Raw genomic sequence first — 127,500 nt, 5'->3', positions numbered from 1 at the left:
ACATTTCCCCAACACCTTCACAATGCTTTTCACAGTGCTTTCACAACATGGCTTTAATGTTCTTAGTCTCCTTGAACCTCCTCACAATGGCGTCTCAGTCCTCCCCTGCCGCTCGCAGCCTCCCTGAACAAATCCGCTCTGCTTTTTCAATATTCCTTTAATGTTCTCAGTCCTCCCCGAACGCTCAGGCAACATTATCAAAACACTTTCTCAACGTTTCCCCATCGCACTCCCAAGGCCTAGCAGCTGCCTCTTGTGTCTCAGTCCAACTACAGCAGGTGCTGCGGGCTCGCAGGAATTCCGCTACACAACTCATAAATAACACCTGACAAAAGAGAGAGAGGGGGAGAGAGAGAAGAGCCGAGGTAGCTTTTGATACTGTAAGAGGTTAGAAAACGTGCGCAGGCATAATGTGTTGCGTTTCTTTTACAAGACAGAACCACCGGGAAAGAGAAAGAAACAAAGTCTCCGATAGAGAATAGGAAATGGGGGAAACACAAGATCAAGTAGAGATCACAGATTTCTGATGGTGGCAGTGAGACTGTGCTTCAGTGCCATTTTCGACCCTGCCATTACTATATAGCACAGCCATGTGCATGTAGCCTCCCAATTTATAATACCTACAGGAAAATGCCTTAAAATATTAATGCCTTCACAAGCAAGTTTTAAAGCAACACAGGATTAAACTATTTATGATCAGATTTTTTTTTTTTGTCTATTTAATGTGTTGTACTCTTAAACGTAAAGCTTTTATGTTACATGTAGGCATTGCTTTTATATATGCTTTTATATTCAGCATTAAGTGATACAGCAGAGGTCATGAAAAGAGATTTTGAAAGCCAAATTGAACATGTTTGACTAATGGATCACTAAGAGAGGACTTGCTCACTAAAATTGGGCTTAAAATGCTGAATTCATATAAAAGAAATGGAAAGCATTTTTCTGCTTTCGTTTTCTTCTGTTTTCATGATTACAGTAATAGCAGGATGGGTGTGTTTACTCTGTTGTTAATCTTACCAGCAATGAGTCTGAAGGAAAGTAAACCATTAACGTCGCATCAGCTATCCTGTGTATAACTTCTGGCTTGAAAGGTGTATAGTCTGTATATATAAACTGTGTTCAGATCAAACTGCTCAACATGCCATGAAGAAGCAAGCCATTTGACCCAAAAGGAAAGTAGATCTGTGTCCATTCTGGAATAGTACGTATTTTTGTTCATGAAATGTGTCCTTCATGTCACAGAGACAAAACCAGGAAGTGGTCAGGAGAGATTACCTGCACAGGATGTACAGCCTCAAGACTTTAGAGCCCCTAATAAAAACAAGGAAGTGTGTATTCTGGTCAGTGTTGGGCCACTTGGAATAGTTATTTGTGATTGGACTTAAAGAAAAAATGTTAACAATACGTTAATGTAACACGATAGTAAAATTAAAACAAACCTTACAAAAACAATTTAGTTGCTAAGATGACCTCTTTTTGTCTTTATCAACTACACACACACACAGAAACATGGCTCCGGTGCGTCTCGGTTTGAATCATTATGCGTTTCCGTTTCATCACGTTCCACTCACAAAAGTGTTGCAGCTCTTGCTCTTGTATCGACACCACCTGCATGCCAAGCAGCCTCCGTCCCCTTTGTGCTGCATTCAGTGACTGGCCTCATTCATACTAGGACTTAAATAAGCCCCGTTCATAACCACTGAAAGACTGGCCCTGGCCTTTCTACTGCTCAGTGGGCCTGTGCCAGGCCGTCGCCGCGCTCCTGCCTGGCATCCGCTAGCCCAGGTTGGCAATGCCAGTGCAGGTCACAGGGGATTTCTGACTCACACTCACTGAATCTTGATTCCATTAAAGGAACATTTTACCCAGAACGGCAGCATTGCTTAGAAAGAACGAAAGCTAACTCCAGCGAGTTATCAGTTATCAGTATGAGACATTACGATAACAATTAACATGTACAAAGGCATAGAAAATAGATGAGGAAAAACATATGAATGACAGTACATCACCTGTCTGGGTCGTGCTTCCTGGAAGAAAACATATTTCCAGTCAATAATGTTATCTATAATCATTTATCTGGGAAATTGGCTGCATTGCACCCTGAATATTAATGTAATGAATAAAATTAGACTTTAATGACTGCTGGTTTATATTAATTGTGCTGGGATTCAAACCAAAGGCACAAAAGACCACACCAGTGACAAGGATTCATACAGTTTAGTACCTCTGATATCTAAGAGCAAAGCCAGGGTCATGATACAGTACTTTAAACTATTTTTCACAGAGAAAACACTCGCTTTTCCTCAAAGATATGAATATTTGTGGTATTAATTAGCTGATGATTCAATCATACCTTCACTGGGGGAAAAAATGACATCTTACCTAGTGGTAATGACTTGAATCTAGTCAAATTTATTCAAAGTTTCTTATTTAATCACAAATGTAACCACAATTATTTTAATAAGGTTACAATAAACCAAAAAACCTATTTCTAGTCGTATTTAACTATTTTAATTAAAATACATTTTATTCTGTTGTCAGATCATTTTGCTTCCTAGAGAAAAATATGACTACTAGGTTTAATAATATTAGATTTGGTTTATTGTAATATTCTAATGAGAAACAACAAATACATTTCTTTAATTAGATTCAAGATATTTTAACTTGCTAAGATGTCATTTTCCTTTAGTTTATCTTGATAGGCAAGCTTGCTGACTTCCTGTAGTTAATGTTCCTGCTCTGTTAATACGGGAGGGACAGAGAAAGAGAGGGAGTGGCTGAAAGGAAGAGCAGAGATGAAAACTGGATAAATAGATGGAGGGGGAGGGAAGAGACAAGAGCAAGGAAGAACCAGAGAGGTGGAATGAAACCATACAGGGTAAATGCTCCCATGAGATAACCGTGTGAGACTCACATGGTCTTGTGTGTGTGTTGGAAATGATCTGTTCATGCATTCCTGACCTCCACCTGGATGCTGACCCGAATATGAGCTGGACTTGTACCTTTTCATGTGTAGGCGACAGAAATCTTACAAAACTCTATTTTGTAAAAAAGAAATCACATTTCTTCTAGGTATAACACATCCCTGTTCAGAGGTTATTAAGCCCCAGGCAGAGTGCTAACACAACTACATGATGAAGAACAGAGGAGAATTGGAACAACAGGAAGAAAGGGGGATGATGTAGGACAGCTTTGGCTCAGGAGGATGTGGGTAGGCTTTTAACTTCAGAAGGTTTTTTTTCCTTCAGTCTCTGATTTACCCCTTTACTCTTTGCTTTATTTTTGTGGTGCTACACTGAAATTCACCCTTTTTTTCTCCAACAAAAGCCATCACCACATTTCTGTCCTGTTTGGAACACCTTACAAAAACCCCACTGGAAAGCAAACTAGCCCATCTCACGGACGGAAAATTGAACAGCTCACAATTAGATTTCACCGACCTAAAAACCTGAGATGCCCGGAATAATGAGCCTGATTAGAGATGCCGTTAGGCAAATTGAAATCTCTGCAGAGAAAGAAGGGTCTCAGTCTGTGAAAAACAAGAGGGCCAGAGGCCAGTCTGATGTTCATTTAGCCTGCAGTGCAGCCTGTGCATCCTGTGCTTCAGCTATCATTTAGAGCTAAGCTGCCTTGCTCTCGTAATCAAATCACTGCCTAATAAATCTATTAAATCAAGGAGAATGTCTTTGGCTGCAGAGATGCTGACCATGTCTAGACTTTTCTGGATGATGTTGTAATGGTGAACCAGGGGAATTTTTAGTAGTCTTTTGTCTTTTGCTTAAAGACCACCCGAAATCAAAAGTGACATGTTTGGTCCTATTAGTCCATGGTCATATATTTCACAGTTCATCAAGATCACTCATTTAAAAAGACAGAAATACACACTGGATAAAATAGGACAGCATGCATACATCTAGGGGCAGTTTTAGCATAGCCACTGCATAGACTGGCATGTGTATGGAGAAAGGGATGATCTGGAGACCCCAGAGTCACCCAGACCGGGAGAACACTCACAGAAACGTCACACAGTCAATAATCAGAGCTCACGATCGAACTGGGGACCCGGGAGCTGCGCCTCCTAAGTTTGTTTCTCCTTCCATTAAAATACAGTGACTTCTGCTTGCCTCTACATGTCTTCTAATTTTTGATATGCGTGAATTACAAAAAACTATTAGCCAATATAATCATGTCCTCAATGATTCAGTGTAGACCAGTATCTGTCTGAGGCAGTGTTTATTTTGGAATGGGCAGCTGAATTATAAATTATAAAACCGAAACAGTGCATTGTTTCTCAGTAATTATCCAGTTTTACTTGAAATTCATAATGTTATGGAATTGAAATGTGTTCAGATTTCCAACACAGTCAGTAGATTGTAGGTAATATTAAGCTGAAATGATGAAGAAAGAGTAAACATCAAATTATGTGAATAACCAACAGCTCTGATATTATAGGCCTGGATTTGGAGGAAGGTGGCAGTGGAAACCACTGACCTGCAGTATAGCCCTATTTGTTCAAAATATATTGTGTAAAATATTTGTTCCAGGGTGGGTCTAATTCACAGCAGGTTTGTTTGTTGGCTTTCCTTTTTTGTTTATATCGATGGCGGACCATCACAGCATCACCACAGACTGGACCATGTCAGCAGGGAACATTATAGGATTCCATACAGGCATCAGTTCAGAGTATCACGTTGATCTTGTGATCCTTCCGGTCATTAATTCATAAACACACAGGATTAAAGGCTGCTAGCAGGCTCAGTCTTACACCCGGGGATTAGTAGAATGTGACAGCTTTATTGCATGCTGTAGAACACATACCTGTAGCATACACGGTTAATCTGCTCTATCAAGGTTTATCTCTGCATGTCTTTATGAGTATGCAGGTCAGAGCTAGCATCTGTGCTTACAGGAACTTGTACTTCCCCCAGTAAACAAAATGTAAAATGCACACAGTCACTAAGGTTTAACACGTGCTCTTTAGAACTAGCTCACCTTAAAACCACAGCTCTTCTGTCACACGGCTTGATCAGGAAGCATAATAATGACTGTGATCATGCTGACTCAATCAGAGCCCAAGTGCAAGCCTCGCTTCTCTGAAACCTGCCTCAGCGAGCTTGTCTGTGTGCGCTAATGGAGCTGTATAAAGCCAACACCTTGCACTGGGTGTATTAGCTGAGCTCTTTTGGCCCAAATGGAAATCGAGCGCACTTTAACACCAGCGTGACAATTATCTAATCTGACTTACCAAACACACTTTCAGAATTCAGTTAAAGCCGAGCTTGTGTATGAGAAGGGAAAGTTGCCAGAAGAAGCATATGAAATAAAAGCAGCAGAGCGGTGCTTGTCCTGACCCAGCATCGAGTAGCAGTGTGATTAGCATGATTGTGTGTTTCTTGGAGACTAAAATAGCACAACAGACTGACCCAAAAAAGTGCTAAGAGATAGCTTAGCAGCTTAATCTTTGTGTGTGTGTGTGTGTGTGTTAGAGCTTTTCTCAGAAGATGATTGTTGTGTTGTGGTTTTGTTTAGGGCTATGTGATGTGATGTATTATAAGAAATTAGTATTATAAAGTATAAAAAAATGTATCATGATACCATACCGCGGCATTCTTATTATTATGGCTTCATCCTTATTTCATACAGACAATCACACACACACACACACACACGCACAGTGAAACAGTCATTGTGTCTAGGACGTGGCACAGGAGATCAGGGTTGTCGTGGAAACAGGGCTTTATTGATTAAATGGTTATCACTCAGCTCATATACTTCAGAGGTGATAGTCTCCCTCCCTCTCACATATGTGCAATAGAGACTCTAACACTTCCAAATGTGTGTTTTTGTGTCCCGCAGCTCCCAACCAGCAGGAACGATGGTTAGAATACGATTTTCTGAACATCAAACAGTTGCACTTTGATTCATAGGTTTAGTCACTTCATCACTTTATTAGTCTGTCTGCTTTTCTGAATTTCAATAATCGTATGATTCATTTCATGAATAGGTAATCCTCTGATTATGGCTCAGACTCTGAGATAGGGAGGTGTAAGTGTCCACTGATCACTGAGGGACCACAGATTCTTTTTGCTGGGAAAGTCACTTTCTGTTTGGTGCCTATGTGAAGTACCTATCATACTTTACTCTTGTTTTTATTTCCTGAGGAGAGTGAAACATGGTTTTGATTGTGGTTTCAGGCAACAAGCGCCATGTCTTAAATGTACACTCAGCGATTTCGCTGGAAGTCAGCCGAAGCTGCTGGTTTTGTAACTTAACCCCCAAACACATACAACCTCTCCCTTCAGCAGTCTCTCAAAAACCAAACCATGAAACACATGCACATGTGCTGCCAAAGCTACGACGCCAGGAGGCTGGTGCAAAAGCACTTTCTGCACTGGACATCATGCAGGGACGAATCCCTTTCTTGTTCAGTCATCCACGTCATGCGTTTTCTCCCAGAATAATTCCCACTTGGATATATTGTACAAGTCGTTGGTGTAGGCATCCTCCATTAATCCTCAGTAAAAGGCTTTATGACTGCAGTGGATCCAGTGGATCCTTGTACAGAAACCTGGACATCTATACAAGAAGGCACTTGTATAGATGGTCATACTCTTTAAATGATCTTTTGCTGTTCCTGCTACAGCAGCTTTAGGAGATCTCACTGCACTGCACTGTTAGTAATTACACTAGGTGTCTGCTAGGAAGACGCTTGTGGTGCATGTGAGAAAGAGATCATTAGGTGTGTGGACAGGTCGCCCCTGAGGGAGGGAAGCTAGTCGGATGCATGCAGGAACTTTCTTTTGGAAGTCCCTGAACACATCCAATTAACCAAACACACCAATGGAATAAGGTGTGTGTGTGTGTCAGAATGTCAGCATGTTTTATATATTTATATTTGGGACTGACAGTTATATCACCCAGATTTATAATATTACAACTGACAGAACATTTACCTGTGTGTAATGTGTGTGTGTGTGTATGTGTCTCAGTAGCCTCAAAGGGTGTAGGACTTTGTGGAATGTAAATACAGAAGCTACATAAACTCCTTATTGGGATGGATGTACGTTGTTTATATACGTGAGTTTTGCACGTTCCCCGTAATTCTCCTGAGACATTCCCTCTGCTCATTATTGGTCTGTAATGCCTAACAGAGTGTGAAAAGCTTCTGCTGTTTGAGTGGATGTCGCTGAAGGGAATGCCTAAGCACTATGAACAACCTAGATAGTTTGTAATATAGTAACCTGTCCATTTTGAAGCAAGTCATGATGTATCTACTGTAAAACAACACATGCCTTGTGAGATGTGAGGTGAGTGATGCTAGTAGATGTTGCTTGAGACAGCTAGAATTTATTTATGGCTTTGTGCCAGTGCCTCAGATGCCAATCTGGACTATTCCAGACAACCGATATGATCAGCTTCAATCTTAACCAGAGCGGACAATGATAATTTCGCTCTCTTTGTAATTCGCAACACGAGTGAAAGAGATGAGGTTGCAGGATCCCCTTATAAGCAGTACAGAGCTGTGGTCTGTCATGTGATGGGAAACATTTCAGGTCGAACGAAGTTCAACAGGAAGTCGTGGGTGAATTTGCCAAAGCCATGACCCCGGAAGCAGATTATTTCAGATAAAGTCTGGCGAGAAGTCCACTATTGTGACCGTGTCACGAGAGGGGATTGCAAAGACAATTTTGTACTGTGTGTTTTTGTGTGTGTGTGTGTGTGTGTGTGTGTTGGAACACCAAGCAGAGTCAGACATAGGATGCTCTGTTTTATTCACTCCGCTCACACACAGTAGTGTTCAGTGCTCAGCGCACCCGGTGATGCCACACAGAGATCTTCTGATGAATAAGAACATTTTCCCAAAGCTTCTTTATCGATGATGTCTTGGTTTACCAGTCACAGGTTATTTTAGCTCTGAGTTACACTACTCTCTGATATTGTCCTAAATGTCTAATATGTTCCACTTACTTGACATACCTTTCTCAAACAGATTTCCATTTCTGTCTGTCTATATTCCTGCTTGTTTTTCTTTCCTTCTAATGTTCTTCATTCCTCCTGGAACATCAAAGAACAAGACAGTTTCACAGAGGTAATTTTTTCAGCGGAGTGTGACTGGCTGAAGGTTGCGGCTGTGTTGTATTTAAATTGAGATGGATAGGGAGGATAAACAAATTAAAGAGCTGTCACTCCTGAATGATCTGAAGACCAGGCCTTGTTTTTTTTTTTTACTTCTCTCTTCCTAAGAGGACTGGAGACTCAGAGGATACGGACATGCAAATGTTACTTGGGAAGAAAACTGTTAAGACTCCTCTCTGTCCTGGCACACAGATGGAGGAATGAACCTGGCACTACACTAAGCACTACTTAACAAATGAATACTGAATTGAAATTTTTTGTTGCTGTTCCCAGTGTTCTCAGTGTACTAACTCCTCCTGAATAGCGTTTTAACTCGATAGTATTCTTAGATCATGACCTAACTGTACTAGCATGAGGATATGTTTTACTACAGAACTCTTAGTAGCATTGGAAATGGACTAAACAACTGCGATTGCACTGTTCCTCATTAGAGACTGATGTAATTCTGGACAGTACAGAGGTTTCTAGAAGCTTCTAGATAGTTTCGTAGATTTGATGGGCTTGATAATTCTGTGTGATTAAATAAAATCTTTATACATAGGCTATTTACATCCCGAAGTAATGCTGAAAACCATAAGGGTATGGATTAATTTTCTATAACAGCATGGCAATTTTTGATAGTTCCAGCTATATTTCAGCTCCTTGGTTTCTATTAATACACATGTTTCTTTAGTAAAAACTCATTTATAGAGATTTATATAGTGGACATTCTACATAATCTCAGGCTATTAATGATATGGTGAAGCTTTCTGTAAACAGGAAGCAGTTATTTACCATTTATGGAAGGTGTCTTGGGTGTCAGAATGTTGTAATGGCTGATGGTTAGCTTTGATAGCTAGATACTTAGCTTTGTTAGTTTGATAATTAGCTTTGTTAGTTGAACCGTTAGCTTTATTAGTTTGATAGTTAGCTTTACTGGCTGAATAATTAGTGGTGCTAGTTTGATAGCTAGCTTTGTTAGTTTGTTAATTAGATTTGTTAGTTGAACCGTTAGCTTTATTAGTTTGATAGTTAGCTTTACTGGCTGAATAATTAGTGGTGCTAGTTTGATAGCTAGCTTTGTTAGTTTGTTAATTAGATTTGTAAGTTTAATCCTTATCAGTTATCCAGTTTCACAAATTTCACAAATTCTGCAGAATGTAAGGCATAAAATCTGGTCCAGGAGGCTGGCTTTACATGGTGTGTGTGCGTGTGTGTGTGTTCCCATAAGGCATGCTATTTGGCCTGGCAAGTAAATGTCACATATGGGAGTGTTGCCTAGCTACAAAAATCAAATGTCATTATCCCAATGAGCAGAGGAGTGTTTGAGATTCCTTACAAATTTCATTTCTCTATAGGCTGAGCTCGCAGGGCTGTCTGAGTAAGGGCAGGTTTAGCCTTTCTAGCACAATCTTTTTCTGAATAATACACTTTAACTTTATGCTTATGTTGCCTGTTTTATATAGATGGCCTGTACGGTTATTCTAATCTTTAAGGGCAGTAGTTTTAAAAAGCCCAGTTCTGATGCATCAAGCCTAAATATACTTTTTTTCTGTTTTCCTGTCTGGTTTTCTTTGTCGAGGTTGAGTAGGCTCGGGGACAAACTGGCCATCAGTCTTATACTAGACACACAGATGAACACACACACACACCTTTCAGGAGAGCTGCGTCATACCTATTGTGTTTATTAAAAGCCAGTGTGTTCTGGTTTCCTGATCTGCCTAAGGACCTCCAAACTAAAATACAGGACACTACACACCCACACCCACTGAGAAATGAGTGTTATGTGTGCACACTACAACCTTGCACAGGAAGGGCTATGTTGAGGGTCACACAGAGTTAGCTGAGAATCTCTCTATCTATCTATCTATCTATCTATCTATCTATCTATCTATCTATCTATCTATCTATCTATCTATCTATCTATCTATCTATATATATGTATATATATATAGATAGATAGATAGATAGATAGATAGATAGATAGATAGATAGGTGTGTGTGTGTGTGTGTGTGTGTGTGTGTAATGAATAGTATATTCAAAAGGCGTTCAAAGCCAAAAACTGGATGAAACACGAGTGCAGTAAAACAGTCATCATTCTGGTGTGTTTACACTATTGTTAAATCCGCCAGTGACATACATGGATTAACTATGTTTTTTCTGGCTGACTTACCGTTTAGTTAACCAGCTTGGCTAAAATCAAATCAGCACCCCTGTTCCACAGCTCATATCTCTTCCTTCTCAAACAACAGAAAATCTGCAGTCTCTTCCTAGCCCCACCTGGAAATAAGGAGGTAGAAAATACAAAGATTAGAAAATTGATTAAATGTACAAAATGCTCGATTCTGATTGGATATAATAGCACAGATAGCTCCGGCTTTGAATAATAGATTAATACTAATGCGCTTGGTCTCATACATTACTGTTTATATAGTAAGAGCTAACAACTAAAAATAAAACATATAATCAGTTGTATAGCTTCTTTGAATGTACTTCAAAGTGAAGAGTCTTGGTTGTTGGTTGTAAGCATTTTGTAACACAGTGCTTTACAAAGTTTATCAGCACAGGAAAGTCTTCAGGACAGAGAAGTTTATGCTTTCCGGGTTCTTAGTAGAATGTCTGCAGTTTTATTTGTAGAAGCTGCATTTTTAGACAGAGCGAGAGAGAGAGAGAGAGTGAGAGAGAGAGAGAGAGAGAGTGAGGGAGGGATGGAGGGAGATAGAGAGAGGGAGGGAGGGAGAAAGGGACAGAGTGAGAGAGGGATGGAGGGAGATAGAGAGAGAGAGGGAGGGAGAGAGAGACAGAGAGAGGGAGGTAGAGAGACAGAGAGAGAGAGAGACAGAGGGAGGGAGGGAGGGAGGGAGGAAGGCAGTGAAAGGGAGAGGGAGGGAGAGAGACAGTTCTGATAAAAAGAGTGATAAAAAGAGCGAGGCTGGTGAGAGTATGACTGTCATGTTAAACCAGATACCAAAAACCAGTGCTATGTACCAAATCTACACTGAAAGACCCAACAGATTTCATTTATTTATTTATATTTTTGTTCACTGAGGTTAAAGTTAGTGATAGTAGCAGGTGTAGGAATATTAATTATTTAACCACAGGAACACATCAGTCAATGAAAATACACTATATTGCCAAAAGTATTCGCTCACCCATCCAAATAATCAGAATCAGGTGTTCCAATCACTTCCATGGCCACAGGTGTATAAAATCAAGCACCTAGGCATGCAGACTGTTTTTACAAACATTTGTGAAAGAATGGGTCGCTCTCAGGAGCTCAGTGAATTCCAGCGTGGAACTGTGATAGGATGCCACCTGTGCAACAAATCCAGTCGTGAAATTTCCTCGCTCCTAAATATTCCACAGTCAACTGTCAGCTGTATTATAAGAACGTGGAAGTGTTTGGGAACGACAGCAACTCAGCCACGAAGTGGTAGGCCACGTAAACTGACGGAGTGGGGTCAGCGGATGCTGAGGCGCATAGTGTGAAGAGGTCGCCAACTTTCTGCAGAGTCAATCACTACAGACCTCCAAACTTCATGTGGCCTTCAGATTAGCTCAAGAACAGTGCGCAGAGAGCTTCATGGAATGGGTTTCCATGGCCGAGCAGCTGCATCCAAGCCATACATCACCAAGTGCAATGCAAAGCGTCGGATGCAGTGGTGTAAAGCACGCCGCCACTGGACTCTAGAGCAGTGGAGACGCGTTCTCTGGAGTGACGAATCGCGCTTCTCCATCTGGCAATCTGATGGACGAGTCTGGGTTTGGCGGTTGCCAGGAGAACGGTACTTGTCTCACTGCATTGTGCCAAGTGTAAAGTTTGGTGGAGGGGGGATTATGGTGTGTGGTTGTTTTTCAGGAGCTGGGCTTGGCCCCTTAGTTCCAGTGAAAGGAACTCTGAATGCTTCAGCATACCAAGACATTTTGGACAATTCCATGCTCCCAACTTTGTGGGAACAGTTTGGAGCTGGCCCCTTCCTCTTCCAACATGACTGTGCACCAGTGCACAAAGCAAGGTCCATAAAGACATGGATGACAGAGTCTGGTGTGGATGAACTTGACTGGCCTGCACAGAGTCCTGACCTCAACCCGATAGAACACCTTTGGGATGAATTAGAGCGGAGACTGAGAGCCAGGCCTTCTCGTCCAACATCAGTGTGTGACCTCACAAATGCGCTTCTGGAAGAATGGTCAAAAATTCCCATAAACACACTCCTAAACCTTGTGGACAGCCTTCCCAGAAGAGTTGAAGCTGTTATAGCTGCAAAGGGTGGACCGACGTCATATTGAACCCTATGGATTAGGAATGGGATGTCACTTAAGTTCATATGCGAGTCAAGGCAGGTGAGTGAATACTTTTGGCAATTTAGTGTACCTCATACCTCAAGTAATAAAAGTTTAATAAAGGACTATTCACTGGGTGGAACTTCATGAAGGATTCAAAAGTTTATTAATGTAAATAATTAAATATTATAATATCAATAATATCTGATTTACAAAATATGCATGGTTAACAAGACCCCAAGCTAAATTGCACTAATGAAGTAATAGAAAGTTGCTTCTGATTTGTATCATAAAAAAAAAGAGATGTAAATCACATCACCTGCAGACGTTTCAGTTCAATCCAATTGGCCATCACAGTATAATGGCAACAGCAACTGGTATACAAACTCACTTTATATTTGCACGTCACATGTATTTAATGATGCAATAAAATGATTATATCACTGTGTGTGAAACTTCCGGTTTCTCAGGAATGGAAATGTGCTATAAACTTGCAAAGACTGTCATCCAAACACTACCCTGAATACAGCTTATAAGTAGTAATATTATCAGAGAGTTTTGGATCGGTTTCTGTTACCAACTATTATATAAAATATTTTATACAGAAATATTTGGGACAAAACCATGGGTTTATCGGTACTATCTCCATTGCAGATTACATCTGTGAGACATATAGTTACAAATTTCTCATTTTTCAGCAGCGAGTTCACGATAACATCTATTTAATTTAATTAATTTTTTTATTTTGTATTAAGCGATTAGTAATAACTGGCATGTTTACACACACACCTGCCTACACAGCGTGTGTGTGTGTTTTAAAGAGAGGAATTTACACACACTGATCAAAGAAAACAAAAGGTAGCTAACCTGGGTTAACCTTTTTAATTAGCTGCAGTGCTACGCTCTCGCAGTCTGTCTCCGCAAATGACCCCAATATACTGGCCTATTTCTCAAGCCTAGTTAGTTTTACACATCCCTACTACCCTATTCCACCAAATAAACACTGCCTCTGCTCTCATGGCTGATTAAACTCTCTCTTTGACAAGGAGAAGATTTCAGGAAGAACATCACTAAAAGAGAAAAGTAAAATCTGCATTGTTAGGCGTGTATGTGTTGTGTGTGTGTGTGTGTGTTGTGTGCGTGTGTGTGTGCTTATTTGCCTACATACACACATGTGAATGTGAACATAAGTGCACGTGTGTACCTGCCTGCGGCGTCTCTCTACCTCTTTAAGTATCAGGCTGTCTAACTCGTCTTTATGAGATCTGACCTTTAAAAACAAGTGCACACACACAGAAAAACGCACACTTGCCATTCCTCCCACTTTCTCCTCTTTCACGTCTTCTCTTCTTTTGCTCTCACTCTGTCTTCCCCCACTTCTCTCTTTCTCTGTCTCTGTCCTCACCCCGCCGCCCATTCTCTGTCTTGCTCTGTGAGGCCGAGCGTGTGTGACAGTGTCTTGCCTCGAGCTCGATCTCTCAGTAAAGATGTGCATTGTCTCTGACAACGATGCTTTGTCTTTTTAAGTCATTAGCAGTTTTGTACATGCCTTTCCCAATCCTAGTCCTCGATGTTGCTGTCTCTTGTCCACTTTAGCCACATCTATTCCGTCTTACAGGGTCTGATATTGTGTTTACTTTCTGTGTTGTAGTTTGTGTTCACGTGTTTGTTTCCCTGCTTAATGGTGTACTGATGCTCTACTTATAATGCATCACATGATGTCATTAGATCGGTCATACAGAACAAAACCTGGTGGCTTCACTGGTCAGAGAGAAGCAGCGAAGGTTTTTGAGGGTTGTATTTTCCGCTGTTTATTTAGAGCTAATAAAGCCTAAAAAATGAGGTGGTAGTTATATCCAATGATGACATAACAGTATAATAATACCTGTATGGATGGCTTCTACAGCTGTCAAGTTTCTCTCCCACTCCAAGAGCTGTATTTCATTTGAATTCTAATGATAGCATGGCTATAATAATATACTGAAATATATATAAGAATATATTTCATCTCTACTGAAAATGTAATAACTACATGTATCATATGTACCACTACCAGTAATAGAGGGTGTGGCAAACACCTGTGTCTTCTGAGGCATGTGAAGCCAGCCAACCACATCTTTTCAGACTGCTGCTCATGCAGCATCAGATAAGCTCACAGATTGGCTCGTGTCACTGTGAGTGACAGCAGAGAGAGAATATACATTTTGTCCTCACACACTCCCCTTGGGACACAGACATTTTTGCACTCGGTGACTGTGGCATCAACTGAACTTGAACTCAGGATCTCTCAACGATGACATGCATTTATTCAAGCAACACAATGAGTCATTTATCCTAAAAAAGCGGGTGTTTCTATTAAAGCGAATTAAATCTAAAACAGTCAGATGCATTTTTGTCAATATAATTCAATATAATTCAGTTTTATTCATATATCTCTTTTAATAACAGACATTGACTCAAAGGAGCTTCACAGAACATAAGAAACATTAGATGTATTTATTAGTAATGTTAGAAATATCAAAAGTTCAAGATGAGGCTTATATTTAAATGTATTTGGATTAATGCCTAATGAGAAACCCTGAGGAGACTGTGGCGAGGAAAAAGTCCCTTAGATGGAAGATGATAAAAGGTGAACATTAAGAGTACTTGAACAGTGTACAGAGTTGTAGCCAGTAACATGTAGCTCTTTATTCACTTTAAACATACAGGTGTGATTAAGATATATTTAGCCTTGTTAGCATGTGTGTGGTTGACATGACAGGCACAAAGGAAATCTCACACACACACAAACACAAACGCAACTGTCCATAATGGCCCACATAATATTAATAAGCCTGGCTATGTAGGCCATATGCACACACACACACAGACTGAGTACATCAAGCATAATGACACACGCTTCCACTCGACTGCTTGTGCGTGAACATTAAAGAAAACCCACACTACTATGTATGAGGTGTGTGTATAAAAAGGAGAGATAATAGTTCTATTTTAAAGCAGTGAGAATAACAAAATAAGTGTTTATGAAATAACGGTGATCATTTAAACATGATGGCTTAAAACTGTATGTTTTCCTCTGGTAAAGAAGCCTTCACTCTGCTTACACTTCTGTTTTCCTTTCTTTGTCTGACTCAGCTCACCTGGCGTGGTATCGGGGGAAATGCCCCGCAAGCACACACTCACATGCACACACACACACACACAGACACATATACACACACACACACACACACGCACACACACACACACAGAGCAGTATGAATAACCAAGATTTCCTAGTTACCTCATAACGGACATCACCAGAACACCAGAACACACTGAGTGTGTGCGTGTGTGTGTGTGTGTGTGTGAATGTGTACAGTATGTAAGTAGCCTTGGCTTGTTTGTTAGTATTCAGTGGTTTGGATGGGCAACTCAGACAGTCTCATGTCTAGACTGAACAGCTCTGCTGACTTACTCACACGTTTATTGCCCATTTCTGCCCACCGTAGTGGTCAGGAGTTTCAGCTTAAATGCTGAAGTGTGTATATATGTGTGTGTGTGTGTGTGTAATACAGATATGGGTATACTTTCATGACAAAAAGCACAGGAAAGGAAAGCTATAAATAGATTGCTTTTCCTCACTCTTCACAGTCAGAGAGTAAAGAGGAACAAAGGCACAGAGAGACTCTAAGTGAATCACACTACTGACTGAACACTAGCAAGATGGAGAATTGAAGAAAGAATTAATGTAGTCATTAAAATGCTTGCCGCTTATACAGTGTGCGCAAATTGGTGGGATGAATTTCCCCATTTCCTGTTAACACAGGTGGTTGTTGGTTCCTGTGTTTTCTCAGCAGCCAGGTTAGTTGTGCCATTGCCACTGCTAATTTTATCAGAGTTATGCTAGTGCTGGGGCTTTCCCACTTAACTAGGTTCATAATAAGAGTGGTATACATGATTATTATGTTTAACAATGAAATTGCATCTGTTCAGATGTAAAAAAAAACAAAAAACAAAAACAAAAACAAAACAAAAACGTTAAAATATTATTTAAAGAATTGTAACCCTATACTGTATTCTGAAAATGTATAAATCTTTTAAATGAAATAAGACCGTAATAAAACCACTGAAAAAATGCACCAGGTTTTCTTTAGTTAATTTGCATAATGTAAAATATTGAATTAATTTAGACACTACATTAGTACCCACTATATGCCCAAATAAATACACAGATAGGGAGTTTTGAACTAGTCAATCAGAAATAATATTGACAACGTGACTCACCTGACCAAACTTACATTATCTGATGTACTAGTGAAATATGATTAATGTAAAAGTTTTAAAGTCACGGTTATTAGTCATTGTGCTGTTCTACTGGGTTCTGTTCTCAGTTACTAAAACATGCCCATGTGCTTTGCTGAAACAGAAAACACTCCCACATTAGATACGGGGAAATCACAAACAGAAAGTGATTCTGAAAGAAAGAGAGAGAGAGAGAGAGAGAGAGAGAGAGAGAGAGAGAAAAGCAGTAGTGAAACTGGGCAAGGGGGGCGTCCAGATAATCAAGCATACCTACAGGTAGTGCACACTGACCAGGAGGCATGACAGATGTTTCCTCACTTTACCTTCAGCACAGTACAGAGAGAGAGAGAGAGAGAGAGAGAGATAGAAAGAGAGAGAGAGAGAGCGCAAGCCGGTCTGATAAAATGATAAAGTAACGTACCTCTCATACCTTACAGTATAATGTACACATCCCTAGAACTCTCTCACACACTGTTCTTTAAACCATGTAAGTCATTTACACTTCAACCTTTTTCTTTTTTTTCTGTCTTGTGTGTGTGTGTATGTGTGTGTGTGTGTGTGTGTGTGTGCTGGGAGCATTATGCCCGTGAATGGGGCTGGTCTCACCTCAAACGTAAACAGAGCCGAGTCAGCACTGTAGCACAGATGAAGCTCTGGCTCTGTTATCATAGCGCAGGTATGATCGCGCTCTCTGGCCTTATTTAGAAGAGCTCGGTCTAGCCGAACAAGATTAGCTCAAAATACATGCACATGCGCACGTGTACACACACACACACACACACACAGATATCCTCTTTCACCTCTGTATACATCAATGCTTTTATTTACAGTAGGAATAACAGCATTAACATTACCAGTGTATATAAAGGACTTTTCCCACTAAACAAAGTTTAGGCACCCATGCCGCAGAACAAAAGTTCCAGTTCAATGGTTTTGGGGTCTGCTTTTGCTCATTCATGGTACCAACAGGAACTACTGGTTTTTGGAGTTAGCAGCATGTTTTTTACTGATTTATACATTCAAGATTATACATTCAGAATAGTTCAGGATATACGTTAATCAATAATTTACGTTCAATTTCTTTGTAATTGTATAAGTTATACATTCTGTGCCACGTATATGTGCTGTTTTAATACTCAGCAACTTCACAAATTCCATGACAGTACCTGATTATTCCAGCCAAACAGACTTCCGTGAGGTTTTTACTAATGTATTGTTTGTTCATGAAGCCATTAAAACATTGCAGATTTCTAATTTGCACCTTGGAAGTGACGGTGTTCACTTCATCCTTGTTGGTCTTTGCACACCAAAATTCATGTCATTACTAATTGGTGAAAAATGTACTTGTGTTAGTTCCTGTTTGGGCCAGTCCTTGTTTTTCAATTTGCACTGGAAAAAACGCCTAATGTGCTTATGTCTGCTTGTGAGTCTAAGGTACACTGGACCTAGTATGAGGATAAAAAGTCAGAATAACCTGTTGACACTAGATACCTTTTCTGTATAATCATGCATGTTGTATAATAATATCATTAGGATAGGATAAGCTGAGAGAGAGAGAGAGAGAGCGAGAGAGAGAGAGAGAGAGAGAGAGAGAGAGAGAGGGAGGGAGAGAGCATGTTAGATGAATATGACTATTCTGGGTCTTATTTTGTTCTTCACTTCTAAATGTAGCTTCCACCACAGGCTTTCTCACACAGCATCAGGTCGCATCCCTCATTATGTTATTGGAACAAAATAACATTATCCACTTGGTAAACAGTGAGAGCAGTGAAGAGAGTCAAATGCAGCACACAGCAGGATACTGAGTCAAGTACTGCATTATCTGTCGCCATTGCGCCAGTTCTGTCTCCTGGGAATAAAGCGTCTCCTAGAGGCCAGTGTAGGTTCTGCAGTTCAGTCAGACGCCGTCAGATATGAAGTGAGCGTGGTACAAGAACTCTGAACCAAACAATTCACCTTTACATATGCTACCATTACAGATGCTACCTTTGTTTGTACATTGATAACTTTATGTTGGAGTGATGTGATACTTTAAACACCCCAAAGTGGATTATTTTCCTATAATAACATGACCTAAAGTCTTTTATTCTTCTTGTACAAAGCAATTCGCCAGTGATTGCAATTTGTAATATATTAATTCATATCAAAGTGTCATGCTTTTCAACCATATATATATATATAAATATATATATATATTTTATGCTGTGGACGATAACAAGAAGTTAGTTTGTGTTATTATTTACACTATGACAGAAATGAACAGTCTTTTCTCTCTTCAGCCTTTATTTTTGGTTTCTTTTAACATTATTAAGATGAAAAATGTCACATTTGCCATTCTGAGATAACGGAAAGCAAAAAATCCTGAAGAATCTCCCATGGTGGAAAATGCATTATGCTGATACTGGAGACACAGTTCCATAAATTCTAAATAAACATGTCTTAACAGGAAAACATCACCATATGAATGAGTGTAGCTGTTTTATATTAAATAACACAATTTGTTAAATCTGTTTGAATTAGTTTAGACTATGCGGTTGTATACGCTATACAACTATTACTATAGAAACAATAACCAGAGCATGCGCATTAATATTAACATATTTATATTACAGACAGAAAATCAATCACCTCTAGGAAATCAATCACATTTTCATGACTCAAACTCGATAATTCCACATTGCTGTGGTATGAAATGTTTATCCTCTTGGTGTTTCGTGTAATTATTGTGTAGTGAGAACTGTGTACTCTGCTTTTATCTGTTTTATACTACACACACACATGTTCAGCACATTGTACAGTCCTTTAGTATAATATTTATTCTCTAGTATTTTGGACAATGTCAATAAAAAGAAAAATAACTTGAACTGAATTCACATTTCTCTGAAACCTACAGCTTAAATGGTTGACACAGGGAGGTGTGTGTGTGTGTATGTGTGTGTGTGTGTGTGTGTGTGTGTGTGTGTGTGTGTGTGTGTGTGTGTGTGTGGTGACTGACTTGTTTGATGTGACGGTTCTGTCTTCTTGTGGTTAGAGATTGTGTGTACAAAAGAGAGAGAGAGAGAGGGAGAGAGAGAGTGAGAGAGAGAGAGAGAGAAAATTCTGGGTGGGGATGTGGTTTAGAGTGTGACTTTGTCTACGTGTGTATGCGTGCGTACTTGTAAGTGTATATATGTGTGCGTGTGTGTTTGTATTTGTGACCAAAGCGAGGTGACTTAATGATGTGTATGATGAGGAGCAAACAAATTCAGAAGGGTTTGTTGTGTTTTTCAGCTCCATTTTGTGGTATCTCATGATTGGAATATACAAGATCAAATCTCTCTCTCTCTCTCTCTCTCTCTCTCTCTATGTATTTGTGAATTGTGTGTTGTGGCAGTGTTTATTGCAGGATTAAAGGGTGTGCCTTCATTTCTAGCCTTTGTGCTACAGTGCAGTAGGGCTGTCAAATTCCTTTTAAGATTACATTTGTGGGCTCCCGGGTGGCACAACAGAACAGCGTTCACACGATCACTGAGAGATCATGAATTTGAATCCTGGTGATGCCACAGCCATCTGGGAACCCAGGGGGCAAAAGTGGCCATATTCTATCTCTCTCATGCCAATCGCAGCAACAGTGAGTTGTGGGTATCTGTGTGTCTGTGTATGTTGAAGCAGCTTCTTTCACTGCCGTTAAACACAACATGAGCAGCTGTCCAGAAGCATGTGTTAGCTGCCATGTGATGGGGGAAAGCTGACTGGTGTTCGGAAATTAGTAGGTAACCAAATTGGGGAGAAGATGCGGATAAAAAAAAGACTGGTTTTAATTGGACCTACTTAAAGATTTACTATTAAAATGTAATTAAATTTTAATTTGTGTAAAATTTTAATAGCAGTCGGACTAAACATTAGCTCTAGAGCTACACTGTGCTCGAATAACATAAAGCATGGACAGGTATTATTTCACTTTCACAAAGAAAGTCATGAAAAAGCTAAATATTAGTTGCTGATTAGTTTTTGTTTACTTTTAATCATTTATAACAGGGCAGTCCCCAGATGGCTTACCAATCATACATGCTCACTACATAGGGTGTAACGTAATGTAATGATTCAGCCACAGCAAAAGAGCAAGTGTTTGTTGGAAATTACTGTAGAAATGCATGTTTCACAAAACCTAGAAAAGGAACTTTCTAATATTGTATAAAAAATTTTTTTGTTGCATTAGACGTATATTTGCATAATTCTATTAGTTTCTAAATAAATTGAAACAATATGAGACAGAATTCAAGTAGGTCTAATTTTAAAAATGCAATAAATCCCTTTCTAAGACGGCAATACAATATCATGGGTAAAAAATTGTTGAAGGGTTTCTGTTTCACCTAGATGGACGAGTTTGCCTGCGTGTTTTTCTTTGTTCAGTAACCTGGACAGTTTTGCTCCAGCTTCATCTTCATATCCTTCACGAAGTGGCATGAGGGCTCTGAAAACCCATAATGGTTCATAATCATGTTTTCATTATAAACTTTGTAATATTTTGGGTCCGAGGGCTCAAAGTTAATTTCAGAGGGAAAATGAGTGTTTGTTTAAGAGATAAGCCCGAAGCTCATGAGTGGCGGGTGAGGGCCGAGGCGGAGCGTGCTGAGCGTGCTCCTTCAGCCCTGGGGAGTGATGCTATGTCAGGAATGTCCAATCATAACACTTATTTGGAGTGCATGTGTCATGGCGACACATCAGTGTGTGAGCTTTTCTTACCTTTCTTACAACTAACAGAATCACACAACTGCTGCGGAGCTGTAAAAGTGAACCATATCAACACTAATAACGTGTATTAGATCAAGCCAAAGGCTGGTGATTTTATTTAGTTATTCATATAGTTCACAGTTATAAATGGGGAAATATTTTGAATAACACTTTCTGGTGTCACCCAGTTGGCGATGATTCCCTTTTGAGTCTCATCTCAGGGAGTTTATGAATGTATAATGCCTATCCTGAATTTCTCATGTAAATATCTCACTTACTCTATAGAAATAAAATTAAATTAAAAAATTGAATTAATATAACATCAAGTGAAGTTTTAACGTAGAAACACTGTTACAGCTTTCAGCAAAATTGCCATATTGATTTTAACCATTGTGGACTGTTGATGCTAATCATTTACATTTATTCCATATATATTATTCCAAAACCACTTAGTAGTGATTTTTATTGTATGCATATAGTTCAGAATTCATAGGTTATTACACAGTACAGCCTTCAGAACAGATGTATATAAAAAAATCACATTAAAATGTTCCAAATGTAGCTTGAAACATAATTTTTCAGACCGTATTGATGTTCCAGGATTATTTTTCATGACATCATTTTAAAAGAATTCCATATCAATTCCCTGTTGTTCAAGGGGGTGAATACTTATGCACAACACAGTATATAAAGCTGTATTAAAACAACAGATGTGGCAGTTTATGTGTTTTGTGAAGAAACCAATCCTGAACAAACAAGTTTGCGTGTAAAGCGAGCTGCCAGATTGAGCAGATATATGTAATGACCTATAAGCTTTAATTATGTTGAGCATCTGGTGTATAACGTTTTTTGGAAACCAACTCTTCATATGTACAATAAAGGATATATTTTTAAATAAGTAAAACAAAAACAAAATATACTAAAGATAACATTATGTAGCTTATATGGATTCAGACTTTTCTGTCACACCTTTAAAATCATATGAGCAGAAGGCTGAAGGCTCTTTCTGGAATGAAGAAGTGATTACCTTTGGGGTTGGTGTATGGCGACCTATATAGTTTTAGATTAACCGATTAACCGAACAGTTATTTAAAACTTTAATCATGTCAGGTTTCTAAAAGGACTTTGTGGCTTGATGGAAGGGGGTCAGAATTGCTGAAAGTTATAAAGCAGTGCCAGAGAATGAGCTAGCATTCTTATAATTAACATTTTAATCATCAGATGCATCTCACTTAATACTAACAAAAGCTCACAGCTCTCACCGATCTTAATCTCATCTTAATGCCAAATCAGTAGCCTTTGTATGTTCCTCTATCTTCAGTGTCTTTTATCTAGTGAAGAGTAAAAAGAACAGCATGAATCAAATCATCTTCATAATCTTGCGGCCCTTGTGGTTTTATAATTAGTATACAAGTAGCTTTGTCTAGACAGTGTATGTTCTTTTTCCTCTAGAGGTGTGTGTTTGTGCGTGACCATGCGCTTTGTGGGATTATGCAGATCCCAGGTTAGGTGGCATTTATCGGCGGCCCGTGGCAGGTGTCAGCCCGCAGGCCTCGGGCTTTAATGGGCAGCTGAAATGCACAGACTCGTGTTGGCTTTCATTAGGAGGTCCAAAGAACAAACCCAGGACTGAGGCCTTTTGGGAAAACAGGCTGCATGAGTGCTGCTAAAGAGCACAGGACAGGAGGTGCAGCGGTTTTAAATTTGGTCGGGGCGTTGAGGCATTTATATAAAGCATAATCCATTAGGTGCATAAATGATGATATACAGTAGATAAACGTGAGCGAGAGTTGTTTGTCAGTAAACAGCTGTGTTATTTGTAGCGGCATGCTCACGTGGGATTTGGCGCTTGAACAGGTATGCAAAATTAGCGTACAGTGTTGTGTGTACAGTGCTGCTCTTTGATGCAGGCACCTCTACACTGTTGTGGAAAAAAACAACAGTGGCACTTCGTTTTTGTGTTTAACATTTCTTAGTCGTAATATATGCAACGCTTAATGACCCCTGTTTTCCGTTGGGTCTGTGTAGCGCTCTCTGTTTGTCGCCAAAATAATGTTGGCCATTTCTCTTATCAAGTGTTTGTTTAGTCACTTTTCCTGTGTGGAGATCCTAGAGGCAGTAATGAACGCTGTCAGGTGTGACAGTGTAACTCAGCCTGCAAGAATTTGTCACGGATCAGTCACCCACACCCTGCCTTACACGTTTTATGTGCCCCATGCCTGCACTGCCTGATGGGTTATGTAGTTTTGCCTGGTGGTCGAGACAGTTCAAGTGGATGAGTTAATTATTTAATGTGTATGAAGATTAGACGCTGTGCATGCATGAGTCATAACATACTAAATTCTGCAGATTCATCCAAATGAGACGGATGAAAAATGAGAGATCGAGAAGATGGTGTAGAGATTGACCGGATTTGCTATCAGTATTAAAAGAGTGTAGGTTAGAGAGGGAGAAAGAACTGAAAAAAGGGCAAGGGATAAAAAGCACAAAATCAGCTTAATGTAAATGTATTACAGTGAGCAGTGGAGACGTGTGTGTGTGTGTGTGTGTGTGTGAGTTTCAGCTCCATAGCCAAGCCCTGTGCTGACTTTGCGCCTCTCAAAGGAAAATTGATTTGGCCGGGCTGAAGAGAGGTACTTAGATGAGTGGAAAAGAGAGATGGGATGAAGGGGGTGGGTAAAAAATGGCGGTGCTTTGGCACACCTTCAGTTTCGAATACACTCTTTCTCTAACACCTTTTCTGTTCTATTTCTATCAACAAAATACACTTTAGCTCTTATATGTGTTTCTGCACCCGAAAGAAAAGACTTCGACTCTTCTCGTAGTGAGTAAATGTCCCACTAGCTTAATCCAATGAAAGACTACAGGGCTGAGGGTATGATCTTTAGGGAGGAACTGTTTTTAGTGTATGTACCCTATCACGGCTCACCCACTCACTTATCTCAGAACAGTGTTATCTCACTCTCTCTCTCTCTCTCTCTCTAACTCACACACACACACACACTCAGCTATAGACAGTTATTCACATTCACACTCATTTCCTGACTGTAGTGTTCTCTTTTCTCTGTAAACAGGAATCAGGAGTTTGTCTCAGATTGTAAACGTGAACTCCTCTGACTACCACAAATGCTTCCGTGTTGCTTTAAACTCAGCAGGACTCTCAGAGTAACAATAGGAAATGAAGTTTGCAAATCTGTATAGTTGTATATCATCTGTCAGGGTTAAATCCTATTTTTTTCATGACTGAGCTTGACTACAATTTATATTAAAAGCCAGGCTATGAAGCTCATAGGATACATCAGGATATAATTTATTATATATTTTATGTTACATCTTCACAACTCGATCTTTCTCGTACTGCTGATGGTTACGAAACAGACTCTTTAAGTGTGATTTATGCTGCCAGCTTGGTTCCAGCTCCGTTCAGCCAGCACTTACCTTAACGAATGAGAACTCGTTAGGTGAGGCTATCGCTCCATCATTCCCTCGTCTAATAGAATGTCACATCATGCTGAGCCAAGCACACTCTCTCCTGCACACGTACATACACATACACACGCTGCTAATTAAGGTCGTCTGGTCAGCTACATCAAATCAATGCTGCTTAGTCTTATCTAACTAAAAAAAAGCACACAGATTAAGAGGTATAAAAACAGTGAGGGCAGAGATCAGATGTGGAGTGATAACGGAGCACTGGAGAGATTGCCTAGAAGTCATCCTTACAGACCAGTACTCTCTAAGTAGTGTTTATGTAGCAGGACTGCAGAAATATTTTCTGCATGCTATCAAATGTTCTGTTAGTACTACAGTTTACTTTATAAACATAAGATATGGATTGGATTACCCATGTGGCCTCTAACGCTGTAGCTGTACTCTGTATACTGAAATGATGAATATTACCGCTGTAACTTCATCTACAAGTCCTACAAGATTTGCAGGTATCTGATCCAGGTATAGGCCAACGAACCAGATTTGACTAACATGTCCGCTTGTGTTTGTTAACGCTTTTACCAGTATACTGGCATCTTATCTGACATTTTCAGTCAGTATAAACAAATGAATTATCGATGTAAGCCTGATGTAAAGTAAGTCAGGACATTGGTGGCTTTCAGTCTTGAGATGTTACCTCTGTTCAGATAACTTTACACAGAATTTTTAGTGGTTGATTATAATGCCGTGAAATTTTTTGAACAAGCACTTGGGGCATGTCAGAGAGCAGAAATGGGTTTGATATCACCATTTACTTCGAAGTTGTAAACATTTGTATGGGGGGAAAAAAACCCAACTGCCTTGGTTTTTTTTTTTTTGTTTTGTTTTTTTGGGAACTTTCCTGTGAAAATATCGCCCATAGTAGGCCAGGTACAAACAGAAAAACTTATTAAAGACTACAAATTCTTAAAGCCCTTAGAGTGTACTTTTATATGAAGCTTTAACCACTACTGTGGAGTGTGACATGACAAAGAAATTCAGTGCTGAACACGGACACAACCAAACAGATTTTGGCCTCTCTCAGGTGGTTGTGTTGTGATGAGTACAAATGTACACAGAGCAGCTCACAGTCACTCATGATCACACACTCTCCACTGTCTTCGTAAAGCATTTCATTATCACTTTTTCTCTTTTCTCATTAGAAGAAACATCAGTGTTATCCACTGAACAATAGCAAATGAAGCTCATTTCAGATATAAGGAGCTAGAGTAGACTCAAGTCGGCTTGAATTTTCTGTGTGAAGCATCGCTTCCTCGCAGCTCCAGTGTTCCCAGTTCAGTCCTGAGATCACATTACTGCCAGTTTCAAATGTAATGCTCCAGTTTCCTCCCATGCCAGTAAGGTGTTTTGGCTATTCTAAAATTGTCACTAGGTGTGAATTCATGTGTAAGAATGTGTGTGTGTTCATGGTGCTCTCTGATATACTGGCATACCATCCAGGGTCTATTCCTCCCTTGCACTCCGAGTGTGTTTCCGAGACAGATTCCAGCTCCACCGCATCCTCCATCAGGATAAAAATGTTGCGGAAGAACAAATGAATGAAACACAGTGCGATTAATAATATTTCAATCCTGATGGCAAACTGTGACACCTGACAGCTGAACCTGCAGTAACTAAATTTACCAGCTTGTTGTCTGAGGAGGATATAAATAGAGGAATACTTCTCATGTTCCACTGGTTTGTTTGCTACTGTAATGCGAGCGACTTGTCTAATTGGCAGCCGGCTTGTGAGAGAGAGCTAAAACTCTATCACAGAACAAGGTGGAAGTTGTTGCAATGTGGGTAGAAAAAAAATGTACCACACTCTGTGTCAACTATTTTGATTGACGTATACTGGCCAGCTGTTCCTTTCACCATTCTAAAAAAACAGACAAACAAACAAAATCAGTATAACACAGTGAATTTTCTTCATGATTACTGTGATTAAAATAAAATCAGATGTGTGACAGGACAGCCCTGATCCAACATTCCACCTAATGAATCTGCTCTTTCTTTGCTCCTTCACTCAGACTACATCCTGTGTATACATTCTCTTAGGTTGTGTATTTGTCCCTCGCTGCATCCATTTTATAAACACCTCTCTTTAATGGTTTCCCTCTTCTGTGTGTGTGTGTGTGTGTGTGTGTGCAGTGAGTAACTACAGCCATGTACTGGAAGGCCAGTCAGACTCTGATGATGAAGATAAGCTCCATATCGTGGAGGAAGACGGGACCCCCGTGGATGGAGCCGACGGTGACAGCGCTGCCCACGACGATGACGCCAACGGCCCTGAGGACAGATGGGATGAAGGTAACATTCCAGCTAGTGGTATTTTATTTCTAGAGGAAAATTTGTATTTTCACATAAAAGAAAATAGTAAAGTAATATTAAACTAAAATGCTTCACTTCTGTGCAGTTATACAAGATATTTTTTTTTTTAGTATTCATGATTTAGACAGGTTTTTTTGATGGATGATGAAAGGCACGCGTTTATCAGGCATTAGCAGTTAGAAATTTGTTTTAAAGAAATAGTGTAATGCTAAGCACCATAATTCCTGGCTATTAGCTGATGAATGAGGGTGTGTGGGACATTAGGGAGGATCTGGAGAAGATTTGAGCTGCTGTGGAGTGGATGTTTACAGCACATAGAGTGTATTCAGCTAGTGTGTGTGTGTGTGTGTGTGCTACATGAGTGAGATTGGGTAGTAAATTTAACCTAATATACTGGCCTCACAACCATTACAAGCACACTGGTGTACTGGAGTGGGAATATTTTTTTTTCTCTAGTGACAACCAAGATTTTTCTGAATTGTTAACATGTATTCTCTTTCTTGTTGTTATATTTAATTGAATCTCAGGCCTGTCAGGATATTGTGTATGTAAGTGTGGGACTTATACACACTAACACACCTAACCTACCCATAACTCATATGCTGTAAAACATTCATTAGCAGTATCAGGTCTACAGTATCGACTCACCCTTGTTTTTTTGTTTGTCTCAAATTTCAGCCTCTCCCACTCATTCCCCTGTTGCTCTTTAAGCTCTCCATCCTCTTTTTCGCCTTTCTCTCCCCCTACCTAAAGCAGAGGCAGACAGACTGACTCTCTGTGGGCTCTGTGTTTGTTTTAAAGCCCCCCCCAAACCATCCACCCTGTACACCTCCACTTCATCCTCTTGTCTTTAGAACAGAGACTCACACTCTCTTGCTCCCTCTCAATCATCATGATTAAAAGCAATCACTGCCTCCATGCATGCTGTCGACTCTTATTTTCCCCCAGAATGAAACCACACCACTCCAGTTCTCAGGGATTGTGCCGTGGCTACACAGGCAGTTTTCTGTTAAGTCTGTGCCCTCAGCTCACAGTCCAACTGCATGTTCTTACACAAGTAGAGATTCTTTAACGGTGCAGAAGACAGGGTAGACAGGGGGCCCAAGGGAATAAAAATGGTCCTGGTTTCAAAATTCACCTCGCTATTCACATTCACAAGTATTCCGAATGCACACTCTGGAACTTTTTGGGAAATGGTTAAGCAAACTACCTGAGGATCAAAAGAAGGTGGCTTTTTTTTCCAGTCTTACAAAACTAAATAGCTGTTGAAATTGAGAAACGAAGAGGGAGGAGAGCTTGTGCTCTCGCTGCCTCCCCCACCCGTTTCCAACAGGGCTACATTCCCTAGCGCGTTTTCTTGGAGTGTTTACAAAGATTTTATGATGGTTTCACAATTCGTAAATTATACATTCCCAAGCTCCGTTGGCAAAACATTTATTCCAAATGACCCAAGCTTTCTAGTGTGATTTGGAAACTTCCAGACATCTCAAATCATCACATCATAAAAAAAAAACAAAAAACCAAATACTATACTCCAGAAAAGTGGCCTTGACATGCATATGCAGCAGGTAAAAGAATGTGTGTTTAATATGTAGATGATCAGAGCTCCTGGGGCCTCATTTATCAGCACTGCATTAAAAGTATTCAAACTGGATTATGCATAAACCTCTAAAATGCATTTCTCATATGCAGAATAAAATTAGGATACATCGCATGCATAAGAAGAGGGAGTGAAGTTTAAAAAAATGCCATTTGTTTGTAGCCGCTGTGTGCATGCCGCCGGTCATTTAAATACAGACACACCCACAATTGACCATATATGGTGTGTAGTCATCAGTGTTCATGGGAAACCTAAATAACAGACATGATTTCGCCACTGGGAAACCTGCAAAGAAAAAAAAAAGTTCCTGAAGCAAGGATTTATAAAAAACCTTTGGGATTAATAGATGCAATAATGATATGACCAGGTATTAAACGTTGCACATTTATGTAGGTTGCTTCCATTTCGAACTTGGATCTCTGGTGGAAAAAAGTTATTGCGTTGGGAATGACTGATGATAAACCACAGAGAATTTACCTATGAAATTTGGATTAATCCTTAAATGCACTCTCTAAATTCAGCAAAGGAGCAAGATAAATCACACTTTTAACACACCAGCACCGTTAATTTTCTTCTTCTTCTTCTCCTTCTTCTTCTCCTTCTTCTTCTTCTTCTTCTTCTTCTGCTTCTTCTTCCTGTTCATTGTGTGTGTTAGATGTTATGGGCTGTATATGTTGTCCGGCTGTTGTTGTTTTTTTCACTTTGGACATCGAGTCTATAATAAAGTTTGATGGATTAACCTTTTATGTAATTTGGTATCTCAGCAAAAAATGTTTGTATTTGCATATAACTGAAATGCAGAATTGTATTTCATAGAAAACTCAAATTCTTAAGGGTCCAAACCAACGATCAAGACAAGTCACCTTCAGGCAACCCGTTTTCCATTCAAGCTTTATTTTCCTCTGTTGTGTACTTTGCATATACAAGCTGTGTGTAAATATATGCACAAATCTGAGAAAATGTTTATTTTAATATAAAGCCCATATTTTGTGTTGCTCATATACACACTTTACAAAATAGAAAGAAAATACCTGTGCGTACAGTTGATAAATGAGGGCTCAGGAGTCAGGGAAAGAAAAACATATGCAGTAAAGCAGATCTGTGCGGTGGTCTGGGGAAACCTGTTGAATCTCACTGCGGCTGAATTCAAGCTAACAGACAAAAAATAACCAACTACTAGGCATTTTCTACTTTTCATAGTACAAATATACACTACCAGTCAAAAGTTTGGACACACCTTTTAATTCAATGTTTTTTGTTTAGGGATTTATTTTCTACATTCTAGAACAATACTGGAGATTTCAAAACTATGAAATAACACACATGGACTTAAGTAATCCATATGTAATGACAACAAAAAACAACAGTCAGTTGTTATTTTAAGACACGAAGGTCAGGTGTTCTGGAATAGTTCTTGCAAGAACTGTATTGTCAAGTGCATTTGCAAAACCCATCAAGCACCATGAAGAAACTGGCTCACATGAAGACCATCCCAGTAAAGCAAGACCAAAACTGACCTCTGCTGCAGAGGGGAAGTTCATTTAGAGTTACCAGCCTCAGAAATCACCAATTAACAGCACCTCAGATTAGAGCCGTTATGAAGGCTTTACAGAGCATCAGTAGCAGACATATCTCAATATCAACTGTTCAAAGGACATTATTGTGGATTTCAGCCACCTTCAGCATTGTTTTACAAGGTAGAAAGAAATAAACATCAGGAAAGACCATGGAATTAGAAGGTGTGTCCAAACTTTTGACTGGTAATGTACATACATATGTCTTGGCAATTATGCAGAAATTGCTTTCTTGTCTTACTTCTTAAAGATTTAGCTCAATAGATACTTTTATATTTCATTTATTCCATATTAAATTAAATGCAAATTAAAGCAAATTTTTAAAACATATGGGAGAAAATGCCAAAAGTTCACTATGTGAAAGGTCCTATTCCATCACTCTTATAAAAAGTAAACCCTAAATGCCTATAATATTGTGCAAGCTGACTAAGGAGATCTCTGTTGGTTTGGGCGTGCGACACAGCTTTTTTTCTTGGTATACATATACATGATAATACAGCAGACCATCGCTCCACACAGCAGCACAGAGCACCGAGCTACATGGCAGCCTATTATCACCTAAACTGTCTAATTCAAACCAGGTGTGTTCACATTAACAGGTCCAGTTTACCCAGAGCAGTTAACTAACTAATTGCATTCACAGCTGTGATGAGAAAACACTGACAATATCTTTAAGAAGGCCTGGCAGCCAACACCGTGGCCTTTAACTCTGTGCTTGATAATTCAATAAAACAGTAAAATGGAAAGAAAAGCAGAATAATATTTCTCTTGTTCATTTCATTAAAGATACTCTGATGTAATGGATTATTATTCCCCCAGTTTAAAGATAATATGTATTTTTAAAGTTTTTCATAGTCGAATGGATGTATGTTCAGCTCAGTCAGAACAGCAGGGAAGGATTTTAATATGATTAGTCTCTTGACACCGAGTACGGTAAGAAATGCAGGCAGGTGAGTCATGGGGAACTTCCAGTAGGATCCTGACACAATGTGAAATCTGTTATTTCTGGGAAATGTAGTGCAGGTATGTTAGTTAAAGTACATCACTAGGCTGTAGATTGAGCATGTCTTAGTGTAGTATTTTATGTAAAATCTCATTCTTCTTGTGAATCAATCTAAAGGGAATATTTCGATTTTACCTGGCACACCTAGCGCTGTTATAGTTTGTGAATAATATTCCACCAACAAAAAACCCCTTGCTAAACTTCTGCAACATAACCTCGATACATCCGGCACTAAAACATTTCTTAAAAAACCCTTTGTACTTTCCATAACACGATTTTACACCAAAGTGGTGCGCTGACTCATACGCATCTTTGCATCATGTCAAATGATGTGTGCTTTCTGATCTTCTACCTTCACCTGGGTGTGTGCAAGCAGGAGAGGAAGTAGACATGAACTGCAGCCTTTAGACCACATTAAACTAACCATATGTTGTTAAACTTTTGTTCATGTTTCTTTCTTTTCGTTCAGGAAAGCCAGAGCTCTCTTTTATCTCTGGCACCGATCCCTCACAGATTTGAATGAATGGACGAGACGTGTTTCGGTAGTTTATGGGAAAATGTGGTTTAAACACAAGCTTACACAGGGCAGGCCAACATCTGTTACAAGTGGCCTCATTTGTATATTCATTATCATCGCTAAGCATCATTGAGTCCCCCCTCCTTTTCTCTCTTTCTTTTCTCTCTTTTAATTTATGTTTGTTGACTGAGAAACATCCATTTCTATCATTTTAGAGATGAATCTAGTGAAGAATAATGATTGTCCTAGTGTACTCAGTAGTATCATGATTTAAATCTTGGTCCAGTATTTTTCTGAAATATCACAAGTCCAATTGTGAAAGTCCTGACCTTTGAATATTAAATGGGGCAAGGGAAAGAATTACATTAAAATGATTTCTTACAATAATTCCAGAAATTACTTATTATCATTTATTTGACTTCAGGCATACAACACATTTAAATGCATTATATGATACTTTTGCAATTTGCTTAAACCATTAAATATTCTTCATCTAAAATTCTCATTCCTGTAATTCTGTGCACTGCTGTTGTTTTGCTATTGTGCGTATTATAAGAGAGGAATGGGTCTGAACTGAATGTAAAATGTTTCGCAAATTATCACACACTTGAAGTCACATTTTCCTCTTGCTTATGTATACATAGGGTTGACTTCCTTTTGAATGTCAGTGTCTGTACTTTCTCAGTAAGTGTCACTCTGACAACTGCACCATTGTGCTCCCTTTGTATAAAAACACTGCGGCAAACAGAAATACACACATAGCTGAGTATTACAGTGCACCTCGAGGGCTGTTATGTTGTGCTTTCATGGCCATTTGATTGGGGTGTTGCACTCATACAAGACGGTGTTCTGTCACTATAGGACAAGGCACACAGAACCAGAGCAGAACGAAAACCTTACAATTGTTCAAGTTTGTAGAGGAAAACTATCTGTCTCATCCAGCCTGTGAGGTGACTGCCTCATTTCACCTCCTAAGCATCTGATACAGGGGGGAAAAAATGGCCCATTTTCCCCCCCTCATCTTCTTCAAGCTATTCATGTGTAGCTTTAAGCATGGAAATCTGTAATTTATGTAATCTATATAAATCCCCTTTTCCCCACTCAAAGCATTTCCCCGACTTGCAGCACCATTTCTTTACTCTTCCTGATAAATTGGCTGCAAAAATCTTGCATGCCGGACAGATGCACACTGCCACTGTCCCTCACCTGTCTAACAGAGTCACTGCTGCTGACAGTGAAGTAGGAGGTAGAGACGGTGTGTATTTGACTCGCCCCAACCACCCACATGCATACATCTCTTTAAATCGTTCTGACACCCAAATGCACAATTGTCCTCAGGTGTTCCAAATGTTGTTTTGAGTTGCGAGCGAATGCCATTAGTTGTAATTGCTGACATTGCGGACTCATTTCGAGCGTGCACGCATGAGAAAGTGCAGAGCTCAGGCAGAGATACACATATGTAGCCTCCGGGCTTGCTTTTTCCCAAAGCCTTCATTTCTTCATTCTCTCTCGTTAGTGAGCGATAAAGAAGTAGAGCGCAGTGCTCCAATTAAGCGGTTCATTTTACAGGAGGTTGAGCACAGTTTGTGCATTAAGGGATATTGGGAAATCGAGAGATTGAGTTAGCTATTCAGGACTAATTTGTTTTGTTTGTTTTATAAGCGGGCTAAGTGTCTCTTGCCTGTGTGACTTTGATTTTATAATTATGACTTTGATCTTCTAATTACGTGTTGAAAACCTACACACACCGTTTCTTTTCCTCTTTCTCTCTCCGTCTCTCTCTCTCTCTCTCTCTCTCTCTGAAACACAGCGTTCATGTATAATGCATCAGCATCTCACACTTGTGTCTGACATCTCCCAGGTCGTGGCTTTAATGTGCATTTAACATTGTCTAGCACAGAACCCTGCATCGCCAGTATACATGCTTGATATCAATCTGTCACTTGATGACTACAGTGTTTGCTGATAACAGTCTTTGTTTTTGGGAACCTTGTTGTGGAAATCAGGTGATGTTGTATAGTGTGTACACTATGCCCTACACATTTTATCACCTTGGGCCTTGCTGCTTATGCATGCCCTAGACAACGAATGATGAGCAAATTTGTACTGAAATATTTACTAGATTAAAGGAACTAGGTGAAAAATTTGGTTTCCAGATTGCTATTTTTCCTTCTTTGGCAAATAAGAGCTGCAAATTATACTTCAATTTTTACTATGCATGCATAATGAGCAGATAATGTTCACATACTGTTGTTTTCTGCATACCTTGTGTTCCTGGAGGATTAAAAACTGTATCCACTAGGGGGCACTGTAGAGCTGAAACATCACTTCTTCTTTAACTACTTCGTCTGAAGAAAATGGTGGCTGTGGAGGATATTTGCTTGGTTATTGTTCATCTGGCATAGATCGCAGAAAAAAATGGCAGTCTCACCAATGTAGATGGCATGTTAGTCCATTAAATAATCCCTCAGTCTGATATCACGTCACAGTACAATGTCCCTAGTGGTCATGTTGGTGTTGCACCACACAGACACGTAGCATTCATTTCTGACATACTGTACATGACAGCCATCGTAGACGTTTAAAAGGATAGACTGGGCATACCTGCTACAAACTTTTAGGGCGTAATGTGATAAGTAATATATTTCTGGGGGGTTTTTTCAGCAAGTAATATGTAAGAAGTAATATATTAGTTCCAAGAGTAATATTTCACATATTAAACAACACTCTCTGTGAGAATATGAATATATATACAGTACCTATGAAAGATGAGTCATTCTAATCGAGCATCTCCATTGTTTTCTTTGTGTTTCCGTGAGTGTGTGAACTATGGATTCCAAACAATACCGTCATTTATATCAATAAAAGAGATGTGCAGCCTTTCTCTCAGCATCTAGCAACAACAGAATATGGCGTCATAATGTCACCGCACCAGCCAGTGGGAGCAGCGGATGTGTCCGGTCTATCCTTTTAGATGTGGCAGCCGCCATGTATACACGTGCATGTTGCTAAAAGCTAGTCCAAACTTTATTAGAGTCTTTGCTGTGGAAGCTGATGTAAGATTCTGTTCGACCTTTGTGGAATTCCACATACATGTCACTGTTGTGCTTTGAAATACAAAGAGCACCAGGTACAGCCAGGTATCTGCAAGCATTTTCCATCACAGCACAATGCCCCCTGACTTCGCTAATGATATTTCCTCCCCAATAAGGAAGGAGAGCTAATTAGCATAGGGTTGGGGTGAGTTGTGGGGAGTGTCATGACTCATGACGATACAGGCAGAGCTCTCATCCATCATCAGATTCAGCTGAGTACCCATTACATATTTATGGAGATGTAATGGTCATGCAGAGTTCAGTTTACATCCTAATCGAACACACCTGGCTCTAATGTTCATCTGCTCTACAAGACACTGATTATCTGAATCAGGTGGGTTAGATTAGGACTGGAAATAAACCGAGTGTGTTAGATGTGGAATTATTATACCAAGAATTACAGGTCTTGAGGTGGTTCCAAAGGAGCTTTGTAGACTGTTGAATGTATTACTCTGATGTTCATGAGCCATGTGCCATGTTTTTTTTGGTTTGTTTTTTTTGTTGAAACATCTTGCAAAATCAAATTTTCAGACTCAGTGAATTACTTAAAAGTATTTTTTTCAGGGAGCAGTTTGTGCTTTAAGAGCCGTCTGCTAAATTGCAATGAATCACGGACAATCCTTTACCAGAGATGATAAATTAAGGGAAAAGTGTCTAAAGTAAAGTTTTAGTAATGTCTAGGGAGCCACCCGAGCAGCTCCAGTGTGCTTGGCACAGATTCCACACATCACTGGATCTGTACTGGAATTATGCACACCATTCTTCTGAAATATGTTTATTCCCTTAGTTGGTGTTTTTAATGATGGTGGTGGAGAGTGCTGTCCATCATATCAGTCGTAAATTTCCCATAGAGGTTCATGCTGGGGTGGAGATAAGTTCTGGGCCAGAAAAATATAAACAGGAACAGGAACCTGCACTTCACTGCAATGTATTACCCTCTATGTAGCTATATGAATAATAGAGCCTAGTTCTAGAAATATTTCTATTCATTACAGACTGTAACTTTAATGGTCCAGACTGGATCATGGGTTTAGCGATGAGGTTATATGTATGCGATAATAAAATTATGTGTGTTGTAGTGAAAGAGGAGTGTGTGTCAGAGGAGGATGAGAGGAGTAGAGATGCTCTTGTTGAGGAAATACTTCAGCAGGGAGACACAGCCGTCATCTACCCAGAGGCACCAGAAGACGAACCACGCCAGGGAACACCAGAGACCAGCGGCCATGATGAGAATGGTATATACACTCACTTATACAAACACACCCCTTGTGAGGACCTTCCATAACATTATTAATATAATGAAATAATTCCATGCTACATCTACCCGAAACTTTAAGTTCATTCACCAAAAGGAAATAAAAACATGACAAGCCAAATCCCCATGAAGGACAAAACTGTTATATATGCCTATCCTTCTGGGGACATTTGGTCCCCACCTTTATATATATATATATACACACACACACATGCTCACAGAATCGAGACAGAGCACAAATTTCACACCCAGGTACACACCTCTTAACACACAGTTTGCCTTTGATGACTGAAATTTCCACCTCACCTGTTTGAACAGAAAGTGGGAAAATGCAGCACCTGAGCAAATCTTTCATACCTGAGAGACTTTCTCATGTCTGTGTGTGGGAGCGATTCACCTGACTACAGGAGTTTAATACGTTACCTGTTAACAGGTAATATGTTACCTGGGGGTGTTTAGATAAAGGTAGATAGAAATGTTTGCCAGGTGCACCTCAATTCTTATTCACAGTTAGACCTATGAATAATTCAGATGATTAATGAAGATCGAAGTGATGATTAGGCGGCTCCGATACTTGCATTCATTGAATATCAGTGGCAAAATAGTTTACCAGTTACTGTGTCTACATGAATATGAAGCTGAGTTAATAAATACCTAATATTATCTATATTCCTATGTAAATTGCTTATATCACCAGAAGAATATTTTAATTAGAAAAATATATTTCACATCGTTCATTCCCGACGTTTTAAGCCAGCTTTCTTTGCCCTTTCACACACCCACTTTAAAAAATATTTTCCTTCCCAGCTACTTCTATGGCAATTGCTCATCTCTTTGTTTTGTGTTATTACCAAGCACCCGTTCCACTTGCTTTGTTTCTCCTCATTTCTTCTCGGCTCCTCTCTTTCTTTGTGCTGAAGATCTTGGAATGGAGAGAGAGAGAGAGAGAGAGAGAGAGAGTTGTTGAGTTGTGCTGTAGCTGTCACTCGGTGCACATCAAAGGCCTCTCTCTATTACACTGTGCGATTGAAGTTCACATATTGCTCTACTTCAGCACACACTCTTCACATTCAGCACAATAACACACACATGTGTACACATGCACTCTCACTCATACACTCACACCTTTTCATGGGCCTCCAAGGTGATGTGGTTTTTCAAAGCCTCATTTGTTTATTAATTAATGTTATACATTTTTTATATGTTATATAGCATATGCTGTGTTGTGTTTCAGTGGATCAGTTGTTCATTTTTTAATTGTGTCTCTCTGTAAATCACGTCTCATTCACAGAGCATATGTTTTGTGTTAGTGTGTGTGTGTGTGTTTGTGTGAGAGACATGTCCTTGTATTCATATCACTGTCCTTGCACTTACCACTCTTGCTCTGCCTCTTTCTCTCTCGCTCTCTCTCTCTCTCTCTCTCTCTCTCTCTCTCTCAGGCACACCAGACGCGTTTTCTCAGCTCCTCACCTGTCCCTACTGCTCTCGTGGCTACAAGCGCTACACATCTCTGAAGGAGCACATAAAGTATAGACACGAGAAGAGCGAGGACAACTTCAGCTGCTCACTTTGCAGCTACACTTTCTCCCACCGCACACAGCTCGACCGACACATGAGCGCACACAAAGCAGGCAGAGACCAGGTACTGCATTTAACCTTCAGTGATTAATTCATCATACATGCCTTTTGAAATTGCATCGCCTCTGTGAAAGTGTTTTAATTCAATATTTATCTTTCTTGAGATAACTGTATGGGTTTTTCTTTAACTCGTGTCTTGTGAAGCTGAATAACTACTTTCTCAATATGTTAAATAAATTAAGATGCATTGAATATTTTATGAAGAGTAATACACCTATGGAACTCTACAGCAGTATAAAGCACATTTTCTGTCTCTTTCTAGCGGCACGTAACCCAAACAGGGGGTGGAGGAAACCGTAAGTTTAAGTGCACTGAATGTGGCAAAGCCTTCAAGTACAAACACCACCTGAAAGAACACCTGCGTATCCACAGTGGTGAGCACGCTAACGTTTTTTTGGCATTGCATGTCTGTCTGTGTATTTGTGTTAGTTAATAAGGAAATTCAACATTAGTGTGCACCGCCAAAGTCTTGCATATGTAGTTTCTGGCTAGCCTTCTGAAATAGGAAACATGCCTGTGTTTATACTGGCTCTTAATTGTGCAGTTAAAGGAAACTAATTGTGCAGCAATCGATTTCATCTGGAGCATCTGGGCTTTTTAAACTGTCTGCTTTACTTAATTTTATTTACAAGTCATTGCATGTAATTGTTATGAAGATATTTTTCCAGCCTCCTATTTAATTTTCCTAATGAATGAGATATTTCTAGCTAAGTATAAAATAGAACCATGCTAGCATGAATTAAAGTATGCAGACGAGGAAGGATTTTGCTACAAGATCTTATATATGTAGTTTTGTGGAACATCATAAATGTAAACAAAAGTGTAAGAGCGTTTGTCTGTTTGTCTGCACAGGGGAGAAGCCATACGAGTGCCCCAACTGTAAAAAGCGTTTCTCTCACTCCGGCTCCTACAGTTCCCATATCAGCAGCAAGAAATGCATCGGCCTTATTTCCGTCAACGGCCGACCACGACCCTCACCAACCGCAGGAGGCACCAAAACCCCTCAGTGTCCTTCGCCATCCCTGCCCTCCTCCCCCGCCAATGCCCGAACTCAGACCCGAGATAAACTGGACCATAGTAAACCCCTGCAGGAGCAGCTCCCGATCACACAGATTAAGTCTGAGCCATTGGACTATGAATACAAGCCTGTGGTAGTTACCCCAGCTGCCCCTGGAGGAGTAAACGGGGTTTTCCAAGGAGGGGCAGCAGCACCTCTACAGGGAGCAGTCCAGGCTGTGGTCCTCCCCACTGTAGGACTGGTCTCCCCAATCAGCATTAATCTAGGAGACTTCCAGAACATGCTAAAGGTGGCAGTGGATGGGAATGTGATCAGGCAGGTGCTGGAGAATGCCCAGACCAAAGGCCAGCCTGCAACCACTGGCAGAGTGGCTATTGCACAGGCTCCTCAGCAAGTTATCCAAGCCATCAGTCTTCCCATAGTTGACCAGGACGGTACTGCCAAGATCATAATCAACTACAGCCTTGACCCATCGCAGGCTCAGGCAGCTCTGCAGAACTTGAAGAAAGAGCCGGTGGAGCAGAATACAGACTCCTGTAAGGCTGAACGACTGCCCGAGGACCTGACAGTTAAAAGCAAGACGACCAGGGACAAAACCACCATCACTGTAAATGAAGAGTGGCAGCAGGAGAAGGGCAAACTTTACAATCACACGACAAACACACACTGTGGCAAGGAGGAACAGGAGGTTAACGGAACACACCTGGAGGAGAAGGCTGAAGCAGATATTGGACTGTGTCCTGGGCAGCCCCCACTGAAGAACCTTATGTCCTTGTTAAAGGCTTATTTTGCCTTAAATGCAGAACCCACCAAGGAAGAGCTAGCAAAGATATCAGAGTCAGTCAATCTTCCTACTGATATTGTCAGGAAGTGGTTTGAGAAGATGCAGAATGGGCAGATTCCAATGGAGCTCTCCACAGCCACACCCCAGAAAGAGCAGACTAACGGGATAGACATTAATGGCACTTCAGAGGAAACCCTCAAGTCAACGTCAGAGCAGAATACCAAAAGGAAACCAGAGGAGGAGGAGCAGGAGCAGGAGGAAGAGATGGAGATTCGTAGCCCAGCAGAGGGCACTACAGCTGGGATTAGCGGAACAGAAAATGGCCCCACATCCCCTTTACCACTAAATCTATCTGCAGATGGGCCTGTGCCAGCCCAGACTGCAGAGGAAGGAGACGGACCTCTTGATTTGTCTCTCCCAAAATCTGTAGCAGCAGCAAATACAACCAGCGCTCACTCTGTTTACTCAGCTCAGGACGAGCCTCTGAACTTGGTTTGCACAAAGAAGGAAGTGCTCAGCAATGCAAGCACCAGCACTGCCATCTATGCCAGCCAAACAAGTGCCAATCCCCTGAACATTGTGACCACTCAACTGCCCACTCTGGTGGCTATCACCAAGCAAGGCCCCGGGCAGTGCCTGCGCACTCTCACCACCACTAAACAGACCATCTTTATCCCACAGCTAGCCTATACCTACACCACTACAGCCTCCAGCCCAGCAGGGGGCGACACACCACAGAAGGCTATACTGCAGGTTAACGGTGTCAAGGTGAGACCAGTGAAAACATGGGAGTGAATTATTGTGTACTGAATGAAAATAGAAGAATTAGTGTTCATGAGTTTTGTATACTCAGCACCATATAATGATTTAGACGATCTGGTCTAGTTGATGTAGTGCATTAGTAAAGAAACCCACACTTCTTTTTTTTTTCTTTTTTTTTTTGAGAATGAATGTTTGCTTAAAATTTTACTTTTTTTTTTACTACTTACACAAAATGCAGAAGACATTAACAAAGTTTAAGTTTAAAGAACATCTAGAATTAGTTATTATATCATATTACTTGACATGTGGAACAAAATACCATTATAAACCCATATTGATGATTATCATAGCTTTTCTATGCCACTGTAGCTCTCATCACTATCCAGCTTGTTATCTTTACTTAGTTTATCATAATACCAGTAGTCTAAGATGTACTATTTTTGTACAGTGTACAACAGAGTGCCTACATGAACCTAATGGAGTCAGATGTTGCTTCATGATTTCACACTTGCAGTGATTTCTGTAGCATGTGGGGGAAATACCTGTGGAGGTGGCATAGTAAAAATATACACATTAGACAAAACAAAAGTAACACCTGTTGGTGTGTGTGTGTGTGTGTGTGTGTAGGAGGAGAAGCAGGAGGCCAGTTCAGAGGTGGCTTCTGTGCTGGAGGAACAGACCGACTCAGACTCTGGGCCGGTGAGGAAGAAGATGAAGAAGACCGAAAATGGCTTGTACGCCTGTGACCTGTGTGACAAAATCTTCCAGAAGAGCAGCTCTCTGCTTCGACATAAATACGAACACACAGGTATGTTTTTTTCCCCCGACGTGCATACCGAGATCAGCTCATTCCCCTGCTTTAATAACACTGTGAATGTAACACACAGTGAAATTCTGCCAGAACAATTTGAGTTGCAATATTATGGTTACATATTACAAATATACTGTAACTGCGGGAGGGTGTGGTGAAGTTTCCTCTCATCATTTGCTGGCCAAAAGCATTACCTTTCAACTTGGAACCTAGTGTGTTGCATTACAATCTGTTAGTAATTTTCTCCCTTTTTGGAAGCATAAGATTTCAGTTAAGTCAAGGACTGCTCACTTCTTTCTGTTTAGATACTCAGCCAAAAGCCAGCAGCCTACATCCTACTGACATCACTGTGCGTTTTCTTTCCTTCTCTCCAAAGCCACGGTTTATATAACCCTTACCTCCAGCCCAGGGGCTGTCACACTCTGTTTTTATTCATTGTTTGGTTTTTATTATCCATGGATACATAATGACATGTAGCGCTTAATCCTGTGTGAGCAGGTTGGGGAAAGGAGATTAATATAGAGGTATTTGTCACTAAGCAGCTTCATAAGCCAGTCTGTGTATGGTACCTTTTAAAGCGCTTGTGTAAGATGCTCAATTTCTCATCTCCTGTGTATGACGGCATGTAATTGGAATAACGGTGTGATAATTACTCAGTACTTGAAGGGGAAAATAAATACTGTAATAGTAGCAGGCCTTGAAAGGTATATCCGCCCACCCAAGAAACATGTAAAATATGGAACTAACCGAGAACACTGTTGAATTACCATCCGCTTTATCAAGTGACCTTATAGACTGTATTTATGGTGTTTGTAGGATGTTTTCCTGGACAAGCACAGTTTTATTCACAAAGACCCGGACTGATAATGACGCAACCGACAACAGGCATGAATTCTTAAAACGATTACAAAAAGCAAAAGGAAAGTGAACAAGAAAAGCAAAATGAAAACTGGTGGCTCTGGGTGTGTCCTAAGTAACAAGTAATATATTTCCAGGGCTGTTGTTGAGTAAGTGATTGTATGCAACACATTATTTGTCAGTTTTATAAATTTATAAACTTCCAAATTTCGCCTGCTTTAAAAAAAAAAAATTACACATACACACACATCCAGACAGCAGGAATAATCGGCTGTGTCTGTTCCAGTAACAGAAATCAGTTGTAGTGTGAACAAGACCTTGCAAGAATTACAAGACATTTGGATTCCCATCCTTTGACTAGATGATGAATGAGGGGAAAAAAAGAAATTTCCCTTTTTATTTCTTTTGAGGCAAAATCATCGACACTCCTAAAAGCAAATGCAAACTAATTTGCATGGGAAAGTGTTCTAAGTATCAGGATAAAAAAAAATAGTCTTGATCAATTCAACAGTTGCCAGGAATTGACCCGTGAGCATGCCGTTCCTGTGCATAGCAAAGGAGAGAGAAGGGGAAAGAAAAGAGAGAAGCCAGTGATGAATGTTACAGAATTGCAGATTCTTTGATTCTTGATTGTAATGCTTTAAAAATGAACCATTAGATTCCACCTCTTTAAAACGCTGCTTGGAAAGGTTGCGCAAACTCAATTAGCTGGAAATGGAGTGAACTTCACCAAGCTTTCCTGGAAATACGCTTTGTAATCGTAATGTTGTGGTCAGATGAGACAAAAATCTGGGCGTTTAATGTTTAACGTTTGGCCAGCAATCTTCACTACATACTAGAAAAAGTGTTCGTCATTCATTTTGACTTATTTCCATGCAGGGGTGCTAATGAGTACGATGGTGATGTTGCTCCTAAGTGAAATAAAGCATTAAAAAACGTTTATTTCCTTTATCCTACAGGTAAACGTCCTCACGAATGCGGGATCTGTAGCAAAGCCTTCAAACACAAGCATCATCTAATCGAGCACCTGCGTCTGCACTCGGGAGAAAAGCCGTACCAGTGTGACAAGTGCGGCAAGCGCTTCTCTCACTCCGGCTCTTACTCGCAGCACATGAACCACCGCTACTCATACTGTAAGAAGGAGGCACACGGCCAGAGCCTGGTGCAGAGGGACGAGGAGGAGGAGAACACCACCGAAGAGCAGCCCGGAGCAGCAAGCAGCGCCGCCTCGCCCCCGTCTCAGTTGGACTCTGATGAACGAGGGAGCAGCGCCAGGGAGGACGAGGAGAGCGAGGAGGAAGATGCAATAGGCTCGGGAAGCGTGCTGGACGAGGACGAAATCCAGGTGGTCAGGATCGGCGAGGAAGGAGGAGAGGACGAGGAGGACACCGGAGAGCAGTACAGGATGGAGGAGATGGACACAGGAAATGAGGAGGCGGTAAGTGAGAACGGAGGACAGGAGGAGGGTACAGTGGAAAGTCAAGAAGAGGGAGAAGACGACGGAGAGATGATGAAGGTTGTGGTAATGCAGGACGACGAGGAAGATGAAGAGCAGACGGAAAACTCAGAAACGATGGACATGCAGGAAAACATAGGAGAGGAGCAAGCAGAGGATGAAGGAGAAAATGTGAAGGAGGGGGGTGGAAATGAAGGAAACGCCCCCAGTGAAAATGGAGATGTGAAATGAAGAGAAACCACAACAGGGCTTTTCTCGCTCTTATTCTTTGCTACTTAGTTTTACAAAAACTTTACTAATTTGAACAAAGACTGCAGATGTGGCTGCTTCCAGAGGATTGAAGGAAATGGTAAAGGAAGGAAGGAAGGAAGGAAGGAAAGAAGAGAGATAGCGAGAGCGCAGGAGCTCTGCCGTTGCATTTTATCCCACTACTGTGTATAAAACCCCTTGTGTGCCTGATTTAAAAAAAAAAACAACAAAAAAAACTAGTGATTTTTTTTTTTTTCCACATAAGGACAATTTTCAGTGTTTATGGTTTGTATGAATACAAAGTTTAATGAAAAAAATTACATATACAGACTGAAAAGCTAGACACGTTTTAGCTAATAACGTTTTATTACTTAAACACCTTGGGTTTGTTTTTATCAGTGTTACTAATTTTTTGTCACTCTTGTTTAAACCTTAAAAAAAAAAAGAAAAAGAAAAAAAAGCTGTACAGTTGGGAGAGATTTCTATACATTTTTATTGCCAATGAACAAAACTCAGTATTTTATTGCATATGAAGGAAAAACGATCCTGTGCACTACCATGCTCCCAGTTTACTGATGAACACCTCTGTGGGCCTTGTTTAATGTCTACCTTTCAGTATTAATACTCTCGAGCTAACCCGTGTGTCATGCTAGCCGACGTTAGCTCGGCATCTGTCTGTCTGTTTCGTTTGGAAGTGGTCTGTGAGCCTTAAACGTAAGAGAAAAAAAAAATGGGGGTGGTACACAATCCTAGATCCAAAAAAAAAAAAAAATTTTTTAGAAACGTCAGTGATTAGATGGGTCTAATTTGCACCCCTGCTGCCCCCACGCTTCCCCCAAGACCCTCCCCCTTATGCAAAAGCATGCATGTGTTAAGTGCCATTGCACAGAGCTGGTGCACTTCTCTCACACTCTTCTTCAACAGCATGTTCCCAACATGGTAGCAAAACCTGTGACCCCGTGACCCTCAACCACTAGTCCTAACCCAGAGGACTGTTCCTGCCTCTTTAAGGAACAAATTAATTCTCACAAACAGTCAGGAATCTAAGAACAAAAACGTTTCCAGCTCTGAAGTGTTTCTGCTTGACCTGTCTGATGCACTTCTTCATCTGATCAACTGTGCATTCACTTTTTTACTTCAGGTATTAAATACGAACCCGCCGTTACCTTTTCACCTCGACTTTTCTTTTTTTGTTTTCCTTCTGCTTTCCTAAAACAGTCAGTATTAAAGTATTCGTTGGATTTGTTGTGTTTGTTTCTCAGTGAACATTGTGTAATGTTTGTTTGCAGTCATGGCAGTATTATTTCCTCACCCTCATCATCAGTATAAGTTTAGTTTTTAGAGACCTTTTATATTTATGTGTCTTATTTTTTTATATTTTTTTTTTCTTTATGGTTATTTATTACACAGTGTAGTGTACAATATTGTAGTTTGTATTAATACAATAATATATTTTAGTATGAAGAATAATTTCGAAGAATGAATGAATACAAAGCTAGGGAGAGCTCTCTGGCATTTCAAAGTGTTTTAAAACAGAAAGAGTATTATTTTCACATTTTCAATTATTTTTTTTTGTTTTGTTTTGTTTTTTTTTGACACCCAGTATTTGAAATATTGGAGATTTTCTTTTCTCACATTGCTCATCGTTGAGTTACCCCACCCCCCACCCCCCAACCCCGACCCCCCCACTAGACTTGGAAGCTACTGAACATTGATAATTTAATTGTATGCTACATGTGCAGACGTCTTTAACCACAAAACTGTGCTACTCTTTTACAAAAGCCAAAATGTTGTCAGTGAGGAAGATTTTTGTTTTCTTTGTTTTCTTTTTAAATGTTTTATTTGTGCCAATGTGTTAACATCATGGCCACGACTTGTTTTATATGTCCCTGTTTTAATCTGTGGTTATATATTTTTTATAGATAGATTTTTTTTTTTTTCTTTTTTTGTTTGGTTTGTTTTTTATGACTCCCCGTCTCACAATAAAATAAATCAAGAATTCACGGCTTCTCTGTAACGAGATCATTTGCACACAATGAAACTTTAAATAGATGTCAAATTAAAAAAAGAAACAAAAAAAAAACAAAAAAACTGTGATTTGCTTTGGGATAGATATGGGGTTTTTTGTTTTTTTTTCCTCTTTTGGAAACGTTTTCAAATCCAGGAAATGCTCGAAAAGAAAATGGACAGAAATCAGAACCTTTTTTGGGATATTTTGATTGAGAGAAGATAGATAATTGTATGACTATACGTAATGGACTCAGGAGGAGAGCGCAATATACAACAATATAAATAAAAAATTATAAAAAAAAAAAAATGAGTTCCACAGTATTTTAGTGTTTTACGGAAGTATCTAATAAAATTATTTTGTGCATTTGAGATGGAATACAGCTGAGAGCAAACAAACAGTCGTAGGAGGATGAGTGTCTTTATAGTTTAATATTATTCAACATAAACACCATCTGATGGTTCTGCTCTTCTATGGGTTTTATTATTTGAGAGCACAGAGAGAACAGAAGGAACAAGATCACAAAAAAAATAACACTGATTTGTGGATATACTTAAAGTGATTTTAAAGATTAGAGGTCAAAATCTTTTACAGGTACCATTTACAACCACGATACGATGCTGGATTTATTCCCAAGAAACTGACATTAATTGAAGAAAACAGTTTATAGTTTTTCCCCGTATTAATTCACACACTACACTGACTGTGTAAACTCCTAAATCTGCTATTAATCTATTTTCGCCTAGATCCTGTTCCCATTCGACTCTTGTAATAGTACAGAGCGCTAGCCAGACTAAACACCTGTTTATTACAGGAGAGAAACTAATGCAATGCAGTCTAGACAACAGAGGAAGAGAGCCAGAGTCAGAAAAAGACACAAGAGAAACAAAGATGTGATGGACAGTAAAAAGTCTCCTAACCTTGAGAACTCCCCCAAGGTTATTGGCATTGATCAGGGTTGGATTTCAGGGCAGCTTTTGGGCCAGAGAGCATGAATTAGTAATGCACAAATCTATAATCTGATGAAAAGTCTGAAAATGATGCCAATGCCACACTAGCTTCTTCTGCGCTGATGCTGCATGGCTAAACGCATGCTGATGTGGAGTCTTCTCTCTCTGTCTATCTGTAGATGTGTGTATGTGTACATTTCACCCACCCATTGTTCAATACCTGCGAGTAACTCTAGTGACACTAGCTGAATTTAGGATAGTTCATCACTGCAGTACAGTTCCACAAATGTGCAGAAACTAAGCTGAGCTTGTGGTGGCCAAACACATTCCGAAGAAACTTTATTGTTGTATTTTTGTCTTTAATTGATCACCTATCAATCATTAATGAAACAATATAGCTATCTCAGAGCACTTTCCTTAGACCTCTGATTAAAAAAAAAAAGTACTTGTTTAGCTGAGCATAATCTGTAAAATTCATTGATTTACAGTGAAATTATAAATATCTCTATATGTAAAGCACCATAATTGTGGATACAAATCAAGAATCAGGTATAGTCCAATAATCTGGTCAGGACGGCACTCTCTCAACCACATTGCATTAGTTTCAAAATTTCAGCTCACTGCTTGTAGCCCTCCTGCTCTTCAGTGACAATGCAGCGCTCTCTCCATCCTTCTTTCTCTCTAACCCTTCTTACTCCTTCTGTCTCCTATATCTAATTCAATCAAGGTAGAAATTCAATTTGTCTCAGGTATAATTCAAAATACTACACCCTTCCCGGCAACGTCTTATACACTGTAATGTGATGTCTCATACTGAAACACATGGCCTGATGTCCTGTAGTAAATCAAGCTTTCATCAGACCACTTACTGGACACAACATACATACTGCATGAATCCCATTAGCACATGACGACTAAACACCCCTGCGTGTGTATGTATACTGCGACTGCGTAGGGACACTACAGAGAGTGATCTGTCTAAAGGTGGAGTTTGTAATGTTTGAAAATTTCTTGGCCTGCAGAATTTTCAGGGCAGATTCCTTTTTTTTTTTCCCTATTGTAGGAGGAAAAAATATTTACAGTACTGAAATGCTCACTAATTTGTTAATTTCAGGATTTGGTTTAGAAATCATGACTCAGAAATCGTCTCAGCTTATGCACGGCTTCTCAATCCTGCCCTTTTTTCCTTGCCCGATAGAAATATGGCAGAGGAAGGAGGTCTATTATAGTCCAATAGTCAATGTTTTACCGCAATTACAATTAATGCCAAGTAGAAATCTCTACAAATTTCTTTCATTCATCGTTTTCATTCTCCTGTGCTCTCCTTATATCATTTCATCACTGTTATTCTGTCCCCTGTACTGCCCTTTACTCACCAACACCATCCAGTGTCCCTGTTACTGAACTCACCTCTACACCACCTCAAACTCTGGCACAATTACAACGTATTCAGACTCATGACCTTTTACCTCCATTGTACATTAACGCTCTAGTCGTCCTACTGCTGCCTGAACAATGCGCTGGATCTTGTGTGGATCTGCAACTCAATTTTCAGGGGTTCTTTTTCTTCCTCCTCCTCCCTCCTGCTGCGCTTAGAGCCAGATGGCACAGGGTAGAAAAATCAATTAGAGCTCCACCTAAGGGGCAGGGGGAGTTTATCCCAGCCGACCCCTCCTGAAGCATGGGCATGGGAAGGATCACTCGCTCTTCCTGCTGCCAGCGTCTATCAGTTCAACACTAATCCACTTCGCTCTCTGCCTCCGCCCACTCTAACCTCATTAGAGCACTGAGAGAGCGAGAGATAAAGGTGGGGGCATGGGGCGTGTTTGGAAGTACAGTGTACTTATGCTAAATGCTGAATTACAAGTGCATGCACATGCAATTGGGCAGGGGTGGAGCAGGAAAGACCATAAAGACAGATTATTCTGGGTCTGTGTTAGAATAAGCTGTCAGAAAGTGAGAAGAAAAATGAGAAGCGGCTAAAAGAGCATCATCTGTAGGGAAAAAAAAAACAGCTGGCAGTATGGATTACGATTTCATCACAAGGCAAAACATAGTACATGGCATTACAGTTTTATAGAAATACTTCCTTTAAATATTTAAAAATATTCAGAAAGCATGTGCTAACAAAATTGATACCGGTTCTATGCTGAATGGAGGAGGTGAAGGAAGATTCATTCAGGAGACAAGTTGGATGTAAAGGCATGCTGTAACATTTACATCCTCTTACCAGCACATGTATAGCATATGTGCAAGTATGACATAAAGAGGTCTTTGTAGGGAGAAAACAACAGAAAAGCAGTCCAAGTTCTCACATCGTACGGATATTTTAAAGCAATTTCCATCTGAGTGACTGACCAGAAACATAAAGCATGTTGTATTTGAATCTTTACAACTAATTTGGTGGTCAAGTGACTTCAGTATGGTCAGCATCAGGACACTGCACACATGGCTCACTACATCACGTGACTGAGTAGCGAGACTCACACTGCCCACGTGTGCACACTGCGGGGTTTGTTGCACACGACCCTGCTCAATAGATCACTCACTTCTACACATTGACATAAATATCTGCCTCTCAGCTCCCCAATGGACCTTTAGATCACATGCCACAATCCCAGAAAGGTAATGTGTTTGTAGCCTAGTTAGGATTTGTCCCATGAGGATACATTGATCATTTCCGTATTATATTTCTGTGGAATTATTATGAAAAAGCTGAGATATTAATACCTTGCTCTAGAGGCTTTAGTGTTTGGCTTAATATAAGCTTAAATCATATAGGACATTTGATGCCACTTTTGTTGCAGCTGAAAATTCAGTGTAAATTATAATCTTTTTGCTTATGCATCATGCAAAAAAAAAAAAAAAAAACATCATCAAATCTGGTAAAGAGGTAGCCATAGTCAGTACCATGTCAAACAAAACTCACTCACAACAAAAGGGCAGTTGTTCACATGAATAAACCTTTACAGTTAAAGAATTGTTCTCTTTATCTTGTGCAGGGTCACAGATTTAGAGCCTCATTCACAACTAGGGGCAATTTAGACTGGCCAATCCACTTACCCAAATGTTTTTGTTTGTTGGCTGAAACTGGAGAACTCAGAGAAAACAGATGCAGAGAACATAAAGTTGTCACAGACAGTAACCTGAGCTCAGGATCGACCCGAGACAAACTCAACCCACTGCATCCCTGTGCTGCCTGAAGCAAAACCATAAAACTTAATATTCCATTATTATTATTATTATTATGTAGGCTTTTTCCGATGAATTGGAGCTGAACGTTTTGTCCCGTGAGATAGAAATTCACCACATATATTCATTTCTCTGGAAAGGAAGTAACGTCTGCAAAGATGAAATACACAGATAGAAAGCTTCACTTGCAAATACATTTGACTGAAGAATCCATGAAAAACATTTCACAAAACCAGCAGTTGGTGGAATTCACCGTTTTTAGACTTTCAGTAAAGTTTCTTGCAGGTTTATCATTGTTTTATTAGAAACAGGAAACATGTTAGAATTCTAATTTGTCATAATAATGCATAGACTCAAGCTGAAGTAGACTGAGATTAATTTAAAGTACACTCATTTCACAGTCGGTCAGTAATCTGTGAGTAGCCCGGAGTGACTAAAGACGATTCGTTTCTTACAGTGTTCCTTCTACCCTAAAAATGCTTACGGGAGTAAAAGTCCATAAGAGGATGCTGCATGTTATCTGCACAAGATGCCCTGATTGATTTTCACCTTGAAACACATTTCTCATAGCCACAGTGGAGCAGCTTCAGTTAGCAATGTGCCTGCTTGAGTACCCGCCATAAATCACCTCAACAACGAGGCTCGAGTGCACGCGTGTAAGAGATGTGTCTGGGTGGGCAAGAGTGTAAAGTAAACTCAAGGGAAAACACAGTCATAATACCAGCACAAACACCCCTCATTTATCATGCAAAAGTGTGTGCACATACTCACACACACACATAAGCTACACACCAACAACCCTATGATTTCTCAGGCTATAATTAAGAAGCACTCGCAGCTATTTATAAGTGTGATCGTCACTTAGTAGCACTAATAAGGAGGTTAGATGTTGAAACACGTATCATTATGTCTCTGAGGGTAGCACAGGCTCTGTTATTGACTCCACATCCTAATAAGCTGCTGACTAGGACCAGCTCTATTGCTGTGGCCTGAAGAGGACTCATCAGAAAGGAAGAGAGACCCACCACATGGCCGTCAGGAGCAAATTAGTAGCTCAAGCCAAATTAGTAGGTAGGAGCACTCCAAACCGAAAGAGTGTGAGGAGAGAGCCCTGTGTTAAAAATCACAGCAAAATCACATGCTGTACTTTTTCCCCGGGAGCTTTCAGGTGTTGCCTCAAGCTTAATTTATGGGCCCTTTAACGATGGCTCAGGTAATGTAGCATGGCTAAGCCTATCACACAGCAGCCTTCAGCACTAAAAGGACATGCAGAAGGGGCTCATTATCTGTCCCGCTCAATACCACAAGCTTTATATTTATTGCCTTCTTAATGGGGATGATTGTATTAGCGAAGGAAGGGACATGAATTTGCATGTGTGTTGTGGGGGTGGTGTTACAGTGTTTAGATATACCAACCTGGTATTTCAAGCATTTTTGCAATTACCTTATGTAAATCCTAAATAAAATGTCTGTTTAAAATGCATTGGATTTTCCAAAGCAAAAAGACATTAAGTCCAACCACGAGGACTTCATTAATACTGAAGCACAGCCCATGACATTTAAAATACATGATTATGTCACCGGGACGCACAGAAATGTGTTTTAACGCAAGCTTATGCAAAATTATTTGCAAATAGAGTTCAAACACTTGAGCAATATCTTTACTGGGGAATGACTGGAATATATTATTAGTGATTATTTGAATATATCCTAGGCTATGTAGAGAAAGAAAGAAATAATGCTGATATGTACTTAAGAACAGTAAAATGAGTCAATTGCCTGCAGTAAAAACTGACGAGCAAACCGACGTATTACAGCTTTATAATTTTCTGAAAATATTAGCGCATTCATACGAAAAAAAAAAAAATACACATGTGCACTCAGTGGGCTGGAGGCCTGGTTCCCCTTCTGAGGCTAAAGTAAAATATAAATTCTTACTGGTAGGCCGCTCTTATAAGTGTCAAGAAGACAGATCGACTAGAGAATTATAGTCAACTAAAACTGTTTACATTCATATAAGCATCCATAAAAGTAGTTACCTTGTCAAATAAAATTCGGCGCTAGTCCTGGGTGCACCCTCCACATGCTAATGATTCTTTGCTGCTTCATTTTGCTGGGCCTGCCAAAGACAAATGAGGTAAGCTTTTAGGGTAAACGTTGTCTTTAGCTATACATTTCGCACTACTTTATCTTTTTAGAACTCGGCAGCATTAGCCTTTCAACAATACTGCAGTCTCCATGGACACGGGCTGAAACGGACCTAACCGTTTCCACATGTTTCCCATTGAATCCAATTACTCACATTAGGTGTGGCTTCTACACAGGAAATACAGAAACTACTCATGAGACTACAAAGTCTCTGATCAAAGAGGGATTAAAACTTATCTCTGCGATTTTAAAACCACACGCTTACTGCCAAGATGTGTGTGTGTATGTGTAAGACTGGAATAGAATGCCACACACACACCTATTTTAAGCCATGTGGCCATATGAGCTTTATGTTGGTGGGCGCAGAGGCCATGAATTAGAACCATTTGAGTGCTGGAGAAACACTGTAGGAGAAAGTCAGAAAAAAACGACAGAGCACCAAGGTGATGAATGTTTTATGGCTCATAATGGTAAGCTCAAATTACCTCCCCACACTTTGGCCTCCGTGGACCTGAGAGACTTGGAGCTTTTCTGCCTTGCTGCCCTGAAATCCAAAGTAGAGTATGATGTGCACGTCACACACCACTGACGCTCTAGCTGCTCGAACCTGTGGTCAAAGCTCTGAATTATGGATATGAGCTAATTGTTTTCTCATTTGGAAAGTCTGATCCCCTCCCCTCTGCTATACAGGTTGCGGTCTCAGGCAGGGCTGAGATTTTATACTTACCCTGTTATTTGCCTTGTATTTGTCCAATCCAGACAGGCTTCTACTAAAGAAAAAAACACTATATAAAATCTCACTCGGAAAAAGAAATGATAGCCTTAATAAAGATAGCCTAGAATCTGTGGAACACGAGCATTTTATTCACTGACCATTACAGAGATTTTCCAAAAGACACATATTAAAAAAATAAATAAAAAATACTATAGAGGCATAACATGTAGGCGAAGAAACCACACAAGAACAACAATATAGTTTGCATGTGATCTCTTTTTAATTAGGATTAGACATGTCAATGTCAGAAACAGTAGTTAGTCTCACAATTACATTCAAATGTGCTGTTCACAATGCATTGCAATACAACCCTTCATCTGAAGCAATTAATATCTCATATTTATTACTCTAATATTTTATTATACAATATTAGGGAAATCTTTCGAACTTCAAAAGATTTCAAGATCTTTTATCCGTAATCTGTACATATATTTTGGAACTCCTGTATAAAAAGGCTTTTCATTATGTGTACCTGAAAAAAGCATGTGCAGCATGACCACACCATAAACACTATTTCCTGTACAACCCTGCCTTTTTGCTGTTCATACTGATGTGGAGATGTACAGAGAGAAAAGTAGGTGAGGAGATCTATTGATCTGAAACAGGAGCGTTCACGACTGAACGCAAACGTCTCCCCTTTCAAATTCCAGTAACGCAGGAGTGGGAAAGAAGGGGGAGAGAAGTGTAAGGAGGAAGAATTAGAAATAATCCCAATGGCTTGCAAGCGGGGTGTAAATAGGAAAGTTTGAGCAACCTAAGTAAATTCTAAATCGTGGAAATCTGTGTATTTTAGTCCTTCTTTAACACAGAGAACAACCCCCTGACTATGGTTCCACTTGTCCTAATATTGCCATAGTCCAGTTACTTGATTGAGTGCAGAGTTCCTCAGAGCTCACAGAGCCTTTAGATGACCCTATTGGTTGAGATGTTGTCACAATGAGATGAACAGGACAGTAATCTGGTAGTCATTTATGGAAGGGGATGCAAATCTTTCCAGATAGCGGGATTGCAGTCAAAATGGCATATAGCATAAGCTTGGAAAGCAGGACCGGAGAAAAACCAAGTCTATTAAGCCGTGTAAATCCTTCTCAGGGTCCAGTTATTTAATGAGTAATACTGACAAAGCCGTTACGCATATTTATATAGAATAATGGCTCACTTTCCCTCCACAGATTAGCTGTTGAGAAACAATACTGCTTTTCATAATGTTCCATTTATACATTTTTTAAGAAAAAAATATTCAGAAGTGCAGATTTGTCCAAACCAAGAAAAAAATAAAAAGAAACTCCAATCCAGTTTCGGGTTTACTTCACTATTCACTATATACATACACTTGAAATCTCTTCATATTCCAGGATACTCAGCCTACAGCAGATTCGTCATCCAGATTGGTACAGATATGAGTGTAACGTCCAGGTAGAGCAAGGAGGATGGAGGATGATCCACTGTGCCAAACAAATGAACAAATCCATCCAGCTTATTCTCAATCAGGAGTAGCAGCTCCTTTTCAGGAATACTAAAAACCAGAGAAACAGCTGCACAGCTTCAATAGTCCAAAAGCAGGAAGTGCATGAAGTACCTTTTTAATATTCTTGTGTTATTTCAACCATTTAGCAATGTTATAATGCAGATATTCTTCTCTTTATATGTTCGGTATTAAGCCTGGTCCACAGCAAATGAAGCATGCCTTTGCTTTTACATGATGGATTCTGCAGTGGTTATGGTTTGGCATTATTTTTGGAATAAGCACATGAGAGGACAGTTCCCAGGGGCTCTACCTGCCAAATATGTTGTCATATTCCAAGAGGATAAGTTCTACAATCTGATTCTGGTAGACCATATGGACAGCCATGTTGCCCGTCTCTGTCTCAGGTCGCAGGAGGGTCGGACCAAACACAATGGCCACGCTCTGAGTCGTCATCCTGTTGGCCTCTCCGTGTTCTATCACTCTGAAGAGAGATGGAGAGACAAAGATTCACAACGGTCCCTTTAACAAACATGAATTATTAGCAATATATTCAAGCATATGATTAAAAAAAAACAACAACGACTGAAAACAACACAAGCCCAAGGTGGAACAGAAAATCTTTTACTATAATGTAAACATACGAGCCTGGGTTTAATATTTCTGCAAGAGTAAAATGTCAGGGCGAGATGTTTATGAACCAGCACTACCTCTATCCTCCATCTCCAGTTAGACAGGACTAAGAGTCATTTAAATGCAAATGGAGGCAAATGTCAGTGTTTGATATGCCGATGAAATCTGAACTCAGTCCCAACACAGACCTAAAAGAGTGAGATAGCAGGCTGCAGTGATCATAATGAACGACTACACCCTCTAGCACCACCTTTATCTACTCACCTTTTCCATCGAGCTGGCCACAGCAAGAGCACTGTGTAAAAGATGTTTAGAGTGGCTCTAAGTGACACTCAATCAAAATAATGGAGGTGATAAACCTGCTCGAAGATTACGGCGAGCTCTATGACCTTTCTGTAACACTGCTATTCGGTTTTCAAGACCATGTGTTAATTTTGGGCCACCATTACAGTTGGTTACTGCTAGTCCTCTAACTGAATAAGCAGATGTAAATTCCAGATTTACAGGAGCACAACACTGTTTAGATCTCTGCTCCAACACTACACTGATGCAGACACCATTAACAGAACTAAATATAACCTATTAACTCCTCTGATTGGATTTTCAATACAAAGAAATGTATGTGTAGAGACATTTCATCACCACTTTATACATGAAGACGTCTTTAAATACCACTCACATACACACAAAATGACCCCTTAGAGGGTTACACAAAAGCAGGCTAAAATGATAATCCTGATTATATTGCCCAATAGTTACATTATAATTATTCAATTCATTTAAGAACTATGAATTTTTATTGGACTGTATTATCGTGTTAAAATCAATTGATCTTCTTCCTCATTGCATACTCAAAGACTGCATTCCTTTACATGGATAAACCTGAATCAGAGTAAGAGAGCTCCCAATATATGTTGTTATATTAATAAAAATATCTTTTTAAAGCTAAATAAAAATTCAACTTCAAACATTGCATGCAACAAATAGTTGGAGTATAGTAGTAAATATCATCTTATTAAAAAATATTAATAAGATTGTGTATATTTTATATATATATATATATATATAAATAACTAATTCATCATAATTAATTAAAATCCTTAACACAATTTAAATATTACGTGATTAACCATGCAGCCATACTCCTGTATCACATAAAATGATTCAATACCTTGACCTCTCATCTTCATATCATGGAGTGGTGCTGTGTGTGAGAGCTGAGAGCGTTTTATGGGTGTGTAAGAGGTGAATTACAGGTCAATGTGAGCACTTCATCAATGACAATGTCACAGACAATTTGTCTCTTTAGGTCCTCTTAAATTACTAGCCCACACTGGAAGGTACAGACGTGCGTTCCTTATGCTTAACAACATACATCTTTATTCTTAGATTCACAAAGGTACTAAATGATATGCTTTCAACTTTTAATCTTAATAAGCTTCTGCATAATGCAGTCTGCTCGATACAACATGCCTGTGCTCACATTCCATTACATAAACCCCACGGTAAACATCTCACTATATAGGTCAAGTATCATCTTCAAATGCAGCAGTTGGTGTGCTTGGATCCTGCATACTGCAGAGCATTATGGGAATTCTGAAGTGCACCTGATAATTACCATTGTGTTAGCATCTTTCCAGAGCTACTAAAATGACATAGCTCTGTTCAGTTAACGAGGAATGAAATGCATTTCATATCCACAAACTGAATTCATGAGTAATGTAAACGTGAAGGATGAGACTATTGAATGTGAGAGCACTTTATGCTGATGTGGCAGGTCAGAGTAGTGAGCAGTAAAACAGTGTGTATTTTGGGCATTTGTTAAAAAATTATGGTATAAATGGCAATGCATTTAAGTGTGCCGAAGTGCATCATTAAATTTTTAAGACTATTTAAGGTACACTTAAAAATGGCATGGAAGGCCCAAAATGGGGGTAGAGATTAAAGTAGGTAGGGTTATTATAAGGGTAATACATTAATGTAATAAACCCACAGCACCACACACAGACTATACAGTGTCTGACATTTCAGTATCCCTCTCTCTTTCATTTTGATAATTCCAGCATCACATCATGGTGTCATGAGGATGTGGTCTATCACCTATCTCCCCACATATCTCCCTCCCTCCCTGCCATCACCCAGTCTCTTCCATAATGATGTAGCTGGCCAGTTTCCAGATCTGTCTCAGTAATGGAGTGAGATAACTCAATACAGACAGCTTGCACAGAACACATGCCGTACCCTACTCACCTCTAAAGAACATGAACATACACACACTTCAAATCAATACACTGCTCCTTCCCCAGCCTTATGGAATATAAGAGTGAATCCATTACACTTCAAAGTAACACTTTAAGCTCCAAAGGTTATCAGATATAGGAGTTTACCTTTTCAGGTGTCTGAATAGGACTTGCATTGTTTCCTGATTCGGCTTTGGCAGCTGCTTGATTAAATCTTTTATGGCCTGAACTCGCTGCTTGTAGTCTGAGTTTTCTGTTGGAGGAAAAAAGAATCAAACAAAATAACAGCAGCATTAATGTTGGCCCTGTGATCAGTTCTGATAAAACATGGTTTGTGGCGCCCTCTAGTGGCCATGCAAGTCTTTACAAACGTCACATACAAACGAGCTCAAACACTGAATAGCACATTTCTAGGTACAGCATTTAAGATGTGAAATATAGGACAATTTTAGACATTTTTTCTGGATTTGTAAATCAGTAATATATCAGCAATCACTATAATACACTGTTTTGGTGATACCACAACTCAAGTAAGCTCATTTTACTCGCTTTTGGTAATGTGTGTATATATATATATATATATATATATATATATATATATATATATATATATATATATATATATATATATATATATATATATATATATATATATTGCTTTGTTTGAAAAGTTCCATGTTCACTCATTTAGTGCTTATTTATTTGGTATCTATTGTACATATGGGGCAAACTACTATAGACAGAGACAAAGGCATGGACTTACTGATGGCATTAACAAAGTCATTAAAGGAGGAATAGGTGAAAAGGGGCTCTGGAAGCTCCCGGAAAAACATCTTCAGTGCACCAGTTATCACATGGATATCCTCCCATTTACTGTCCGCTAGATCCACCTTCTCATCTGTTATGGACACAAACACACACGAGTTCATCTACATCTGAGTAACTGCTATTATATAAATTATAGATCAAGTTTAAATACAATTATATAAACAGTAATTGCATTTGTAATAATTGCAACTACATAAATATACACACAGTCCATACCATGATTGACAGCAAAGCGCAGTTTCTGAATGACAGCCAGGTTTCCACTGACTCTGTACAATCCATCAACATTTAAGCCTGTATTTGGAGAAAAAGTCATTTTAGTTTATGAATCAACAATCCATGATTCATTAATAAACAGGGCAAAGTGTCCTAAAATTACATTCATTTCAAATAACACAAGGCTGTATGAGATGTCGTAAAATGCTCCTGTGTACCTGTGTTCTCCACATGCTCAATACACATTCGGACAAAGTTGGGTACGGAGGTGTTCTCCCTGGAACAGAGACTGGTCATACTGCAGCCAAACACCTGATCTGAAAACAGAGCACATAGCAGAACATGTAACACGGAACAGAAAGCAACCACTAAAAGCCAATAAACTGGATCATGCCCTTCATCTATATTTATTCCCTAATAATAGTCCTGGTTAAAAGCAGAGACCAAGAAGCAAGTGTTAATATTGAACAAATGTGTATGTGGGTATTACCCTTAATGTAGCCTTTGTCTCTGACAGCCTGTAAGGTCGGTCGTCTGGTGAGAAACTTCCTAAGTTTGACTCTGGTCTTCTTCTGATCTGCTGACTCCATAGCGGCACTCTTCATTGCTGTGTACAGATACAAACACTTTATTACACATAACCGAGCAAGTGTGTGTGTTATAGTGAAGTATGCACACTGTTCCATACATTTGCTTTTCTTGAAATCTCTCTGCTCTTTTTCTTTGTCTTGTTTCTCTGTTCCGGGAGACTCTGGCATATCCTCTTCAATAGCCTCATCTGACTCCCAGGCCTATAACACATCATGCAATGAGACAGCAATGAGAGACTGCAGCATCGCTGAGCTTGTGTGAGATTATTATTTGTGAATTAGTTTCATTGAAGTGTACAGTGTTTCTATTTAACGTAAAATAACTGTACAGCCCAAGTTACAGCTTAAGACTGTAATCCATTATACTTAGATGATAGATGTGTACATGAGGATACAATGCACAATAGACTTACGTGTGTATTGACAACCTCAGTGAGAGCCCTGTACCAGTCTGTGATGACGCTGTCTATCTCGGACTGAATCAGCAGCTCTGTGCCCTGACGCGTCTTTAGCTGAGGGACAAAAGGTCAAGCAGGGTCAATGGGCATTAGTTAGATTAACGGAAAAATACAGCACTAAAATATACCACATTATTTAGATTTTTACCTCAATAACATGCTTCTTGCTGGACTTCTCTTTAGATGCCCACTCCACTGACCCACCCCGAAGGTCCACTGCAAATTCTGGCTTCGACTGGTTTCCTCCAAACTTCTCAAAAAATTAAGATGAAATTACGTTAATATGAATATTCTTTCATATCTTTATCGTTAGTGTTATTTCTTCATTAGGGGTGCTGCTCAACCAGGTTATTGATCACAGCTATAACAAGCTTTAGATGCCAGATGTTAGTTATAAATTATAAGGGAAGGATACTACACTAATCACAAGCACCCACAAGTGTTCATTTTACACCATGTTTAAATGCTATATATATATATATATATATATATATATATATATATATATGCAGACACATTCACACGTATTTATTCTTTTTTTTTTTCAAACCACAAGCCAGGCTCTGATCTTGAACCACAATCCAAACATTAAACTAGACTTAAAACGTGGTGGCTTAAAAACTGACATGCAATACGATTCACACATGTTCGTGTTTCACGTGAGGGAAACGCATGCCAGTGTGTGGTCTTCTCAGGCATGTCCAATAGCATCCTACTTGAAAGGAAGAAATGCTTTATGCGGTAACATAGATAAGTCCACAATCTCGGTGAAAGGCAAGCAAAACAGAATGTAGAAGATTACAAATGGTACAAGCAGGATGGAAACATGCAAAGACAGTGTGAGCTGGTGAATCCACATGAGCAGATCTTAGAACAGTATAATTAACAAGAAGAATAATTTTTTCTAAATCATATATAGATTTGTTCACATCAAAATTAAATTCTACCTTTTTACTGTTATTGCTATATTTGCGTAAACAGGTAAGCTAATTTTCGAAAATGATAAACTGTCCTAAACACTGCTCAGGGGGTGAGTGTAAAGAGGCGCAGACATACAGAATAAGGCCCAAAGTGCTTATAGGAGACTGCAGGGCGGGGCTTAACTGAACGCTTCCAGTTGCTTAGCAACGAGAGGAGGAGCTCAGGGAATGAGCCATTGCGGTAGTACGACTTTGAAGAGAAGAGAAGAGAAGAGAAGAGAAGAGAAGAGAAGAGAAGAGAAGAGAAGAGCGAGAATGATAATGTAAGAACAGATTCACGATCACAACACACACTGAGAAGGGAAAATGGGAAGATGAATAACTCAGGAGGAAGCCACCAGATGAATTAATTCTAGTTTAACACTAATTCAGCTTCAATACAAAAGCTAAACCTGGCCTGCAAAGTTTATGCCACCCAGAGTAAAACTGGGGTAAATGGAGGAGACTGAGATCTGCTGACCCCTTAAACGCCTAGCTTTTTTTTTTTTTATACATTTACACTGACCAGGCATAACATTATGTCCACCGGGGCACCCTGAGTGGTCTGCCTCTGTGTAGCCCCACATGCAACAAACTGTAATGTACTGTGTATTGTGACACCTTTCTATCAGAACCAGCATTAACTTCTTCAGCAATTTGAGCAGCAGTAACTCCTCTGTTGGATCGGATCACACGGGCCAGCCTTCACTCCCCATGTGCCTCAATGAGCTTTGGCCGCCCATGACCCTGTCACCGGTTCACCACTGTTCCTTCCTTGGACCACTTTTGATAGATACTGACCACTGCAGACCGGGAACACCTCAGAAGAGCTGCAGTTTTGGAGATGCTCTGATCCAGTGGTCTAGCCATCACAATTTGGCCCTTGTCAAACTCGCTCAAATCCTTACACTTGTCCATTTTTCCTGCTTCTAACACATCAACTTTGAGGACAAAATGTTCACTTGCTGCTTAATATATCCCACCCACTAACAGGTGCCATGATGAGGAGATAATCAGTGTTATTCACTTCACCTCTCTGTGGTCATAATGTTATGCCTGAATGGTATACACTACCGCTCAAAAGTTTGGGATCACTTGCATATTTCAGCTTGATTTTAGCTATGGACGAAGACTCCATCAGCCAATCCATCTTGTGGGAGATGCTCCAGGAAGCATGGGGTGAAATCTCATCAAAATTATCTTGAAAAATTGACAGCTAGAATACCCAGGCTGTAGTTGCTGCAAAAGGTGTTTTTTTTTTTTTATGCAGGCAAAGTTTGAAGAAAACATTCATCATTTCCATCAAAATCATTATTTCTAACTCTGACATGTCAGCATGTCCTGTTCATTTGCTATATTTTCTATTCAGACTAATTTCGTTTGTGTTTCCTTGGAAAACAATAGAATTTTTGAGTGATCCCAAACTTTTGAGGGGTAGTGTATATTAAATATTATTCTCTTCTTAAAAACGATTCAGTGACTACAACTCATATGTAGTATGAGAGTGGGAAAATACAAGCCTGGGAGCTTAAGGGGTTAAAGTGTATGGAGTAACAGACAGAATACAGACCCATAACACCTTCAAAATAAAGGACACTTAAAAATCAGAGAACTGAGAGAAGAGCAGAAGTGAACACACCCAGCTGGTGGCGCTGTTCTGACCCTTAGCAAACAGCAGTGTGGAACCCTGCAGTACCGTCCAGGAGGAGGTCCAGTTCTTCCTATACAGCAAGAAGAGAGCAGAATTACACTCCTCTAATAGGTACAAATGCGCCAATTACAAATCTACAATCTATACACAATGTGATCTTTAAATGTGTGTTGATTCAGGTGCATACTGTACCTGACTTTCTTTCCATTCTCAGTGATCTTGGTGACATTGAGAACACCACACTTTTCTGACAGCTATAACAGAGAAACAAAATGACTGATTAGAATGACTGGTAATTGCATGACTTGTGGCAAGAGAGAAACATATTTGTCTACTGACTCTACTGATTACTCCACATTGTAGATCATGAAGAAAGTGATCTAAAAATCAGCCAAGAACTTCAGGAAGGTCTGGTGCACTCACTCAAACTCTCAATGTGTTCATTTATACAGTATCTCACAAAAGTGAGTACACCCCTCTAATTTCAGAAAACAATTTCAAAGGACAATACTATAGAAATGAAACTTAAATATTTTATGATAATATCTTATGATGTATTTTAGAGTAGTCAATGTGCAGCTTGTATAGCAGTATAGATTTTCCGTCCTCTGAAAATAACTCAACATACAGACATTATTGTCTAAATACACTATATTGCCAAAAGTATTCGCTCACCCATCCAAATAATCAGAATCAGGTGTTTCAATCACTTCCATGGCCACAGGTGTATAAAATCAAGCACCTAGGCATGCAGACTGTTTTTACAAACATTTGTGAAAGAATGGGTCGCTCTCAGGAGCTCAGTGAATTCCAGCGTGGAACTGTGATAGGATGCCACCTGTGCAACAAATCCAGTCGTGAAATTTCCTCGCTCCTAAATATTCCACAGTCAACTGTCAGCTGTATTATAAGAACATGGAAGTGTTTGGGAACGACAGCAACTCAGCCACGAAGTGGTAGGCCACGTAAACTGACGGAGCGGGGTCAGCGGATGCTGAGGCGCATAGTGCGAAGAGGTCGCCAACTTTCTGTAGAGTCAATCGCTACAGACCTCCAAACTTCATGTGGCCTTCAGATTAGCTCAAGAACAGTGCGCAGAGAGCTTCATGGAATGGGTTTCCATGGCTGAGCAGCTGCATCCAAGCCATACATCACCAAGTGCAATGCAAAGCGTCGGATGCAGTGGTGTAAAGCACGCCGCCACTGGACTCTAGAGCAGTGGAGACGCGTTCTCTGGAGTGATGAATCGCGCTTCTCCATCTGGCAATCTGATGGACGAGTCTGGGTTTGGCGGTTGCCAGGAGAACGGTACTTGTCTGACTGCATTGTGCCAAGTGTAAAGTTTGGTGGAGGGGGGATTATGGTGTGGGGTTGTTTTTCAGGAGCTGGGCTTGGCCCCTTAGTTCCAGTGAAAGGAACTCTGAATGCTTCAGCATACCAAGACATTTTGGACAATTCCATGCTCCCAACTTTGTGGGAACAGTTTGGAGCTGGCCCCTTCCTCTTCCAACATGACTGTGCACCAGTGCACAAAGCAAGGTCCATAAAGACATGGATGACAGAGTCTGGTGTGGATGAACTTGACTGGCCTGCACAGAGTCCTGACCTCAACCCGATAGAACACCTTTGGGATGAATTAGAGCGGAGACTGAGAGCCAGGCGTTCTCGTCCAACATCAGTGTGTGACCTCACAAATGCGCTTCTGGAAGAATGGTCAAAAATTCCCATAAATACACTCCTAAACCTTGTGGACAGCCTTCCCAGAAGAGTTGAAGCTGTTATAGCTGCAAAGGGTGGACCGACGTCATATTGAACCCTATGGATTAGGAATGGGATGTCACTTAAGTTCATATGCGAGTCAAGGCAGGTGAGCGAATACTTTTGGCAATATAGTGTAGCTGGCAAGAAAAGTGAATACACCCTAAGTGATAACAGCTGTACATTGTTTAACCATGCAAAGTCACATGTCCTATTTATCATGTTCATGTGTTTGTCAGCTTGATAGGACCATACAAATGTGTGTATCTTATATTAGAGCATTTAATATTTGGTGCTTTGAGTACAATTTACTCATACTGACCACTGGATGATCAACATGGCACCTCATGGCAAAGAACTCTCAGAGGATGTGAGAATTAGAATTGTTACTCTCCACAAAGACGGGTTAGGCTACAAGAAGATCGGTAACACCCTGAAACTGAGTTACAGTACAGTGGCCAAGGTCATATAGAGGTTTTCCAAGACAGGTTCCACTCAGAACAGGCCTCGCAAGGGTCGATCAGAGTCCTCGAGCTGTGCGTCAGGTGCAGAAGCTGGCTTTAAAAAACAGACGCATGAGTGCTGCCAGCATTGCTTTAGAGGCTGCAGAAGCGAGAGGTCAGCTTGTCAGTGCTCAGACCATACACCGCACACTGCAACGAGTTGGTTTGCATGGCCATCATCCCAGAAGGAAGCCTCTTCTGAAGCTGGCTCACAAGAAAGCCTGCAAACAGTTTGCTGAAGACAACCTGTCCAAGAGCATGAATTACTGTCATGTGGTCTGATGAGACTAACGTGCCCTGGTGAGGAGTACCAAGAATATTGTCTCTTGCCTAAAATTTTCATTTCTATAGTATTGTCCCTTGAGAACATATAATAAAGTGGTTGTTGAAATGTGAGGGGTGTACTCAGTTTTGTAAGATTCTGTAAGTTTGTACATGCCAATGATGATTTATGCTTAAATGTTATGTGTTTAACTATAAACAAGTCATTAAAAATTGGTTGCAATGATTATCTACTAATTTATGATCATTTTCAAGAAATTATGCATTGTATAGCTGTCATGCACACAGGGTAAGTGAGACTAAGGTTAATCAGATTAAAAGAGTACTATACACACCGACAGACACGAATATACACATGCATTAGTATGTATACTAACTGTAGATGAGTGTTTAGGTGAAGAAGGACAGGAGTCAGAGTCAGGGGAGTTATGTTTGTTGGTCCCAGACTCCTAAAAAAACCAAAAATATGAAATAAAGAGCAAAGTTAGTTGAGTAGAGGGGGAGATTTAAGATGAAGGAATGAGTGCAAAGAGATCTGAGGCAGTCTGAAGGTTTGTCAAATTCCCCTGTTAGCTAAACCAGTAGCATTATTAGAGAGCAATTGTTATTTATTCAGTATTTCATATTTTTGCAATCTGGTGTTGATGCCAACGTTTTCCAGAACATTCAGTACAGTAATGAGGAAGCCATGCAGGGAGAAACACACCTTCAGAATATATTCACAGGTTAGTGCAATCTACATGATTCAGTTTTAATCAAGCAGCATCCTCTCACCTGCACTCACACAAACACACACACACGAGCATGTGCACACACACACACACACACACACATAAGCGTGTGCTGAAATTTGTGCCGATTTGTTCTATTTCAATGATTTCCATAAAAGCAGTTTCCATGTGTGGCACTAAAATCAGGAGTGACCGTCAACTCTGATTGGTCATAACTCGGTGAAGGGATATCACTAACTTGATATCTGTACAACGATAGGCCGAAACCTCTGGAGAAGTGTCCCATGGTGAAGCGCCTATTTTTGATTGACAGCTGGAAAAAAAATCAGTGTGCAGTTGATGACTCTACTGTTCAAAGTGACTTTGTAGTTACCTTTTTGTGTGTGCTCCAAAACCTCGGTTCTTAAAGATGTTATTTCAGTCAAGACGAACTCTATGTAATGCTATCTTTTCCCAAAAACTGTGTTGCAAAAAAACTGACAGTGAAAATGAAATTATTTGATTAGTTTCCAAATATGGTATATATGCTGTATTTGTGTATTTCCATGTACGGTGTGTGAAGTTGAAAGCCCTGACAATCTAAAGACACAAAATGATGATGAGGCACGTGAAGGATAGTGTTAGAAGGTTGAGTGCTTAATAACAGTTACACTCAGTGAGCACAGGATTTCTAAAACAAGAGTGCTCCAACAAGTGAAAGTGTCCTTTAGCGTGTCCCTACCTTATCACTGAGGTCTACAAAGGTGCTATATCGCCATTTGGTCAGGACTATTGGATCTGGCTGCTTCCTTTCCAAACTGCGACTTTTAGGAACATCGGTGGTGTTTGGAGAAGGAAGATTGTACTGCAGGGAGGAAAAAACACTGTTACAGCCACTGCTTACTGGATTTGAACTAATGCATGTTAAAAACAAAAAAACAGTATATTCAATTGTATATACTCATTTGGAATTTAAAGATTTGTACATAATAGCCTAGATACTCTAGTCCAGGGGTGTCCAGTCTTATCTGCAATGCACCAGTGTGGGTTCAGGTTGTCATTCCATCTGAGCAGAAGCCACACCTGAGTCTACTGAAAGCCAAGATTTAGTTGATTAGCCAGTCGGAATCGGGTGTAGCTTCTGCTTGGTTGGAATGAAAACCTGCACCCACACCGGCCCTTTCTGGATAAGATTGGACACCCCTGCTCTAGTCTAAGCCAAGTGTGCGATTTGAGACATAAAAATGATGGAACGTTTCAAAGGTAAGTTAACAGAGCTTGTCTGAATCCATAGGATATTTCAGGTTTACAAAATTATATCTGCAAGCATTCATTAAGAAACCATTATCATTAACATTTTAAAGGTTAATATGGAAACCTGACAGTCAGGTTGTTTTGGCTCTATCCTGCCCTCTAGTGGGTGCACAAAGAAGCACAAAAGATACAGAACCCAATATGTGGGCAAATTTTGGGTGACGTAACCTGAGTAATGTAACATAATTTCACCTTTAACTGGGAAAATGTCAAAACTGTATGAGAGGCTCACAATCAAAGTCTAGTCTAGAGCTGATGTTTGATCGATTAGCCCTGAATTCATCAGCAGCCAATTGAATGGCTTAAACAGTAAGTGACGCACAAGTGCAATGGTTGTGTATATTGTAGTGTATTGTCTTGTTTACTTGCACTGTATTTTTGTCTTGGAATGTTTGCACAAAATTTCACACATGCATTTTATGTGGATAGGTGAATTTAGTCCCTAGTTCAATGTTGTCTCATGTAGCTCTGCATCTTTATGTAGCACCAGGGTCCTGGATGAACATTGATTCATTTCACTGTGTACTGCGTGAGCTATATATGGTCGAGATGACAAGAAAAGCTTCCTGACATGACTTGTGTCATATTTAAGGAGCAAAGAAAAGGTATTATTAATTTTGGAACACAAGCAGGTGGACTGAATCAGTCCCCGTTAACAATAAAAAGTTCTCGGTGTGTGTGTGTGTTTTGTTACTTTAGGAAGTTCCCATTCAGAGCGAGATCCATCAGCGCTGTAATAGTAAGGCCTGCCCTGCTCATCCACATGCTTTATCCACTACAGCATACAGAAGACAGAAAGGACAACCCGAGTCAGTCACGGTCAAATTGGATAACTTAACACATGTATGCATTTGCACAGACTGAAAGCTTAAAAACAACGAATGAGCACCTTCTCATTATTGTATTCGCACACATAAAGTGTGTGGCCGTGTTCATCCAGTTCTTCAGACCAGCCTCTCGGGGGTGAGCCATACTGACTGTCTGATTGACTGGAGTGTGTGCTCAAGCAGTTCTCTTCACACGACAGCGGCTGAGAGAGTCCAAGAGACAAAAAGAAGGAAGAAGATAGAGATCAATTCAAGTTAATTGTGCATGTTGTTACTCATGTTTCACTTCTACCTATATCAGCTTTGTACATACAGCAGAACCGAGTGTGTGACTAGAAACGAGAATTAAGACACATTTTTCTGTACTCAAGAAAACACACACCAATTTATTCACAAACACTTCTATGTTTTTTCTATTTGTTAAAAGAAACTATGAGTTTGTTCAAATCCAAATCTAAAACTAAAACTGGCCAAGTGGAAAAAATAACACGAGAGACTCTAACCTTGGTTAACAGTTTGAGAGGCTAGGAGGATATTAAGAGTAAAATATTTCACGCTTGTATATTTGTAAGCCTCAATAACAAGTGAAAATTAGGTTGTTTTTTCCTCATCTTCTTGTCCATACTTCATACTTGTTGTCCACATCTGCTTCCTGATTTGGCATGGCAGATTCCCTGTTGAGTTTTTGTGTGTGTGTGTGTGTGTGTGTGTTTCCTCCATCTGTTTCAACTTCTCAAAATTATACTCAGATTCAAAGTGATAAAGCTCCGTATGCCAAACAAATGTTTTGACACTCCTTTTCTTGGTTGGACATTTTGGTGCTGGTTTCAATAATGTTTGTTATTGAACACGGCAACTGGCTAAGACTGCTAGCAAAAAAATTACACACTTGTGAGACGAGAAACCGGATTTTACTTTGGGAATATCGGAAAATGGGTCGAAAAAGGTCTGTCATAATCAAACATATGCGATACACAAAATACACAGAGATGTTAAAAAGCCTGCGGAATTACTTTAACACTCAAACATTACAATGTCCTTTAATATTTGCTAGAAACACATGAAGCCCATACAATAATCAATTATGCCTGAAGCTTCAGTTATAAGTAACTGTTCTGCTGTTACACGTTCTGCCGCAAGATGGCAGCATTTCGTTAGAACAAAATAAGGACGGCCATATCGTTCAGAAGGAAAATACTTGATATTTTCACAATTTCCAAAATGAACCACAATATTTAGCTTTGCTAAGCTGTTTCTCTACAGCCTGTTATTACAGTCACATTCAGATTAAATTCAGCAATACAGATCTTACACAAAATGTCTAATGAGCCAGTCAGTCATGGAGCTATAAGGTCACTGACTTTCCTGAGCATCATGCTAATACATTGCAATGCTGAGATCGTATCATCATATAGTCCCTCAACTTCAGGACATTCTGTACTCTGGAAAAAAAAAAAAAAAAAACTGTCAGGATGCTTATGTTAATCCACCCTGTGACCAGAGGAAAACCTTACATAATACCAAAACAGATGTACCACAAAGTCCTGTGTGAAGCTAGGTCAGTTACAAACGGGCAAGTCTTAAATATCGCGACAGGGTTTTCAGAGGTTTATATATAGAATAGAGACCTACTTCAATTCTGTCCTAGTTAAAACACACGTTCTGATCCACACACACACTAAAAACTTCTCACACATTCCAATGAACTGAACTGATGTGATGTGAGTGGACAGTAAGGGTGGGAGATAGGACACTGCCCACGACAGCACTGATGCCGTTTCGCACAGTATCGTCATTGTATGACTGACGTAATAATGACGCCATTCCATGTGTTGTGTCTGTGTTCTACTTATACGAAGTCATTCAATGAAAATGAGTCATGACTCTGAAATCTTTCTTCATCAGAAAGTCTCCTGAACAGCACTTTTCACCAGTTTATCAGCTGGATGTGGAAGTGCCTAAAATGCTTTAGCCATCCAAAGCAACGCACAGTCACCCTAAAAACAATTATAAATAAGATGTTTTAATTGTTGCTCAAATAAAGTTTAGCATTAGCAGATTTAGTAGATTTATTCACATAGCTGCAATTATTTGTTCAATAGTTATTTCTTAATCTGATCACGGAGTAATTTTTGGACAGGATTCTTGTCTATGGATGATGCTTGTAAACATGTTTATACGTCTCCTCTATGATAAAACGTTTGTCACCATATTTGATGTGCCAAGAGTTGTTTTTCTTATGAGTACATCTGTGGTCATAAAATGTTTAATACATGAAATTTTAATACTGAGACATTATTGGACTACTTCCACTTATACTGGTACTTAGCAGTATCTAATATTAGATACTTGCAACTCATTTCTAGAAAGCTAAAAATTGTATTGTGACGCAGGTAAATATAAATTAGACACGTAGCCATCATTAGATGATTTTTCACACTCTTCAAATATTATGAGTCAGGAGGTGTATCATATGAACATGCACACTAGGCCAACTAAACTGAAAGCGGCAGGGGTCAAGGCTTCCAACACAAGAGGAAGCACCTGCCTACTGAGATGTCTATCCGGACCGGATGAAAATGATCAGACCATTACATAGTTGGCCCATAAACAATGTTTCTTGGTCTGGAATATTTTCAGGAAAGGAGAGAGAAAAACCACAGATATGGCCAGTTTAGATAGCAATAAATACCAGTGAGTAGCACAAGCAAATCTCATGTAAAAATTCCCTTCTGAAGAGGGCTTACCTGCTGTCATTTTAACAATAAAAAAGCAGCAACTCCAGCACCATTATCAACACATAAAAAACTGTTTCAACCGTTTCTTGTTTTTGGTGAAAAAACAAATCAGCAGGATATTTAGGCTAGAGCAGGACTAATTTTGCCACCAAGGTGCATGCTGGGTAAAGACCAGCCATTCTGAGTTATGTCCTTTTGTTTTCACACGCCCAGCTGGATGCTGTGTGAATCTTGCATGCAGAATAAACCCTAGTTTCTCCTAGTCACGTACAGTACTACTGTCCTGTATACAATAGCGCCGCTTTTCAGGTTTGCATCATTACCTCCATGTCGGTGGTGTTGGCAGTGTCTCCGCGGCTGCCCCCGGTGGTGTCCCGAGAGCGTGGAGGTTTCCACGTCCTTTCCTGGGTGGTCTTGTTGTAGTAGAAATGTCTTCCGTTCACGTCCTTATGGGTCTCCCAGTCCCCCAGTACATGCAGAGGAGAGGACGAAGGATGAGGAGGTAAAGATGACTGAGAGACCTTCAGCTCCCGCAGGTTGGTGTAGACAGGGGACTCTGGACGACCATGGCCTATAGGAGACACTGCCTGAGGGGGACATAGAGAGGGGCAATAGATCAGGACCAGATCATATTTGAGGTTTGTCTGTGAATCCCAATCTGGCAGTATGTGCTATCTGATATCTGAATGCTGACTGAGAAGAACTGGCTAAAGTCTTAACAGTCAGGACAACAAATTGCTAACTGACTCTACAAATACTTTACACATGTGCACCTGCAGAGCCAAATAACTCCAGAATATAAACTCTTAATAAAAGCGGTTCAAAGCGGTCTGAATGGCTCTGCCAAGCAGTGAGCAAACACTTAGAGGGATCCAGAAGTCTGGCTCTGATCAGGCCAAGGAATTTTGGCTAATTCTACTGTTTCAGGAATGTCAACAGAGTACATTGTCCTAAGCCCTGGACTGCTGAGGAAGAACAGATTTAAATTACTTCCAAAAATACAGAAAATAGGAGAAGAAGGAGGCTTAAGAAGTGTTTTTTCCCCTGCACAGATGGACTTAATAGTCGCTTACTAAACTGTTTCTAGTGAGCCATAAATAAAACAAAATGGAATAAATATATTAAATGAACAGAAACTCTGACATGGAAGAGACTGGAAGAAAGTGCTAGATATGAGAAGTGCTCCTCCTGAATAAACAACTGGATAATAATCTGCAAGTTTTTTGCTTGTGCTTGATAGCAGTGTGACTCAGGTTCCACATCAATGATAACTAGGTAACTAACAGGATTAGTGAGAATGTCATTCGTTAGCCCCAACAATGAACTGGTACATGGTTTTCTATTGAACACTGCTTTTGCACAAATGGTGTTTCCTGGATAAAGTGAAACTAAAACTGTCAGGAAAACAGGAGCAGCAGGACTGAGAACTGAGCATACCAGCTCTTAATAAAATTTAAAAAAAAAAAAGACACGGACAGCTGGAGGAACTCAAGGAAATGAGGGATTTTTTTAAATATGAAAGAGATAGAGTGCATCAGAAACCCAAACAGCAGAGAAGTGAGGATTTTTTCCTTTTTTAAGAAACGTACACCATTCAAACACACTCATCAGATTAAGCATCAATTTTCAGGTTGCCAGAAGTCTGCATTATTTTTCATCCACAGCAGCATCATCTTCCATATAGCAATGTTCCATCAACACTGGGCATGACACTGTGCCACTGCTATAATTGAGTTTATAGGCTTTATACTGAATCACAGAGCCACTGGCACCGACAATGAACAACCACCACATAATGAGGAACAAACTTTTCAGGATGTTTCACAGCAGAAAGAAAGCATACATATGAAACATAGTGAACCCAAGCTCAGATTTTATAGCCTCGTCATGCCTCTGGCTGAGCTCAGCTGGGAAATGTGTATGCAGGCGTAAGCATGGGTAATGGGGGAAAAACACTTGATATTGGAAACATGGTATATCTCAGGTTGTATAGATATGACACATCACCACAAACACTACAGCTCAACCAAGCTGTGTTAAAATTACAAATTATCTCTGGTACACAGGGCGTGTGTTTCCTGATGTACCTAAATAACCCTTAACGATTACACACTCGTGCTGCTATGAATGATCCTTAACCTTCATAGTCGGACATAGAAATACATAAAATACCAAACGTAAATAAATTATTCCAGTAGGTACAGATTAATCCCAGAGATATCTCAGATGATTCCACTAACACATGCTACTGTGGGTTCTTTTATGAGCTTTATATTTATTACTTCAGGAAAAATCCAGATTTTTAGATGGGCACTGCTCAAATGGAAAGCAGAAGAATCAGCAAAAAAACAAGCAAGAAACAAGATATTTTCATTTATAATCAGAGACAGGCCTACAGTTTCAGTTTCATGGAGTTACTTTCAGAATTGGTGTAAAAATATTCTAAAAGTTAAGATTTACATTGGTTGGTTTCAGTATGACTAAAAAAAAAAAAAACATTAGAAGTACATTGTGAACAGGCACTTTTTTATTTTTAGGAGCACTTTATGGATCACTTCTATTTTACAACATACAGACAGGTGACAATTTAAAAGGAAACCCCGGGGGCTCTGTTGTGTTGTGGAAGGCATTTAACTGGCATGGTCTGTGTCCACTGGCTCCTGTAAAAGGAAGAGTCTCTGCAAGTCTACACAAAAATATTCCAACGGATCCCTGTAATCCTGTGATGAAACCTTTCTATCATGACTGCACTCTTCCAGGATGACAATGTCCCCATCCACAGGACACGAGGAAAATAAAAACGAAATGAAAAATAAAAAGTATGACACTACACCACTTGAAAAAATTGTTTTCTTCCCTCCAGTATAATTCTAGACACAAGCAGACATTATGAGCACTCTAAAGCCGTTTTAAAAAGCTCCACATGGCCAGACACATCAAGACTATTTTACGTATATAAATCCCCCAGTTATAAACAAAATAGTAACAGCCATTTCTCTTACCATTTGGCTAGTACTGAAGTCACACACATCATCATCTTCCTCCTCCCGGAGAAAGTTGTTGAAGTTGAGCATAGTGAGATGATGAATGAATGCTGCACTCTGGCTGCCCTCTGCTCTGTTATTCTACTCTTCTCTCTGGCTGCTTGCCTTTTTTTCCAGCCACTTTAATCCTACAGCAACACTGCACTACTGTGAGCTTCTCTACGCATGTTAAACCCTATGCTAACACACACACACACACACACACACACACACACACACACGGGACCGAAAAGGAAGTGGAACTGTGAGTGCTGAATGGCCTTATCTGCAGAATATGACTGCGTGTTACCCCAGAGTCAATGGGACTGTATTCGATGCTCAGATTTTGTATAATAATAATAATAATAATAATAATAATAATAATAATAATAATAATAATACAGAAGCAAGTACACACTTGGAAACACTATGAAACATACCATGTAATTGACAGTCCATCTAGCAATTATTATAAAACAAAGCATTCAATATACCGGATGAGGTAGCCTGCATTCCCTTTAAAACATATGTTCTTCTAGGCAATGGTATATGCCTTCAGCAACCAATAAAATCAAGCCTGTACTTAATTTAAATATGACTATTTAATATTCGAAACCACCAAACAGGAAAAATTAAGCCTCTGAAGAGGAAAAGTTGTGTTTCTGTGCAAATATATGTACACACACTTAAGTGTGATTCATTTATTTTGGGATTTAAATGTGAACACTGTGGTGACTCAGAGGTTTTGGGTTAGCTGGTGCTAATGAGGTCCTTTGTGGCCATCACACACAAACACTCCACACATGCTAAACTCACATCTCCACATGCACAAGCATACACACTGACTTTAGAAACTGATGCGATATAGCTGATCATAACTATAATTTCAAAAGTCACCCTAGTGCTCATAATGAAAAAATGATTATTCATCCATCAGCTTCCATCACATCCTGTGTATGGTCAGGCTCCAAAAACCCAAAAAGCATTAAACCTGCCATTTACAGATGTTCCCAAACACCAAGCCACAACAAAGCAGCCACAATGAGAGCATTAGACTCCCCCAGGGTGCCATAACAAATGAATCAGTGAAGTAAAACTGAGAATCACGCCTTCTGGACAGCGCACACACACACACACACACACACACACACACACACACACACAGAGACCAATATAAAACACATCCCCATAAAATCATATTAATGGGTCTCCAGCTCTGTAACCATTTCTACCAATAAATAATAATTGAAAATAACTAATTCATCCCTGACAATACAATTTTTCCTTCTGTTTTTCTTTATTAAACACCATTTTAATCACTAGAGTATTGAACACTACTTTAAACACTAGAATATTACACACTAGAAGCAATCAGCAACACCTAATTCAGAATGCAATAAGACTAACTAACCACTAGGGGTCTACGTGTGCATTAAAACGTATTAAAATATAGTACAGAATTGCAAAACAGGAATTTTCTGCGTCATCGTGTGTGTGTGTGTGTGTGTGTGTGTGTGAGAGAGAGAGAGAGATGACTTGAAAATAAATGACCAGCTTAACCCACATTTCCACACAAATGCAGGCAATACGCATCTACTCAGAGCCTGATCGGTACATCTGTGGCATCTCTCACTCAGATGTACACACACACACAATCAAAATCTTACGTACTACAGTACTGCTCATTATGACACTTATAGGAGCACGTGTAACTGACCTGTAAGGACGTTTTAAAACGCACATGGTGCTCGGACAAATGTGATTTAGTAGCAGTGAGTTCAGCTTACAGTGCTCCATTTCACACTTCGGCGAGTTTAGCCACATTCTCACATTGGCTGATTGACATGCAATTAACCTTTCAGGCCTTAGCTATGCATCCCAAACCAAACTAGAGATGACAAACATTAACACACACACACACACACCAAAACTCTATACTTAATTTCCGCTCTGGAAGATGTGAAGCATGAAAATATCAGTGATAACATGATGCCCATATGAGTGAACTGATATTCCTATAGGCCAGAGATTCCAAATTTGGACTTTACAGAAGCTGCATGATTGCAGCATTTATTAGTTGAGGATAATCCTAAAACTAGTCTTTTATTTCTTGCAGATTATAAAGCTTTTAATTCAATCTTAGGCCACTTGAAATTAAATGAAATATATAATGTCTTGTACTATATTAAGAGTTGACAGTATTTAGTTAATTTTAAATGACAACGACATCTCTTTTTGTAGTTTATCATGATATCCATCATTGCCATATCACTTGGGTTTTTTTATGAACTCTCTGGCTTCATTTCTCTGTTTTACAGACCCTTGAGGATCCCCACAGCTACATGGAAGGTACAAGGAGATAGTAACTGTGCACTGATGGAGGCAGGCGCTCAGTTTTACATCATATGTCTGTGTGTATATTTGACTCTGTACCAGCCAGCTTTAACTCTCATCCCAAATCCAATATGGCACGAGATTTTTCCCAGCGTGGCTGTAAATTCCTCTCTTATTGGTTCTGCATTTCACTCCATTAATTATTCATCAATGAGAGAGTAGACGCCTGGTGCAAAAACTGTTTTCTTTCATTTATCCTCCCTCACCATGTGGCCATGTCCCACATTTTCCTTCAAACTCTGCTGGTAAGAATGTGTTTTCATTAAATTAGGTCAGAGTGTGTATGTAATTTGCTGACAATCAATCAATCAAGCACCACTGTCATGGTTAGTTCTAAGGACTGCAGAGACAGCGGTACCTTGTGTAATGAAGCAGAAGCCTTCCTGTGTATGCAATTTTCTGATATTAGTATTTAGCCTGATGATACAACTGCACCGAAACAAAACTGCACAGATCATTACAACCGGAGCCATAAGAAGTCCGAGTGAAATTCTTCCCAAGATTCAGACTTTATTTTATGTATGAAACAGTGTTTGTTCTACATTTTGCTTATGCAGGCTGATTAGAGTTCGAGTGCAGCTGGGAGCAGCTTTTAGCAGCAGCTGGGACCAATGTCCTAATCCTGACCTCTCTGACCTCCACCATGGCCTTTCAGCTTGCCCTATCCTCTCCACAGGCAAAGTTCAGCAGACTTTTTATGAGCTATTACTGACAACACAGCATACAGCTAACTCAATGATCACAACTAAACACACAGAGCAGAAGCTAGAAAGGCCACACAGGCAGACACGCTGTTAAACTCAAAGCTTGTTCATCATATAAAACATAAAGGCACAGTAATGTAGAGTTTTCCTGAAACTCTTTGAACTGCAACCATCCTCTCCTTTCATATCTATAACTGCAAATGAACAAGTCAAGGTCACCAGAAAATGTAAAAGCACAACAGTCCATATGCTGCATACATCCAAAGCAACTCGGCAGGTCTTCCTGTGTTCCTCTGACCAGATGGAAGATCATGCAAAGGGCTCTGGATGACCTAATCCCACAGGCTAATGAATAAATCTCTCATTAATTCCTGCTGTGCCATTGGTTGTAGCTAATTAGTAGGTCAGTGCATGTCTCTGTTCGGCTACAGTAGTAGTGGTGTCAGAAGTGGCACGGTTGTTGACGTAGGTTTATGCAATGGGTGGCAGAGTCATGCTGCTCAACCACAGTGCTATAGAAAGTTCAGAAATAACACACACACAAAACTGGGGACAGGAAGCAGTGGATTTAAACAATAAGGCCACAAAGAAAATCAAGATTTGAGTGGTCGATGCGGTCATATACAGAAATGTCTTCAAGTATCATATACAATATGAATCACTGATTCACTAAACAAAATGTTTAACACATTATAATTTCCACAAAATTAAACTACTGAATAATGAAAATGTACGTAGTTGTAACTTTTTTAGCTTTTAAACATTTTTAATACTGGTAATTAGTATAAAATGTACAGATTTCTAAACAAATATAGATTTTTTTAAGTCTCTATTTAAAAAAAAAATAATTTTATATAGATAGCATAGAATTTTAATCAGAGTTTGGTGGTTTTATTAATGGCAAAGGGGTAAGGGATTAAATAAATATTGCCAACAATAAAAATAAAATTCCTCACATAATATGCATCATATCGATGATATTATTAATCATAATACCATACATAACCATATTTAGAGAGCAAAGATCAGTCTAATATTTCCATTATCTGTCAATCTGTGGAGTTTAATTATACTTTAGAATGCCAGTTTAGCCATGTTTATTGATTTAACTACATCATTTTTAAATTATCATAAAATCTTCATCACATTCAAACTTTTAATATTTCTATCAAGGCTAATCTGCTTCGCTAAGATCTAGAGAAACCTCAGAGTTTCTTCAGTTCTTGCATGCATGCGTGTCCCGGTGCTTCGCATAATCTTAAAACAATAAACTCTATTCCTCTAATTTTACAAATCACTGTTTTTTTCCCGCCAGGAAACAGAATTACACAATTGTTTTGAACTCCATGTGCACGATCATAAGAAATGACAGTTTGCTGTCACTCTACTATTACAATAGTCTATACAGCTGTAAATGCCACAGCGAGCACGTTACTGCACATCAATTTGTGTCAATTTGTCCTATAGAAATAAGCGACATTATAAGACTTGCTCATATATGTGTGCCCACGCAACAGTCAAGTCGCTAACTGACTACCATTTTCACTCGTTCTTTCTCACCCACTCAAATAAGAAGCAAGCAAGAATAAAAAAAAAAAAGCTTTGTCTTTGGAGGCTGATAACCACGAAGGAAGGTTAGAAGATTTGGTCTATGGTCTCTAGGCAAGACAAAAAACTTTCCAGAGCTCAACAGAAAGGTTTGGTGCTTGTCTCCCTAAAAGGAGACAACAGCTCTTTGGTACAGACTAAACAACAGCTATTCAACCAGGCCCGTCCCCTGAACCTCACAATAACAGACAATAACAAGAGAAAGAGGGAAGGACAGAGGGAGGAGCATCTCGAGACAAGCGGGGTTATGAGAAAGGGTTGCAGATCACATGGTATGCTAACATGCATTGTCAATAGAGAGACTGTCATCAAATACTTCTTTGAAGATCAATAAAGAGATGATAAAAAACCATCACAGAAATGTGGCTCAAAAAGAGAAAACATTTCAGACTAAACCAGATTTTTTTACTTTTTGGGAGCAATAATAATGAAACAAACAACACAAAGGAAGGAAATGCATGAACCACTAACAGATTCATTTTTATTTAATTAGTCTTCTAGTCGTCTTAAACGTACCAGCTTTACGCAACAACCTTTGCATGGTACTTGATTCGGTTATATTTTTTAAGGAACTATTGCACAAAACATCAAGCATAACATCCCCCAGGTTTCCTTTGTGTTGGGTGGATTTCATGGTTCTTACACTTTAGGTTCTCAATCAACCAGTAATTTAATCAGTAATAATCAGCAACTCTTCAGAGAAATGATCAGAGAACAAGACAGTTCATTATTTAAATGTTTTTTTTGTTTGTTTTTTGTAGAAGTATTAAGTTATCCTAGCTGTCTGTTGTGGAAATATTTGAACTCAAGATAAGCACCTGGTATTTTCCTAAAATAAATTACACTTAATTAGACAAAAGAAACAAGCTATGGGTCCTGAAATGTGGAATAAGTATTGGATTGAATTTTATATATCTCGCCCATTTTAGTGTCTACCATGTGAATGAATGTTGAATTGCTGGCAAACACACATCTTCACATCAACACTGGACTCAATTTAAGTTTCATGTAACTTGATAACAGATGCTTGTAGAGAGGTGACTCGGATACTGTGAGGACATCAGTATTAAATCAGGCATCGGGCAATAGCTAGAGATGTTGTTAAGTTTGGGATGGGATTAGTTCTTCCCCTTAATCAAATACATGAGAGGTGTATGAGTAGGAAACAATGCCCATGCTTGCCTGACAGCACAAACAGTGATGGTCTCACAGCTAGAGAACAGAGCCCCTTTCAGCGGCTTAGAAACACAGACTGGACAATTTCATGCGTCTGATTCGAAGACTTGAGTCATGGTCTCATTAGCAAATGTGACGCCAGTAACCACACTGATGTAACATACACTTGTCTCTCAGTCAGTGAGGCTTTACTGCTTGTCTCTTTTTTCAGAGCATCTGACATTACCCTCGTCACACACTTCAGCGAGCTGAGTTCAGATCTAAAGGGAAAATCCACTGTGAAAGACTTGCATATTAATCATTTTTTAATTAACATGTGCTCTTCAGTGACGTCCAAGATTTATTTTAAATGGACCAATAAATCAATCAAAGAATTTCATTTTATCACTTTGGTTAACAAGTTTCTACATCTGACATTAGTGGAGCCATTGGGACTTTAACTCTCACATCATCTTTACATTAAGTGAGCGATAAAGCAGCACCTTTAATTCTTTGGTCTAGCTCTCACACCTCCTCATCCATACACTCAAGCAGATCAGGCTCAGTTTCTTACTAACAAGGCCAGTGCGCTTGTCATCCCATAGATCACTAACTAGTCGAGCTGGGGGACTCATAACTGCAGTGCATTCTGGAACTTTGAGTCTCTGGAACTTCTGCCGTCTATGCTGGAGGTCTCATTAACAGGACAATGAACGTCCTAGAAAATACTGAGCGAGAAAATAAGCTCTTGCTATTTTAGTGAAATCATTATCCTACGTTTCAGACTTCACATTTTTAAACACCACTGTGACTGCGCTAGCAGTGTGCTGCAGGCATGGCACACAGTCGCTATTCTCTCACAGGAAAAACAGGAAAGAAAAACAGCACCAACCAACCAAACTGCATCACAAATATTTCAATATAAACATATTCTTTTTCACAAAATGCTAAGAGTTTACACATACTAGGTAACGAGAACATAAAAACAAACTGATCAATTTCTATGTCTCTTGGATGTTTTCATCCAGTACCATTTCTTTACTATCTTTATATCTTACCAGGTAATGAGGGCTTCGCAGGTAAGAAAACATGTCCCGTCTTGGTTAGGGAAAATGCTGATCCTCGTCAGGAAGTACCGTTTCCCCCCCAAGATGGAAGAGGGAAAAAAAAGAGCTGCTTTCCAACCCAAAGCCACCAGAAGCCGGCGGATGTAGTTATGAGCTTTGAGAGAGCATCTTAACAGCTATATTTAGTGCCATCGGAGTTCACTTTAAATAGACTCCCTCATTAGAACACTGTCCTTCACCATTTAAGAAAAGGGCAAGCCACAGAAAGAGAGTTAGACAAAGAGAGAAGTGGAGGGAGTGAAGGAAGGACTGGTGTCTCAGAGCGCTGGGGGTCTGTAGCCACCATACTAAGGTCAAAGGTCACATTATCAAGGGTCACATGAGTTGCAGTTCACACGCTCCTGAGCAGGAGGGTGGCGTTTGATCACCTGCAGACTGAATGAGTGTGAGGGAGAATACTCATGGGGATTGGGCATCTGAAGGAAATGAAAGAGTTAAATAATGGCTTCTCGTTTTCCTGTTGTGTTCTGGGAAGCAAAACATCCCCCAGTGCCAAACAGATGACGGAATAGGACTCGTCTGACATAGGATCGGATTATGGAGATTATGGGAATGATGGCGTGTAATTTGCATAACTCTAAAGGCCAGCGCTGGACCACAAACTGAAAACAAAAAACACTATTCTTTAAGTGGCTTTTTTATTCTTTAGAAAATCATAGAAGACATTTACATTTCATCACCACATGTGTTTATTTGAAAAACACGACAATAAAATCTTTTAGCAAGTTGTTTTTAATTCACATAATCAGTGCTAAAATTCATGATCTAATAACTTAAGCAGCACAGCAGCTGCTGATATTCAGGTCATATAAAGTACACACACAATCACACACACATTCACACACTCCTTAGAAACAAATGGTTTAGAGTTTAGTTTCTTAGCATCAGTAAAAGTTTCTTAAACTCAAGAAATTAGAGTTCTTAAACTTAAAACTTAGACTTAAAATATACAAATTCAGTGTGAAAAATAGCGTGTGAATTTAGGTTAAAAGATAAAAATGTCACATGGTACCAAAGAACTAAAACACATTCAGTTTTAGACCTATGGCCTGGTTCTAGAAAGAAATAAGATGCTTTCTTGAAGGTAAGTGTTTTTGATCCAAGGCTGAGAGACAGAGAAATGTATCTTACCCACCCCCTGGGTTTCCCTGCCCTGTTACAGCTACATCAAATCACAGGGCAACTAATAACAATTTGGATAACTGACCAATAAGCAGGAGAATAGGATTAAGGAAATGAACACATTCACCTGCATTAAAGGTTATTTTAACAAATATTTATACTAAAAGTTATTTTTGTTATTTTGCTATTCTAAATGGAGGTTTCAAAAACGTAATTTCTGCAAATGGTCACTAATTAAAAGAGCCAATGATTATTAAGGTGTATGACCCAGCCTTAGAGACTATTCTCAGGGACATCTTCCTTCTTATCAGCAGTGATTTTCACCTCATCTTCCCCAGATCACTCTATGCAGGACATGGTTTGGTAGTTCCAGTTTATTATGATATCCACATATGTGAGGATATCTGTACACCCTAGCTACAGAAGATATACGAAACCACACATGTTCAAAAGCTTTCACCCAATTACATGAGCAAAATTCAGGTTAATTGCAACCTCAATAGTGTGTATAATTACTGCCTTAATCAAGCAGATTTAAATTTTCAATCAGCACAAGATGAGAGGGGGTGTGTATGTGTATGTATGTGTGTGTGCATGCGTGGGCACAAGAGGAACTTCAGAATCCACTCCCTATTAGGCCTAGTGTTCGAGAGACCACCTGAAAGCTGAGTGCCTTCTTCACTCATCTTGAGGAATGAATATGTGAAATCTGAGACTAAATGTTCAATCAGGTAAATAACAAGTGCAGTTAAAAGTCAACCTCGTCTCAGAGAGAAGCCACTACTCTAGACTGATCTTCATGCTCTAGGCTGAATAAATGAGACTTCAAGCAAACATAATATTAGCTTGCTTCTTTGGGGAATTTGTATATTTGATTGGTGGTAGAATTTTTTCTCCCCTGACTAAAAAATTCAATGTGTGGTATCTGATAGTCTGTTGAGCACAAAGGCCTTTCCACACAAAGAAGAGAAAAAGAAAAAATAACAGCGTAAAGCTTAGAAGTTTAAAAAAAGAGACACGGCGCATATAGTCACAGACAGGAAGTGATGTCACATATGCAGAACAAGGAACAAAACCAGACAGGAAGCGGTGCAAGGCTTACTGCGGTGTCTGGGCCAGAGGTGAAAGTCTGGTGAAAAGCTAAACACAGACGACATGTACAGAAAAACAAAGCTGGAATTCACAATCTGTGGCTGAACTTCTAGTTACGATAATAATTAGAACGGACTGTGGCCACCACACGTTACGAAATATTTTATTGTTCTCTAGCATTTAGGAAGGAGATACAAACAATAAACGAGAGAGGGGAGACCGACGCCGATGTGTGGCACATTAACAGTTAGAGCAAACTTTTTCTACGGGACATTGTGTGTAACAGCTTGTGAGTTTACTGAACATCACCATTTAAAATCCTTCCCCAAACACCAATCAACTGCAACATCACACTGCATTTACTACCAGCAACAATTACACAGCAGGCTTTATTCACAACACAGCCCAAGCTATGGTCCTGTTGAGAATTACTCCACTAACTTAACATAAATGATGTGTTTTCTCATCAGTACTTACTTAGACACAAAAATCAGCAGGACATCAGTAGACCAAGATGAAGCGGACAGAAGGCAACGGTCCAACACTAATTAAACCAAAAACACAGTGCGCCATTGTCAAAGTATACTGCCGTTTAGACCTACCTCTAATCTCGGCCTGTCTGAACTTTAAATGGAAGTGAAGAATATGTGCATGTGTGTTGGCTTCATGTGGTGCTATGAAACAAGATTCTTACAGAAGTGAATCTATTACCCTGCTGGCACTGACAGTACTATCTCCAGAGTTTTTTGGTATTCAAGTCACGTCCACTTCAGATTTCAATCCAAGTACAGATAAAGATATGCATATTTAAAGCACTAAATAGATACCGCCATTGCATTAGGGCCCTATTACAGAGTTTAACACATTAGATGGAGAACAACAATGTTTAAAATAAAATTGTTTTAAAAAGATATTATGTTGGCAGCTGATAAACCTTGTGTGTGAAAATGTCTTTACTTATTATTCAGTTTTCTTGTGCTCCAGTATCAAACATGTCACAATTACACAGCACTGCAAAACCACCCCCCACCACCTCTACACACACATACTAAAACCTCACTCTGGGCAGGTGTTCATTGAGGAGTCTTTCATAGAACAAACGACTGCCCAAATTGTTTGAAAGGGACTACACTCTCACATCTCCCTTTCTATCATTCATTAGCTCGCTAACTCATGGGGCAGCGTAACAAGGCGGCCTGCTCCAAAAAAACAAACCGATCATTGTGGAGACATTAAAGGATAAGAAAAGCACAGAACAGCTCTATGAGTGTTTGGACTGGCACAGAAGCTATTAGACCTCCTATGTGCCTAAATAAAGGGGCATTTTAGGGGTGCCCAGTGCATGCTGGCACAAACATCACACTCTTTCTGTCAGACTGAAACAGAGCTACAGCCCCACACACAGGGAAGAAAGGGAAAGTTGGATCTGAAAAGAAATAAGTACTGGAATGAGCGAGGCTGACTCAGGCACACTAGTCTAAGAAAGTAGAGGGAACAGGATGATGTAAAACAGCAGGAAGTATGTAGAACTGTATGCAACTTCAAGCAGGCCACAGAGCAGCACACCAATATATGCTAAACCAGGTAGAGCTGCAAGTCTTGGTCTACTTGGTTCACACCTGCTTCCACAAAGCATTCAGTAAGAAACTTTAAGAGGAGGTGGGGTGTGTGTGAGTGTGAAAAAAAAGCAGTATGTCGATTTTCACGTCCTGAACAATGGAACCACCGTTAATACCAGCAAACTTATCAGACGCTTACACAAGCTGTCCATGACCTACTAATCCAGACAAAGAAAAAAACATAATGCATCTACTAACACATACACACACACACACAGTTGTCCAGATACTTCTGTGAAAAATATTGAAAACCAATCAGGTGACTACATTTAGATGCCATGATTAATCAATTTATTTATTAATCAACATTTCCAGTCAGAAGCTGCACTCATATATATCAAACACATCATACTTGCACTGTGAACACATCAGAAAGTTGGATTAGTTAAAGATAGGTTAAGTTTCTTCATGAAAATACTTTGGAAAAGTACTTCAGAATGAGGATGACAAGGCAGTTTACAAACATGTCTCCATACGTCTCTACAAAGCCAGATCAGAGACAGATCAAACCCTGATCAGCTCTAAATATATATATATACATATTTAAGGACAGGTTGCGATGATCAATGATGAGCAGTAGCACCGTAACAGTAGCTAGAATTAGCAAAAAAATTCCTTGTTGCCAATAATAAGATATGATTATTTTCTTTTTAAATCAATCAGCTTCTAATTAAAGCATTAAACAGTATTTTTCATCCATCAGGTTTTTTGATTGGCGGCATGGTTTCACAGGGCTATAGCACTGTTCCTTATAGAGTCATGTTCAGACAGACAAAGAAACACATAGTTTCAGCTATTTCTACACATCACTATCAGACAGTCTGCAAATAACTAGAACCTTCTACTGTTCTGGGAGCTCATGATTGCTCCAGACTTTTAGAAATTTTTTCAGCCCTTTCTCGAAAGTACTTCCGATGGCACATGTACATGAACTGGCGACTAATCTGGAAGTGAGAATGTCCACTCAGACAGAAAAGCCAAAAAAAAACAACAACCATGTGATTGGCACTCAAGCTGGGCTTCTCAGGAGCAGATGGCCTACAGGCTCAGATGGAATGGAAAGGGGAAGAATGGCCCAGATTGCTTCTGAGGATTACTAAGAGCTACTAGAATCAGTGCTTTTCTGCTGAAAAGAAAAAAAAAAAAACTATCGTTGGAAGCATAGGTGTTGTTTACATGCGTCTTTTTCTTTCCCAAGCAGAAAAGCAGAAGTGCACACCACTTTGAATTCCTCTTTATTCTGCACAAGAGTGCAGTATCACATTTACACACAATTAAATGTAAGTTTAAAAAAAAAGTAGTGGCCTGAATAACACATTCAGCTTCATATAAATCAAGGCAACTTCATAGTTTCTACTGTACGGTCGCATAATCTGCATTTTTTACTGAAAAGGGTCTTACACATGCAGACGCAAAGTCACACAGCTCACAGGAGTCAGTGGGGGGTTCAGGGGAAACGCAGCGAGACACAGAGCACCACTTGCTGCTTCCTGCAGCCGCCAGCATTCTCTTAGCCATGGGGTCTCCAACACTGAACACTGCGGGAACACTTACAAAAAAAGATTCCGCCAATTCAGACAGAATCTGTTAGCAATGCCTGTAATCTATATTTGTCAAACAGAGAGAAAGGAGGGAGAATTCACTGTATACAAGCAACACTGATCCATCCTGGACAGTTATTTCAAGCAAACCAATAGCAGAGAAGAAAGGTTGACCGGATAATCCAGTCACAAACAAGAACACGTGGTCCAGTGGCCTTGCACTTCCTATCCGGTGTTACACACATACACACACACACACACAGAGGTGTTGAGAAGAAATGATATATTTAGTAATTCAGCCAGGAGTAAATGAGCACTCTGTGTGTGTGTCAACTGTAACCTGGTACTTTAAAATGAATGTGTCATTAAATAAATATTTATCCATGCATTATTCACCTGTTCAGTGAATTCCAGTCCGACTACACATGCACTGTTGAGACATTTAAAGAACAATGAACCTTTTACTTATATAACTTTTGTAAAACATACTTTTGGGAAAACGAGTAACGAATGTACAAAACTGTTTTTAGGAGAATACAAACTCTTCATGCAATCTCACAATATCTGTGCTTTCTGTCTTTTATAAACTTATTTCTTAGACCTGGATTATAGAATCTAAGTCAAATGTATTCATTAGATATTTATTCGTTCATTGAAAGTGACTTGTAGCTAAGACGAGATGCAATCCAAGCTGACAGATGAGCAGCTGAGGGTTAAAGGCCTTGCTCAAAGGCTCAGGAGTAGCTTTCGGGGAAGCCTGGGATTTGCGCCTAGGATTTTCAGATCAGTATTTTGCCACCTAAACAATGTGTTTAAGCATTACCAGGACATGTTTAGATATACTACCAAACAAAAATATATGCATAAAGGTTTAAAGCCATTTCAATTTTTGTCACAATACTAAATTCAATCATTTGACCATCTTTGGTTACTGTGTTCATGTATTTGACTCAGTTTATCCATCCTGATGGCCTACAAGAGACAAGCATAATAAAAAACACTCAGCAGCAAAGTTGCTTGCACTAGCATGTAGGTCTGGAGAGACGATTCCAGATCATTCCTCACTGCCCCGTGCTCCTCATTGTCTCAGCCCCCACTATTCATAAGCCCAGAGGTGGAGCGTCGCCCCAACAATAAGCCCTGCCGCTCTAGAAGAGCCATTCACACAGTCCCTCTGCATTATAATGGGCCGCAGCATCACGAGGCCCAACACAGCAGAGCTCACACACAGAGAGAGAATGAGGGCAAAATTATTTCAGCGACTCCTCCTCCAGTCCCATACAAGTCACTGAGGGAACAGAGAAGGAGAATAGCTCAGCTAGAGCCTTTAACGTACCGTTGAACTCAACAATGTGAATTTTAAATGGGTAAATCTTCTTGGCTGGCTGATTCTGATTGGATCGGGGTTCAGAACTCACATTTGTTTTATAAAGAAAAAAAGACTAACTTTGGTTATATGATACTTTGGCCATAAATAAATATATCCAGAATTTCATGGAAACTCTCACAGACTTGCACTGAATTACAGTTTCATAATTTGAATGGTCAAAAAAAATGCGCGCGCACACGCACACACACACACACACGCACACACAAACACACACACACCCCTTTGGCAGAGTGGCCAATCCACTCATCAGCATGTTTTTTTTGGGGAGGGTGGGAGGGACACAGAGGAAACCTGCATGGGCAGAGGAAGAAATGTGAAACTCCACACAGACACAGTGTAACCTGAGCTCAGTCTTACGCACTACTTGCTGTTACATCGCTGCACTAATTGAAACATGGTTTCATTTAACATGCTCTGCAAGCACGTGTTAGAGGTAAATTAACACGTGTAATTTGGTTTGGCTTGAGGCAACATAACATAATACTTTTAATATTATGTTTCATACCTCATATATCATTTTTGGGGTGTTGCACAAGAGCTGAGTCATGTACAACATGCAAATTACTACACGGAAGTCATGTAACCTCCATGCTAGTCTAAATGGCTAGCAAACTTGGATGAGGTTAATGGTGAACAAGATAGTTTGCTTCGGTTTTGTCAGCACTGGCTTCTGTTGACAATCAATAAATAAATAAATAAATAAATAAATGATACTGAAATCCCACTCCACCTGTTACTAATGCATATTGTTAACCACTATATTAGCCATTTTGGGTGTTCAGTACTAGCAGATCTTGTGTGTTATGGGATATTTGGACAGGTTTAGCTGGCTGCATATAAGGAATAGCAGGAGGGGACTCTGAATTTTATACTTCCTGGTATGGAGCATTTTAGTAGTTTGGATTTTAAAATACATATTCAGTATAAAACAACTTTGTCAGCTGAGCAAACTCTGTGCTGATTATGAAAGGGTCAAAAAAGCCACCCTTCATGATCAATTTCCTTTAAGCTTAAAACAAATTCATCTGATGTAATCAGTCTTCATGTATATCTCCAAGGCTGAATGCCTCATCAGCTAAACAAGCAGCACAAGCTACATCTTAACACATCATGTATAGACTAAGTGACAAGTCTGATTAGATTATTCACACACACACACAGAGCGTGAGGAACTGCAGAGAGACGAGCAAGGATTAGCGACAGAGAGTGGAAACAAGGGGGGAAGAGTGCATGTAGCTGCAGAGGAGGCTTGTGACAGGCTTGACTTACCTTAACAGAATTTAGTGTGGATTATGTTCCACATACATCAGAATAACTGTAATCACCAAACGCACAGAAGTGCACGCTCGGTGCAGGAGAAAGCGCGAATGTCAGCGCGGCACGCAAAAGATGCAGTGACAGCATCACAGAATCTGCCCAACTACAACACACATGCACGCGCAGGCACATGCACACACGCGTACGTGCACACACGCATCACACACACTCCATTTCAGGTGACTTCATTCCAGCTGTTTCCTATTTTCATTCTCTTACATTAGGCCTATGCCTAATAACAATTCCTTACTTGTGTATAACCAGCATTCTGCCGAGGTCAAATTTACAGAGAAGTCTCAGGTGACATTATGAGTGAGTGTGTGTGTACGTCTACATGTTCCAGCGTTTACCTTTATCATAAAAAGGAAAACAAAGCTCAGTCAGTAGAATAAATCAAGGCTAACAAAATGGCAGCATGAGAGAGAGAGAGAGAGAGAGAGAGAGAGCAAGAGAGAGAGAGAGAAAGAGAGAGAGGGAGAGTAGGAGATATATTTCTTTGATAGGTGAACAAATATTATGCGCTTTCCTCTTGTGTGTGATCAGCAGAGATTTAGAGTTTCTTAACTAAGCCAGATTGTGTGTCTGTGTGTGTGTGTGTGTGTGTGTGTGCGTGCGTTGGGGGCAGGAATGAAAGGAATGCTCAGGAGAAAAGGCAGGGGCCTCCTTTATAGTGTGCACAGGGAGGAGGATACAAGACTCTGAAGGAGCGACACTAAAGATACAGTTATTTTCATTGCTAAGTTCAAAATCTATGTCATTTACAAAGAAATGAATCATTATTAAGTCAATGAATCTTTAAAAATTAAAATAAAAACACACATTAATAAAATACTCCGTGTCTCTAACTTGTGCATGAGTCAATCACGCCGCGTCAAAGCAACAAGTATATGGACCAATAAGACAGAAAGGTGGGCTGAGCGCTGGGACAGATCACTCCACAGTTTCTCCACCTTCTGCTAAAAACAGAACTTTCACAACACACAAAGCAAATGCTAATATACGAGTACAGCAAAAGCATCCAAATTACAAAAAAACAAACAAACAAAACAAAAACAGAAGAACAAAGAATAGGAAATGAGCAGAGAGACATGTTGGACAGAGAAGTGTCCCAATTCACACGCTTAGGCTCTATTTTGGTGTATAAATAGTGCGAGCAGTGAGTTCACACAGAAAATTCCAACAAGAAGCGCAAGTCAAGTACCCGGATGATGCACTTATTCAACCGTAAAAAAAATGAAGTGTGGAATGTTGGACACTTTATGCAATTAACGCTTGCAGCTTTGCTCGTGTAGTGGAAGAGGGGCGGGGGGAAATTTTTCAAGATGTCCACCGGAGTGTCATCTTACAAAGGTCTTTTAAATGAACCCACGTCGTGCGATTGACTGTTTTAACATTAAAAAAAAATGTTAAATATTAATTTGAATGTTTTTTGTCGTTGTATATTCTGCTAAAGCTAGCAGTGTCACATTACACATTGTGTTTGATATCATTTGCCATTGAAACAGCTCATACTTCTGGATAGATTAGAAAAAAATGTTAGTGTGCCATAGGAGACAATCTTAGCCTTCTAAAATTTATACACAGTACACAGTGCAAGGTGTGTAGTACAGTAATCCCCCATTTATGCTGGAGAATTCTGCTTCCCTTTCCCCAGCTGCATGCACAGCCAGAAGCCAATCACAACCGTGATTAAATGAACGGGGCATTCCGATTGGCCAGACTCATTCCTCCGGCCGTACTGTATTTTGATTTTCAGCATATCCGCACCGCGCTATCCTAAACAACGCTACGCTGTACAGTATTTGAAATATTATTAACATTTTACTTTATTTTAATGTTTATATAAACAATTCACTATAAGGTTTGCGGATACCGCAATATACCGGGAAAACCCGCGAAAAGTTATGTTCCAAATAAAAATCTGCGATATACCGGGACAGCGATATATGAACCACGATATAGAGGGGGGGGATTACTGTACGTCCTTTGGGACACAACTGATGTCTGCGCTTTCACCAGCTGTTTCTTGTAAAACAAATTTCTATGTCCTGTTCACGTACTTTCATTCTCAGACAAGTGCAATTAACCCAGCTACAATAATAAGTCATGTTGTACACTTGATAAACCAAAAAGCTAATGCTAATACATGGCCATCCATCAACCTTTCTCAGATACACAACACTGCTAACAAGAAATCCGGGCAAGCAAAAAAGGGGGCTGAAAAAACAAAATAAAACTGAATTTTACCACAAAATCCCTAGTGTATTAGCAGATGAGAGAGTATTTTCCACCAAATATAAACAGGGAAGCAAAAAAGCCGGTGTGGCCACAATTTAATAATTAGCTAGCTCTCTTCTTTTTTTTCTTTTTTTTTTAACAGCGCAAAGATACCATAGTCTTGGCATTCATTTGCTCAGCTGACTGAGGCTTGCGAAATTACAGGTCAAAGTTTACATAGATAAAGTCAATGCAAAGCTACAGCAGCTGCTATCAGAGGCTAATGTACATATTTCACTCAGACTGAATTGCCTTTTTCCGCAGGGAGGTTACACTATTTGATCAGAAAGCTGGTTCATCTAAACAAATAAATAAAATTTAAAATAAAATAAAAGAGAAAAGCACAGCATTCAGATGTCTCCCAAAGCTGTAAAAGCTATGAATGTACATGTTGACACCTCTGCTTGTTTAGAAGTAAACAGGTTGTTTTTTAAGATTTATGTGTGCCAATGGCCTCTGTTCTGATTGGTTGACATTGATCTATGAGACTGTCCACAGTCCTCCAGCAAAAGTAGGCAACCTTTTGAATACAAAACAACAATAGATTGTTGAAAAAAAATGGACTTGGTATGTGAAAAGGCTATAACCATTGTTCCGAGGCATGTATATGTGGGACCCTGTGACAGCTCAGCAAACAGCTATTTTTAAGTCTTCAGTGCTGATATCTCTGCTACAGGCTACAGTGACAGCTTCCGAATCAATCAACTGAACTGCTGTAGGCTAAGCCACAGCTCATGTGTGTTAGTGCCATCACCGGCATGAGGAATTAAAAACCTCTGCAGCTTATTACCAGTTAGTGACTGTATGGTCTGGTTCAAAAGTCAAGAAAATACTGTTTTTGCTGATACTGGTGCTTTTAGTGGGTGACAGACAAATGCTTATGGGCTTGTGAGAAAGAGGAAGAGAGTTAAAGAGAAGGAGTCTGAGAAAGCACCCAAATCCATCAAATCCTAAATCCATTGGCTAACAGAAGGGGGACGCAAGAAGGGGACAAAAAGAGCTTAAGAACCCAATCCCCTAAGAGCAGGAGAGCCGCCCTTTTCCAGGGCTGAGAAAGAGTAAGAAAGCAGATGTGATGATGATGATGATTAGTTTTGATATTGGTCATGTTGAAGGATTTTAGGGAAATGAGTAAGAGTTATTTGTGTACCCCTTGATGCAAGAGTTCTTGGTTTACGAGCATTAGTATCTAGCAACACAGACAAAGCCTGAACACAAAGTTCTGTCTATAGCCCTACACACCCTAGTGTCACCTGCTGTCTGTCTCTCTTCATGTCTCACTGTCTCTCTCTGTCTCTTGCAACCTCCAGCTCTCTGTATGTGTGTGGCACTCACTCTCTGTCCATCTTTCTCTCACTCTGTCTGTCTGTCTGTCTGACTCTCTTTCTGTCTCTCTCTCTGACACAAAGACAGACACACAGTGGGGGTGGAGGTGACAAGAGCCTGGTATGACCCATTTTCTTGCCTCCCACAATCCCCTTTATTCCCCCGGAAACTCTCTGCAACAAGAAAAGGAGAGACAAAGAGACAGGGAGACGGAGACAGTGAGAGATGGACTACATGGGAGTTCACACTGTTCAGCTCTGTGTATGTGCTGGGGCTGTTGTTCTTTAGAGATCTAAAGGCTAAATGCTCTTTTTTAAATAATTCATGCAGCACTATGGCATCTCATCTGTGCAAATGTGCAGGCAACAAAGGTTTGCCACAACAGATCAACAGATGTTACATCCTGTGTGAGACAAAACAGTAGTGTGTGAAGTGAAGTGAGTGAGACCCTGACACTTAATGACAAATAATGCAGTGTAGCAGGAAGCCAGGAGACATGCCTTATAGCACCAGACTGGATGTTAGAAAGCAAATGACAGTCTCAATAAAGCACAGAGACAGAGAATGAATGTGATGAACAGCTCTCCTGGAAAAGCTAGAGCATGTCGTGATTGACTTACCTGTGTGTGCTCTGTGGAGCTGCTGCTCAGCTCGTCTCCTGATTCCGAATCGTTACGCAACACCTCCGAGCCGTTTCCTGGCGATGATCCGTCTGTATCTGACGGTGACACTCCTTGGGGTTTCCCCCGGCAACCTGGCGGCTCCTTGGATGGCGACTCGGGCCTGGTGCGCGGCAGCAGCACTGTGTTGCCATGGTGATGGTTATGATGGTTGTTGTTGTTGAGCAGAGCGAGCTCTGCAAGCACGTCTTTCATCCCTGCATTCTGATTGGAGTCCCGCAACAGTAAGGGTGGAGTGTGCTGCTCTGGTAACGGGGAAGGCGTGCTGGAAGGGGGCGGCCGTCCGAAGCTGACCATGTCTGATGGTGTCCGCTGTTGCAGGTTTTCACTGGCCGAGGAACAATGGGTTATGGGTAGGGTGATAGGCAGGGTGATGGGGGGTTTGATGCGTGGTTTGGGGGGTGGCATGAGCGCTCGCCTCACCTCACGCACATACTGTGCAGGCACATAGAAAGCCTTAGTGCCGTCTTCCCGCCTCACCTGCCACCAGTCAGAATTGGTTTTCCTCACCAGCATGTAGCACTCCCCCTGATGTATGGAAATGAGTCTGTCTTTGGCCTTGTACTCATAATCATACTCCACTTCCACATAGACCTGCCCTGGGGCAAGGCCTGAATCACTGCGACCCTCCATCTCAGACATGACTCACAGTATCTGTGTGCGTTCGTGTGTGTGTGTGTGTATGTGTGTGTGTGTGTGCAAAGATTCAGAAGGCGCAGGCTGAAAGGATCCACATCTTTTAGCTCATCTATCCTCACGTCTCTGCAAGAGGAAAGAAACAAGAGATGTGGTTAGAATATAGTCAGAAATAACAAGGTTAGAAAAATAATCATCGAATATATAATAAAGTGGACCGAACACACACCAAATCCATTTACATCACATATCAACTGGTTGATATCAAATCTCTGAGTATCTCCAAATTCCCCTTACAGATCTAGTACACAGTAGCGGTGCCAATTCTGTCAGGTCTCAGAATTATTTTATTGCTAAATAAGAAAGTGCTTCAAAAACAACTCATGCACTGTTTATGTTTAAGATCTGAAATACATCAGTGGGTCAAACTGGAAAACAAGTCATATCTGATAAGACCCCCATCCAGTATCAGATCCTAAAAAAACAAACACACTGAACACCCCATTCACTAAATATGTCTCCAAATAACAACACTGCATTCTGATGAAAGGATCTGGTGATTTTGCATCAAGTCCGGATCACCGTATTCCTCTGATATGCACCAGAGCATGCACATGCTCACAGAAAGGAAGCCATGTATTCATCTCTTGTATCCTAGAGCACTGAGGGGATCTGCATGGTAACACAATCATGCGTGAGGGCACCATGGCAACAAGCATATCAGTAACTTAGTAATCAATTTACAAAGACAGGACCAACACAATGACACCGGTTACACGCACACAAACTTCCAAAAAATCTTGAGTCACATTTTCCCGAGCGTGTCCCAAATCAGGTCTCCCCTGGTACAAAATATTGCCGCATGGAAGCATAGCTACACCGACATGAGGAGCTCCCTATTGGTCACATATGAGTTAAATATACACTGACATGCTCACAGAAGGGATCTGTAGCTGAGTGACTGAAGCAGTAGCAGCAGGTCCAGCTCTTCCATCTCTTCTTTCATTCCCATAATCACTCAGCAGATTAAAGAACAAGACTCACTGTCTGAACTAATGCATTTAACATTTTTTTTTGTCCATAGAAATACCTGCAGTTTGGTAAACTCCCTGTAGACTCTGAAAAACACTGCTGATCAGCGTCTCATGTTCTCTCTCTCTCTTGGATCAGTTTTCAAATCCTCAAACGCTCCCCTACACTTGTGAATGGCTTATCAAGTGATACAAATAGCAACCCGGGGTCCCTGAACAAATACATGCATGTCTAACAGTCTATCTATAACTGGGATGCTAGATGTGAGCTACATGTCTTACGCCCTGGCCCTAAAAATAAAACCAGAGACCATGTGTGTAACATGAAGCTTAAAAAAAAAATTCCACAATGCTACCCAGTGAACGTAATTAAATACTGTAAAAAGAGACGCAAAAGCCGCCACTACTCTCACTGACTACTGTGTTGTTCATCCGTTAAAAAAATACTTGGGTAAAAAGCACAAGAGTGGCACTCAAAATTGCTCACATGTGGATCCTGAGCATTTACAATGGGGAAAAATAAGGATTTTGTTTTTTGGATGCAGGCCAACAGTGTTAGGAGGTCAAGAATCACTAATAAAAAAGCTTTTCACCTGAAAACTGATCACCTATTCATTCTCATGAGAATTGTAATGAACAAACAAATACATCATGTACAGTAGATGAACCCTCCCTTTTAGCAATGGAAAAAAATACATAAATTATTCACCATTCAATAACAACACTGCTACCTACTTCGCCACATAGCAACAGTACGGTATCAGCTATGTTTATTTTCTTATTAAGACATTCATTTTCTGTACCGCTTATCCGATCTATTCTCGGGTCACGGGGAGCCTGTGCCTATCTCAGACGTCATCGGGCATCAAGGCAGGACCCTGGACGGAGTGCCAACCCATCGCAGGGCACACACACTCATTCACTCACGCAATCACACACTACGGGCAATTTAGAGACTCCAATCAGCCTAGAAGCCTCTTTGGACTGTGGGAGGAAACCCACTAAGCACGAGGAGAACATGCAAACTCCACGCACACAATGAGCGGGATCAAGACTCGAACCCAGGACGCTGGAGGTGAATGTGCTAACCACTAAGCCACCGTGCCACCTTATTAAGACATTTTAAACACCCTTTGGTACAACTGGTACATCCTGGCTTTTTTCACTTTTCCAAGTTGCTAACACCTTTAGAATTGACTGATCCATTAGGGGTCTACAGGTAAAGCACAGGCAAAATCACTTGCGTTAAGAAAACAGTTAAACTCTGTTAAAAGTAATTCATAATACACTTCCTGGATGACTTCACCGTGCCGATGATAAGACTGTTCTGCCCCAAAAACCTCTGTACCATGCATCTGTTTACTCCGCTAGTGCTCCCTCACACAAGTCTCCTACTGGGAGCTGGGTATGTTAAAAATGGGTCAAACATCTGTTTGCACAGTGTTGATAAAAATGACTGCATCTGTCAGATCATAGCTCTGCCTTATTGAGAACAGCTGAGACTGATTAGCTTTGTGAATGGGGTAAAAAAAAAAAAAAATAAGTGTGTGCAGTTGCTGAGAGGAAGTTCTCTGCTCTCATCTACGAGTACTTGATTTTGACACCCGACATAATTGAGATCTATTCCAGAGGCAGATACCACAGTAATAATTAATATGCACCGTATATGCCAGTGTATTAGTTACGACCCACTTTCAGTCAAACCGAGCGTTCCCATTTCAATGTCACATGACTCCGGCGTGTGGTATAAACCGGTTTTAACGCTGGGATTGATGAAAAGACTGAACTTGGAGCTAGGTGTGCTGTTTCAAGCATTTCCCAAATAGCTACCATCCTGTGCTTTTCACACCCAACCATTTCAAAAGACTGAACAAGAACAGCATGAGAGCAAAACTAACAGTGATGATAAACCTTCAGATGCAAAGCCACTGCAGGGATTGTGCACACAACAGACTGAACACAGTCAAGCAAACTTTACTGCATAAAATGTCAACCGAAAAGGCACCACTTAAGGTATCTGTCCTAAAAGGAGGACTGTCAAGTGCTGAGAATCTTCATCTCTGAACACCTATTGAACCAAAGCAAAATCCTAAAATTGAAAATCTTCATATTCTTTATTAAATAAGTCCAGGATATCATCCAGTATCACAAATTACTCAAGCCTGAAGCCATTATTGGAATATTTCCCCATAGCAGCTATAAACTATGAACTATAATCATCATTGCTGGCCTCCATGCTGCATCACAAGCAATCATCTCCTCCAGGTTAGGGTAGCCATTCATCTCAAATTGTGAAATGTGTGGGAAATTATCATAAAAAAAAAAAAAAAAAAAACATACTGAAAATCTGAACTACATTTACAATACCAAGTAACACTTATCACTTACGTTACAGCAGTAACGTCTATTAAAGTTAAGACAAATAAAATGCAGCTTGTCACAAGACTATTCAGTCAGAAAACTCAGTTACAAAACGCTAACACCTTCCATAGATGTAAAATAAACGTCTCATAACAGAAAATTTCACCATATCAAACATTACATTTTTCTTCTAAGTTTAGTAAATAACATGGCTTCTTAATCTGTTTAATATCAGCCTGATGTCAGAGCCATGCTGTTACAGAAAATGTATTCACGCCATCTGAATTGAGAACTCAACCATGCTGTGATGTAAAATGTTCTCACCATGACCACTTCAAACATTCTGTCTACGTTACATCATTTCTGCTCTCCTGTTAAGCAAAAAATAATATTTATACCACATCACCAGACAGCATCGACAGTTGTAAACACTTACACCCATTTAGCAGCTCGGGAAGTTGCTCCAGTTAGGATTTGCCTCCTCTTGCATCCAAATATGCAGGACTAAAGGCACTTGTAGCATTTCTGGCAACAAAATCAAAAGCCCACTTACTTTTATTCACCCTGACATAATACATCATCCTGACTGCCAAGACCCTGCAGCTGCCAGAGGAGCAAAACAAGATTATTTCAGCGCTCGTTACAGAGTGACGACATGAGAAAACAACATGTAGGAAAACAGCGAGAGACCAACAGCACTCTGCTGAAGTGAAGTGTTGTTAAATAAGATGAAAGAGGAAAGTCAAACGAGGACTTAGGGCCAATCACGTGTCCCGTCAGTGTTGTAAACGGAGATGAGACCCTCCTCATGGACTGGGCGAAGTGTGCAAGGGTCATCTGAACATGTAAATAGCTAAACATCCCACAGCCTGTAGGAGTTCTACAGACATCTAGCAAACAGTCAAATAATATTTATTAGCATGTCATATTTTAAACTGAAACATACACACACTTCATTTCTTCCTGGCTTCAAAAGTAACCCTCTACATCCAGCATAGTGAAAACACAGTGACTAGAGCAGCAGCTAATTCCATGGATTTTCAGAAGATATTAGAATGCCTTTTTTGTGAGAGGTTTCTTGAAATTCCAAAAAAGTATCAGTATCATTCAAGAGGTTCGAATATAGACAGATGAAACTACACAAGAACCACGTTCTCACCTCTTAGTATCAAGACATAATGCCTTATCAAACAGCCATCAACACCTCCCTTGACACCTGCATAGAAAAAATCCCTTAAAATGCTCAGTTTCTACTTCACACCATGTGACAGACCAATAGGTGAGTGACACCTTCTAACATTACACTGTCTGAGACAAAGACATGTCTCTAGGTAAGTGTGCAAACAGCCTCATTCCACCAGAAAACAGAAAAGGCTGGGATTTCACTCCACCATATGTCTCCCATTTCAGAATTTGAACAGAGCCCAAAGCGGAGGCAGGGAGCAGATGGAAGGACTCGAGTTTGGCTGCGAGTGTGAGGTCAGACTCACAAAGCACAGAGGAATCACTACTGGCTCTATACACCGTGTCTGGGTTTGCGGTCAACTAAAATGATTGACAGTCTCACAGAAACCTGTTCCGTCTTTAAAGGATAGTAGCACCAATTTCACACAGATTCCATCGTGAGATATTTCATTCTGTATATACACACAGAAGGGTGGGAACACCATGATGGACAGTGTACATGGACTGTTTGAAAATTCTTGCTACGGTCTTAGACTATTATGAAGAATGGACGTGTGTAAGATGTGTAAGCAATGTCATTCCCTGTATCTTTACCCAAATATTCTCATCAGTATTCTAGGATTTAAACCTGAAATGGATAGAGCCTGTTTTTGTTTTTTAAAGAAAATAAGCTACACAACACCTGACTGTAGTTAACCTCATATTTTTGTTTGTGCCTGCTAACAATATTTTCTAACATTTTTTAGTTCCCAAAACGCAATCAAACCCGCAGCCTAATTTAAAGCACGATGTCCCTGACCAGGCAATTACTAAGGATGAATGAACAAACGCTGGAAACACATCACTGTCCACATAATGTTTATGTTCAGGTTAATGAATCCAGTATTTCTTTCTCCGTATGAACCTTTCTGGCAAGCTTTCTTAAAACAAAGATAAAAATAAAAATAAAAATAAAGTGTGCTTCCTATTCATACCTGTATTTGAATCTGTTTATAACACATTAACTGCTCAAAACAAAACAACAACAAACAAACAAAAATCACACAGCCAAATGCTGCATCATTTCTTAAAGAAACTGAAACTGTTCAGGACTGCAGTTGCAACCACAGACTGGACTGACCAAAGTGATTCCAGTTACATTTCTATTTCTTCAGGTATGCAAAGCTTGACCAGACAACCACCTCAAATGACCACACAACCACCTCAAATGACCACACAACCACCTCAAATGACCACACAACCACCTCAAATTCATGACATGACCAAGTAGGATACAGGCAGTGTTGAACAGGGGGAGTGGCATTTAAAAGGGTGAGCGGTGTTAGACACGGTGATCAGTGTGGAACAGGGTGAGTGGTGTGGAACTGGGTGAGCGGTGTGGAACTGGGTGAGCGGTGTGGAACTGGGTGAGCGGTGTGGAACTGGGTGAGCGGTGTGGAACTGGGTGAGCGGTGTGGAACTGGGTGAGCGGTGTGGAACTGGGTGAGCGGTGTGGAACTGGGTGATCAGTGTGGAACTGGGTGATCAGTGTGGAACTGGGTGATCAGTGTGGAACTGGGTGATCAATGTTGAACTGGGGGAGCGGTGTGGAACTGGGGGAGCGGTGTGGAACTGGGGGAGCGGTGTGGAACTGGGGGAGCGGTGTGGAACTGGGGGAGCGGTGTTGCCAGATCACAGCTCCAGTATTGGCTCAAACCCGAGCTTGGGTTACAGGCTGTGTGGAGTTTCTGTTCATGTTCTCAGTGTGTCAGGGTGTCACCCAGAAGTGTATAACTTTTGTACCTTCAATGTGTATGGTTAAACACATACATATCATATATATATATAAAACTAATCCAACCTTAATTTCTCAGTGTACTGCTTTCAGAGGAAAGATAAAGATATATTAAAGGTATAAAGGATAAGGGCACCACCCCAGTAACAGAGAGGTACCATTTTCTCACCTTACACTGAACAAACACACAAGTGGAAAAGGTTGTATTTCCGTGGATAAAAACAAACCTACTTTCTCAAAGTCCAATCTGCTTAAGCTAGCCCCTAAGTGACCGGATAAAGTCGCCTATAATTAACCTAATGGCATTTTGCGGCGTTAGGGCTCACGTGTGCTCTGTTGGCTTTTTACGCGTCAGGTCCAGAGGTCCATTCGGTTAAATAGCCAAAGCAAAAGCAGCCTGCACCTCAATATTCTACTATAGGGGGGGAAAACCCGCAATGGCGAAGAAAACCTGATGTAAAAACGCAGCTCTTTTTGTTTCTGTTCACACACCTCTCTCTCCCTGCCTTCACCACCAGTGTGTGTATCATGGAGGTCAATATTAACCGAAAAACTTTGTTCCTGTCCGCTGCTGTGTAAATAGAAATATCGACTCGCCCCCTAAGAGCGGCAGCAGCGTGCGCGTGTGTGCGCGTGTGTGTGTGTGCGTGTGTGTGTGTGCGTGCGTGTGTGCAGTCTGATAATCTACTCCGCACTGATAAACACAGCTCGCTGTTTGGTTAGCAGTGACAAACCGGAGAAAAATTAAAATGTCTTGGTAAACACACTAAGGTGGCTTTTCAGGTATTTGACTGATCGGCAAGTCTCCGAGCCTGAGCATGCTCTGTTGGTTTATTAACACAACAGCAGGATTGTTATTAGTATGTAGGTTACACACCATTAAAATTCCCTGTTAAGTTTGCACTGTATGAGCTAAGCTGCATGTGTTTACACACACCTTAATGTTCCAAAACACGACAGACGCATTTTCTATGAACCTCTCTAATGAGGCGTAGGTTTCACCGCAGCTTTTTCCCCCCAACCAGCTGGAGTGGTTACTGGTTAGCCGCAGCGGTGCAACCCGCCAACCATCAGCAGCAACAATGTAACTCTTTATTTGTCCAACAAAAGGGCATTTAACCAAAAAATCGAGGCTCGTATAAACCCCGTGTACTGACCTTGCGTCCGCGTACTCGGTGCTGCCAGGCCTGCCGGTCCGAGAAAAGCCCGAGGGAAACTTTAGGAGGCTTTTCCGCGGTGTAGAGAGGAGCACTTGCAACTAAACCACACCAGCACGAAGGCGCTACTCCACCGCTACCTCCGAATGCGCGCGCTCGTGTGTGTTCCTTGCGCGGCCACGCTCCCAATCCGGTGCTCTGGGGAGGGAGAGGGAATGAAGGCGCGTGCCCGTGTCGCCGCGCGTGCTCGTATCCCTCACCCTGTCTTACAGAGCTGAACTAATCTGTGCTGCATGTTCACGTTCTGCACTGTCATGTACATTGCCGATCGATTTATCACCACGGGAAAAAAGCTGTCAGTTGTTGTTCAAACAAACAGCATTATTTTGAACACATATGTGAAATAATATAAATATTTTAGAAATAATCCAAAACAATGTTCACTATGATCCTACCCATCTCCAAACTGGATCTGAAGAAGTACACTATCTAGAAGAACAAAATGGATGAATGCAAATCGTTCAAAATGAATGGATGAACGCAAAAAAAAAAAAATGAAGGCAGTAACAAAATCAGCGTGTGGGCGGTGAAGCAATGAAATGATATTCATTATATTCAGAAAGGGACATGCAAGCTCACAGTGCATCCAGAGACTATCCCAGCAACAGCCCCAGTATCCCAATGATGCAAACTCACACACTAATAACATTTGATAATGAAACCATGTGAACATTAATAGATGTCTTCATATGATCTTAAGGGCGTGTAAACTTTTGCACTTTTCTGTATAGATTAAGATTCTTTAACCATGTCGTTATAGTTACAGACAGGTCCAGAACATTTCACATTTCTAATGAATGAACTAGAACAAGAGAGCAGTTATGTGAAGGTACCATGGATACAGGGGAGAACTTGGCTAAATACTGCCACCATCTGTTTATTTAGAGCCTATGGTTTTCAGCAGTATTATGGAAAAAAAATGCTATAAATTCATCTACCTTCAATGCAACCCTAGAAAAATCAGGAAACAACAATTTTATGCCATTAATTTTAATTTTATTTCATGTCAAGGGGTGAAAACCTGCCCTACAGTAAGCATTCAGAAGAAATATACAGTTCAGTCCAGTTTATGACTCTGCACAACTCAAGAGAGCTGAGTGTGTACACAAAGATCCCTCTCCATCATCACAGGTACTGTTATCTTTTATCATTTAAACTACAATGCAGATTCATGACAAAATGGTCTCTGTAAGCAAAACTGTTCAAAAATAACAATTACAAAACTCAGCAAAGGAAAAAAAAAAAAAAGAATCTAATCTAATCGCTCTGACATGAAACGCTTTAACTTGGATTACAATAAGTGAGGCGTTCAACTGAGATGGAACATTTAAAGTGCTTTCAAAAAGTACAGAGGGAAATGGAATAAAAAAACGAGGCCAGTCATGTTTGTTTAAGTTATGCTTAATGTATCACATCAGTATTCTGGAAACAAAATTAATTATGCCTGATCCATATTGCACAAATAAATTCATTTCTATCAGTTATTTAGCCATCACCCTGCTTGCTATAGCAACCAAAAATTTACAAAGGAGCACTAAGGTATAAAGATGAAGGTGAAAATGTCAGCACAAAGAAAAGAACTGACAGTGGAAGCCAAAGGAAAAGAAAAAAGGAAGAAAAGAAAAAAAATTCCCATGTCTATATTAAAACATCAATAAATAAAACATCCACCTGCAAAATACAACAAAAACGTGGTAAATAACTATTAAATAGACCTTATTGTAAGTTCAGCTAGGCCATCAAACGCTGCAATGTCATGCTGAGTCTTAGAACTGGACAAGAGAAACGTTATCAAAAGATAAATGATCAAACCTAGATTTCTAACTGCAATCACAAAGGCAACAAAACTCAAAAAAAAATAAAATAAAATAAAACAGTGGTGGGTATGAAACATTTAACAGAGTTTGATTTTTATTAAATGTGCAAGCCAAACACAATGGCTACATTTAATCACAATAAATACTCATGAGCTAAAGCATGATCCAAGCTTAGAGCCAGATTTTTGAAAGCATTTAGTCCATACAATCTGCAAAGGCAGAATTCAGAATCACAGTCAGTGACCACCCACATGCTCACTGAACGTGATCATCTGCGACGGATATCGACTGGCCATGGTCATCGATAAAGTACTTGCAAAATAGTCATGGTTGAAGATTATTTCAAACATGGCACAGGCTTGTTTAGAGATGAACAAAACGGGGAGTAGTTACTTAGAATCAATTCTGCCTGTTTCCGCAGGGGTTGCATCTGTACCAAGATAGAGAACTGCTGCTTTTAAGCTTACTAAGAGCACACAGCCAACATTCTCTATATTGCTTAATATAGGAGTAATGAACATGATCCACTTACTAAAAGGAGAGATTAAAACAGCCCAACACCACTTCCTTACCGGGGAATTCAATTCAAAACCCTTCAGAGGTAAAATCTCTAAATCTATTACAGTTAAAATGCTACTGCATTTCTTCACATATCCACATTATATTAGATCACAGGCTGAACTACTGAAAGACTATAAGGCAGTACTCCCAACCGATAGGATGAACCGATGAGTAGTGATTGGTTTGTTAAATTCGTCAATGTTAAATTCATCAATTATAAAAACAGCAATATCTATAACATGACAGATGACCTTCAATTTACACAGAGACTGAGATTTTACACACATTCTGTAATGCTGAAATCACTATCATCAGTAATGATGCACATTTACCACTATATTTTTTTTGTACAGTGCTTTAAAGTAACATGTGGAGTGTCTACAATCAGCAGCTTTGTGTTTTCTTAAAACCTTCATTTTTGTTCCACTTTATTCCTTACATATTACCATGCTAAGGCCCCAAGAACTTATCCCAGTGCACAAAAACAGGTTCTGTGTTCATGTATTCTGACTGTAGTGTTTAAATTATCCATTCAAGTGAATTAGTTTATTGGAAACTGCTCAGTGGAAGCAAGAAAGAACAAAGTCACTCTCTCCAAAACAATTAAAAACAAGTAGCATGATGCATACATGAATAAGCTAGGAGGATGCAGTAGCTGGGTTTCTTTTTACCCTTTTTTTTTGGAAGTTAATTTTCCATTCATTCCTGCCTTTTTTTTTTGTTTTCTTTTTTTTTTTTTAAATCTTTGTCATTTTTGATGATACATTCCGCTTGGCACAGTGAGGGCTAAAAATCTAATGCAATTAAGAGTGAAGCTACAAGCTACTTACAGAGCAGTGATTGCACTCATTTTTGTCCTATTTCTTTCTTTTTTCTTTTTTGGTGTGTGTTTAAACAGGGAAATGGAACCTCTAAACATATGACCAGAGAGGACAACTGTACAGCCAATGTAGGAATATTTCATACATATATATACTTATATTCAAATATATATAGTTTAAAGTGTTAGGCCTGTTGAACCGTCCAGTGTTGGAAGGCCAGCTCAGTTCTTCTGACTTCATCTAGACTTGCAGACTTCAAATGCTAGAAAAAGAAAGATTGATTATCAACATGAAACTTAAAACCAAGAAGAAATCACAAACCAACCAAAAACAATCACTTACAAAACCTTACGTTTTTACTGTTTGGCTCCGCCTCCTCCCCGGATGGCCACTGTCTGGTTACTGAAGAGCCCCACCGCAGGGCGGTTGATGTTGGGGTGAGTGGGAGAAGCCACAGGTGGCTGGCCTGGTCTGATGGGTTTGGCTTGATAGAAAAGCAATATAATGAGTTAGTGATGTCAGAATATCGTAATCACTATACACAAAATAAGCTTAAAGTAACGGATAATTCAAAAGCAAAATGAACAGAACTGTGCAAGTATCATAAATGTAGCTTAGAGACTATAATCTGTGTATAGTATATCAGCCAATCAAAAATTTTTTACAGAAACAATAAAGATAACGTTTGTTTGGAATAAACAGCCTATCAGTGACACAAATGTATACTGACTGCCCTCTAGTGGTTGGCTGAATTATATTTTGTAACCCTTCCCATGAAATTCATCAGGAAAGACTGAAACGAACCTTTTAATAAGTTACATGCCCAACAGTTTTTGTTTTTTTCCCCAGCAATAATTCATTCCACAATATGATGTTAGGACAAATGATTTCAAAGAAAAATTATGGAATGATCCTGAGGAAGAAACAAGCAAACCTGTTTGAGATTAGTGATGGGGCTTGAAGTGTGTGTGTGTTATGCATGTGGTTTTCTCATAGCTAATCTAACACTGGCTCCAAGTTCTCCTTTAGTGGTCATCATTGTTGTAATTAAAGAAGAATTGTGTGTACCGATCTGTGCCGAGTGTCCTCTGCGAGCCATGTTCTTGGCTCTGACAGCCTCTTTAATGCGGTCCACCTCCTGCTGATAGCGCTTGCGGTCGCGTGCTGCGTTCTCTTTGGCCTCCTTCAGTGCGGACTCCAGAGCCTTCACACGCTCAGCAGTCGCACGCAGACGTTTCTCCAGCTTAGGCAGCTCACAGCGAAGATCTGCATTATCACGCACCAGCTACACTCAGAACAACAGACAAACAAAAATATATGAAATTAACCTCAGACAAAGTTTATGACAAAAGAGAGATACATATAGTGAAGAAAATATTTATAGTGAAAGTGCAATAAAACTAATTTTTCACATTGAAGGTGTGATTAATAAGCATGATCTAACCATTGAGCATTCTGATATGTTACTGTGCAGCCCTACTCTGGAAGGGGTGTGCGTGTGTGTGTATACCTGCTTATGGACTTTAGTAAGCTGTTCTAGATTGTTCTCCAGGAAGGAGATCTTCTGTTTTTGAGCTGCACTGCCCCCAGTGTCATCCGAGTCCATTTCAGCACTCTACATAAGAAAAAAGAAGGAAAAAAAAAAACAAACACACACATCATAAGCATGGATCCCAATACAGACATCTATATTAATTGCCTAGTCTAGCACCAGTGTCATTTTAAACAAGTAGAAAAACGTTTGGTTTTATATTTTATATATATATATATATATATATATATATATATATATATATATATATATATATATATATATATATATATATATATATATATATACACACACATACATATACACACACATAAAATAAAAGATCATTCTTTTTCACCTTCTTGACCCGGGTTGCCAGGTCCTGTACAAATAATTTCCGCAGGTTATGGAGAGTCTGCAGCTCTTTAGCCTGGAGAGAATGGTGAAAAATTAGACTGAGCACACAAACACACACACACCCCTCTTATTATAAACCTGAAACTCTCACACTAATGAAAAGAAGTAACTCACAACTGTCTCCTCCAGGCCCTTGAGGTCTTGTCTGGCCTGTTCCCTTCTGTCCTGCATAACCCTGTTCTCACACACGCACACAGAAGCAATAAAAGATTGTACTCAAAAACGACGGTAAATAAACACCATCGTCAATAACATTCTTGAAAATCAGCTACTACAAAAGGAATGTAATGTTCCAGACAACCAGAGAGTGTATGGTAAACACGTACGTTAGCTCATGCAGCTTGCGGCTCTTATCCTGATCCATAGATTTGAGCTTCTCATGTTCCACCCGGAGACGCTCCTGTTCCAGCATGATCTTCTGGTTCATACTGTATACAAAGATAGAGAGTGAGATGATTAAAAAATATATATATATCAGGGGTTTGTAATCCATCCTTATTTATCTGTAGGGCACTGGGTGTCTTACTCCTGTAGCTCAGTAATGAGTTTCTCTTTAGTCTCGAGTTCATCTCTCAGGCTGCTGAGCTGTTTCTGATGAGCCTCCCTGTGGTTCTGGATCTGCTGCTCCACCGCAGCCTAAACATACAAACACACAACCCATTGTAGCTCCTTATTCTACAGATATCCAAAGTCTGCGTCACTTCCATCTAAACAACATCTGGCATGAAAAAGCAACAATAAACAAGATTTAGCAGCCTGAGGCAGGATTAAGCAGAATTTGTTATTTGGCCTGATAATGTAAGCTAAGAAGCAAAAAAGATTAGATGAGCTCAAGATCAGCACAGTGTAGTGCCAGAGACTTGTAGAATCCATGTTACGAGGCCCTGAAGCTGTTCTGGTGGCTCATTGTGGCCCAACATCTTACTAAGGCATTTTTTGTTGTTTATTACTTTAATCTGTCACTGTTATGTATACAGCTCTATCTGCACTCTTTACTTTGTAAAAAAAAAATACTTATTAATATTTAATACCTGTTAGTAGAATTCTTAGTCACTATATTAAATGTCGGCGAACCAGAAATTTGAACACAAACACACAATATATTGTTTATGTAAGAATAATTTCCTTTTTGCATCTTCTCAACATGTTCCAAGTGATGTTCTGCTTCATGTCTACTTCTTGGCCTCCTATCCTTAATCACATTTCCAGAGATCCCCTGATGAAAGCTTTTAAAGTTTGTTGTGAATGCACACAGTCTTGACTTGGGATGGAGTTATTTAACAGTAATCTCCTTTCCACAAACAGATTTTTTCTAATTAATGACTGAATTCAATATGAAGTTTCTTTGTTCGTCCTGGAATGGAGCGCAGAATAGCATCGCAAGAAGAAATATTTACTTAAAATAAAGAGAGGGGACAATTTAATGAAAACAAAACAAGGAAAAAATTACAACGTGACTCCTGAAGGAAAATGGTCTGTAATCCAAATTAAGTGGCTGTAAAATTCCGAGCATGATATTTTGATTTTCTAGGTTTATTACTTTCGACTATCTGTTTGTTTAAACTGAGAACTGTCTGAATACACTGTCTGGGTTTCACATCACGTAACTATACATATAAAAGCAGTAGTAGTTCTCTACAAGGTCACAAACAGTAATTCTGTAGTATTTTGTGTGAATAATTGGAATAAATGTAACAAGCTAAATACTGACATGAAAATATTGCTGTGGATAAATAAAATATTAATGTCAAACATTTAATTGCTCATTTTTAAATCTGCCATTGAGGGCATTTGAAAATAGGAAGGCACTTTGACAGACTGCTTGAACCCCACTGAACCAGGAAGAAAGACTAACAAGTCTAGGACAACAGCATTTGACCAATCAACAGCCTGCATCATTTCTAGCTCTGCCTATTTGTCTAGGCTCAGCTCACATGGCACCCGAGTGAGACGGATAACCAAATACAGCACAGGAACTTATTTACCATACAGCCCACTTTGGCAGAGTAAATTTGCTTAACCACATCATCCAGTCTTTTGGAAAAAGGTGCTATTATATTGCAGGGAGGGTTTATAGTTGCATACCTTGACCTCGTTGGCTGTTTGAATCTCATTCTCTTTCTCCATAGCGTGAACTTTCTCTGTAAAAGATCACAAGCATTCAGAAAACCTACAATTTAAATATCTATAATCAAAATGGAATACTTAAACACCATTGTGTGCATACCCTGTGCACTGATTTTGACAAGTTCCTCATTGAGCGAGTCGACATTTTCCTCCAGCTGCCTCTTTTTCTGTTCCACATTCTGGAGGTACTCGGTTAGAGATTTAATTTTAGCCTCATGCTGCAGAGAGAGAAAATCAAAACATTTTTCACATAGATGTTAAATTATTCTTAACACACAGCTTAGTTAAGATACATTTTTGAAAAATATATGAGTGGGATTTTCCCAATTATATGAAAACTGGAGCTGATAAATGTCTGTGAGATTCTCACTCAGACCTACTGCTCTCATGTCATTTACCTGAGAGATGCGGAGCTGGCATGCAGCTAGTTCCTTCTCGTTCTCGTCCATCTTCTTGTTGCTATCGGCCTGAGCTGCTTCCAGCTGCTTGCTGCGCTTCACCAGGGTCTTGACCTCTGACTTCATCTTACTGATGTAAAGCCTGGCCACAGTAAACTCCTCATCAATCATCCCACTGCCCTCATGCTGCTGAGAGACAAAGAGAGCGAGAACGGTATGAGGAAAAATGTCAAATTGAAAAGAAGAAATACAAAGAAGCAGCAAACACAAAATGCAGAGGTTAAAAAGCAAGTACTGCCACTGGTGACAAAAAGCTTTCTTGTTTTGTTTAGTTAAATAAAGGAGGTCTACAAAGTTCTCTCGACACTGCATTCTGCGAATGTGTTAAAAGGCCAATCTGTGACTTACCTTGATGTCATTGCTGCCCACAGCAATGCCGATCTCTGCCAGGTCTTTAAGCAGTGATGACATCATCTCAGTCACCCTCTTCTTCTGGTGGTTGGTCATCTCCTTTAGCTTCTGCAGCTCAGAGTCTAAAGTGGCTAAAACACTCTGGAAAAACAAGAAGGCAAAAACTATAAACGAACAGCACTAAGAACCAATTTTACTTAGTGTGTTACCAAATAAATAAATAGATAAATCAGCAAAAAAGGCTAGCTTTTCAGGTACGACGTTAGGTGCACTCCATTAGCATAATTAATACATTTTGTGTCCCTCACCGAAACTTCTCATTAACTCTGCATGTAAAACCCTTCTGAGAACACCAAACACAACTTTTTTTCCTTTCTTCATAATGGCACTTTTTAACTCTCCTCAGTTCAAACTGTGTATCGTGCTGAAACTTTAACACGCCTATAAATAAAACACCAAATGAATGCCTGCACACCGATTTCTGGTTGAGTTCCTCACTGAGGGTCTCAAACTCCTTGGTCTTATCCTCCACCTCCTGGCTCTTCTGGTCATAGTTGACAGCAAGTTCCTCTAGTGCCTGCAGCACCTCCTTCACCTCTTCCTTAGATGCATCGTTCTCCATCTGCAGACGCATTAGCTCTGCCTGCAGATTATCATGATCTCTCCTTGAAGAAGCCAGAAGCTGCAGAGAACATGTATTCATTAACACAGGGCACAAATACAGGTCTATACACATGGCTCATTCTACAGGTGGCCACAGTTGTGCTTTAACAAAGCTAACAGAACAGATACGTTGTGAAAAATGCCTTGCAGAGCAAAAAACTGCCGAGACTCTTACCTCCTCCTGATCCAACATCTGCTGCTTGAGCTTCTCAGCCAGCTGAGACTGCTGATTTATCTCATCATCCTACAAGCAGGGCAGGAGGAACAGTAGAAAACAGGAAAAGAGACATGAGATATATTGAAGCAATGTGAGAACACAAACGGGGCAGCCATTCAAAATAAAAACACTCCAAAGCATTTACCTTATCATCAAGCTGCTTGTAGAGTTTGGCCAGCTCAGCCTCACACTTTTCTCTCTCAGTGTCTGTCAGACGCACTCCAGGGATGTTGGGAGTGGAAGCTATCTTGTCGTTATTTATGGTGTTATCCAAAGCCAATACCTCAGCGTTGGCCTTCTCTTTGTCATATTGCTCATCAATCGGCACAGTCTCGCCTAAAAGCAACCAAGTGAAAGTTAGAGCCAGACTGAAATAAAACGTTCATTTATATTGTGCTCTGAAAAAATGTTTTATTGTAACTAGGGTGCATGCAGGATTTTATACCATTCCTCCAGCGGTTGAGTTCATTTTCCAGCCAGGTAATGGTGTTGCGGAGAGTCTTGTTCTTCTCTTTCTCCTTCTCATATTTTTTCTTCCACTGCTCTGCTGTCAACTCCACATTCACAGTTACTGTGTTCTTAATGGTCTTTGCCCTAAAGACAGCATACACACAAAAACACTGTAGGTCACCCCAAGTTTTTTCCAATTTGCAAAGTTTTCAACAATAAGTACGTTTCCTATCTGCTTATTCTTTAAAACAATCGTCTACCCTCTTTAGTGTCCATGTTCTCGTCAAAAGGTGTTTCTTATTCATAGCTATGAGCTGATAGTTGCACATTAAAAGGTACACTATACTGGCAAAAGTTTTGGGACACCTGCTTTCACATTCACATGAATGTAATATGGAGGTGGCCTGCCCTTTACAGCTATAACAGCTCCAACTCTTTCCACAAGGTTTAGGAGTGTGTTTATGGGAATTTTTGACCATTCCTCTAGAAGCGCACTTGTGAGGTCAAGCACTGATGTTGGACGAGAAGGTCTGGCTCACAGTCTCCGCTCTAATTCATCCCAAAGGTGTTCTATTGGGTTGAGGACAGGCCAGTCAAGTTTCTCCACACTAAACTCACTCATCCATGTCTTTATGAACCTTGCTTTGTGTGCAGTCATGTTGGAACAGGAAGGGGTCATCCCCAAACTGTTCCCACAAAGTTGGGAGCATGAAATTGTCCAAAATGCCTTAGATCCTTTCACTGGACCTAAGGAGCCAAGCCCAACCCCTGGGTGTCCCAAATCTTTTGGCAATATAGTGCAACAGTCACCATTTAGTCATGTTAATTACTTATCTTGACCTTTAAAAGGGAGGAATTTTATGCAGCTTTACAAAATGTAATAATATATTACCCCTGTGTCTGTCTGGGGACCGTTTCCAGGTGTAATTGTGTGCTTTCTTCTGTTCATCACTACCATTGCCGTAATTAACTAAAGGTTTGCTGTCAAATGTCTGTAACTGTCCCTCTTGACATATTTAGGTTAGTCTCAGCTTCCTTAAGATTGTATGTATGTTCTGACCTCTGTCCAAACATCAGAGTAGATTTGGTCTCAGCCTCATTAAAAGAGGAGGGAGAGCAGCAGATGACGATGGTAGTCCTGCAGTTGCCTCCCAGAGAGTCCTGAAGAATCCTAGTCATCTTACTGTCTCGATACGGAACATACGTCTAACAGAAACATGCATATGATTAGTGAAATACAAAAGGAATAGGCATTAGAGACAGATTAAGTTCATGTCCAGGATACAGTGTATATCATATATCTATTATCCATATCATTTTGTGATCTATTATACAAAAATGTACTAAACATACCGATCCTTCAGCCAGTGCAGAAATGACATTTCCCAGTGAAGAGAGGGACTTGTTAATGTTTTTGGCTTCATCCAACACAGCTCCTTCAGCACCAGTTTTACTGACCTACACACACACACACACACACACACACACACACCTGGGGGGTTAGGGGGCTAAGTAACCTTAACAACATGAGAGAACGCAAGATGTAAAGATCCACCAGTTAGGATCTATGTCCCTAACTATATTAAAACTGAAATGGTGGGAAGGTTTACCTTCTCACTGCCAGCCAGATCGACCAGATACAGCTTCCCACTCAGTTTTTGTTCTGTCTGTGTGTTCTCCTGTTTCACATTAATCAGGAAGATACTGTGACTCCTAGAGCTGTGCTCATTCATGTCTGAAAAGCACACAAGGGAGAAAATACAAGCTGTTACTTCAGTTTTTTGGTTTCTATTGTGGCATACATGCATATATTATTATGATGTAACCAGGAACGACATGGGTTTTTTTTTTTTTTGTTTAACACAACATTAGTCACAGCCAAATCAGACCTGCGGCAAGCCTTCCAGATCAGTGGCAGTAATTCAGTAGGGAAGAGGAAGAGCTTACAAATGCTTCCTCTGTGACGCATACATCACAACCCTGTCTCCTTTTGAAAAATCACTCATGCAACATAGATGTTCTGTCAACAAAACAACTCAAGATCCAGGCAATGCCAACAAGATAAAAGCGGGGCTGTTGACAGCCGCCCCTCTTAGCACACCCATTGGTACTTGCAACTCTCCAGGACCCACAATACTGCGGCGCATCCTGTCAAGACTAACACACCAATCAGAGTGTCGAGATTTACAAGATAACTAATATTTCCTGGGCAATTTCCTCAAGAGTGCAAACTTCAAGAAAAACAGTTTTTCTGTGAAAGCTTTCCAAAACCAGTCAGGAAAATAAAATGCTTACTCTTAGCCTTCTCTAAAAAAACAAGTCATACACTGAGATGCTAGGTGCTTCTACTGATGCTCATGCCACAAACCTATCATATAAGTTCCCTTTGTAGTTATATAACTGCTGCTATGCACAATTTTCCTTAGCACAAAACTAACGTTTACTGGGAATGTATGTGGAACTTGTGAATCAAGTGAATTAAATGCAGCAATGCTGTTGAGCTTTTTAACCAAGTGTCACTAATATGGTGAAGAATTAGTTCACCAGCTAATAACCACCAAAGTGTTTTGTGATCAAAAACTGATTACTGATCAGGCTAGAGAACACAAACTGTCCCTAATACTCTCATCAGGTGATCCACTGCCCATAAAATACCTTGTTAATTGGAGTCCTAAGGCCTGCGATTGCTCTGTGTGTTAATTGTACCAGACAAAATGGTCATAGATGGGATGGATGATGAATTTAATAAACTGGTAACTCAGAATATTGTTGGATGAAAGAAAATGAGTTTAGGCATACTTGTTACAGCCACATGTCTATTGGATTTGCCCTCATCAATGGTGTCCATCACCTCCTCTGGGCTGCAAACAAAGCGCTCAGTGCAACCCTGCAGAGAGAGAGAGAGAGAGAGAGTCCATGAATTATTCCTATTTATCCTTTACTTATTTAACACAACCAATAACACAGCTTTCTTCTTTGATACCACTAATCATCCATAATATTCACCTTGACATACGGGACCCTGTTCTTATCTTCATGCACAGATAGGTTAGTCTTGGACACTGGAAGAGAGATCATTTTTGAATGAATTTAAAAAGCAAATAAAATACATACAAGATAATCAGAATTCATTAGAAATGAAATTTTAGTATATGTTATTTTTTTTTAGTGCACATGCACTTTAAAAATCTACCGCAAAAATCTACAGCATGATATATATCATCCGCCTGGTGTGCGACAGCACAATCAGTTACTATAAGCACAGGGAATATAATCAGAGAGCTATAATTACAGCAATTAACATCAGCCTCACACTTACCATCCAGCAAGTCTCTGATTTTGTCCAGGTAGATTTCAAAATAGGAGACCTGGCAACCAAACCAACCCAGTTAGCTTCAATCATTGATCAGTTCCTTAAGTATGGTCCTTTATAATACACTATGCACCTGAAGCTGTGGTATGGCTCAGTTCACTTACCTTGATATGGAATTCCAGGTTTTCATCCATGGAGTAAATGTAGTTAAATATGTCCTGTACAATACGTGGAATGATTCCCATTCCATCTGGGTCATGCAGATTACCCTGAAGAAAAAAAACACACAGCTTGTGTACCTTAAGGGTGATCAATTATTATGCATTACAAAATTAGTTATGCACAACTTCCAGAAGCTCCAGAGCTACAGCAGCTCACCTCCATAGTATGTGTTTTTCCAGATGAGGTCTGTCCATAGGCAAATATTGTACCATTATAACCCTCGAGCACATCTATAAGCGGGGAGATAGAGAAAGAATACATTAAACATGTGAAGCTTGCTATTGAAATAACAATGAAATGTAAATGTTTACGTTCATTTGGACATTTGACAGCGTGCAAGAGTCAAAGGTATATTACTATGCGCGTTTCTCAGATTGTGACACTCTCCTCACCTTTAACAATCTTCTGAGCGCAGGCGTTGTACACCTGCTCCTGGGTAGTGTTGGACGGGAAAACACGGTCAAACATGTACGGCTTTCCCTGAATAAAAAAAAAAGAAGAAGCTTCTGAATTCTGCATCTTCCTCCCTGCTCATATTCACTGCATTACATATAAAAGATCACTTGTGTTAAAAGACAGCATATAAAGACTCTATTCAGCCGCAGTATGTGTAAAAGCAACGGTAGCTGGCTGGAAAGAAACTGTATCTTTGGCTTATCAGCTGACTGCAGTCATGAGACACGGCAATCACAGTAAAACACGGGCACACAAACCGTTTCGCTGTCTCTGTGGTGCCAGTGGAATTCAACAATTACTATTAGAAACCTGTGATAGAATCAGCCTGTGGTTAAACAAACTGTTAGTGATTAGAGGATAAAAAACAGCAGCATGTGTTTTCATCATGTTTAGATGATTCTTATGGTTCAATGGTCTGAAGCGCAGCCAGACAATGACACAGCAGACACATTTCAAAGCATAGCATGGTTAAAGAGTAGTCACTGTGTGGATCAGCAATAAGGAAGGAAATAAGAAAAACTAACTGAAACAAGCAACTTGAGCAGCTATTTGGAAACAAATCTGCCCTCTGAAAGATGATATAATACTCTGACAAAGAGGTAGCCCTATTATTATTATTATTCTCAGACAGGGGTGTCCAAACTAAAAGGGATAAGTCAGATTAGACCACAACACAATACCCGAGGGAAACTCTTAACTTTGATAGTCATGGATGCAGACAAAACGCACACTCAGTAAATTAATTTTCAGGCCATAATATTGCGGTAACTAGTCATAGGGTAATATGGTAGCTATGCTCTGTAATGCATTTCGCTCAGTAAATTAATTGTCAGAGAAAAAAAAAAAAGGGTTAGGTTAAAGAAAAGCCTGCTGCATATAGGCCATCAGGGCAAATGTCATACAGTTGAAGAGAGAAGCTACCAGCAAACTGACATATGTCTGTGGGCCACATTTGGCCCTGAAGCCAAACTTTGAAATCCCCTGCCCTAGGCAAACACACCATAAATGCCAAAACACAAACCGCACCACTGTTTCTCTCCTCATCTATCTATTTTATAGTCGTCCTTTATTTCAGCTGACGCCAAATAGTCACACTGCTTAATCTCACACTAAAGCCATAGTAACTGAGGTGATGAAGAGGGCAGATATTTCAGAGTTCTGAATTCAGGGCTGCCTGGTTTACTCCAATAATCCTCTCGGTGATACTGCACAGTGCCAGCTGGCCCAACCATGCAAAGAAATGCCAACCATGCCTGAATAAAATGGATCTAAGACCAGATAAACACCGCTAAACACAAACTATAAACCTCATCAAATATTTGGTAACAGTTTAGTGATGAACAAATCTGCCTTTTATAAGTGAAGCTATAGGAAAACATAACACACTATAGATCAGTGAAGCACTTGAGTTTTACTACACTGATCTTGCTTGAATCGTATATTCAGAAACATTTATATTATTAATCACAATTACAAAAAGCATCTGATTTGATAACATTTTGAACTGAATCTTTACAAATCTAAAACGTTTAAAAGCATTTGCATAAATTAGGGAGGGGTTTTTCATCACTATGAGCTAGGCATCTTCAGCTTTAGTCCTGCCAGACCAGAGTCCAACACATATGGGTGTTTTTTCAATACCTGTTAACTGACCATGCTCTCCATCCAAACCACAGACTTGTCCATGCAGAGTACAATGAAAAAAAGAGCAGCAGCCCTTTTCCATGCAATCAGTTAATCTGTCTACACCGAAAACACTGGCTCTACCAGGAAAAAAAAAAAGATTCTTGACACTAGTTGCGATTATATGCAAATGCACGTGTGTGATATGCACAGTCGACAGAAAGTATGCTACTGTGCTGTTCATGACCCGATCACAAATGCCCTGTGCTGTGTTTATGTTGGCAGAGAACGCCTAGTCACTGCTGAATTTGGTGCAAAATAAACTACACCTCTGGTGTGTTCTGTACAAAATTTTACCAACATTCTGATACAAGTCTCATACATTCAGAACAACACAATTTGCAAGCTGTGCAATTGTTCTTATGGCAAAGGGTGGAATCATCAGCAGTCTTTTTGCTCAGAATGTCGGAAAAGGCAGATGTCAGCCTCCCAGGGGCACAACAGAAAGGTATTCACCCCATGAGGAGATTGTAAGTTCAAATCCTGATAATGGTAGGGGATAACAAAACTGCCCATGCTCTCAGGGCGGGAGGGCGGGCAATACCGGCCATGTGTGTCTCGTGTGGAAAAGGACAGACAGTGCTTTCCGCTGAGTGCGTTATACTGCCTCGATGTAGCATGAGCAACACTGGCTCGTTTCACATGTCTCTGAGGAAGCACGTGTTAGCCGTCACCCTGCTTGGTTAGAGAGGGAGTATGTCTCGTTCACGTCACCAAAATATCATGTTTGAGCTGATGTACTTCACGTACGTATAGATTTTTTGCTCCATCTGACCCCACAAGTGTGACAGAGGGCTGAACGTGTGTTAGTACTGCAAGATTCCCAGGCAACTGACAGTAGCTCAGGAACACTGTCTTATAAACTATTTTTCTCCTCTGACACACTGCAGCTTTAAGCAGGAACATCATCAAGTAGGGCTGGACTCTGGCCTTCCAAGGCTAGAATTGATGACCCCTTGTCTACCATTTAGCTTGATCATTGAATTTTGTATCCAGTTGGCAAAATTATAACAGGACGGTTTGCTGTCCTGCATGATCTATTTTGTGTATCAGCCAGGACAACTGCTGTGATCAATCCTATGACGCACGCAAAACAAAACCCTGGAGAAAGTTGTGCACTCAAAACTTGCAAGTTATTCCAATAATATATACCATAATGATTTTTTTTTCCCACGACAAAATGAAATCTTATGTCTAAGATCTTTATCATCAGTAATATTGCGGTAACTAGTCATACGGTGCAACTTTTGCATAAAATCAAGGGTCCCGTTACAATAATTACTGAAAAACAAAAAATCCCCCACACAGAAAAAAACGTTAAATTAAAACAAAATGTATATAACATTTATTCTAAGGTCATGATTTATTATCACTGGTGAGTAAATAAGCACGAGTAAGCATGACCAGCTTCAGACCACATGCCCTGCAAAATAAAGCAGACATGGCTAAACCGGCTCTCAGCAAGTCACACTGGTTTCTCTTATGTAAGAACATCTCCAACCCTTTTTTTTTCAACATGTAGCTATTAGTTCATTGATAGATCATTTATTTTAACATACGCTACTCTGGCCTAATAACGGCTCATCTCAGTACAGTACATGCAGCACTGGAGGGCACAACTGAAACTGCTGCTGTTGAAACGGGAAGTCCTAACATTAACATGAGGAAAACAGACACCATGTTCCAGGATAAGAGAGAAGATTACAGAGATTTTAAATCAGAAAATGCTAGAATTCATTTGAAGCAGAATGAATTAGAAGTAGATAAAAAGTGGGAAGCTTTCTTAAAGCAAAGTGCTACAGATTTGCATGTAAGTGCAGTTAAAAGAGCAAACCCTCAGGACAAAAGTGAAAGAGAAATTTTATTTAAAAAATACAAAAAAGAAAAACAAATCTGACTTGGCGCACAAAGGATCCACAGATTCAGTTCCTGCATTATCTAAAAAGGTCAGATTGTGTTTTCTTCCTGACATACTTGTTTTCACTCATTTATTCCAGTATTTTGGTCAAGCTTTGTTTACTCTTCTACACATACACCGATCAGCCATAACATTATAAGCACTGACAGGTAACAATGATCATCTCCTCATCATGACACTGGTTAGTGAACATTTTGTCCTCAAAGTTGATGTGTTAGAAGCAGGAAAAATGGGCAAGAGTAAGGATTTGAGAGAGTTTGACGAAGGGCCAAATTGTGATGGCTAGACAATTGGATAAGAGTATCTCCAAAACTGCAGCTCTTGTGGGGTGTTCCCGGTCTGCGGTGGTCAGTATCTATCAAAAGTTGTCCAAGGAAGGAACAGTGGTGAACCGGAGACAGGGTCATGGGCGGTGAAGGCTTGTTGATGCACGTGGGGAGCGAAGGCCAATCCTACTGATGCTCAAATTGCTCAAAGTTAATGCTGGTTCTGATAGAAAGGTGTCAATACACAGAGCATCACAGTTTGTCAGCAAATGGGGGGGGTGGACACAATATTAGGCAGGTGGTCATAATGTTATGCCTGATCGGTGTGTATCTGTGACGCCACACACTGCCTTCTTTAAATCTGGTCATGGGACCAGGAGGGTGATGGAAAAACTCATCCTTTTCAAACTATCTTACTGCAGTCACCGACATTTCATTCAGAACTTCTAGGAACTATTTTTGTTTGTGGATAAACCTGTAACACATGAGTCCATTTTAACAGCAGAAACTGTAAAAAAAAAAAAACAAAAAAACAAAAAAAAACAAAACAAAAGCGATGCAAACTTTCGCACTGAACTGATCATATACGCAACACGTCTGGAATAAATCGTGACCACTGACCAAAACGCTTAGCTGTCAACTCCTTGTCTTTCAGTTCGAATATCTGACCATTAGCACAAGAACGACCAAAAATTGATAATATTTAATTGAGAATGAAGTGTCAGGTGGGGCTTTTCTTTGTCTAACTTGCCATGAGAGAATAAAGTAGGCCATAGTGCTATATGATGGACAAGCCGCAGCTGTGATGCTGTGCCAACTGGCTTGTCTAAAAATGAAATAACATTAATCAAGATGCCCGAAAAATATGAACACACATATTAGATTACTCGTTTATTTGTTTGCGAAGTGAAGCCCTGAATTTTTTTTCCCCACAGTATCTGTGTTAATGCTGGCAACGTTACCAAGAATGCACCAAGAGCGAACGAATGAATAAAAAAGGCCGACTAAGTTGCGGATATGTGGGTGGCTAACCGGCTAGCTATCTCCTGCTCGCCTCGAATTAGTGTAATAAACACGGTAACGAGGATTCAACGAGGCGCATTATCACTAATCTTTTATTCAGCGAGCACAACGAACGTTAGCTAGCTAGCTAGCCGTGTCTTGTCTTTCGTCGCAGTCTCTGAAAGGGAGGGCCAAATGATGATGCTACACATCCGACCGAGCTAAGCTAGCTTAGCCCAGCTTGCTAGGCGACTGAGAATTAGCCTGCTGCTACACAGTCCAAAGTTAGCAAGCTGTAAAGTCATTCATACACACAACAATTGTCGCCCGTTATCGCAAATGTAGCTAGCGACTTAGCCAACAGCTCGCAATAGCAGTAATCTGTGTAACTGATTCTCAAGGTTACAATAAAGACAGGTTAGTTTAAATAGCTGTCGGTTCAAGATACAACCTCGCGAACAAATGTTACGTCCAAACTTAGTGAATTGGCGATAGCGCTGGTTAAACGAGGTTTAGGACTTGGCTGGCCTACAATGGGCGAGCTTCCGTTTAGCGACGTAGCTCCAGCTAGCTAGCCAGCTACAGCCAAGGGTACAATCGAACTAGCCACCTAGCAAAAAAAAAAATGCATACCGACATTTCTGCTGACTTACCCCGATCACCACATTGTCCTCTGCTTGAAATTTGGGGATATATTTGTCCCCTCTTTCCACCTCGGAGTTGTTTAGTGGCCTAAAGCGGCACATCACTTTGATGGTGCACTCCGCCGGGTCCGCCATCTTTCCCCCAGAGCTGATGGGGTGTCACAACAGTGCCGAGATCCGAGATCCTGCTCCAGGAGGAGGCCGCGCCCCGCCACGCTCTGTGCAATTTCACAATATAGACGTTTAGTATTACTCGATGCGTGCTGAAAGGTGTATATATATATTTCTATAGATATATTTTTCACGTCTCACTGCCCCCCTAATCCTGAAGCCATCGCGGGGTGTGTACCTGAGACCGCACGCAAAGCTCGGACCCTCCCGCTCCTGCACTCGGCGGCGCTCGGATGCTCGGTGACGTCACCGCTGTATCCCGAGGGGGCGGTTGCGTCTCATAACAACAATCACGAAAGCAAATATCACACATCCATTACAGGTACAGGTTGTCTTGGTGTCCACTCGTTTGTGGAAAAGGACGTAGGGAAATCCTGGCTGCCACGTCGAAAGTTTATGTTTTGACTTCCGCTGGTTGTCAGTGGTATAAATGGCTAGCCTTGGTTAGCTACCCGCAAACTAGCCATTACCTCATTCAGCTATCATCGCTGTGGAATTAGGCCTGACCACTGACACGCATGGGCAGGGTACACGGACACATGTGTCACCGACAGAGCCAAATAACCATACTGAAATGAGAACATTTATTACTTCTGCTAGTAATGAGGACATAACCCACGTCAGGACAGATCTCATTTATTTCTGCAACCAGACCCTTGATGGTAGAAATAAAAGCCTAAAATCCCATTATTACTGCAGAACTGCCTTATTTTATGAATGTGACGCAACTATTCATATATAAGCCACATTAAGCTTCTGAAGTAGACACATCTTCAGTAAATTACTGCATTCACAAATTCATATATATTATATATATAATATTATATATATATCAAAATATTATAAATTAGGGTGTATGAAGAAGGACGTTTATTACTAGAACATAATGAACTGCATTTATTTCCCATAACAAAAGCACTTACCTTTGGTGATGGCACCACAAACTAAACTATTAAAAAGGAGCAGTGACAGTAAGTAGTCAAGGAAAAGGTTGCTCTCTTTAATCATTTCGAAGTACACTATATTGCCAAATGTTTTGGGACACCCCTCTAAATCATTGAATTCAGGGGTTGGGCTTGGCCCCTTAGTTCCAGTGAAATGAACTCTTAATGCTTCAGCATACCAAGACATTTTGGACAATTTCATGCTCCCAACTTTGTGGGAACAGTTTGGGGATGACCCCTTCCTGTTCCAACATGACTGCACACCAGTGCACAAAGCAAGGTCCAAAAAGACATGGATGAGGGAGTTTGGTGTGGATGAACTGGACTGGCCTGCACAGAGAACTGACCTCAACATGATAGAACACTTGGGATGAATTAGAGTGGAAACTGCAAGCCAGACCTTCTCGTCCAACATCAGTGCCTGACCTCACAAATGCGCTTCTAGAGAAATGTTTCAAAAATTCCCATAAACACACTCCTGAACCTTGTGGAAAGCCTTCCCACAAGTGTGAAGGTGGTACAAACTAGTGATAAGCGATTGATAGTTGGGAAACTGTGGTGATCAGTGATTAGTCATTAAGAAACAATGGTGAGCAGTGATTTATCACAAACACAACTCAGTAAAACATTACACACTGATGGCGAGCTGAGTGAACCTGTTCCAACATCAGCATTTATGATTTGACCTGGAGAGCCATACTGAGTTTTTTTTTTTTAATCTAGTTGCTAAAAGGGCCTAAAATGTCACCAGATCTAGAAGCAGTCTCTTTGATGACAACACTGAAGGGGACACACCCTTAATGGGACACCAATCCATTCCAGAGCAGCATGCACATACACCATTACACAATTACACCTAGGGGCAATTTAGCATAACCAATCCAACTACTCTCATGCTTTGGAAGGGTGGGATGAAACTGGAGAACCCGGAGGAAAGACAATTCAGTGAAAGTCTGCACAGTCAGGGACCTGAGCTCAGGATCGAACTTGAGAAACTAAGACCGCCTCCCAGACCACCATCATACCACCAAACCATTATCTTTCTTTGATGAGGTCTACATCATTTATGTTTTTCTTACCTGCTTAAACTCTAATTAATTGGCTATTTACTTTTCAATAGCAGTTTGCCATTTCAATAGGTTTAAACATAAATCTAATTGACCAAAGCAGTTATGGCCTACAGTCATTTGCAGCTGCAACAGTGGCAGACCTGGTATTCTATAGAGTTCAAAGCAGACGCCTATATTTGTTTCGATCGTAAGTCTAGAAACTGGGCAAACAACCTTGTATAAATATAATGAAACCAAAATCCTGTTCTGTTATTCATGACTGAGATCAGCACTTTGTGCTGTGAGTCAGGAGAGTATTTCACTGTCAAGACCTGTAGAGCTAGTACATGAGCTCTATTGTTGTAAACTAAACACTCTACAAACACAAAAGATTTTTGAGGAACCTCCTTTTCCAGGGAGGACACATTTTACTGAATATTTACTGTAGGGGCTGAAACTCAGGATCTGTGCAATATTACAGAGGTTTCTTCCAAAAATACTTCAAATGCTACTTATTCAGCTACTTGGTTCTTTTCACATTATTTGAATATTTGAGATTATATTACACATATTGTTTGCAGTAGGTAGGGGTGGGGTGGAGGAATTAATACATATAATTGTTGCCTATTCATCTGAAGCTATTAACCTGTATGTTACATCCATTAGCTCACTGGTCGTGGAGTGTTTTTCCTGCTTCTAACACCTCTGATTTGAATAATCAGCTTCATAACAGCCCTTCTTGAATTGAAGTGGGTGTGACAGAGCAGAAAAGATGCTACAATTTGCAGCACAGGCGATGCTCCAGGACCAGGGTTAGAATATTGTACATTTGGCAAACAGGTTCCAGACAACAAACAGACTACAAAAGAGAGTGAATGAGTATGTGTGTGCCTACAGGAAATCAGAGTGAGAAACAGGAAGCGGGTGCTACAGGTCGGGATAAACGTTTGGATAAAGAATGGGTGTGGGTGTGTTCTCAGTAGGATGCTGAACACCAGCTGCATGTGTAACTCCAAGTCGAAGGATTTTTTTCATTAAACTCTACACGAACATTGCCTGCAAATCCTGGTAGACATTATAAAATACAAAATATGTTTGCCTGAATAGGTGTGTAAGCTGCTAATAATCTGTTTCTATTGTGTACATTTTTTATTTATTGCATATTCAAACACACGTAACCACTTCCAGCAAGAGCTGTAGAATGCAGAATGTCTGGCTCAGGTCACATGGCTGTAAAATACCAAAAATATGGATTGGCTGGGATTGTTGAAACCTAGTAACATGATTAAAAAGAAAGTTTTAGTCCAAACAACCCAGTGGAATGAAAATCTTCAACATTACATTATGGTTTGGTCTTGGCATATCCAAAACAGTTTTATCAACATAACAGAAAACCCCCCACACAACTTAGATACCATCTGTGGGAAGGGTAAAAACACTTGTCCCATTTGGAAGTATGCCTACATGCCATTCAGTCTTTACTATTTGTATTGCATGCATTTGCTTGAAGAATGTTATACATAACATATGGAGCATTATGTGATTTGACTATGCTCAAATAACCTAACCACACGTAGTCGTTTTTATAATAAAAACACGTTAAAAAAAAAAACAAGGTAAAAGAAACTGATGAACAAATCACAGCCTAGCGCCTCCCTGTGTTTATAACAGAGTATTGCAGTCAAGCTCATCATGTGCAATATTGTATATCACTAAAATAAGATAATATAGAACTTTATTTAATTCTTTTGCCAGAGACTGCTTCAGATAACAACAAAAAAAAAATATATAAATGAAATATGAATGAGAATAAATAAAATCTCTATATACAATTGTATTCAGAAGTACCAAAAGTATTTAAAAATATAAATGAGATATTAAAATAGATGAAAAATAAATGAAATGAAATATTCAAATGTACAAAAAAGGGTGTTAGGGAACTAGAACATATTGCACATAATAAGATATTACAAAATGGATATAGTGTAATATTGCACATGTATGATTACATGCACATGATGGTATTATATTAACGTATGCTGTAGTTATTGTGGAATTTTGATACAGTCAGTGTTGATTGTGTCAGCTATGCTCTCTACTGAACAGGGAGGAGTTATAGAGTTTGATGGCCACTGGTAGGAAAGACCTCCTGTGGTTGTCTTCGGTGGTCTCGGTCTATGGCTGAACCTGCTGCAGGGGGAGTGACGCGTTGTCAAGGATACCGAGGAGTTTCCTCAGCATTCTCCTCTCAAACACCTCAGCCAGAGCAAGCCTTCTGGATTTCTCGCAATGTATTGGATATTGTTAATATTGTCCAAATCTCTAGTTGATCTAAAATACAAGAGGTTTGTTAACCTTTTGTATGCAAGAAGATCTGACATTATTGGTGAAATTATAGAATATGGCTTAAAAAATCATTGTCTTAACAGCATTATATTTTTTATATTTTTTATATAGCATTATATTTTTGTATACATTGATTATATTTATATATTATATATTTTATATATTTTAATATGACTATATTTCACCTTTTTACTATGCAAACATATAAACTGCTTTTTCCGATATTGTAAAATATTATATATGTAGACTATGTAGGCATGTACAGTATCTCACAAAAGTGAGTACACCCCTCACATCTTTTCACGTGACAACACTGAAGAAATGACACTCTGCTACAGTGTAAAGTAGTGAGTGTACAGCCTGTATAACAGTGTAAATTTGCTGTCCCCCCAAAATAACTCAACACACAGCCATTAATGTCTAAACCGTTGGCAACAAAAGTGAGTACACCCCTAAGTGGAAATTGGGCCCAAAGTGTCAATATTTTGTGTGGCCACCGAAACCCCCCCCAGCACACATACACACACAAACACACACACTATTAACTGTATAATAATAAAATTCTGTGTAAACTCTAGAGACTGTTGTGTCCAGAATTTCCTCAAACCAGTCCATCTGGTACACAAAACCATGCCATAATCAAGTCTCAGATCACATTTTTTCCCTAATTCTGGTGTTTGATATGAACATTTACATATATACTATAACATTATGAGCACTGGCAGGAGAATAACACCTGTTCCTGGTCTGCAGTGGTCAGTATCTATCAAAAGTGGTCCAAGGAAGGAACAGTGGTATACTGGTGACAGGATCATGGACGGCCAAGGCTCAAGTTAATTCTGATTCTGATAGAAAGGTGTCAGAATACACAGTGCATCGCAGTTTGTTGCATATGAAGCTGCATAGCCACAGACCAGTCAGGGTGCCCATGCTGACCCCTGTGCACCATCGAAAGCATCAACAATGGCCACATGAGCATCAGAACTGGGCTACATAAAAATATTATATATAGAATCTATAAAATTCTAAACCTGGAATGTTTAAGAGCAATGTGGTTGGCTTTATCATCAATATGACACAAATGAAATTTTTTAGGGATTGTGCAAACACAAGCCCATCCTTAACTCTAACCTACTGCAGCATTATTATAAATTTTTAATGTTGTGCGAGGCATACTGGACACTACTATCTCTTCTTATAGAAGAATTATGATGAATTCTGAATCATAGAGAAGCATCTTAACTGGTCACAGTAATGCATTTGCATCCTGTGTTGTTGGTTGGTCAGACCCAAGGATTTACAACCAAATACCAAACATGCAAATGATTCTAGACAATGGTATTTACCTACAGTCTTGTGACAAGGTCTGTTTGTGTATGCAAAGGGATTTATTTCATATACAGTGTACCCTATACAAATGAGCTTATTCAGATTAAAGCTGAGATTCTGGATTTGCTGTGTTTTATTTAAATTCTACAGAACAGAGTCAGTTAGTGTACATCTGCAACTGTCTAATACCAGTGAGCCGGGCTATAATTAAATGGGAGATAGAAAGATTCACAAATGTAACTATACAGGGACCAAGGAGAAATAAAGAGCTGGAGAGAGACAATGAAAATGAAAAAGAAGAGGGGGCTAGGGAAGGAGAAAGCATTCATTACTGTTCATTCTCTCTTCATTTGGTCCTCAGCCTTCTGCCGCAATGTTTCCCTTAATTACAGGAACTAATTAGGGCACGGTCCCATAAGTAGGTCTAAATTATACAGACAGAGTGCAGATAATCACACATCACAGGGTCGACACATTATTAAAGAGACAATACTCACAAAACACACACACGCAGAGAAATAATGAATTATTAACAGTGAATTAACAGTGAGCTTTTTTTTTTTTTACAGTAATGGTGAAAGTGTGAGATCCTTAGCTGTCTGTCATGCACAAAGGTCAGCTTTTCACAAAGGTCATATAGCAAACATGCGTGTCAGTGATCAGACACTTGGAACACATTGGACCACAAACCTGTCACATACTCAACTGAGAAGGTATATAAATCTGCCAGCTGCCATAGCTACTGTACACTACAATCATTCATTAGCCTTCAGTTAGGGATTTTTCAGGGATGAAATAACTCATCCCATATCTGTACATTCATTTAAACAATAACAACTTCTATTTATACAATTCTATACAATTTCTACTTCTGTATATAGTGCATTATTTAATTTTCTGTTCTTCTTATATTAGTGTTATATTTCATCTCTAATATGTAATTCCTGCGAATGTCTGCACTATCATGAATGTTTGCACTACAGCATGGCCGTACTTTCTTCTACACTGGAGCTCCTGTCGCCTGTCATCCTGTCAAATTCCTGGTGTGTGTAAACATACTTGGTAATAAAGCTCTTTCTGACCTCTGAAAAGGTTCTTAATTCACCCGCTCAATGTAAGCTACCTATTCACTCCATGTTACTATACTTTTTGTACATTTTGTTTGTCCAGTTATATCTTGTGTGAATCACACTGATAGATGCCTTCATCTTTCAACAAGTTCCTACTAACACAAGTTCACAGGTCAGAATATAACTGGATAACAACCAAATTCACTTCAGTAGATATTAATATATCATAAAAGACCTGTTTCCTGTTTACAATTTCTCTGTGCTACATCCTTCAAGTCTAAAGGCTTCTAATTAAGAAATACATGTTCTTAATTTGGCTCTGTTGTAACAGTGGTGATTAGGGGTGTAATGATCTGACCGTCTGTAAATAGACTAGCAATATCATCATCATCTTCGAATTTAAGGTAACTAAGGTTCTGAGTAAAATTCATCACATATCAATAAAACTGAGCCTGAATGTAATGTACTGGATTCAGTGATGTATCGTATCATATGGTGTAGATGCTAGGTTTACAAACCTGGTAGCATGTAGCACTATCTCACTAAAGTTAGCTGAACTGATTCTAATGAAGGTCTTTTGAAAATTTCTATGATGTTTAGTAAGTCATAAAATCAAAGAAGCGACACGGGAGGTGATGCTTTTAATGCTTAAAGTATGTTCTTTCAGTCTCACAGACTAAAACTGAAACACTTTTGAGTAACACAGCACATCCTAATGCTACATACCAGCACACATTAAGAGTACAGAACACACCTCATAGCACATAACATACCTTAGAACACACATCTTATCTCTGTATAACAGTGTGTGCACTGCATTTTCAATTGAAAATTATGAATGAAGAAGTTCCCTTAGCAACAGAAAGTATGCGAAAGCAGAGACTCTGAAATGTCTTTGAATTTCAGTGCAAGTTACTATAGTAACGTCCTCGGTTTCAGTACCATCTATTGTGTTAGTATTCTACTGTTGCTTTCAGTATTCTGAAGGTTAATTGTTTGACCCCTGCAGGTTACATGAGAGTACAACTGATCAG

The 127,500-nt window shown here is 39.9% G+C and overlaps 3 protein-coding genes across 14 annotated transcripts in view; 1 reads left to right on the top strand and 2 right to left on the bottom strand.

Moving 5' to 3' along the window:
* The window catches only part of zeb1b (zinc finger E-box binding homeobox 1b), a 59,949-nt gene extending 14,042 nt beyond the window's left edge, over positions 1-45,907 (top strand). For both annotated transcript variants that reach the window (XM_058407171.1, XM_058407173.1), the window contains exons 2-8: positions 27,017-27,175; positions 36,065-36,220; positions 37,680-37,882; positions 38,141-38,252; positions 38,731-40,448; positions 41,070-41,250; positions 43,071-45,907. In XM_058407171.1, coding sequence (XP_058263154.1) covers positions 27,017-27,175; positions 36,065-36,220; positions 37,680-37,882; positions 38,141-38,252; positions 38,731-40,448; positions 41,070-41,250; positions 43,071-43,798 — 3,257 coding nt within the window. In that variant the 3' untranslated portion in view covers positions 43,799-45,907. The remainder of the gene's footprint in view (positions 1-27,016; positions 27,176-36,064; positions 36,221-37,679; positions 37,883-38,140; positions 38,253-38,730; positions 40,449-41,069; positions 41,251-43,070) is intronic.
* Positions 45,908-53,087: 7,180 nt separating this feature from the next.
* On the bottom strand, positions 53,088-100,759 carry arhgap12b (Rho GTPase activating protein 12b). Of its 9 annotated transcripts, XM_058407174.1 has the most exons (20): positions 100,581-100,759; positions 92,377-93,198; positions 70,385-70,648; positions 67,386-67,526; positions 67,191-67,271; positions 65,925-66,047; positions 65,442-65,516; positions 64,850-64,921; positions 62,122-62,183; positions 61,918-61,999; positions 60,376-60,489; positions 59,468-59,569; positions 59,275-59,373; positions 58,960-59,062; positions 58,762-58,878; positions 58,490-58,588; positions 58,272-58,349; positions 57,991-58,125; positions 57,375-57,480; positions 53,088-54,838 (listed from the first exon to the last, which is right to left on the bottom strand). In XM_058407174.1, exons 2-20 carry the CDS (start codon positions 93,076-93,078, stop codon positions 54,664-54,666), a joined length of 2,730 nt encoding a protein of 909 aa, XP_058263157.1. In that variant the 5' UTR covers positions 93,079-93,198; positions 100,581-100,759; the 3' UTR covers positions 53,088-54,663. The 9 variants fall into 9 exon arrangements, with proteins under 9 accessions (XP_058263157.1, XP_058263158.1, XP_058263159.1 ...); XM_058407175.1 differs by lacking the exon at positions 64,850-64,921; XM_058407176.1 differs by lacking the exon at positions 65,442-65,516.
* An 855-nt stretch (positions 100,760-101,614) lies between these two features.
* On the bottom strand, positions 101,615-120,065 carry kif5bb (kinesin family member 5B, b). 3 transcript variants are annotated; one of them, XM_058406342.1, is made up of 27 exons: positions 119,907-120,065; positions 119,567-119,775; positions 113,981-114,068; positions 113,745-113,818; positions 113,531-113,635; positions 113,373-113,421; positions 113,060-113,115; positions 112,853-112,940; positions 111,664-111,788; positions 111,407-111,511; positions 111,114-111,259; positions 110,049-110,197; positions 109,749-109,939; positions 109,562-109,630; positions 109,199-109,405; positions 108,721-108,864; positions 108,313-108,501; positions 108,015-108,132; positions 107,873-107,928; positions 106,314-106,423; positions 106,114-106,215; positions 105,902-105,962; positions 105,729-105,800; positions 105,350-105,454; positions 104,908-105,124; positions 104,192-104,323; positions 101,615-104,101 (listed from the first exon to the last, which is right to left on the bottom strand). In XM_058406342.1, exons 2-26 carry the CDS (start codon positions 119,690-119,692, stop codon positions 104,196-104,198), a joined length of 2,880 nt encoding a protein of 959 aa, XP_058262325.1. In that variant the 5' UTR covers positions 119,693-119,775; positions 119,907-120,065; the 3' UTR covers positions 101,615-104,101; positions 104,192-104,195. The 3 variants fall into 3 exon arrangements, with proteins under 3 accessions (XP_058262325.1, XP_058262324.1, XP_058262326.1); XM_058406341.1 differs by lacking the exon at positions 119,907-120,065 and having other exon boundaries at positions 119,567-119,897; XM_058406343.1 differs by lacking the exon at positions 119,907-120,065 and having other exon boundaries at positions 108,313-108,498; positions 119,567-119,897.
* Positions 120,066-127,500: the final 7,435 nt, after the last annotated feature.

Source organism: Hemibagrus wyckioides, linkage group LG13, assembly GCF_019097595.1.
Source record: "Hemibagrus wyckioides isolate EC202008001 linkage group LG13, SWU_Hwy_1.0, whole genome shotgun sequence".
Lineage (NCBI taxonomy): Eukaryota > Metazoa > Chordata > Actinopteri > Siluriformes > Bagridae > Hemibagrus > Hemibagrus wyckioides.
Note: the sequence above shows the minus strand (reverse complement) of the source record. Positions and strands in the feature narration are given on the sequence as shown.

Bases quoted from the DNA above. Each gene is read 5' to 3' on its own strand.
- kif5bb (XM_058406342.1), bottom strand. From the start codon at position 119,692: ATGGCGGACCCGGCGGAGTGCACCATCAAAGTGATGTGCCGCTTTAGG. The intron at 108,865-109,198 runs GTGTGCAGGCAT...TTGTTTTTCCAG, and splicing joins AGGAACTCAACCAGAAATCG to AGTGTTTTAGCCACTTTAGA. The intron at 105,801-105,901 runs GTGAGTTACTTC...CATTCTCTCCAG, and splicing joins AGGGCCTGGAGGAGACAGTT to GCTAAAGAGCTGCAGACTCT.
- arhgap12b (XM_058407174.1), bottom strand. From the start codon at position 93,078: ATGTCTGAGATGGAGGGTCGCAGTGATTCAGGCCTTGCCCCAGGGCAG. The intron at 62,000-62,121 runs GTACAGTATGCA...CTTGCTGTATAG, and splicing joins GAGAATGGAAAGAAAGTCAG to GAAGAACTGGACCTCCTCCT. The intron at 57,481-57,990 runs GTAAGTCCATGC...TTCCTCCAACAG, and splicing joins TGACTTTGTTAATGCCATCA to AAAACTCAGACTACAAGCAG.